At 42.9% G+C, this 121,896-nt stretch overlaps 9 protein-coding genes across 10 annotated transcripts; 6 read left to right on the forward strand and 3 right to left on the reverse strand.

Moving 5' to 3' along the window:
• Window positions 1-1,568: 1,568 nt before the first annotated feature.
• Window positions 1,569-10,733, forward strand: LOC125024149 (plastin-1-like). The gene is made up of 16 exons (XM_047611846.1): window positions 1,569-1,734; window positions 2,033-2,123; window positions 3,650-3,810; window positions 3,892-4,021; window positions 4,453-4,585; window positions 4,985-5,066; window positions 6,796-6,961; window positions 7,899-8,041; window positions 8,132-8,227; window positions 8,333-8,531; window positions 8,661-8,739; window positions 9,305-9,419; window positions 9,510-9,643; window positions 9,730-9,853; window positions 9,931-10,064; window positions 10,159-10,733. The coding sequence occupies exons 2-16, from the start codon at window positions 2,054-2,056 to the stop codon at window positions 10,295-10,297; spliced, it is 1,905 nt and encodes a 634-aa protein (XP_047467802.1). The 5' UTR covers window positions 1,569-1,734; window positions 2,033-2,053; the 3' UTR covers window positions 10,298-10,733.
• Window positions 10,734-11,725: 992 nt separating this feature from the next.
• Window positions 11,726-31,545, forward strand: atr (ATR serine/threonine kinase). The gene is made up of 48 exons (XM_047611182.1): window positions 11,726-11,903; window positions 12,036-12,127; window positions 12,415-12,567; window positions 12,684-13,585; window positions 13,702-13,832; window positions 14,013-14,186; window positions 14,327-14,493; window positions 15,043-15,192; window positions 15,286-15,484; window positions 15,556-15,812; window positions 15,894-16,090; window positions 16,246-16,346; window positions 16,871-17,042; window positions 17,148-17,303; window positions 17,422-17,616; window positions 18,272-18,367; window positions 18,469-18,558; window positions 18,660-18,755; window positions 18,837-18,967; window positions 19,096-19,239; window positions 19,789-19,882; window positions 19,968-20,093; window positions 20,204-20,407; window positions 21,124-21,225; window positions 21,316-21,431; window positions 21,565-21,685; window positions 21,767-21,904; window positions 21,987-22,158; window positions 22,290-22,456; window positions 22,812-22,976; window positions 23,237-23,328; window positions 23,419-23,510; window positions 23,584-23,761; window positions 23,847-24,032; window positions 24,454-24,613; window positions 24,726-24,905; window positions 25,001-25,143; window positions 25,239-25,336; window positions 25,434-25,663; window positions 26,350-26,484; window positions 26,782-26,982; window positions 27,081-27,224; window positions 28,056-28,206; window positions 28,300-28,456; window positions 28,571-28,724; window positions 29,959-30,110; window positions 30,242-30,347; window positions 30,433-31,545. The coding sequence occupies exons 1-48, from the start codon at window positions 11,851-11,853 to the stop codon at window positions 30,604-30,606; spliced, it is 7,794 nt and encodes a 2,597-aa protein (XP_047467138.1). The 5' UTR covers window positions 11,726-11,850; the 3' UTR covers window positions 30,607-31,545.
• Window positions 31,546-31,678: 133 nt separating this feature from the next.
• Window positions 31,679-38,265, forward strand: LOC125023715 (endophilin-B1-like). Its single transcript, XM_047611181.1, has 10 exons — window positions 31,679-32,280; window positions 32,411-32,552; window positions 33,472-33,600; window positions 33,696-33,829; window positions 33,927-34,019; window positions 34,104-34,187; window positions 34,284-34,307; window positions 34,534-34,623; window positions 34,766-34,866; window positions 35,844-38,265. The coding sequence occupies exons 1-10, from the start codon at window positions 32,224-32,226 to the stop codon at window positions 36,478-36,480; spliced, it is 1,491 nt and encodes a 496-aa protein (XP_047467137.1). The 5' UTR covers window positions 31,679-32,223; the 3' UTR covers window positions 36,481-38,265.
• Window positions 38,266-41,758: 3,493 nt separating this feature from the next.
• Window positions 41,759-44,722, forward strand: LOC125023910 (pentraxin-related protein PTX3-like). The gene is made up of 2 exons (XM_047611478.1): window positions 41,759-42,630; window positions 43,916-44,722. Exons 1-2 carry the CDS (start codon window positions 42,501-42,503, stop codon window positions 44,530-44,532), a joined length of 747 nt encoding a protein of 248 aa, XP_047467434.1. The 5' UTR covers window positions 41,759-42,500; the 3' UTR covers window positions 44,533-44,722.
• Window positions 44,723-46,430: 1,708 nt separating this feature from the next.
• slc35g2a (solute carrier family 35 member G2a) lies at window positions 46,431-51,521 on the reverse strand. The gene is made up of 2 exons (XM_047611954.1): window positions 51,191-51,521; window positions 46,431-48,016 (listed from the first exon to the last, which is right to left on the reverse strand). Exon 2 carries the CDS (start codon window positions 47,994-47,996, stop codon window positions 46,641-46,643), a length of 1,356 nt encoding a protein of 451 aa, XP_047467910.1. The 5' UTR covers window positions 47,997-48,016; window positions 51,191-51,521; the 3' UTR covers window positions 46,431-46,640.
• Window positions 51,522-60,157: 8,636 nt separating this feature from the next.
• On the forward strand, window positions 60,158-98,996 carry stag1a (stromal antigen 1a). The gene is made up of 32 exons (XM_047610565.1): window positions 60,158-60,469; window positions 85,985-86,228; window positions 86,508-86,628; window positions 86,743-86,898; window positions 86,994-87,090; window positions 87,187-87,263; window positions 87,471-87,675; window positions 87,923-88,074; window positions 88,556-88,629; window positions 88,729-88,852; window positions 88,993-89,091; window positions 89,178-89,257; window positions 89,529-89,636; window positions 89,752-89,866; window positions 90,098-90,215; window positions 90,436-90,539; window positions 91,050-91,142; window positions 91,467-91,760; window positions 91,950-92,020; window positions 92,133-92,301; window positions 93,183-93,275; window positions 93,366-93,540; window positions 93,632-93,771; window positions 94,483-94,584; window positions 94,866-95,014; window positions 95,191-95,319; window positions 95,397-95,599; window positions 95,683-95,851; window positions 96,494-96,610; window positions 96,736-96,850; window positions 96,942-97,022; window positions 97,396-98,996. Exons 2-32 carry the CDS (start codon window positions 86,200-86,202, stop codon window positions 97,417-97,419), a joined length of 3,783 nt encoding a protein of 1,260 aa, XP_047466521.1. The 5' UTR covers window positions 60,158-60,469; window positions 85,985-86,199; the 3' UTR covers window positions 97,420-98,996.
• Window positions 98,997-99,795: 799 nt separating this feature from the next.
• Window positions 99,796-107,551, reverse strand: pccb (propionyl-CoA carboxylase subunit beta). The gene is made up of 15 exons (XM_047610566.1): window positions 107,275-107,551; window positions 106,011-106,130; window positions 105,844-105,912; window positions 105,675-105,731; window positions 104,879-104,992; window positions 104,292-104,402; window positions 104,093-104,201; window positions 103,100-103,220; window positions 102,698-102,779; window positions 102,485-102,608; window positions 102,271-102,378; window positions 101,895-101,995; window positions 100,906-101,004; window positions 100,703-100,802; window positions 99,796-100,598 (listed from the first exon to the last, which is right to left on the reverse strand). The coding sequence occupies exons 1-15, from the start codon at window positions 107,521-107,523 to the stop codon at window positions 100,477-100,479; spliced, it is 1,686 nt and encodes a 561-aa protein (XP_047466522.1). The 5' UTR covers window positions 107,524-107,551; the 3' UTR covers window positions 99,796-100,476.
• Window positions 107,552-108,881: 1,330 nt separating this feature from the next.
• msl2a (MSL complex subunit 2a) lies at window positions 108,882-114,535 on the forward strand. Its single transcript, XM_047611742.1, has 3 exons — window positions 108,882-109,883; window positions 110,757-112,159; window positions 112,497-114,535. Exons 1-3 carry the CDS (start codon window positions 109,742-109,744, stop codon window positions 112,797-112,799), a joined length of 1,848 nt encoding a protein of 615 aa, XP_047467698.1. The 5' UTR covers window positions 108,882-109,741; the 3' UTR covers window positions 112,800-114,535.
• Window positions 114,400-119,768, reverse strand: LOC125024079 (tumor necrosis factor ligand superfamily member 10-like). Of its 2 annotated transcripts, none has more exons than XM_047611744.1 (6): window positions 119,406-119,768; window positions 117,617-117,760; window positions 117,193-117,235; window positions 116,975-117,097; window positions 116,153-116,388; window positions 114,400-115,773 (listed from the first exon to the last, which is right to left on the reverse strand). In XM_047611744.1, the coding sequence occupies exons 1-6, from the start codon at window positions 119,517-119,519 to the stop codon at window positions 115,564-115,566; spliced, it is 870 nt and encodes a 289-aa protein (XP_047467700.1). In that variant the 5' UTR covers window positions 119,520-119,768; the 3' UTR covers window positions 114,400-115,563. The 2 variants fall into 2 exon arrangements, with proteins under 2 accessions (XP_047467700.1, XP_047467699.1); XM_047611743.1 differs by having other exon boundaries at window positions 117,193-117,238; window positions 119,406-119,765.
• Window positions 119,769-121,896: the final 2,128 nt, after the last annotated feature.

Consider the following 121,896-nt stretch of genomic DNA (forward strand, 5'->3'; position numbering starts at 1 on the left):
AGAGAGAGAAAGATGGAGGCCTGCGTGGGTTCAGAGTTAAAACTTTGATATCATCCGACTTTCCTGCAATCAGGCGCTATGTATTTTTGTTTAGGCCGAGAAGGAACCACCTGGTTCTAGTTGAGTGTGTCTTTGTGAAAGTAAAACAGGTAAATGTAAATGAAAGGGAAGGAGTCAAGGACAGAAGGACGGGGGTTAATAGAAAAATAGAGACATGAAAGGGAGGGGCTGGAAAGGAGAATAAAGAAGAAAGTGGTCGAGAACTTCTCCTCTGGATTGGCTCTGCTCTGGACTCTATAAACCCCTCAGCCTGCCTGAGACTGAAAGTAAGCTCCTTAATGTTGCTCTTTCTTTACATTACACTTTTACTGCTCTTTTCTCAAATTTAGATGAACTTCAATGTACAATTTAAGTAATATGTCTGCCAAAATAAGATGTAACCTAGAAAGCTCCCGATCCACACAAACAGGAAAGGAATTTACCTTGGTGTTTTGTTGCCTGGAAGAAATAAAATGTGTTGTTGTGAAGCGTGGAACTCTAATCTAAATGATGCACGGTGCAGCGAGGCACGTTGGGCAGACAAACACAGCATCACGTTTCAAACATGTCCGGCACAAATGCAAAATGCGAGCGTGAACTCTTTCACAGATAATTCTGGACGTGATACTGCAGACTGTCTATCTGTCTGGCTAAGGTTAATTAAACTGAACTAATGAGCAATGAAACATATGTTGCTCTGTTTCAAAACACTCATAAATCAAAATTTAGGTGACCAGTATATTGCTGTGTAAATATTTAGTCAGTATGATGGCTTTATTACACTTTAACGTGCGCTAGCGTTTACATTTTTGCACCGGGAGCTTGTGTACGGCTGCTAAACTGGAAGCTAAAGGGTATAAGGTCAATATCAAGTGTAATCAGAGGCTGAGAGTTAGCTGGCGATCTTTCATAGCATACCCTTGTGAGATTGATGCATTTGGAGCTTTAAGCAGGATCAGCTTAGCTTAGCATAGTTTAGCATAGTGTGGAGATTGGAAGCAAGGAAATTAAACCTGCCTCTCAAAAGCTTGAATCGTTGACGTGTTACTTCCGGTTTGGTTTGATCTCTTTGCAGAAACCAAAGTATAAATAGAAGAGGGAGAATCTTTTTTATGGGAGGTTAGAATATTATGTGCTTTGTTGTTTCCTCAGTCTCAGGCTCAGATGTCAGAGAAGTTGGAAGAGACTCTTTGAAGACACACGGAAGAGCTGTTTCCCTTTGCTTCCAGTCTTAAAACGGTGCGCTAAGCTAACTATCTCCTGACTGCAGTTTCATGTTCAGCCAGCAGATACAGTTCAAACACGGCATCGTTTTGTCCTAAGAGGATGACTAGCACGCTCATTTTTAATCTTCTTTTTTTTTTTTATTATTTGCAATGTGCTCTTTATCTGCAAATCAATGTCTCAATAGGCCAGGTGATCGCCATGTTTATAGACAATAACGTGATGACATGGCTGAGGTGTTAAATGTTAACAGCAAGGCTACGCCTGTCCCAGGGTCCAGGCAGGTCAAAGGTCCACCGTGTCCCTCCTCCTAGGAGAGATAACCAGCTCTACAGTCTCACCGGTCTCTTCCTCTCTGTGCCTCTCCGCTCGAAGCCTCGCATACACCTGGAAGACTCCACTCTTGTAGCCAGGCCAGAGGGACCTGCACTGAGAGGATTATTAGCTCAGGAAACACAGACTCTTGTGAAGGTAACTTGTCTCCTTCTGGCTTTTATTTTGTTGTTTATTTTATGGATATTTTAACTTTTAAATGCTGCGGTCTCCTCACTAATTTGCAAGGAGGAGTGTTGAAGGTTTTTAACTGTGACTGCTTGGTGCATTTTAAGGAGATTGTAAAGTAGTCTAAGACACTATAATCATTTATCTGCTTTTGTCTCAGTTAAACATCTGCATTTAATTGCCTTAAAATGAAGAGGATCTCCCTTAAGGCGGCCTTCTGATGAGACTTTGTGCCCGCTATCAAAATCCTAACCCGTGCAAGTTGCAGGTACGCACAGCGTGAGCTACTATGGCGAGTTACGTCACACAGATTTCCAGAGAGGACCTGGAGGATCTCCGAGAGGCCTTTAACAAAATCGGTGAGTGCCGCACCGCTAGCGCACCTAATCTGGCGATGGCAAATGAGAGTTTAACTGCCAGCCATAAAAGATTACTCTTATACAAGTGTGTTTTTTATTTTATTGCTTGGATGTACTTTGTGAGAGAGGTTTTTTTCAGGTGTGATAACAAAATGCCAGGTTTTTTATCAGTTAATAAGTGTATGATGAAAAAAAAAAGGTGGAGATTATGATGAGCTAAATATATGAGGGGCACCTCCTGTGTGTTATTGTGTCATATACTGTACAGAGATAAAAGTTTTGAGGAAATTTTGTCCTGTTTAAAACAGTGTAAGCATTAATTTTTTTACCAGAAAGCAACAGAGCAGAAACACTTTTATTTATTTGATGTGATAAAACTAAATAATTTTAATAAAAAAATAAATAAAAGCATAACATAGTTAATTATTGCTATAAGCATGGGATCTTTACTGTTCTTTATTTATTGATTTTGAACATTTGGGCATTTATGTAAATGTGGATACAGTGAATGCTATCATCTGTAGATGTGTTAATTGGCAAAATGCAACATGGGACTCATGGAAACTTAATTTAGTTTTGCAGAATATGATCACAATAACCGGTGTAGTGCAAGTGTGTGTTGGACAAATAAAGGTTGACCTGTTATCAGTCTTATCTTATTTGCAGTCAGTGATCAAAACAGATGCAGATAAGTTCATACAGACTTTAAATGTCCGTATCAAACTACCCTGTAATCCTCTGCTGACTCGCTTTGTAAAATTTACGCTGGCACAAAAGTTTAAGTCAGATATCAGTAAGTTAAGTCCGTTCATCCTTTGGAGACCATGAACATTTGCACAAAATGTGACTTTTTTTTAAATTTTATTTTTATCCAATAGCTCTGCTGAACACAATGACACGATAAGGAATTAGAAATCCTCCAAATGGACAATGTTGTAAAGCGGAACTCTTAGACCAGTAATATCACACTAATGCAGTAGCATGTGACGAAATACGTATCATTTCACATGTTTCACAAGCCACAAAACTGAAAACAGACATTCTGACAGAATGTCCCTTTGACTGGCATTGTAACCACATGGTTGATCTTTTTTGTAGTAGTAGTAGACAATAAAATGCTTAATTTCTCATTTTGTACCCATTTCTAACCATTCAATTTGTGAGATACACTTATATATACAAAAATCTAAGGTGAGGCTTTTATATTTTTTGAGATACAGCACTTTTGAACAGATGACCATAGCTGGAAAATATACATCATACAGCATTTATTCATACAGTATCAAAATGCTCAGTTTGCAGTGCATGCTGTTAATATAGATTAACAATGAATCATATGTAATTGCAGTTAATCGTACTTCTTAGTGTGGAAGTCAAAGGGCTCTATGCAAAATAATAATTACATTTATAATAAACAGATTTAGTGTTTCATTAGACATTAGTTTGAATGCTGTATGAAAGTAGTCAGTTTCCAATTGTTATTGCAGCGAGTAAATAGATATTTTTATTTGTACGCCCGTCTCCAGACATTGATAACAGCGGCTATGTGAGCGACTACGAGCTTCATGAGCTGTTCAAAGAGGTCAGGTTCAGCTTGCCCGGATACAAGGTGCGGGAGATCATGGAGACCTTCATATCCGGGGACACGAACAAAGACGAGAAGATCAGCTTCGAGGAGTTCGTTTCTGTAAGTTTGAGCACACACACACACAGGTCGTGAGTGAATACACAGACTTGCAATGGACTTACGGTGTCTGTTTGTGGTCAGATCTACCAAGAGCTGAAGAGCAAGCAGCTCAGTGAGACCTTCAGGAAGTCAATCACGAGGAAGGATGGGATCCGTTCGTTTGGAGGGATGTCAAGAAAATCCAGCGAGGGAACCCAGCACTCCTACTCTGGTAGGACATTATGCATTTAATATTACTGTATGTCTATGATAATCTTCAGTTTGTCACAGAAAGCAGATTATTGAAAATAATTTACTGCTGTTGTAGACACATGTTTTTTTTTTTAAAAAAAATAACAACGTCTCCTCTGTCCATTTGGATGATAAAAAATCTTAATCACACATTCCAAGTCCCAAGCTTTCCTAGTATTATACTTATTGGGAGCTTTAATAACATTGTGCTGTCATAAATTGAGCCACAGATTATGATAGAAGCAATTTTACTCTTGAATATAGTTGTGTACCTCTCTAAATTCTCAGTACAGTTTTTCAACAATACCTCCATCCATCCACTGTATATACCCACTTAACCTGCTGAGGTTGGTTAATTGGCAGTTAATGATGACTTAAACTGAGACTAATAGATTATCAATGATTGTTTAGATGAGGAGAAAGTGGCTTTCGTTAACTGGATCAACAAAGCTTTGGCGAAAGATCCAGACTGCCAACACCTGCTGCCCATGAACCCTGACAATGAGAGCCTCTTCACCTCTGTCCGTGACGGCATCCTGCTATGGTATTGACACAAACACACTCACATTTTAGTCACGTGCACAGGCAACAAGGTTTTTGTATAATTATATTTACTGCTGAGGTAAATGAGGTGAGACAAGTCCATCTCCATATACGGTTATGTTTGATTGTCGACTAGTAAACAGCTAGGCTAAGTATTTTTCACTTTTATCTGGCAACAAAGGTTAATGAGGAATGGTGTGATTATGTTTTATTGTGTTTTTTATTATGGTCCACCGCTCTCGGACCACTTTTATTTAACGTTAGGGTTTCACTATATGATGGACTTTGTACATTTAACTGACGCCTGCCTCAGAGGGGAGGCGACACTTTAGAAATCTGATTCGGCAATCACCTCAGTCACTTTCACTTCATCCGTATCAAACTGCTTGTTCTCTTTCAGTAAAATGATCAACCTGTCTCAGCCTGACACGATTGACGAAAGGGTCATCAACACCAAGAAGCTTACCACCTTCAAAATGACAGTGAGTTGAAGGTTTCCATGAGTTTTCCTAAACCCATAAACCCCATGCCAATGCTAACTTAGCATGCTAACTTATCACTGCAGTAGAGGAAGCACTGATACAAGCAGGTTGCCCCGTTCCATTAAGCATCTCAATAAGACATGATAGTTAACTAGCATGTTCCCATCCCATAAGTCGAATTCAGCCATCATTAACACACCTGTGTCTGTACCATGGGCTTGTTAGCTTAGCTCAGCATACGGACCTGAATTGAGGGGAAGCATAAAACAGTATCAACATCATCAATTATTATTTAAGAATGAGCCAAACTATTTCCTGGCTGGACATAACAGAATCAGTTTCTGTTATCAAATAGCATCTAGAGTCCACATAAACGGCCTTTTCTTTGTTTGTTTTTACTGCCTTTTTTTGTGTGTTATGGTTGGGCTCACGTGTGAGATGAATGGAGGTTAATAGTTTGGGAACGGTTCTTCTTAATTTTCTTAATTTATAACATGTATTAGCTTAATTAACTGTCAAGCCTTTGCCTTCCTTATATTAAGTTAGCCTGTCCTTAGCTTGCTACATTGTTAGCCTCAATGGCTCCTAGATACCGTAGCTGTGTTCTCAGGACTTACGACTGATGCTACCACCTGAATACCAAACATTTTGTCTTCACGACTTCTTGTGTTGTAACTACGAGTTCCATTTGCAGCAGGCTAATAACTAAGCTAACAGCAAACACTGAAAATACTCTTTCCGGCCAAAACGAAAGTATCCACCTGGATTTAACTAAGCAAATAGGTTCTAGCATCATATTGGGTATTTACTGCATGGGTGATTATATTTCAACTGGCAACAAGTTATTTAACCCCAACTGATGCAATGGGTAGCTTCTCATTTCTTAAACAACCATGTGGAAAGACACATCCCGCTGTCATGGAAAAGATGGTAGTGTGTTTGAGAAGGGTCTAACCATTGGCATGCATCAAGCAGACAATTCAGCAGAGAAATTGAAGCAGAAACTATTAAAGTTGCGTTGAGAAAACTGGAAAGATAGTGGGGAACCATCTTCTTCCAGGAAGAAATGTGGTCAGAAGGGCAGATGAAGTGACGCCCCCATCATATCTAGTACCTACTGCACAAGCCTGTGGGGGCAGTGCCATGATCTGGGATTGCTGCAGATGCTCAGGTGTAGGTTCAGCAACATTATGCCCAAAGAATGAGGTCAGCTGACTACCTGAATCTATTGAATGATCAGGTTATTCCATCAGGGGATTATTTTCTTCCCTAATGGTCCGGGCATATTCCAAGATGACAGTGCAATGGGGTTCCAGACCTGAACATTGTGAATGTTTGGGATGTGCTGGAGAAGGACTAACACCTGACTGTACTGTAAATAAAATGTGGATGTCACCCAAGTCCGTAACAACTGAAACTGTCCAGTCCCGTAATGTTGGACTTTGAGAGGTCTGTAATACATTAACCTTTTTATTGCATTTTCTTCTTTTTTTCCATATCTGCTTTATGTGTGTGATTATATAACTGTCTCCTCTGTGGAGAAGTAAAAGTTTTATTTTTTACTGGACAATTGGACCATCAACCCATTCATTCTTAGCCTCAGTGGTAGATAGCATCGATTGGTGCATTTGGTTTCTAATTGTGTCAGGAAGCAGTGTAAAACAAGAAAAATAAAGGGTCTGACTTTCATTGAAAAAAATAACTGATATCAATTAATGTGCGTTTGCAGGAGAATCTCGTGCTGGCCCTGAACTCAGCCTCAGCAATCGGCTGCACAGTGGTGAGCATTGACGCCCATGATCTGATGGCTGGGAAACCCCACCTGGTCCTGGGACTGTACTGGCAAATCATCAAGGTTGGCCTGTTTGCTGATATAGAAATCAGCAGGAACGAAGGTCAGTGCACACACACACACACACACACACACACACACACACACATTAATAGTTGCTTTATTAATGGGATGCTGTGCAGGCTTCCTGTCATCTGCTTCAGCAGATCTTACTGCATTTGTTGGTTAATATGTTCTCACTCAATAAAAGTAAAGATGCAATCTCCTATCTTGATCTTGTAGGCAAGATACAAGGTTTTATTGCTTCGGATTTAGTGATCACCTCCCCATTGCGTCACTTCAGAAAGAGCAGGACAACGTACGAGAGGAAATGGACACATACAATTATATACAATTGAGCATGAGTCTGAAGTTTTGACATTTCAGCAGAATTCAAATCTCCAATCTGCTTGAGCAAAAGTAACAAGACAGTGAAAAAAATACTCTGTTACTCTAGTAACTCTACTAGAGTAATAGAGTATTCACTCTACTTGTCCTGCAAATGAAAGTGCACAATGACTTGTTTTATTACTGTGTATAGCAGAGGTCTTCAACGTTTTTTAGGCCAAGGACCAGTACTACTTGTAAATATACAGTGTTATTATACTGTATTTTTTTTATTTAAAAAATGTGCAACAGTAGGGTGGTTAGGGTGTTAGTTTAAATTTGTGGGGAACAATTAAAAAAATATACATAACAAATGTTTCATCAATCAAAGATTTTTACGACCCCCACCCCTGCAGTACCTCCACTAACCCCCTAGGGGTCGCGGACCCCCTGTTGAAGATCTATGGTATATGGCAATTAGTAGAAAACAGAAATATATTTCAAATATTCTTTAGGTTCTGACAGTGTGCATGCTTTGAGTCAATCAACAGTGCCATTTAACAAGCAAATACTCATTGAACTATATCAATTATAAAAGTTTTGTTGTGACAAGAAGAACTTTTTTTTGTTTTTTAATCTGTTGTTGATCTCTAGTTGCTTTATGTGTCCTCCAGGTCTGATCGCCCTTCTGCTGGATGGAGAAGAGCTGGAGCATCTGATGTCTCTGTCCCCTGAGGAGCTGCTCCTCCGCTGGGTCAACTATCACCTACGCAACGCCGGGACGAAACCCATCACCAATTTCACCGAAGACATCAAGGTGCTGCACGCAAAAATAACACGCATATGCAAACACACACGCACAAATTGATAAAGACATGAGAGTAACTCTTGCACGTTGATTCTGCAGGACTCGCGGGCGTACTTCTACCTGCTGCGCCAGATCGCTCACGAGGAATCGAAGGAGTCGAAAACTTCCATCAACATCGACTTGGACGGCCTCAACGTAAGTCACTTCATCTGAAATCATCGAGAGAAGCTAGCGGATGTGAAATGTGAGGGTAAAAACAAAAACTGTGATGGTTTCCTTTTCCTTTGTGTGGATGTAAAGGAGAGAAACCTGGAGCGAAGGGCCGAGCTGATGCTGCAGCAGGCGGCCAAGATGGACTGCAGGCAGTTTGTTACTCCTCGCGACGTCACAAACGGAATCCTCAAGCTGAACCTGGCGTTCGTGGCCAACCTGTTCAACATGCATTCTGGCCTGCAAGGGGCCCAGTACAACGGAGGCCTTGAGATGGCGCACATAGAGCGTGAGGCCCACCTGCCGCTGTGGTTTTGAGCGCACGGAATAAAAAGCACCGTTCAGCAAGAAAATACTGACAGGTTGTGGTGATGGTAGAAGATACGACAACATTTATGACCTCTCCGTGTCTTTACAGCTGAGACCCACGAAGAGAAAATATATCGCAACTGGATGAACTCCCTTGGTGTCTCTCCACATGTCAACCACCTTTACCGGTATGCAACCAGCTGTACACGAGCATAATCACTCTTGTCAAGGAGTTAATACTTAACATTCCTTAAGTTATCTATTTAAAGTTATCTGGGCAATAAGGAAATCAGGTGAGCATCATCAGTAAACTACAAAGTTTCTTCCAAAAGGCTTTCCCTAATTAAAGATTGAAAGAAAGGGAGTGGTTTTCTGTTTTATGCTTGTACAGTTTGTTTTTGTCTTATGAAATAATGCAGTTTTTACTATTTACACTCAACAATACTTCAAACAACAGAAAACTACAGTAATTGTTTTACTGATTCTATTTAAGGTTGGATAAAATCATATATTTTGTTGTTATTTGTGAGAAGAGTCCCAGATTTTTAATGTTACGTCTAACTACTCATACAAACGTGTTACCTACACTTATTAAGGTAAAATAGATGTTTCCATCATTGCTTTACTGTACTAAAACTCCTCAATGGTAGCTATGGGCCCAAATCCCCCCGAAGTAATCCAGTGTTCTTGATCATGTTGTTTTTATCTGATTTCATGTAAATTTCCCTCACCTGTCTCCTCATATTTTTGCAGCGACCTGTGTGACGGCCTGGTGATTCTGCAGCTCTACGAACGTGTCAAAGTGCGCGTGGACTGGAAGAAAGTCACCAGACCTCCATATCCCCTCCTGGGCGCCAACATGAAGAAGGTACGACAGCGGTGGTCACAAAAAGATCCATTTTGATTTAACAAGAAAATTAAAAAAAATAAATAAATACATTTTCTTTACACATCTCAGCTTGAGAACTGTAACTACGCAGTGGAGCTGGGCAGGAATGTGGCTCACTTCTCTCTGGTCGGCATTGGAGGAGAAAACATAAACCAAGGGAGCTCCTTGCACACCCTGGCTCTGCTCTGGCAGCTCATGAGGAGGTACGTGCAGCCCACGAAACCCTTCAGAGGTTCGGATACGCTGCCGTTTCTCGTGCAGTTTAAATCACCTGCTTGTTATCTTCCAGGTACACGGTTATGGTTCTGTCACAGCTGGGAGACGGAGAGAAGGTTGGAGATCAAGTCATCCTGGACTGGGTCAACTCCACGCTGACCCAGAAAAAGAAGAAAACGCAGATCACCAGCTTCAGGGTGCGTGCGTGTGAAAGGAGATGACGAGGAATTAGAGAAACCTGCACGTGAGATTAACCCTGCTTCCTTGTCCACAGGACAAACTGATCAGCACTGCTCTGCCAGTGATCGACCTGATCGACGTCATCGCTCCCGGCACAGTGAAGTGGGACATGGTGAAGATGGTAGAAAAGAAAGAGCTGGATGAAGAAGATAAACTCAACAACGCCAAGTAAAGGATGATTTTCTCTCATGCCACCTCGAGTGCCACCTCAAGTTTGTATTTGCCACTCTATAAACGTCTCTTTTTCCCTGTCCTTCACCAGGTACGCCATCTCATTGGCCCGTAAGATCGGAGCTCGTGTGTACGCGCTGCCCGATGACTTGGTGGAGGTGAATCCCAAGATGGTGATGACGGTGTTTGCCTGCCTCATGGGCCACGGTTTAAAAAAGTCCGTCCGCTGAAACAGACATGAACAAGCCTGCAAGGGGGGACAAGGGGGATAAAAAAAAAAAAAGGCACACAATATACATTTTATTTCTTTTATTTCATCCTGCCTTCATCATGGTAATATTTTGACCTTATTGTGATAAACAGCCACAAGGCAATTCTCTGTTAATCTTGAAAGCAGTACACCTTTTCGTAAAGATGGGACTCTTTTCCCACCAGCAAAGTCAATGCATTTATCTCTCCATGATTTCTCACAACGAGCTCTTAATTTGTCTTTGATTTATCATATTTGATAGGAAACTACTAAAATTCTGTTTACTCCTTCGACACCATGAGCAGGAGATGCTCCAGAAGGAAAAGCTGAATCAACTGTTCTTCCTCTTCATGTCTGTACGTGTTATGCGTTAAATGTTGCTATTAAATTATTGATTAAATGTTCTGAACATCGTGCATGTTGTCTCTAAAAAAAAAAAAAATCTGACTTCTTTGAAAGCTTTAAGGCAAAATGTACATGTAAATAACAGATGCAAATAAAGACAGTGTTTCCCGACAGTGGGAATAAAGGTACAATGTCCAACTAAAGTAAAAGTATTTTGATTTAACGTATGTTCTGGGTCTGCAGCTCTTAAGGATAGTGACGTTTGATATGATCCTTAGAAATTCAAAAAACAAAACAAAAAAAAACTGGACAGTAAAGAAAAAGAACGGACAATGTGACTGACTCTTTATTCAACTGATTCTGATGCAATTTTGAAACACACAAAACAAAAATAAATCAAAAACTTGTCATAAAATACATGTTTTTAGGTGATGTGTTTTATGGTTCAAAATGAATGTCCATTCTTGCCTTTGTAAATGGAGTCAGGATGGGGAGTGGGGCATAATTCAATGGATAACAATGTCAATATAATAACTTGAGACCTCAAAGTAAAGAGAAACTTTCTTAAAATGAGGCAGAATTTCAAATATTTCTCAAGATAATGAATTAGCACCTCAAGACATGAATTAGTATGTTAAAATAATAAGAAACTTTTTCAAAAATAATGATAAGGAATCACATCCGTCAACTGACTTGCAGTTTATTATAATTTTGAGAATCAAGGTCATTATTTTGAGACATCTACCATTCAAATGTTTGGACGCTAATTCTCATTGAGCTGAATGAAGAATTGTGTCCAAATTTTTGAAGGGTAGTGTAAATTAATTTTTTTTATTAAAATCGGATATTATTTTGAGATAAAAGAAAAAAAAACGTTATTTTACAAACGTTCCTTCTTTCAAATTATTAAATTAAATTATCAATACGCCTCGTTTCTTTGTTGTCATTTCATCAGATGGTTCGCCAGGGGGCGCAGTTTGCCGTTTGAGTTTATATGTGGGTGCGATGACCCTCACAGGCTGCCGTACCAAAACAAAAACGTCATTTTGGAGCGAAAGTTTTCGAAGGACCTGTCAGGATGGATGGGCGCAAGACGGAGAGGTGTTTCGCTTAAAATTAAATGGCAAATTCTTTTTTTTACGGGTTCAAAAAGACATTTAAACAGCGACAAACTAAGTTTACATAAAAATGGAAGGTCTGGAGATGTCAGCGATGATACCGGCTCTTCAGGAGCTAGCGAGGTGAGTTTGGCTAAAAGCTAAGATGTTAACAGCGTGACTGGCTCGAGTTGAACAGTACCGGTTGATACGTAATAGAAAAGGAAAAGTTGCTTTTGCTCGATTTTATAAAATAACTTACCGTCGTGTTTGCAGTGCCAGCGCTGCCGAGTACGACCTGGCGGTGCAGAAACCTCGACAGATCCTGTGCCAGTTTATTGACAGTATACTGACAGATGTGGATGTCGGTAAGTCGTGATTATTACATACAAATGATGTGATATTATAATATAGGACAGCTAAGTCTGAAGTCTTAATCGTTGTCAGGTGTTCCTCATTTGTTTAACATGGGGGGATGTGGCCCAAACTGATAAATAATGTAAGTCCAAGTGTGCGTAATTATTATTAGGTTCATTACTGCAGGTACATTAATCCAAAATATAACCGGTCTTGCGTTTAAGATGAGAATTAGCTTTGGTGAGGTTTGTCATGTCAACCAAAACCACTTATACTAATCAGTCGTCTGTTCTCCCAGTTGCTCTAGGACTGAATAAGAAGTCCAGTTCAGAGCCAGCCGGTGTGATGCTGCTGGACTTTGTGCAGCACATAGTCAAATCCTGGTCTCTGATGTTTGCCAACCCCTCCTGCCTTCCTGCCGATTACCCAGACACCACACAGAGCTGTACTGGTATGAGATTCTTCTGAAGAAGTTGGAATATTTATTAAAAGGTCTCTGAAAATAAAGAGAGTTAAAGTCTTTCTTTTATATTTTTATCTGTCTTGTGGCGTTTCTCTCGATTTCAGATTTCAGTAAGTGGGTAGCAGTGCGCTTGCTTCGTGTGGCGGCGGCTCCGGGCTGTGACGTCATCCACGGGCGGGTCTCTGCTGTGTTGTGCTCTTTGCTTCACACCCTGAGGTTCAGGGCGCCCTTCATCTTCCGCTGCCTCACGCAGGAGCTCCTGTTTCTGTCCCAGGAGCTCAGCGACGTTCTGTACGCTCACATCGCCACACTGGCAGGACACTGTTTGGGCGTTCACACGCAGAACCAATGGCCCATAACGCTCAAGTGCTTCTGTGTCTCCCCTGTGTGCGCCTCCTCGTACCTCACGCCTTCCCCTCTCGTGCTGTCCTCGCCTGCTGCCTTGGAGTCGCTGACTGCCGTGACGATGGGTATCATCGCCGATTCTCTGAGGGGGGTGGTCTCCTGTCACGACCTGAGCGTGGCCTGGAAAATGGCCTGCTCCATCTTGGCCAACGGCAACAACAGACTGAGGAAGATCTCCATGGGGATGCTTCGGAAGCTCGTGGAGCTGAGGGGGTTTCCAGAGGGGCAGGGCCACGAGTTCTTCACGGCCTATTTGCAGTTATTGGAAACACACCCCCGCACTACCACAGGGGACTCAACTGAGAAACAACCCTACGAGGGAGAGCTGCTGAGCCTGACTCGCTGTGTTTTCCAGTCACCTTGTGCTTCTCACACACACTTTGAGCCCATCTACGTCTCGCAGATGTTCGAGTGCGTCTGTGCTCTTGGAGGAGCAGGTGGCAGATTAGGCGCGGAAGTTGCTGAATCCCTCTGCCTCCTGTTCAGCTTCTCGCTGTCCGTTGCCCCGGTTTACGAGAGTGCTGCCCTGTTAAGAAGGCAGCGGGTCACAGAGGTCTGCAGGACTTTGACACGCACCGTTGGAACGGAAAATCAAGCAGAAGTACAATTCTGTTCTTTGTGTTTTCTTTTTAAAATATTTCTGTTACTCTTATGTTGTTCATCACGTCTCCTTTATCTCGCCCTCTTCAGTATTTCTCTGGTTTTTGTGTTTTGAAGTGTGCAGAAGGGTTTCTACAAGCTGCGCTGAAGGCTGAGACAGATCTGGTCGTGCAGGAGTCAGGAGATGGAGAGACTGCTGCCAAGAAAGCTTGCAAATCTGGCAATAAAACGGCGAACACATCATCAGTGTGAGTTCATGGGCATTCACAGCTTATTTGTCTGAAGATGTAAAAAGAAGTGAAAAAATACTATTGAAAAAAATCAGCATTCCACTGAAATCATCAGAAACCTATGAAAATGAATCTGATAAAGAAGGACATTGTTTTCAAGCAAAAAAGGTTTGAATAATTTTCTTCTCTTGCGTTAAGGGTGGACATGCATGCTCGCAGCGAGGTGTGGGCAGTGTTGAGCGGTCGAATGGAGGAGCTGCTGACACTTTTGAACTCAGACTCTGCTGAACCTGAGACCACACAGACGCTGTCTGCTCTGCAGGGTATGGCCCTCATCCTCCACCTGGCAGCCCTCTGCTCGTCACCCATCAGGTAACACACAAACATAGACTGCAGCTCTAACTCTTCTCCTGACCATCTAGACATAAGAGGCTTTTATAGCTGCAGCTTTTTCACATGTCTTTCCCAGAGATTAGTGGCATTTTCTGATCATGACATGTTTTCTCTGTTAGCGGTGGGTCTCCTCTCCTTTGGGTGCCCACTGAGACCGTGGGCAGAGTCCTGAAGAGCTGCCAGTCAGTGTTAGAAGGACGCTCTCAGCCCGTCTCAAACCAGAACTTCTTTCAGTCTGCTGTCCAGATCACCGTGAGGGTCCTTGACTCTCTGCTCTATCTGACACGTAAGGATACACACACACAAATACATCATGCACACACCTCTTATGGATTCAGTTCTTAATCTTGTGAGACCCGAACTTTTATTTGGTATATATGTGTAGTTTATGTAAAAATTATGTCTTCTCATGTGGAGACTGGGATTATTTTATTATTATAAAGAAGTCACCAATGTGTGACAATATAAAACCATTTATTTTAATACCTGAACATGGCTGAGCAAAGACAGAATTGCAAACGATAAAGTCCCAACGTCCTCAAACGAGTACTCGCTAGTTAGCAGAAATCGCTAATTTGTTAAATAATAAATAAAACTAGAAAACGTTTTAACCTTTGCTACCACTGTATGGCAGACTGAAGCGTCCACTCATGAGGACAATGGGGTTTAAATGAAGCAGAATAAGCTGCGGTAAAACCTAAAATTTAACGTCACCGTATGGGGACACAGGGTCTCAGGAGGTTAATCAATTATTCCATAACAAAATTCTGATAATAATCTCTGATATTTTTGGTACTACTTTTTTTTTTTATTATTATTTGCTTGTGTGTATCAGGCAGCCACAGTGAAGACGGGCTCCAGCGACGTGTGTGCGCTCTCCTGTCCCTCCCCTGGGTGTGTGAGAACAACTCTGCGCCGGCCTATAGGAGCTCAGGATTCCCCTCCTGGCTGCTTTCGCTCGCTCAGAGACTCAGCTTCTGCTACTGTGAGTTTTCCCGTGGCGTCACAAGTCGAGGCCGATGCTTTTCTGATCCCTTCCGTTGAACTTTTGGGATTGAACCGCGTGTTTCGTCCCCAGCTCCTGATGTCCAGGCTGACTGTGTGATGCTGCTGGCCTTTCTGAGTCGCGACGTGTGTGAGAAATGGCGCGCGTGCGTGATTTCCAAGGCGCTGAAGAGTCGAGACGAGGCGGTGAGAGCGGCTGCGGTCCGGGCCGTCCCGCTTCTTCTTCACCACCTGGGAATCACAACCCACAACCTCATCAGCACCACTCTGCTGTACGTAAACGCAAACTCGACGACTTAAAGCTTCTCCTTCCCTTCAGTTCCTTATCTCGATGCGTTCTCAGTTCCAGCGTAGAGGACAGTTCGGAGAAGGTGAAGACGGAGCTGGCCAGGATTGTTGGTCAGCTCAGCTGCATCCAGTCGAAGCTCTCCAAGATTGGCGACGTCCACACAGAGTCCGCCTGTCCTCCCAAGATCTTCTGCCTCCGCCTCCGCCTTGAAATAGAGCATCCTGGAAAAGCAGCGCCATCCCTCAAAGCATCTGTAGTTAGACCTTTCCTTCCTCTACTCAGGCCACAAGTTCCAAGCAGCGTTAAACAAGGTACTTTAGGTTTATTTTGTTTATTTCAACAAACAGCAGAAAATATACTATACTTGCTAATACGCTCCACTCCACTCCCAGCTTTCCTAGAAGGTCTTCCTCACCTCTGCAAGCATGTGAATCTGATTGGTGGAGACGGCGACTCCCAGGCAGTTCTCTGTGCCCTGATTGGTCTGATGGAGGATTCGGATCCCGTGGTCAGAATACAGTTCAGCCAGTCACTGCGCTTTCTGCTAACAGAGAACTCAAAAAACGCAGAGCAGGCCACCCTGAATGAGGTGAGTAATCAGCTTTAAATAACCTAAGGGACAGGGCTATTCATTCAGTGCTCTTTAGTATGATATATTTTATGAATTACTGAGGATATTTTTAAGTTTAGTTTTAACTTTCATTAATGACAGTTGGTGATGTGTTTGTCTTCTTGTCTCTGCAGCTCCTGGTCGTACGTCTTAAGGAGGCATTCAGGAAGGCTAAACTCAGCAGAGATGAGGACCTGAGGAACACTCTGGTCCTTACCACTGGGGAGATTGGCAGGTACAAATGCTCCTAATGATATATAAACCTGTGCATAATCGGAACATATAAACCAATCAGGCATAACATTATGACCACCTTCCTAATATTGTGTAAGTCTCCAAAACAGTTGTGACTCATCAGAGAATGGACATGGGCCTTCTGAGGGTGGCTGCCTTTGGGTCCTATGGACTAGGGGGAGGGGTCTCTGTGGACCAGGCTCTTTTCAGTGTATCCCACAGATGCTTGATCAGTTTGGGATCTAGTGAATGTCGAGGCCAGGCCAGCACCTTGTGCTGCTTTTTTGTTTTATCTTCAAGGGTGGGGGTGCCTGATCTGGTCTAAGTTGGTGGCACATATCTAAGTAACATCCACATGAATGCTAGATCCAAACATTTCCCCAGCAGAACACTGCATTGTCACAAGGTGATCAGTGTTATTCACTTCTCCTCTCAGTGATCATAATGTTATGCCAGATAGGTGCAAACTGTTATTATAAGACTGATTTGGATAAATATGTCCGTCCCTCTTTCCTCCTCTGTCAGAGCGTCCCAGGGTAGTTTGGTGTCCTTCTCCATGCTGCGTCTACTCCAGTGTCTCCTGTCCAAGTCGTCCACAGAGTCTGTAGCTGCTTACACTCAGATCCGAGCCCTGGCAACCGCCAAAGGCCTGAAACTGCAAACTCTCTTCAATCAGTACAAGAATCCAATTTGCCAGGTAGAAAATCTTGCACTGCTTTAATCAAACTGGAATTTAGGCCAACACTCATCCTGCTGTCTGTTTGGTATCTAGTGCTTTACTGAGCTTTCTTTGCCTTTTTAGTTCCTGGTGGAGTCGCTGCATTCACGCCATGCTTCGGCCCTGCGGAGCACCCCAGATCAGGGCACCGAATCAGCCAATCAGAGAGAGAAGGCTCTGGACATACTGGCTCAGATCGCACACGCTTTTGACTTCCCAGACCTCCACCGCTTCCTCACTGTACGTACAGACACTACATTACAGCAACATGATGTGTAGACAATAGATATGTATGTAAAGTGATAGTACACCAAGGCTGTATGATGTAGTTTTTTTTTCTTCATATTTGCGAATACAGCAAACCCTCCAGGTGCTGCTGCCTTACCTGGCAGCTAAGGCGAGCACAACAGGGTCCGCCCTCATCCGCACCCTGGCCAATGAGTTGAAGGCGAACAGGAGAGAAATCCTGATCAACAACTTCAAGTACATCTTCAGCCATCTGCTCTGTTCATGCCCCAAAAAGGAGCTGGAGAGGGCCTTCCACTACCTGCAGGTATTAACAGAGCCATGATACTTTATCAAGGTGTCGCTGGTTATGTTTACATGTAAACACCGATCAGCCATAACATTAAGACCACCTACAGGAGAAGTGAATAAAATTGACAATAACATTGACAATTCAATGTTATGCTGGGAAACATTTAGACCTGGCATTTGTGTGGATGTTATGTAGATGCAGCCTGACAGAGGCACACACAGAAATAACTAAAAACATGAAAAACAGCACAAGGTGTTGACCTGACCCATGTTCATTCTCTGAGTTAGAACTTATTAGAGGCACAAGGGAGACATACACAGTATTAGGAAGGGGGTCATAATGTTATGCCTGATCGATGTGTACTCTATGTGCAGTTTAGTTTGAATCTGCTGTAAATGTAACAGTAGATCTGATTGACAGTATTAAACAATTCAATATAAAAGAACAACTGGTTGTTTTGTTTCCTTGTTATTCAAATATTGATTGTCACATTTGTAGTTAAATTATAGGCTTCAATTCACTTCAACCCATCTGACTGTCATGAATATTTTTCACCAAACTGTAAATATATATAATCTAAAGCAACATGGGATTCATGCAACAAGTTTGACAAGTCTAAGAAGTAATCTTAAGCAACCAGACAGGTTTGTAATTCTTCCTCATGTCACAGAGCGAGACAGAGATTGAACTGGGCTCTCTGCTACGACAAGACTTCCAGGGTCTTCACAACGAGCTGCTGCTGCGTCTGGGCGAGGACTACGAACAGGTCAACACACACAGACACACACAGGTCCCTGTTTAAATGTCAGTCTTAACATGACACGTGTATTTTTTTTTTTTCACATACAATGTACATGTGCTTTGCAGGTGTTCAACGGCTTGGCAATCTTGGCCTCCTTTGCATCCAACGATGACCCGTACCGTGGCCCCCGAGACATCACCACCCCAGAGCTCATGGTATCATTTTGCATCAGTTTATTAGTGCAAAAACCCATTAAAAAAATTGGCTAGTCTTATAAACATCCATTTGATTTTTCTTGTCTCTCATCGCGTGCTAGGCCGACTACTTGCAGCCGAAGCTCCTGGGGATCCTCGCCTTTTTCAACCTGCAGCTGCTCAGCTCCAGCGTAGGAGAGAAAGACCGAAAGGAGCTGGTGAGAAATCCACTAATTTGTGTACCGTTGTGTACTGTTAGTCCGCTACATTTCAAGCCCCCCGTCCTGTTCGCTGTGCAGGCGCTGAAGAGTGTGATGGCTCTAATGCGACTGATGGGCTCCAAACACATCAGCTTAGTGCGCGTGAAGATGATGACGACGCTTCGCACCGGCCTCCGATACAGAGAAGACTTCCCGCTGCTCTGCTGCCAGTCCGTACCTGCACACGCACACACACACACATCCTAAAATAAACAAACCTGAAACAATTCTGCTGTAATCTCCTGGATAAGGTTTCTGATTCTGTGTGTGTTTTTTTTTTTTTTTTTTTCGCTTGCAGGACGTGGGAGTGTTTTGTAAGGAGCGTGGAGCCCGCGCACCTGGGCCCCCTGCTGAGTCATGTCATTGTTGCACTACTCCCCTTGATCCCACTGCAGCCCAAAGAAACTGCCGCTATCATCCGCTTCCTCATCCTGGACAACAGGTGACTTACTCACAGACACGTTTACACAAAATCAGAGTAAACATCTCAAAGTTTCTCCAGTGAAATGTGGTTAAACATGATATTCCAGACGTTCCCCTCTCTAGCAATATTTTCTAGTAGGGGTCAACTTCACGATACGATGCGCATCACGATACTTGAGTCACGATACGATACATTATTGCGATATTATGATATTGCGATATATTGCAGTATTGTACATAGTTAAGTAACACATTTTAAATACAGCTTAAAATACACGTTGTATATATGTACATCAAATGATTGAGTACAATTTATTGCATGTGAACAGAAAAAGTGCAGAATCGATATTGTATCGGAAGAAAAAATATCGCGATATATTGCCAATCAATATTTTTTCCCCACCCCTACTTTCTAGTTTTTCTTGAGGTATCTCGATGCATTCCCAGGCCAGTTGGGATATATAATCCCTCCAGCTAATTCTGTGTCAACCCCGGGGTCTCCCCCTAGGTCCAAAGGGTGGTTCTTAATTGTCTTTACCGATGCCTCACTTCTATCAATATGTCACAGGGAAGAAGTCAACGACTACCTCCATGAGATTTACTTCCTACCAGACCATCCAGAACTAAAAGACATTCACACAGTTCTTCAGGATTACAAGAAGGTCTGCATGAGGATAAGAAATAAGGTATCAGAAGTTACTGATTGACGGTAATGATGAAAATTACACGCATTTCATTTCCTTCCAGCTGACAGCCAGCAGCAGTGACCTGGCCGAGGCGCTGCAGCTCTCCATGAGAGCGGTTCAACATGAGAACGTCGACGTGAGGATCCACGCACTGACCAGCCTCAGGGACATGATGCACAGCAAGCAGGTACACAAACACATACGCGCACATAAATAGTGTAATTCCCCATTATCCTCTCCTGACGTCAGTTAATTTTGTCGTCATAATGTTTTGTTCGATAAATATTTTCTCTGCAGGAGTGGCTGCTGCGTCAGGTCTGTGCGAGTGAAGCGGTGGAGCCGGTCATCTCCAGCCTGGTGTCGGTGCTGCTGAAGGGCTGCCAGGACTCGTCCCCAGAGGCCAGGCTGCTCTGTGGGGAGTGTCTCGGGGAGCTGGGAGCCGTGGATCCTGGACGTCTGGACCTGTCCCGCACACACACCCACGGCGACCGCAACACGTTTGTGGTTAGTAATGCTGCTAGCATCAAAAAATGTGCACTATAACAATATCTACACTTAACTAGCAAATTTAGTGATATATTAAAGTTTAGTTCTAATCCAGGTTCATGCATGCCTTTTTATTCTGTGTGCAAGAATAAATAAGCGTAAATTAACCTGTTGCACTAGCAGCTCTGCTTCAAAAAAATCTTTTCACTTGGTGGAACCGTAGTAAGTAGCACAGGTTGTCCACAAATGACACCAAACTTCTTGTAGTAAATACAGTAATTAGTAATTAATATTCTTGACTTGATCTATGGACACAGTTGATACACCGATCAAGCATAACATAGACACCGAGAGAGATAATACATCGACACTTGACATTCTATGAAACTGACTGCTTAGGTGAGTTACTTAGACATGCAGGATGCAGCCTGACACAGACACCACACAGTTTAGGAACAACTCAAAAAACTTGAAAAACAGCTCAAGGTGTTGACCTGGCCTCCAAACTCAGTAGATCCACAGAGGTCCCTCCTCTCCAGCCATATGACCCCACCCCAACAACATCCTGTCACCAGACACACTATGTCTGTGCTCTGATTTAGTCACAACTGTTTTGGAGACCTACACAATATTAGAAAGGTGGTCTGGGGTTTAAATGTTCTTATTTTCCTCTTTACTTCCCTGGCAAGATGGGTGGTCCTACGATTCCGAATTCCTTTACTTCGCTGCAGGTGGTCACGATCGATTCGAGTTTGCTGATCGAGCTGACCAGAACGTTTCTGGCTTACGCTGATGACGTGAGAGCCCAGGACTCTGCTGCTTACGCAATTCAGGTTCGCTCATGCTTCCGGTCGCTTCGCAAATTCAGCAGCTTGGATTTGTTTTGTTTTATTTGTTTTTTTATCTGTTATGCCCTACGGTAGGAGCTGCTGTCTATATTTGAGTGTCGCGAGGGTCGAACCGACTCATCGGGCCGCCGTCTGTGGAGGAGATTCCCGGAGCAGATTCAAGAAATACTGGAGCCTCACCTCAACAGCAGGTAGCAACTCACACCTGCATACACATTTACCTTCGAGTTAAAACTTCTCTTTTCCCTCTTTTTCCTACATTTTTATAATTGTTATTTCCCTCTATTCTTCTATTCTTGTCCATTGTCTCCACCTTGATCTCAGATATAAGAGCAGTCAGAAGAACATGAACTGGTCTAAGCTGAAGAAGCCGGTGTACCTCAGCACCAGAGGTAGCAAGTTCTCCGACTGGTCTGCCACCTGGGCTTCATACCTCATCAGCAAGGTTTCTCCTTTTGACGTTAGCAGATAAACCTTCCGCTTTTCAGACGCTTCTTGTTTTAATGGCTGTTTCTCTGTGTTCCAGGTGAGACACGAGCTGGCCAGCAGGGTGTTCAGATGCTGTAGTTTCATCATCAAACACGACTACAAGGTCACAATCTACCTGCTGCCTCATATTCTGCTCTACATGCTGCTGGGCTGCACACCTGCAGAGCAGCAGGAGGTGAGGGCGTTTTTCACGTCACGTTCACTTAATGAAATGATTATAGTTTCAGTTTTGTTTCATTTTTTTTTTTTTACTAAAGGTGACTGAGGAGATTCTGGCCGTGCTGTCGGAGGGCGACGGGCGAGGAGGGGTGCGTGTCCAGGAGACAGCCTCCAGCCTATCACAGCTCAGCACTCAGACTGTGTTCAGCATGTTGTCACACCTCACGCAGTGGAGCCGCCAGATCCTCCACAGCAAACCCAAACTCAACGGTGACAGACGCGCAAATCCAACCAAGATTTAATATCAAATATGTCAAAGAAGGACATCGCATCTGAGCTACCAGAGGCTGGGAGTTTAAATGACTATTGTTTGTGACATCATTTGATATGTGTCATCGCAGAGAGTGGAGATTACCAGCGGGTGGTGGCCTTCTTGAAGGGTATCCCCCAAGACGTTCTGGCCAAGGCCTCTCTACGGTCCAAGGCGTACACTCGCGCCCTCATGCACTTCGAAGCTTACATCCTAGAAAACAAAGAGAACATCCAGGACCATCTTACCTTCCTGCAGGTCAGACGATAAAAACGATTATTAATTGTTAACCCTTAAACTTTTTGAACCAGTCAGAGCCTCATGCGATATGTCGTCGGAAAGCTAATTTTCTTCTGAATTATACCACTTAGAGTGATTCTGACTCTTGTGATAGAAACTTCAGAGTCTTTGCTTTCAAAAGATACCAGGACCATGCAGGAGCGCCATAGGTTCATGAACAGCATTCAATTTACTACGTCCTAAATAGGCGTTTTTTTTGCAAAAAGGTTGGACTGATAAGCGGTTCAAAAAAAATAGCTTCATTTACGTCTGAGGTGGAGTTTACATTTTTTCTGTGAGTTGTGGAAGAAGTGTCTGAATGTGGACGTTGCAGACGCTGTATGCGGCGATGCACGAGCCTGACGGAGTGAGGGGGGTCAACGCTCTGAGGAGGGAGGAGCCGTCGCTACGGGAACAGATCCTCGAGCACGAGAGCATCGGCCTCCTCCGGGACGCGACCGCCTGCTACGACCGGGCCATACAGCTGGAGTCAGACCAGGTACACACACACAAATACACCAGGCTTTACATGACAGAGGAATACTTAAAATGCATTATTTACTATTTCTTCTTCATGATGTTCTCTTATTTGTTCATATACAGTATTAAAATTATTATCTAAATTATCTTGTTTCCATTAGAAATTCTTTTAATTTTTATTTATTTATTCATTTAAAATATAAGATACATATAAATAACTGTGATTTTTTAAATCGGTTCCTTATTTTTTGATCGTACTCATGGTCCGTTTGTCTTCAGATCGGGCACTATCACGGAGTGATGACGTCCATGCTCGGACTGGGACAGCTGTCCACGGTCATCACCCAGGTTAATGGAGTGCTGGCCAGCAAGTGAGACGCATACATCAGAGACTTGTCTTATCGTCACCGGTGGTGCTTTTTAATTTTTACATTAATCCCTCTTTACGTGAACTCGTTTAGGCCCCAGTGGAAGTCAGAGCTGAACAACTACAGAGTGGAGGCGGCCTGGAAGCTCGGAAAATGGGACCTGCTGGAAGATTATTTGAGTTCGGGTAATGAATTACTTTAATCGTCGGTGAGTCTGCACGGAGCCGGCCTACTTAAATCACCGCTGTATGTCTCTAGATCAACAGTCGAGTACCTGGGGGGTTCGGCTCGGCCAGCTGCTGCTGTCGGCCAAGAAGCAGGATGCCGAGACCTTCAGCGAGAAGCTGAAGCTGGTGAGGAAGGAACAGGTCGTCCCTCTGTCTGCAGCCAGCTACGAGTGGGGAACCTACCAGAGAGGATACGAGTACATTATCAGGTCAGTTGTTTCGTAATAAAGAATGTATTTTCATTATTTTTGTTTCTGCAGTCGATTAATCTGCGGCGATAATCTGTTTGTTTAGGCTGCACATGCTCAGCGAGCTGGAGCACACTTTCACTGAGCTGCAAAAGCACGGAGAGGGCTCTGCCCCGAGCCTCAGCCAGCTGCCTCGTCACTGGTCGGATCGGCTGGAGATGACCCAGAATTCCTTCAGGGCCAAGGAGCCCATTCTGGCTCTGCGCCGCGCTCTGCTCAGCCTACGACCGCAGTAAGGACGCAGAGACGCTCAGACACAATCATATGTTTTTGGTTGCATTAAGTTTTGAATATTTGCTTAAAACATTTATTTATTTATTTTTTACATTTCTCAGAAAGTGATGCAACATACACTATCCCCAGCCCATAGCAATGACACTCTTTAATGGCAGCAGCCACTCTCAGCAGGAAAACAGCACAAGGTGTTGACCTGGCCTCCAAATTCACTAGATCCCAAACGTTCAAGTATTTGTGGGTTGATCCACAGAGGCCGCTCCCCTCAAAGACCCCCACTAACAACATTTTGTTGCCAGACACATCAGGACACCCTCAAAAGGCCCGTGTCGATTCTCTGATGAGTCACAGCTGTTGTGCACAAGGGAGACTAATCTATTACACACATGTGCACTGATCGTCTCCTTGTTTTTCCGCAGGCCCGTGTGTCAGGAGCTGGTGGGGGAGTGCTGGTTACAAAGTGCCCGGGTGGCCAGAAAGGCAGGACACCACCAGACTGCATTCAATGCTATTCTGAACGCAGAAAACACACACCTGGCTGAGCTGGTCACCGAGAAGGCGAAATGGCTTTGGTCCAAGGTGGAATCAACATCTCATTTCTTCTGCTGTTATTGTTAACGTACACCTACCGCATACACGCGCGGTGCGACATAATCAATAAACGCCTCCGTGTTGGCTTGCGTTGGATCAGGGCGATGTGCACCAGGCCCTGATCGTCCTGCAGAAGGGCGTGGCCCAGTGTTTCCCTGAAGATGAGATACTGACGGACCCTCGCAGCCTGCAGACCAAAGGCAAAGCCATGCTGCTGGTGGGACGCTTCATGGAGGAGACAGCCAACTTTGAGTCCAACGCCATCATGAAGGCGTACAGGGTACTGCGCGATCCTCAGCCTCATTCATGCTCTCTTCAGCCACATCCTTTGTTATTGCTGTACATAACGATGCTTTCACCATGTATGTTTCTTAGGACGTCACCAACCTTCTGCCAGAGTGGGAGGATGGAAACTTTTATCTCGCCAAGTACTATGACAAGGTGATGCCCATGGTGACTGATAACAAGATGGAGAAACAAGGGAACCTCATTCGTTATATCGTCATATTCTTTGGAAAGTACGTTATTTTTCTTTCTTCTGAGAATCAGAGCAAATGCTTTTAAGCGTCACGTCCAGTCTTTTTGACTCGTTGGTGTCTGAACTCTCTCCCAGAGCTCTGCAGTTTGGAAACCAGTACATCTACCAGGCCATGCCTCGCATGCTGTCTCTCTGGCTGGATTTTGGAGCCAAAGTGTGTGAATATGAGAAAGGTGGGCGTTTTTTCTGCCTCCGGCGTCCATGCAAATCCCCTTTTTCAGCTTTGCTTTTCAGTAACGCTCATATTCCACCTGCATCCCTCCTCTACAGCCGGGCGATCAGACAGACAGATGAGACAAGATCTGAGCAAGATCAACACGACGATGAGCGAGCACTGTGCCAACTTGGCGCCGTACCAGTTCCTGACCGCCTTTTCCCAGCTCATCTCCAGGGTGTGTCACTCCAGCGATGAGGTTTTCAGCGTCCTCATGAACATCGTGGCCAAAGTGTTCCTCGCGTACCCCCAGCAGGCCATGTGGCTAATGACTGCCGTCTGCAAGGTCTGTGTGTGTTTTTCTCTTTAGGTTTTTCATGTTGCATGTGACGTCACAGCCGGCGAAGTCTCCGTGGTTACGGCCGCTGAGTGGCAAAAACTGAAAGTGGAGCATGAAAATTAGCAGCATTAGTTTGAATCACAGGCTTAAATAGCGTCTAAATTGTAAAATTAATTTAAAAAATCAGGTGATATTAACGTATGCTGTATTTTTTGATGAAGTCATACCTTAAGTTACGTTCTGGAGGGCTGTTTGTGGATGTTAATATTTGTGATCACTCCTCGTGATCCTTTTAATGTCCCGTCAGACGCTACAGTATTGTTTGGCTAATTTTACTCCTCAGTGAAGCTCTTAGCGTTAGCATCTTTTATTTAGCTACATTTATCATAATGAAATGACCTAAAACTAACTCAAATTGAAGCTAATCCACTTTTCCAAATCTATACTAGTTCGTATGGATCTTTGTTCAGTCCAGTTGTCCTTAATTTGATCTGAAAATCCACATTTTCCCGAGTCTCGCTGTATTTACTGCTACATTTCACCATGTTTTTACCACTCAAGGGGGCGTGGCCCTCAGTGACGTCAATACATACCCTCTATACATGTCTCCATATGAGTTTATATATGCAAACATGCTTCTTTCCTTTCAAGCAGCTGCAAAGACACGTTTGTGTGTTTGTTTGTTTTTCCAGTCGTCCTACCCGATGCGTATGAACCGCTGTAATCAGATCCTGAAGAAAGCCATCAGTCTTAAAGATTCTCTGGAGAAATTTATCGGAGACGCCACCAGACTGACTGACAAGCTGCTGGAGCTCTGCAACAAGCCGGTACGCAAACGTATACATCCCTGTGTTAACAAATGAGGACGCCGCATTTGCATAATGCCTTCTTCAGCAGATTACTCTATACATCATAGCTGGATGTGATGATTTTAGCGTAATTTCTAATCCTTAAAACAGCACACATACATAATATGTATAATTTAACTTGTACTGTAGAGAAATGTAACTTAATTTTAAAAATAATAAAGGATGTGTTCGGACTCATTAGGTAAATGCATATTGATTCATAATTATTTTTTATGTAAAATGAATGGATGGACGTCGTTTGAATGTGTCTTTCAGGTGGACGGTAACAGCTCCACCCTCAGTATGAGCGTTCACTTCAAGCAGCTGAAACGTCTGGTGGAGGAGCCGACCTTCAGCCAGATCCTGATCCCGCTGCAGTCGGTCCTCATCCCGACGCTGCCCTCGACGGGAGGGGCAAACACGCATCACGACGCCTTCCCCGGACACTGGGCGTACCTGGACGGCTTCGAAGACATCGTAAGAGAGAAGAGGCCGTTGGCGACCACCTCAACAAACATGATTATGGACAATGAATCTTTAGGTGACCGTGTTTGTGTCTGTGTGTGTCTGTGTAGGTGGAGATCCTGGCCTCTTTGCAGAAGCCCAAGAAGATAGGTTTGAAAGGTTCAGACGGTCGGAGCTACACGATGATGTGTAAACCCAAAGATGACCTGAGGAAGGACTGCAGACTGATGGAGTTCAACTGCCTCATCAACAAGGTGACTCAAATTAAACAACAGTTACTAGTCTGTGTGTGAATAGAGGCTGACAAAATTAACTTCTAGTCCCTTCTTTTAGTGTCGTATAATAAATACGGCAGCACAGATTTTTATTTCTTTTTTGTTTTTTTAATACATATATTTACATTGTTTTTGCATGCTTATCACTCCAATTTTATGACAGCATTTCCGTCGTGGAAATGATTTTGTTTTGTTGCTCTCATAAAGTGACAGATGCAAGGAGGTAGAGTCAAAAACTAATTGAATAAAATAATAATAATATTTTTTTAATCCTTTTTTTAACCCTACATTCTGCTTGTACAATATGTTATTGTCTTGATTTCATTGATGAAAATCATTACAGGATTCAACCAACACATTTTTTCAAAACAAAACAATTCAGGCGAACCCAAGAACTTCTACTTTGATTGCTCAAAAACAATACTACTCAGAGTGATTCTGACTTTTGTGTTAGAAATGTCAGAGTCTTGGCTTTCAAAAGACACCAAGACCATGAATGAGCTCCAAACTGTTCAAGAACAGCATCCAGGTTAATTTTGTCCTAAATAGGAATTTAACTTTGCAAAAAGGCTGAATGAAATCCCACTGTTTTCCAGGCTATGAAGGCTTTGTTCTGTTTTCTGGAAGTACCAGAAAATGAATCAGGGTCTCCTTTAGAGACTATGAACTGAAGGAGAACAAAAGACTCGATTGTGTGCAGGACTATTGTGTGAACCCCGTTAGACTGAGCACTTCCATCTAATGAGAGAGTATGGAGACGCATTAATAGTATATATATTAATAGTCCATGCTTTATGTGTGTGTTCGTAGTGCCTGCGTAAAGACGCTGAGTCGAGGCGGAGGGAGCTTCATATCCGCACCTACGCCGTGATTCCCCTCAACGAGGAGTGCGGTATCATCGAGTGGGTCAACAACACCGCTGGACTGCGACACATTCTCACAAAGCTGTACAAAGACAGAGGTACCTTCCCTACACAACGTCTGTAAATAAACTGTCAGGGCCTCGCACGAGTGAGAAATAATTGAATTTGTATCATGTTTGTTTGTTTTTAAGGTATCTACCTATCGGGTAAAGAGCTGAGGAAGCTCATGCTTCCAAAGACGGCTCCGTTTGAGGAGAAACTACGGATCCACAAGGAGGTGCTGTGTCCTCGACACCCGCCAGTCTTCCACGAGTGGTTTCTCCAGACTTTCCCCGACCCCACGTCATGGTACAGCCTTCTGTACCCCATTTAGAAGGGAAACGGTTTCATAAGAAATGGGCGGGTTCAGTTCTGTTTTGCATCGCGTTGTTCATTTATGTGTGATGTTTCTGTGCATTTCAGGTACAGCAGTCGCTCTGCATACTGCCGCTCTACTGCTGTGATGTCCATGGTGGGATACATCCTGGGATTAGGAGATCGCCATGGAGAAAACATCCTCTTCGATTCCTTTACTGGGGAATGTGTTCACGTCGACTTCAACTGCCTCTTCAACAAGGTTTGCTTTTGTTTCCTGTTGTTTTTTTAATTTTTTAAATTTTTTTTAAGGCGAGACGCAGCCGCTGATCAATATTTAGATTTTTTGCTATTTTGCGTCATTAACATCTTTATTTTTCATTCTGTCAAACCAGTTAAATCACTCTAGTTTACTCCTAAATTCACTAAAAGTCAGCTTTCTAAGCCGGCTCGTAGCTCTGTGAGCTTCGTCTCTACCCCAGCATATGAGGTACCGTTGTGAAGCTCTTTTTCTCATGCAGAAGTCTGACAGCTCCAAATATGGTCACATCCTTTGTAATGGCAACCAACCGTGGAAGTAGAAAGGGAGATCCGGAGCTAAACGCAAACTCTCATTGGTTGGTGTCGATTTCTGACAATGTGATTTGTTGAAAAGCGTCACATGACCGGATATTCTGCTGGTCTGTGTTTTTCTGTGAGGGACATTTAAAAATACCGGAAAAGCAACAATGAATTCTCTAAGAAGAAAATCAAACTAGCAAGAAAAGACACATGAAGTAGAGGAGAGGTGGAGTCAGACTCATCTGAGTTCATCCGGCCGTAAATTGTCTTTGGTAAAAGGAGACGAAGGTGGTGATGATCAGAAATGCCTCATCAATCATGTTTCACTCTTGAATGAACTTCATTCATGAAAATTTAATCTGATATTTTGATATTATATATCTTGATATTATTATATGATATGTTTTGGTTTTGGTACATAGTTGTTTCAGTTAAAAAATCTGCATGATTTTGCAATGTAAAACTTTAAAGGCAGTTTTTCTGCATACTCTGAGGCAGAAATCTGCACTTCAGTACCACCTACACATCCCAAACTTTTCAAATTTATTCCTAACTACAAAAATTGTTGGGATTTTCGACACTGTTTTGCGATTTATGAAGTGATAATAAGAAATATCCAAAATTCCCCCTGTAAATACCTGGAAATGTAATATATTAACAAAATAAAACACTTTAGCTGTTAATCAGATTTCTGTTCTGGAAATGTATGCAAATTAGAGCATATTTAAGTAGACAACTCCTCATTTGCATATTTAGATATAAATTCATAGAAAACTTGTAATACAAAAAAATATTGTAATTATGTAATTAATCACTTGGAGAAGTTTCGTGGTGATATCTATAAGTGAAAAACTTTACCCTATTCACCTTAAGTTTACATTACATTTTGTTACACTAGAAATTTCTCTCATGCTCCCCCTTGACTTGTCCACTAGGGGGAAACATTCGACGTGCCTGAGGTGGTGCCTTTCCGTCTGACTCAAAACATGGTCCACGCTATGGGGCCCATGGGCACCGAGGGCCTCTTTCGGCAGGCCTGCGAGGTCACCCTGAGGCTAATGAGAGACCAGAGAGAGCCGCTCATGAGGTAAACTCCAAACACATCTGTTCAACCGTCACCAGATTCTACGTGTGTGTGGCTTTCGTTTTCCATAAAGTCACGCAATAGCTTCTCTCAAGTCAAAATTTCTGCTTTTATTTGTCCGCATTTGTCCTAAGTGTGCTTAAGACCTTCCTTCACGACCCGCTGGTGGAGTGGAGCAAACAAGGCAAAGGACTAACGAAAGCTCAGGCCAACGAGACGGGAGAGATCGTCAACGAAAAGGTGCGCGCTTTTCTTAAATTTTGCCACAGTGTGTTTAACGTACATGCAGCCAACTCGTGTTATATCCTCTTTTTCTCCCTGCCAGGCGAAGACCCACGTGTGTGACATCGACCAGCGTCTGCAAGGAGTGATAAAGAGCAGGAATAAAGTGCTGGGTCTGCCTCTGTCGATAGAGGGACACGTCCACTACCTCATACAAGAAGCCACAGATGATAAACTGCTCTGTTTGATGTATTTGGGCTGGGGGCCCTATCTGTAAATTGTAAACTCAGCTGTAAGATATTTTTGTGAAAAGCACTTTCTATTTTTTTTTATAAATGGGAACAAGTGATACATGATGCACATTCTCTTTCAATGTAGAATAATTTTGTTGGTAAACGCGCCGACAAGTTTGTCTTCTAATCTCTTAACTCTCCTTAGGATGCGGTCAGGCTGTCAGGTGATTACTTTAATCCTCTCTCTCGGCCTGCTTCTAACACTCGCCCAATTGTCCAATCGGTTCACCTTTTTTTTTTTCCCTCCCACGCAAGCGCCGGTAAGTTAGAGATAAACGTTTGCTTAAGAGGCTGAAAGATAAAGTACCAGCAAATAGCAGGTGACATGGTGCAGTCATGAGTTCAGACACGCAGAAAGTCGCTGTATTTTTGATTATCACTTTGCTTCTTTTTATTAATGCGTGGCTGCTAATGCAGTTTGTCTCAGGATAAGAGGAATTTCTTGCCTTATTATTATTTTTTTTGTTCTTATATTTTTGGAGAAGATTATGTAGAATTTCCAGGAACATCTTTGCATTAGTGAGCTGGAGCTTCTCTATGGGGGAAAACGAGACCTGAAGCTAAGCTGTGTCTTCATTACTAATACCGTAATTACTCGAGGAACCTAATTCATCTTTATTTGAATTTTACAGCTAATTTTCTTTGTATGTTTGTTATAGAGATTATACTTTTATTTTGAAGAAACTGAACCAGATTTCCACTGTTCTCCGTGATGTTTTTGTAGTTTTCTCTTTTATTTATTTTATTATTATCGTTATTGTTTATAAAATCTGTGACGTATTAATATCTACGTTCGGTTATTAGCGTACAGTCAAATATACGCTTATTTTAAAAATAATGCAGACTGTATTTCCATCTTCGCGATTTTCGAATTGATTGTTTTGAATCAATAAAGAATCGGTAAGGAATAACACAAATGAGGAGATTTGGATATACAGACATTTGTATTACTCGTGCCGCTGTTGTTTGAAAATGAAGCAGAAAGTTGGAATGTTTTTTTTTATTATTGTTAACAAATTAAATTTACAAAACAATGGCGTTTTGTAATGAACAGGCGCATACAATACTAAAACAAAATATGTATCAGAAAAGGCAGCTCTTGGCAATCATATAATGTCCAGTCTGAAAATAGAACACAAAATCATAAAGCAGAAAATAAAAACAGAGAAAGCAGGAAGTGGAAAGTGAAGCAGGAAGTAGAAACACAAATGAATCTGAGTGGCGAAAAAGACAGCGCCGGCTAGAGTTTGGGTGGAGTTGTTACAGGGACTGATGAGTGCACAAGAATGAATGGCTCACATCAGCGTAGGCTCCGTGCGTAGGTCGCCGCAGTACTCTAAACGAGCCTTTATTAAAGCAGTCAACATCAGACGCAGGTGGCCACTTGCGCTCGAGTCGTCTTCGTGAGCTCGGCCGGTGTTAAAATGGTGTTAACGGGCCGTAATCTGGCTGAGACAGAGAGGCACGGTTATCCGGTGGAGTCCATGGGGAGATCAGTTTGCTCTCGCTGCTGTTGTTGGTCGCTTGGCTTCTTAAAGAGGCTAGTTTAGCTAGCTTCTGTTGGTGCGCCGGAGACTGCGCTCGACCTTGGGGACGCTGTCATGGATTTGACCCGGTTGGCTGTGGATGCAGGTCAGCTCATCAACCGAGCTGTGCAGGTAAACAAACAAAACAAAAAATCGATATGCACTGTCACTGCCACCGTTAAATTAAGCAATAATACAGGTCAATGCATTTATTTGTTTGTGTTGTCTTAAGCTTAAATGTTGTTGTGACATTTCCCTCCAGTATACGGGGGAGACTCTTGGCCAGGCCGACAAGACTGAGCTGGACCCCGGGCTGGAGGAGCTCCTGGCCCGGGTAGACGCCACCAAGACATGGACGGACCAGATAATCTCCCAGACTGAGGTTTTACTGCAGCCAAGCCCTGGTAACACACTGTTCTTTATTTATTCTCATTCAGTGTGTCTTCATGTGTCATTTTTAAGTCAAACACAGCCACAATATAATAATATCAGTATGTTTTTATTTACAAATTCAGTGTACAGTACTTGGTTTGCATCCTTAACATACAGGAAAAGACTGCTTTAGGGTGGAATAAATAAAATATATTGCCCTGCAAGTACTTGTGTATGATGTGTAAAAAGATGCATCTGTTATTTAATAATTAATTAAAGTATTTACAGCAAAGCAAACCTTCTTTTATTTCCCTTCAATCAATACTATTGATTAAAAACTCCACAAAAATAACTCGAAATAAATGTTAAACACATGTATGAAGATATTTTTCTCCCGAGACATATTATCGTCATACACACTGAACTTGCATTTCACCAAACCAGAGCCTGTTATAAAGTCCGAGTTAACATCAAGTGCGCACCAGCAGTCCTGGTCTGTATAAAACCTCTGGGACCCATGTTTGTGCTTGTATCGCGCCTTGCATCTTCTCTGAACTCGTCTGTTTGCTCTGGCTGTAACCGCTCTGTTCATATGAACAATGATGGTTATTCCTTATCCCGCTCGAATCCAGTTACCTCGGCTAATGGCACTGCGAGTGGATGTGGTCGGCAGTCGATCAAATAAAGGAAGCAATCAGCTGCCGGGGTCATGAACATATTTTTAGATCATGTCTAGTTTTAACAATCTTTCAAGGGCTTTTAGTCTCAATGTGGAATCATTTTTGTGTATCGTACATCGACGAGCAATTTGAATTTATTCGGTGCTTGACCTAAGTACTAAATAATAAAATACTATGCAAGACATTAAGGAGCCTGTGCAGTGCCGTAGTGTTTTTTTGGCCAAGTGTCATCCCCTGAGCACGTTTAAACTAACAAAATAAATTTATATAGGAGCACGGTTAGAGGACCGGCTGTACGAGCAGCTAGAGTGGAGTGTCCCACCCCGGCCTCGTACCAACGAGTTACTGGGAGACCAAATGATCCAGGCCGGGCTGGAAATAGGCTCCAACAGCCCCTATGGTGAGTGTGCACTAATGTGGATTTTGTTGATTTTTTTCCATGAATATTTGCACAATTTTGACTTGCCGTCTTTTATTTGTACGTTTTGTTTTCAGGAACCGCACTTGTGAAGTGTGGAGAGGCTCAGAGGCAGCTAGGCGAGGCCGAGAGGAAGTTCGTCCAGAGCACTAACATTCATTATCTCACTCCTCTGCGGAGCTTCACCGAGGGGGAGTACAGAACCATGCAGGTAAAACACCCAGTCGTCTGCAGGACCGGGACATTAACCGCCTCCCTCGGGTGTGAGTTGTTTGTAACGTACTGTTAACGAGCCTGTTTGTCCGCAGAATGAGCGTAAGATGCTGGTGAATAAGCGTTTGGACTTGGACATAGCTAAAACCAGGCTGAGGAAAGCCCACGAGGCCGACAGAGAGGCCAGAGTGAGTAGCAATGCGTGTTCAGATCAAAAACAAAAATATGTAAAAATCTTCTCATTGCAACTTCCTGCTTTCTCTTTACATCAGAATCTGAACGCAAACCCTCTGGATGTAGACTACGTGTCTCACGTCTCCTACATGTTCAGCTTCCTGCGTGTTAAGTGGCTAAAGGTCAGCAACATGAACAGTGATGCTGAACACAGACGAACTTGTTGTTTGGGCCTAGAATAAGTAATTTCTCCCCCTCTGTCTCTTTCCTCCCAACAGGCATGGGCTCAGGAAATCTCTCAGGTAAACGCATGTTCATGTTCTGTATCTCCGGAAAACTGTAGGCAGTTAAAAAATAATTATGGGTCTGTTATTAGCGTACAAATGGTTTTTGATTACCGCTTTCTATTGTCCACTGAGACTTGAGCCCTCCAGGCGTTTTGTGTGGGATTTTGTTTCTGCTTATAGGACATTTTTAAGAAACAAAGCCATTACTGTTATTGTTGTGTGTGTGTTTGTGTTTGTGTAGGCAGAGATGGAGCTGAGGATTTGTCAGAGTCTTTTCGATCGGCAGTCAGAAATTACAAGAGAAGTTCTGCGAGGGATCAGCAACACTCACGTATGCACACACACACACGGTGAAAGATAGATTTATGTTTGCTTTGCAGTCTTGGGTATTTTTAAAGCTCAGCATGTTTGCTTTAGAGCCAGTTGTTCCATGCATCTTGTGTTATTTCTTTCTTTTTTTTTTTCGTCCCCAGGCCAACCACATGCGCAGTCTGACTGACTTCGTGGAGGCTCAGGCCTGTTATTTTGCTCAGTGCAACCAACATACTCAGGAGCTTCAGAAACAGCTGGCCAGGTCGGTATGGTCTCGTCCACACGTTTTATGGAGCTAATTTTTTCATGCCTGTCAGTGTAGCTAATTTATCTGAAATGATAAAACCGCAAGGCTACAAATAATCCTCTGTAGTGAACAGTGTATTTAAAACTTGGATGTTGTTACAGCTTCCTAGTCCATAGAAAGTTAGAAAGACTATCTGATAAATGCAATGTTGAAAAAATTGTCCACCAGGCCTGGTTTTAATGTGTTACTGTTGAAAATGTGCCTTTTTTTCAATAGGATACCTTTGACTGATCCTTCACTGAGTAATAGTGATGTTCGATACCACCAGTTTCCTTTCTGATCGGATACTGAGTAAAATTCAGGCTGATATCGGCGATACCGATTCGATACTGATACTTTGTGTAAATACACCCTAATGTGTCTGGTGAAAAAAGTAGTGTATTTCAGATCATAACTTCATAAAGAATACAAGACATCAGAGTAATTTGTTTATTTTAAACTTGGAAGGATACTGAGGTAGCAGCCTCATTTACTATATAGCTAATACAACAACAGAAAAACCAAAGAGAGGACACAATCATACACAATGTGAAAATGGTGTTTCAACCACTAAAAAAAAAGAATAAGTAAAATAATAACACAATTTTTCAATCAATAAATGGTTTTTGGGAACATTAGAGCATACAAACCTGGTATCGAAAGTATCGATATTTAGTATCGATCCGCACATCACTACTGAGTAAGGCTCATTGAGACCTGTCTTGTAAAACTGAAGGCCAAATGCTAATCCAAAATATACTCTACGTCGTACAACATGGGATCAGTGTCTTCATGCTTTTTATTTGAAGTCGTAACTCATTTGGTAAAAAGATGATGTATTTGTGGGAGAGACTCGGGACATCTGGCCTCGCAAACAAAACAAGACTATTGAGAATATTTTATGATTTTTACAGGAATGATTTAAATTTTTATGATTTTGTTTCCCCTCGCAGCATTCCAGCGGTCCTCTGCTCCAATAACTGGCAGTCGGCAATTAATAATGCTGTTAATCAACCGTCAACCAGCAGCCATGTCGCTAACGAGCCCGTCGAGTTAAATCAGGTCACTCCGATGCCCGTGGTCGTCCACCAGCTTCCAGACTTCGACCAAGACTCGTGGACTGTAAATCAGCCGCCAGGGACTAAAGGGAACACAACAGATTCCTCTTTAACTGCACTGCCAACCGAGCAGACAAATAACAACAATAATAACAACAGTCAGGGAGCCACCGACCGTTCGGAAATCCCCAGCCAGTCATCTGCCAATCAAGCGTCTGATCGTGTTTGTACATCAGACCTGATAGATGATATCCAAGCCCCCAGTGGAACAAGTGACACTGCTCCAGTAGCCAACGGTGCACGCAGTGTAACGACATCATCACCTCCCCTACATTCACAGCCAAATTCAACCTCAGCTGAGTCTCATCCCTCGGCTACACTACCTGTTGACACCGCGTCAGCCAACGGTGTCAATGCCGAGCTCCAAACCACGAATGAAACTAGCGAGCGGCCCGTGATTAACGGAGAAGATGTCCAGGATTCTCCATCGAGTGGTCAGGATGTGACTTCAGCTGACGTAGACGAGAGCTAACTGCCGTTTTGAACCCAAGAATGCGGGCTGTGTTAGAGAGCCATACACACGGCTTTAATTAATCCCATAGTGAAGATAATGTGAAGTGGTCGTAAAAGTGCTTATTTTTCTAAACATGATCTAGTGCCACAATGATTTTAGCCTTTAGTCATACTCATTCGTTATTCACGTAGTGGGGCAATGATGGCTGTTCATTACCAGTCCCCATTTGTGGCAGAAGATTTAACATTTGCATTGTGTGTAAACTTTCTGGCTTCAGGCCGGGGAGGTTGGCTGACTGTTTCTTTTCAGTCTGTGTCTCTGAAGCAATATCTTTTTTATTTCACACAGAGCTAATAATTGTGCCAAGTATGTGTGTATCTGTTGGTGTGAATACATGGATTTATGTGTCTCCGATAGGTCTTTACTTCCAACGGGGAATCGGTTAGGATCTCGTTTATAGCCAAATTTTGTGGGATCTGAAGAAGAAGCATGATGACATTAAAACATACGGAAGAGTATTAAGGCCATCCATGAGAAAGCAATCAGAGGAGTTTTGTTTTGTTTTTTCATCATGCACTTTGAGAAAAAAGTTGATATTTTTCTCAAAATATCGAGTGCATTTTCAAAATTTCAACTTTTTTAAAAGAATAATAAAATTTTTTCTTCTCATGGATGGCCCTAAAACTCTTCTGTAAAAAAATAAAATTAGCGGAGGTAGATTTTTTTTTCAACATGCACTTTGAGAAAACAAGACCAAATTTCGAGAAAAACGTCAAAATACAAACATTTTTAATTCTTAATATTAACTATTAATTAAGCCTTAATGTTCTTCCACAGAGTATCGGCAGTACCATACGCATGCCGTACTGCTGGTTTGAAGGTCAACGTTATTACAATGTATTTTGACTATTTTCTCGAAATTTCGTCTTTTTTTTCTCAAAAGTTTTACATTTTCTCTCGAAAGTACATGATAAAAAAAATCTACCTCCTCTTTTTTTTCTTATGGATCGCCATAATTCTCTTCCGTAAAAACAAAAAGCAAAATAGAGAAGAAGTTTGTTACATGTACAAAGAAGCAAATTTTCTGATTTCAGGTGAAGTAAATTGTTTTGTGTTAATGTGCGCAATCGAGAACCAAACCGGTTCTCTGTCTAGGTCTAAAAGCTCTATCCATGTCTGTCGGTGACCCTTGTGCACTCGTGTTTACAGTTCTGTGACACCTTTGAAAAGACGTGTATGTATATCTATGTATGTAAGTAAGTATACTTAAGTGACTTCAAGGTGAGATCATTTTCCATGTGAAACACATCGTCACAGCTGTTTACGTGTGTGTGTGTGTGTGTTGGGGAGCCCGTAGAGGTGACAGCGAGCCAAGTTGAACGGGACCTTTATGCTTCTTCATACGCACTCAGGGTGTTTCCTCAAATCACGTACTCATTTTTCACCCCCTTATAGCCCCCATTTAGTGAAATGGGTAGAAGTTTCCATGTCCAGATGTTGTTCATTTTCTTCACGTGGGCAGACCTGCTCTACTGTGATGTGTGTCCACTCTGGGGACGATGGATGTAAAACACATACACGTTAATGTAGTACTGGCCATACTGATGTAATCAGTCACCAGCTCAATGCTTTCATCGTAAAGATGTGTGTGTGTAATTGCTGCCAGTTTTAAAACTGCGCATACATTATACAGTCATGATTCACTCACGTGTTGTTGAGCTGATGTCAGCGCGAGGTTTTAGCTTTCGCTTGCTTCGTGTGAAGATGTGGAAATAAACATGCCAACAGTGATGTCACTACGAATCAAGCATGGATTCTATCTTTGTTCTCCAATTGAAGTGTTTCTGTCGCGTTCTTGTTAAAACTTCTCGCTGTCATTCTCTTATTTATTTTCCTGTATCAGCCAAACCTCCAGATTTTGTTTCACAGACAAAAATTATTTCCAGGTTGCGGTCTTGATCAGGGCTCCCAGGCCGAGTGATGTTTGACATCTCTAAAGTAAACATCATGAGCCTGCGGTTCGGCCCGACTTGCTTCACTAATATTAATTGCATTAATCACATAAAACAGTAATGAGGCCTGGTTGTGTATGACACAAACCGCTGCCTTCCAGCACAGACGCACACTCACACTGAAATACTAATCCAAAAACACTGGCAAAAGTGTGTTTCAGTTCTCAAGATTGGATTGATTAAGAGCAGATTATGTGGCATCGATCACACAGAGAGACCTGCAGGTTCAATAACACCACAAACACCTCAATATCAGCTCTGCATGTTTTTTGGAGGGGTGGGGGTGCAGCCACCGCTGAAAGACGAATTAAAGAGTGTTTGGTTCCTGCACTTTTTCCTATGACTCATCAAACCAGAATAGAAATAACTAAATCTGTCCCTAGTTGCTCACCAATGCTCTTCCTCTACACTGATACAAGTCCCTGTCACATTTCCAGAGTATTTTAATATTTCCGGTACGCACTCTGTCTGTCATCAGATATCACCGCCCTCTTGTCTTCACATGATTGATACAGGAAGGCATATGAGAACGTTATGGAAGCAGATACAGGAAATGGGATGTTTGATTTATTTTGGGTTTATTCCTTTACTCTAGTCAAGGGCCACAGATGGATGATGTTTTTTTTTTTGTATAATTGTCAACCTACTAAAATTATGACGTCACGTCATTGCTAATGTTATAGTCTGTTCACTATTATCAGTCTCGTATTAAAATACTAACATTTACTAATTAGAAGGCAAGTGTGGCTTCATGCAACTGGATAGTCAACAATCAATGAGAGCCATTTCCTTGTAAACAGATTGAACTTCACGGTGCTCAGATGTCCTACATGATCAAGTTGCTGTTACTCTTCTGTCAACCACTGTACAAAGCCCACAAGAAACAATGTGATTAGCCCGGTAGATCTTTGCAGCATAATCAGTTTACATATTCTTGAAAAAGAGCCTTTGCCAAGTCTAAGAAAACAAAATCAGTTAATTATATCTGTATTCAACACACTTTTGATTTGATTGACCTGACAAAACTAAATTGTGAAAGACAGAAGAATCCAGAGATACAGAAAACCTTCATCAAACCGTCATCTGCATAAAATATAATTTAAAAAAGAAAGTGGGCCAAACACAAAACTTTGTGGGACTCCAATAACGAAAGAATGCTAATTTGACATCATGTTATAGTCTGTTTGCTATTATCAGGCTTGTGTATTAAAATACTAACATGTCTTAATTAGTAAGGAGGTGTGACTTCCTACAATCAGTGAGAGCCATTTTATTGTAAACAGATTTAACTTCACGGTGCTCAGATGACCTATGTGACCAAGCTGCTGTTACTCTTCTGTCAACCACCGTACAAAGCCTGCAAAAAAACACTGTGATTAGCCCAGTAGATCTTTGCCAGCGCATAAACAAAATTCCTGATTAGGAGCCTTTGCCAAAATCTGTTTAATTATATTCTCAGTTCAACACACTTTTGATGTGAGAGAGCTGACAAGCAAAAATATGTCAGAATGATTCAGAGGTGGAGAAAACCTTGTCATCTACGTAAAACTTTTTTTTAAAAAAAAAGAAAGTGGGCCAAACACAGAACTTTGAGGTACCCCAATAATGAAAGAATGCTAATTTGCACTTTATGTCAACACAATCAATTCTCTACCTGGAAGTTAATAATAAAACTTAAACAATGCTGGATCAGATAACACAAAAACACATAAAGCAATATTCAGTCACGCTCACGATCCAACAAAATATCCGTTACCCCTGTAAAACTTTCATCTCGCTGAAATGTTTTAGTTCAGCATAATAATAGACTGATGCACTCATTTTAACATGATTTGTCATTATTATGAGGCTGTTCTATTCTTACAATGACTCTTTTGTTTCACAGTATGTTGTGTTTTACTAGTATCTCCATAGTTTCCCCTCCTCCTCCCCATCCTACATATTAGGCACAAAAGCGGATACACCCAAGAATACCACATAAACTGACTTGACTGACTTTTATTTATTTTTTGTTGTTTGTGTTACTCTGCGGTTTGTTCATCAGTGAGGTCCTGTCGCTGTTTTACATCTAGCTAATGTACGTTCTGCTGACAACTCCCATTGTCCATTTTCCGTGGTATCCCTGGGTTTGCTCGGATCTGTTTTTCTTGTAATTCCCTCTGGTCTGGGTAAAAGTAGAGCAAGGAATACGCTTTTTCAAATCCCCTCACTGTCAGCTGGGAGTGTTTTGCGTGACAGCTGAACTGTAGGTGTGGTGTGCAGGTGGGAGGCTGTAAACGGCGTCTGGTCATCTGATGGCCCAAAATAAGAGATGACATTTGGGAGTGCAAATGCCTCAGATGAGACCAGTAAGGATAAGACGAGATCAAAGATTCAAGCTCTAAGTGTGTCGCTTTTCCGATTGGATCCTAAACAATTGTGTTTTACACGGAGGAAAGGAAAAATCAGACGGTTTCTCCCTGACCTTCCACACCTTTCCCCTCAACAACAATCCACGTCTCTGTCCCTACCTTCCTGCAGGTCCTCTACTTTCCTGAGATAAATCTGCCAGCTTCACGCCAATTAGTCCCGCTGCTACAATTCTAGCCTGCCGGACGGAGACGATCAAACTGCAGCGACCAGGAGACATGCTGACAACTGCAGTTCATGCTCAGTCTGGAGGGCTGCAGGGAGAAAGGTCAGGGCTTTTCCTTTTACCTTGACATGTCCTACTTCTGCTGCTTAACCCCAACACCTGTTGACATTAACCCCTGTGTATAAGAATAAAGACAGTTGTTATTGCTAAGAATGAATTATCTTCGTACTCATGGATTGTACTTTAAACAATCATACATCGAAAGCTAATTTTAAATAAATTCTGAGAGATGAAAACATAGCTACTCGTTGCAAACTTAAAATATAATCCAGGGCAGTGTTGGAATATTTTAAGTTGAATGATGCATGGCCCAGGGAGTGACCCTGACGCATCAGTGAAATTTAAAGAGGCTGAGAAAAGTATAGAGAGTTTCCCATGAAAGCAACCAAAAATGGGCAGAAGAGAATTATGAAATGAAAATGTAGAGAAGCTCACTAAATAAAAATAATTAAAAAGCAACAAAGCAGAGACAGTCAATCTTTTTAAAATGTGTGCCTCCATTTACTTGATTTATTTTATACTATATTTGATGGTTGCTTTTTAATTATATCATTTTGTCATCAGGTCACATTGGCTTTATCGCAGCCAACAATTTACAGTTTTACTTTGTTGTTTAAGTCATAAAATACATCTTAAATTGGTGTATAAATTATACTTTATTTTCAAGTCACTAAAGCAGTTTTTCCTACCTTCTTCTTTGACTTTTTATACATTGTTTCAAATATCTTATTCATCAGTGTTTATAACATTTAGCATGAAACCCACTTTTCACCCAGAATGGATCCTGAACCAACAAGTATTTACTGTTGTATAGAAAGAACTATAGATTTTAGTATGGATTTGCAATTATGTGAAATGTCATTAAGTCTGCAAACTGACTCAATAATGGCACACAGTGTAGCAGGAAATGTATAAAAACATCATTCCACACAGCGTTCATTCGAGCAAAGTCCTTATAAGATGCTAAAACATTCATGGGGTCATCTTTATTTTCATCTTTTGCCTCATTACTTTTTCTCTCCCTGCATGCACCTCCTGTTCACCCCAGAACCTCCCTCTGCTCCCGTAACTCTCCTTCTCCTCTACCCATAATGATCGAATTTCCCCAGTCACTTTAGCAGTTTGACACATTACCTCCCTGGAAGCATTACTCACACAGCACCCCAAGCTCTGCCCTCGATCCTCCTCGACTCAACCTCCCCCCCTCCTTCTCCTTCCACTCTTGCTGAGTTTATAAGTCAGCACCCGCAACAGCTGGCTCAGTGAGTGGAGCTTTACATGAAGCGAGTAGGGGGGTTGTTGAGGTGGAGTGTGTATCAGCAAGTAAACATCTGATATTTCAAGAACTTAAACCCCAGAAATATCTCAGGGAACGCCGTCAAAGCTCCATCATGCGTGCGTTCGGGATCTGGCAGGTGCTGTGTTTACTTGGCATGTTGCGTTCATACTTGTGTGTGAACGACTATGACGGGAACTACGTAGATAACTACGACAACGAGATCTCCCAGGACAAGCAGGACGGTGAGTTTCTGTTTATTTGTCCCGTACCATGCCTCAGTTAGCCAACCCCGTTAAACAGTTTGTACAGTTCGATTAGATAATTTTTCAGAAGGGAAACAATGGTGTTCCACTATGTTCCATAATAATTACAACTTTACTGGGAGAAGTCTTGGCAAAGACGCAAAGCAGACCAACTACAGAACATTTAGAAAAAAAAAATATCACAAAAACCTCATCAGTTAAATAAGTAATAAATAAATTATCATGCAAAGGGTAAAATTGGGGAAATCTGCGTTAGTGAACGCAGCGACTGCCAAACGTGCATGTCCATTTTAAAGTGCTTTAAACTCGTAAACATACCAATGTTTGCAGCTGATTCCGGGCAGAGGGAACAGCTGACTTTTCCAATTCAGCGCAGACTTTAGGATGAATGTAGAAAGAAGTCACCTATAAGAAGGATGTAGATCTCTTGGTAAGGTGATAGTAGACCAAGCCTTGAAGCAAATATGAATGTACAAATGGTTAAAGCTGTGAGTGGACAAGGACAACAATCCAACCTAGGCACACAACCAGTAAGGGCTTAGAATAATTTGGTTTTAAAGTAGAATCAAGTTTCATCTATTCGCCTCCATTCACATGAGACAGTTCAGTACAGTACTGTACAGATGATGCCATCTTTAACCATTGATATAAAGTATGAAGGAAGGCTCTGCTGGGAAAACTGCCTGACCATCTCTGCTCTTTAAGTGAGTTAGATACCATGAAGTAAGTAATGGTTCTGCTTTGTACTTAAATGAAGATGGATGTGGAGGACAGGAAGCAAGGGAGCGACCACTGGGCTTTTATAAAAGAGTAAAACCGCTGAATCCTGTGACTGAACATAAATGTCTACATCGTTCTAGACGTTTTCAACAGACTTTCTGTTAAGCAGTCTTACCAATAGCTACCAGGAGTAAAGTGTACTTCACCCATCACCACCAGTAAATGTGTTTTTAAGTGACTCCCTCAATCTGAGTCTCCCCTTTATTTTACAGTATCCCCAAAGTTTACGCATATGCATTAATCCAGTGTAACCCCTCATGTTTTACTTGTGAAAAAACAAAATCTCTTAAATGTGTGATTGTTGAGTGTCTTGTATCAAGGTTTCTTATTCTCCTCTGTAAGATCAAGTACCAGTCGGAAATGGAGGCTCTAATGTGAACATACTTATATAAATCAATACGTTTTATTTCTTATATATGCCCTACAGGGCCGTACAATTGATGGTCCGTAAAACTGATGCACTTATTGTGGTTCCTGTCTACAGGGGAGCCTCCCTCCACACCATGCAATGCGGAATTGTCCCGCTGGGACAAGCTTTTCATCACGCTGGAAGACTCCCACATGAGGCAGAGCATGCTCCTGGAGTCTGCGGAGCGGTGCTGTGGAGGAATGACCTCTCTGAGGAGCCAGGTCGACCGGCTGGCCCAGGGGACATGCCAGCAGTGTGTCCCCAGCCTGGCGTCGGCGTGCGGGGCACAGTCGGAGCGGGCAAGTCTCAGGCTGCAGCAAGGCCTGGCCGAGCTCAGAGAGGAGGAGGAGGAGAGGGAGAGGAGACTAAACGCTACAGTTCGGTTGCTCCTGCTCAGTGGACGCGAGGAGAGTGCCCGACTGAACCGGCTAGAGGAAGCTGTGGCGTTGGGGCGAGCCGACGGCGGGATGGGGCGCCAGCCAACACTGAGTCCTGGAGGTCCGGGGACGGCATTTACATTAGGGACGGAGCCGTTCACATCTGGCCCGAAGGAGCAGGAAGTGCTTTCACCACTGGCCACAATGGAGCGATCTCTGGTTGCTATAGCAACAGAGCTGCAGAGGATCCACCTGCAGTTGAGCAAAGTGATAGAGGAAGCAGGGACGCTGAGGAAAGGCAGAGGAGACACATGAGGCGCCCAGAGGGAAACAAATAATAAAAAGATTTCCAGGGAACGCTCCGCTGAACATAATGATTTTGCACATATTCCATTTTTTTAACGTGTCATCTCGAAGAGCTTATTTTTGTCTTGTGACAGCCAATGTAAATGTATCACAAACGCCGTGGGTTTGCAATGATGAATAAAAAAAAAAATTACTCAAACAACCAAATCAGTCTCATGGAAAGGTTTCCTCCCTCAACCCACACAGCCCATTTTCAGCTGCTTATTTATACGTTCACGCTCGTACACTTTAATTTGTCTGAGGTGGACTTTATCCTCTCGTACACGTGCCAGGGCACAAAACATTGCCTCAGTGTTTGTGCAGTTGCGGAGATGTCGCGCAGCCGCAAAAAAAAAAACAAAAAATAAGGTGTGTCAGAGGCTCTGGGTCGTGTTTAACTCTGGGGCAGGCCCCTCCCGCTTGTTAGCCCGCTTTAAGAGCGTCTGAACGCAAAGGAGGCCGCCGCGGCTTACGATGCTCAGAGTGTTTATGATGCATGAAACCCTGCCAGGACCGTATTACACCGCCGCCTGCCCCACCTTAGGCCTCACACACACACACACACACATGCATGTTATGTTAAAAACCACAAAGAGCGGCTGGTGTTGTAGCTGGAGGTACTTTCCGCGCATTTTACGCTTTCTGTGTGGTGGTGTTTGGTCCCAGATGCCCCCCTTCATTCTTTACAACGCATTCATATTCAGTTTGGTGGAGTTTTATTTGACTGGAGGAGGAAATATGGCAAATAATAAAGCAGAAACCAGACAAACAACACAGAGAGGCCACTAAAACCAGCAACATTTGCACAAAAAAAAGTAAAGGTGAGTAAAATCCAAGTGAAAGACTTACATAGAAGCTTAATTTCAGTTCATTTTTAGGCAGTTTAGGCTGTAACAAAACGTCTGATTTTCTAAACTTGACGTAAGTTTTGTATGCAAGCTCAAGTAATGAACAAATGCCCCAAGACTGAGCAACTGGGAAAAATGTAGCATGAAAGGCCGTTTCAGCGTTATGTGAGTTTAATCGGGCCAGAGCTCTGACATCACAGAAACATTTGCTCTAATGAAACGCTTGCAACCGTGGCATAAATGTATACTTGTGCCATTCCCATGCGTGAGCGTGTGTGTTCATGTATTTCTTTATAAAGCTGCAGCTGGGTGGAAAACTTAAGCCAGAGACCTTTTTTTCTTAATATGGTGAAGGAGAAGTTGTGCCTCCAGATTTTATACTACACCTGTTGTGTCACGTCATCAACGCGGAGGCAGACCCTTGTTTTGTGTTAAAAGTGTCCATCTGTGCGCCATGTGTGGGATTTCAGTGAACGGAATTCTTCGTTGTGTGTTCATTCATTTTTCACAGTGAGACCACGGACACAAAAAGAAAAGAAGAAAGCAGGAGACTAATGATTAAGAAAAACAGAGAGAGCCCTGAAAGCTAGAGTCAGTGCTTCTGCAGCTGGCAGGTAGTTATTAGACGTGATGACGGTTTCCCACACATGAAACAGGTGTACAGAAACAGAAAAATAATCAGCTCCTATGTTCTTTTTTTTTTGGCTTTCTGAGATCCTTTCATCTCCATTTCGACATCTGCCATCGCTCTCCTTCCTCTCCTCCTCCTCCTTATCTGTATGCCAATCCCATCATCGTCTCTCGTTTGTCTTCTGATTGCGTCTAGCTCCTCTCCCTTGCCTCCCGTCTTCTCTGTTTTTCTCTCGCTCACCAGCAGCCAAATAGACGGCATCAATCTTTGCGCAGACCTCAGTTGGCTGCTAGGGGAGACGGACATTACATTTTTATGATATTCTGCCGATACCCAGACTCCCCCGCCCCCCCCAAACACACACACAGACTTAAATCACATGGAGTACATGGTGTTCATCAGAGATATTTTAATATCACATCACTTAGTCACTATGACAGACAACACGATATTGGCACTTTCCCAAAAGCAAAAAGGACGATACAAAATAGATAAACCTCCAGTAAACATTTAACTGTCTCTTATATACATTGGTGCTAATTTCATGAAGGAGGACGTGAGGAGGAGGAGAAAAAGACTGTGGCGGAGGAGAGACGTGTCTATTTGATGGGTGAGTCCAGGATCTCTTCGTACTCCTCCCTCTGACGCCGGCCGGAAACTCTCGAGGGGAGCAGCTTCATTGCGACCAGCCAACCGACGCTCAGCAAGACCATCATGTTCCCCACGACCTCGGGCGCCGTCGGAGCCAGCGGCAGCACGGCCACTTGCAGGAGCATGGCGACGGGCACCTCCAGGCTCTGAGAGGCCGAGACCAGAGCCGGGTGGAGTCGGGTGAGGGCGTGCGTCATCCCGAGGAAGGCTGCCACTGAGCAGGCGACCAGGGCCAGCACCACGCCCCAAGCTGGGACGCTCGTTGGCCAGGACCAGCCCTCCTGGAGCAAGACCAAAGAGGCTGGCGCGAGCAGGCAGCCCGTCCAGCTCACGGTGAACAAAGCGGTGCCGACTCCCACCCTCTCCTTCAGGGAACGGTACCCGACCAGTGCGAGGGCCATCCACAGACCTGCGAGCGCCGAAAGAGACCACCCAAACGCACCCCTCCAGAACACGACCGGGTCGGTCGGTGAATCTGAATTGCTCTCCTCTGCTGTGGGAAGTAACACAAGGCCCAAACCACAAAGCCCCGCAGCCAAGGTGATTCCGTCAGCCATGCCGAGCCTCTCCTCCAAGAGCAGGAAGGCGAGGGTCGCCGATAGCGCAGTGGTTGCCAAGCGCCAGGTTGTTGTGGCGTTTTCTGGAGACACGTAGGTCAGGGAGGAGTAGGCGCAACAAAGGGAGAGGGAGTAGGCGACGCCGTAACCGAGCAGACGGAGTCGATAGCCCTCCGTTCCGAAGGGGTTCTCCCCCCTGTGCAGCGGTACAGCCACGGACGCGAGCTGTACGATGGACCGGACCAGGAGCAAAAACAGGGGGCCGAGGCTGAAGCGTTCAGATGCCAGCCGGGTCAGAACAATCAGACAGCCATGTGCCAGCGCAGCGCCAAGCAGCCCCACCCAGGTGAGTCGAGACGCGGACACGGACGCCTCACCGAAACTGGCCAGCTGCTCCCCTACCCCTTTCCCAGAGCCTTTTGCCGCCTTAGCTCCCCCGTCGCTCCCTTCCCCTGCCCCTGAAGCTTGAGGTTTATGGGACGTGTCCTTGTCTTTGGAGCCGAACAGTGTCAGGGGCCACTTTTTGCCCTCCGTCAGCTGTTTCCTGTCTGACGTCTCCTCCAGGAACGAGCCAAAGTCCTCGAAAGACGGCGCGTCATCGTAGCCGTCGTCCCCAGGCTGGGGGAAGTGTGTGTGCACTCCAGGTTGGGGGCTGTAGGGAGTGTGCGTGGCATATTTGGCCGTGACAGTATGAGGGTGGATCTTAACTCTCTTCTTAGCGCCACCCAGAAGGTGAGTGGACTCCATTTTGAAACGTCAGAGGAAGTCTGTGAGAAAAAAAACGAAAATCTTTAAGCGCCACATAGCATCCATATTTTACACATACAAGCTGTCTGGTACGATCTCCTCTTTCTCTCTCACAACGCCCCTTGCTGGGATTCCGCTAGATATCTCATATATCTTTAATATCCGAGATAATAATAGCTGTGAGTCACATCGTCCCATGTGCTCTGCGCGTTTACCAGCAAATCTACGTGAGCTAAACCCATCTGACCAATCACCACTTCAACTGTTATCGCTGCACGATGAGTCTTCACATTAAGACCATATTAGCTGAATTATACAGATCCATGACAACTTTATTGCACCTTCCAGTCTTCTAATGCAACCTTCACGGGTGCTTGGAGATGGTTAGCAATAACGGTTACATAACCAAGTGCTTCCAGCTTCATTTGTCCCCGATCTTTCTCCCTTCCTTGTTTTTCTACAGCCCTCTCTCAGTCTAAATTTGTCAATTTGCAAAAAGGTATGAGAATCCATTTTCTCACTAAATCTACTTCCACCTCGGCAGCATTTTTTTTTAAACCCTTCTTTGATTTCTCCACCTCTCTTTAACTCCTCTCCTCAAGGTCCTGAACGTCCACCACGGATGACTAACTTCTAACTGATGTATGGCTCTCTGCGGCAGAACGATATGGCCGTGCCATGGTGAATGCACAACCCCACTGCTGCATTTCAGGATGTAAAACACCCCGCAGTCCACTGGTTTCTCAGGAAATGGGCACCATTTTCACAAGACATCATGTTTAGTCGTGGAATAACACTCACTTCATCCTGTTTTGCACACATGGAAAGACAGGGTACATATTTAGTTAATTATTGCTGTACCTGTTTCACTTAATGTCAGCCTGTTTAACAAAAGGGGATTTGCGAGCACTGTTTACACAGATGGTGGCAGCATCATGTTTCACAGGAGATGGTTGAAACGTGCAACTTCTACTAGACTCTCGCAGATTGCTGCAAGATTTGCAAGTATAGTCATTTTCTTTTTAACCTGTGACATATTGTCAGAATTAGTAAGGGGAAAAGTCTGTCACGTTGTAAACTACTAATCATGCATGCTGCAGGTGATCGGCTGCTGAGCTTCAATGAAGAAAATCCTTACCTAATCATATACTTCATTAAAAACACTTGAACAGGGCAAAACATACACAATATGGAGTAGCATGGCTAAAGCTCATTTTATATTGAAATATTGTGTAGTATAGGGTACTATAATGATATGTTAATGCTTGTTGATAGTGAAAATCAATGTCTTTCTGGACATCACTGGCAACGTTAGGCCTAATTATATATGATCACTTAAATATATAAATATATATAAATATATAAATCTGTCCATTTCCCTTCATGTATGGTACCGTGCGCCTATTCACTGTGTCCTTATCCAATTCATTCCACCTATTAATATTAAGTACTTAAGTGATATTTTTCAGGGCTTGAAATTGCAACCATTTCAAATAGTCGCATCTGTGCGACTATTTGAGAGCAAACAATTTTGTGCTCGCGTGCTACGTTCGCTCACATCCTGCGCATCTCCTGGGGGCCAAGCCTCCCCTATCCTTAAAACCTAGTCACGCCCCTGCTTCACATCGACGCTAATATGACAAAAATGACCACAGTTTTAACCACATGGCAAATTCTTTTCATATCGCACATGTTTAACCACTGCTAACACATCCAGGACAAATATGTAACATATCAGACTGTTTCATTTTAATTTTCTGTTCATTATAAAGCTGTGTATCTGAATGCAGCAGCAAAGAGCTGTTTCCTTCATCTTTCGCCCGTGCGGTTGTTCAGTAGTAGCACTGGGGATTTGTTCGATTGTGGTCGGCTACTATACGAGGCCTTGAGTGTGTCTCTGGAGAAACAGTATTCCCACACATCAGCTCTGTTATAAAAACAAGCCAGAGGCTGTGTTCACAGCCCGTCTCTTTGTAAAGACGGTTTTGAGATTTCATTGTCTGAACGTGATAAAACTGAATTCTGTATGATTTTATCACTTCACATTAGAAAAGAAAGAAAGAAAAACCAGAAGTGTGAAGTCACTCAGTTGACATTTGAGCAGATCTCCACGATTACTCCCACTGAAGGTTAGCAGAAACCTGATCAGCCACTCCGCGAAAGCACAAAGATATCAGGATGCTCCTGTCGGGCTCTTCTCAGTCAGTTAAATCTAGTCCGCTGGATGATGCTGCCTTCCTCTGCAATGCTGCTGCTGCTTCACAAAGCTTGTTCCTCACCTTACACAACACTAAAAGTGAGCCAATAAAAGACCTGCACGGTGTGATAAAAGCAGCAGATAGAGCCCGTCTGATACAACCTGCAGGGCATCTGCCACAATGGCTGTTTGATAACCATGCCATAAGGGCTTATGAGGTTCTAAAAGCAATAATATATCTGATGGACTATTAATAGTGCAATCCCTTTATAGATGACACTTCTCATTGTTAATAAAGAACAACCTGAAAATGTTATGCAGCCGCCTGAGTTTATGGTTAACGTATTGACCGATGGGAGTTAATAGAGATGAAATATGTGTTGCTACTTGCTGAAGGGTCATTGAATACGATCAGAAATACAAGTGTGTCTGTGTGTGTGTGGGGATCTGCTCACTTCAAGGTTGTCTGTCTGAACTGATGCGCCCTGGTGACGCCAGAGGTTTGGTCTCACACACGCACGCGCGCACACGCACACACATATACAGTGTGTTGTGTTGTCGCATTTTAATTCAGTTTAATCAATTGGTTTTACATGTCTAGAACTTGGTACTATCTATTGAGCACACAGGATGACGGTTCGATTCCGGCTCGGAACACACCGTGAGCTTTTTCTTTTTTTTTTCTTTTTTTCCCCTGCATGCACCGAACATCATGTGTGCGTGCTATATGTTATGACAGCTCGACCCGTGACCCATGACGGATTCTTGAATGGAGGTAAGCGCGCTCTCGCTCACACACTCCGTGCGTGCGCTCGCCGATTGGCACACGGTGGCTGAATCAATGAAGTGCTCAGACGGTTTACCAATTAGTGACCTGCTGTAATTGTTAGTACATAATGCGCTATAATCAATAAACAACCAGGGGTACTATTTGTAATCTCCCACCTATGTTAAAATAGTAAAAAAAAAAAAAAAAAAAAAAAACGCATTCTCTCACCTGCTTTCCCGTAAACCACCGGGTTGAACTACACCGTCGGTAAACCTCAGTCATCTACCGAGCATCTCCGACGCGCCATCACCTCCTCTTGTCCATTTGTTCTTGCTTATTCCACCCTCTCCTCTCTTCTCCTCCTCTTCCCCTTTCTCCTGCGGCAGTCTGGATTCTCTTCAAGGGCACCGGGGCGCGCCTCGGCCGGCACTCCTCCTGCAGGCACCTCACTTCACCTCAGTCTGCGGGAGGAGGACGCGCGTTTTACGGGAAACTGGTGACCGTCCATCACTCCCCTGAACACTGACGCAGATGCTCCTCCTCAGCTCGAGAGGAACAGGGGGGAAAGAGAGAGGGAGAAGACTAATCATAACGTCTGAGCATGCGTGACATGTGTGTATGCGAGAAAGAGACATCACCAAAAAAATCAATGTGCGGGCAATCATGTGTGGGCTATTTTTCTTCTTTACAAAAAAAAAAAAAAAAAAAAATACAATAAGCAGTAACCAAAAGGCCCTTTCACTATTCTCCTAAAATTATATTTTTGATTGTAGAAATTTGAGTCTGGCAGCAATTTGTTTGGGGCTGTTATTATTATAGATTAAGATTAAGATCCTAAATCACTCAACAATCATGAAATCCAAATGAAATGAATAAATCAAGACCTGGAGCTGTCATCAGCTCACATGAATGTTTTGTTTACTAATTCCAGTTAATGAGTTCTGATACCTTACTGTTTAAAATAATAATAACAATGCATATTTTGAATTTCTGGGAGAGCTGTATTCACTGAATCTATGGTAAGAGGTGGATTTGGGACTATGGGGCGTACCCCAAGGCACCTAATCTGTAACCCCTACATTTACCAATATTTCTACTTCAAAAGTGGTCAAATTGTCTAAGCTTTAGGATACTTTGACATACAAACACACTGGATATTTAGTATATATTTGTGTCCTCACAACAAACTACAGCCAGATTTAACAAATCCAACTACTGGGCCTTTTCTGTGCAGCGTGCCCGCGTGGGTTTATTTTCTCGTAGTGCTCGGTCTTCCTCCCACGGCCGGTGCTTGTTGGTTTAATTGTTGATTCTAAATTTGCCGTAGGCATGCGTGCAAGTGTGAGACTGGTATTTTTGTGTGCTCACAGTTTGGGTTTGCTTTGCATTGTGTTTTCTGTTTCATCGTAGCTTTGCATGAAGGATTTTGTTTTCTAGGTTTGGCGTGGATGCACTTCTTGTCTGCACAGACCTCTGGCTCCATCCAGCAACTTTCACATGAGGTGGGCCAAGTTACATCAGTGTCAGCCCCTAATCCCCTTCTGGCTGAGAGCAGTTCCCTGCAACCAGGATCCGAGATGTTGAAAAGCACTCACAAGAAAGGTGAGGCTTTTATAGGAGAATATTAATGGACTTTCAAAGGATATGTCAGCTTCTATAGACGTCTGGCACATATGGTTTAAATTTCGATGAGAAAAGTGTAAATAAAGAGGAGGTACATTCTGGGGGAGCTCAGAGCACCTTCTCCCTCCGTCTTTGACTCGCAGACATCCCTACGGTCTTGCACACTTTCATCTTTCTGCAACCTGACAGTAATTGCCCTGACATTTCGCAGCCATAACACTTGTGCTCTTCGTTCCATTTCCAGCTATATTAACCTTTGCCGAATGGAGCTGAGTCGGCTGTTGTTACGTCGCTGCTCCTCTCTGTTGGGAAAGCAGACTGACTCCTCTGTTAGGACTCTCGGAGATGCACAGCTGTCGACATCCAACTATAATACAGCACACGTACCCATAAAGTTATGACGAGGAGCAAAATACATCATGTCCACGTTCACTAACTGAACCAGATATGTGGATAATGGATGGCTAAATATATCAACCAGTGGATCTGGCTTCTATGCAACGTGGTTTTCTGCTTCCTTGCCAACCATTGCAAATGCACCTGGTAAATTTAGTTATTCCTTTGTGAAGGGGGTAAAGGTATATATAGCATCACTGTCAACAAGCCTCTTTGGTAATTTGTACTCTGCAGTTTTCCCACGTGGGCCGCTCCTGTTGCAAAGTCAAGGGTTCACAAGGGGGTCAGGAGATAAAGGTGAATGATAACCTTGCGCTAAAATGCAATTTTCTCCTCAAAGAGAACTGAAAATCGAAATAAAAACAATACAAAAAAAACATATAAACTCTGACGTTAAATAAATGCTCCCACCCACGAATAGCTCATTATCAGACTTGTGTTTTTCTACTCACAAGAGCATTCGAAGTCTTAGTTCAGAGAGGAAGAGATTATTAGTGTTCATGTTCAGAGGTGCTGGCCAGCAGACAGAACCTGGTTAAAGAACGTGAATGGATCTTGGGAGATCAGGGACTCTGAGCTTCCTTCCCTGCTTCCCTCCTTCCTTATTCCCTTCCCTCTCACCCATGCATCTGGTTTGGGCCTCACGTTTCTCTCTAGGATGAGGAGCAATATCTAGCGTTTCCATGGTTACACAGAATAAGCCTACATCTGGCACCAGCTATTTGGGGCACAGTTGAAATCCCCCCTCGATCGCTCTGCAGGTTTTAGGGACAGGTTCCTCGCATCTGGACTTAAAGCCTCAGAGGACGACCCGCTGCCACGAGGATGTGCTATTTAAACAGGGCAGAGATGCACTGACAGCAGGGAGGAAGCGGCGGAGGGAAAGAGGGAGATGATGGAAGGCTTGCATGCGAGTCTCTCTTAACTCCCCAACTCTGGTCGAGAAGATATTAATTATAGAGTAAGGTGAAGGAGAAGCAGCTCAACGGAAAGGCTGATTCAGCCTCACATGCGCCTCCAACACCTATTCTCTAAGTCTCTGCACAAAAACACGCATTAACGCACGTGGGATGTGTCTGCCGGCTTCCCACTTTGACTCTCAGTCATTCATACGTTCGTGGACTTTAAATGAACAGCTGAATCCACAGCAATCGATGCTCTTCTGTCCTCAGCGGATTATGGGTGTGTTTTGGGCGTCGGCTGTTTATGAATCGTGATCCGGATGCTGTTATTCAAAGGCTCGGTCGTCTGAGCGCTTGTTCTCATTACAGTCAGGAGCTGATGAGGGCAGAAATAAGTGAACTGCGACGTCAGACAGGACACATTCATCACGGGGCCCTCCGCTGCAGAGAGGAGAAATGGGACGGGTGGAGAAAAGTGGTGGGGGAAGAAACTCCCTCCTGCTGAGATTTAGATTGGAATAAGAATAACAGGGAGGAAACCTTTGCTGTGTCCACTACCATCTGCCTGTGCGCTCCGGTGAGGGAGGCATGATAACAGCCTGGTTCGCAAGTGAGGTTGTGACAGGCTGTCACGGCTTTCTTTTTGCCTCCACCAACAAATATCTGCCTCTCATGCATTTTGCATCAGCACCGATGTGGAAGGAAGAGAGAGACAGAGGAGGACAAGAAAAGGTGGAGACGGGGAGACGTGTGGAGAGAGTCAGAAGAGAAAGAGGTTGTGAGTTTAAAGAAAAACAGCCTCAAGAGTGAAAACGCTACAAGCAAGGTCAGGGGAAAATAAAAATAGGACTCTATCAGTCAACGGCCTAAGAAAAAAAATGGGCCTCAGTTGCATAACTCTCAGCATAGTCGATGAGTTTATTCCAGCCTCTATAAAGAGAAAATTGTTGAAATGAGTCCTTGCATCATCAAAGAAGCCCCGAAGCCTCCCCCACTTCCCCCACCTCCCCCATAGACCCGCGTTTCCCCAACAGATTCAGATGTTTGTCGCCACTTTTGACGGCCGCAGCAGTGAGGCCTAAAAGGGCTCTCTCTGCCGACGCTGCACCAGTCAGCCTCTGTTTCCATGGTTACGGCCCCGGAAAAAAAAAAAAAGAAAAAAAAGTTTTTAGATTATGGTAGATGATGTGATGGAGTGTGTTATGCGCACGGTGTGCATCCCAGCGGAGCCGTGTGTTTGCCTTTCTCCCGGTTTCCCGTAGCCTGCGCGGACAGAACGCGAGGCGCAGTCTCAGTGCTTTCAGACGTTAAACAGATTTTAAAGGGAAGCGTCTGGAGAACAATTCTTAGAGGGACGAGACTGCTAGTGCAGAGGAAGAATAAAGGGCTTTGAAATTCAAAAGATCCAGCACAAAACCTTGCAATATATCGCAACACCGTGCGCAGACGGCCGCCTCTTGTCTCGCGGCGTCTGAACGTGGGACAAATGGGATAATCCTCCAGACGGTATCTCATATATTTTGGCATGTTGTGTGTGTTCGTGGGCTTGTTTTGAAGCTTGAATGCACTGGCACGGATATGCAGTCAGCATTTTAATATTTAGTACTTTGGTGATCTACCAGTTCAGAGATGTGTGTTCATTCACACCAGTGTAGAATTACTAGATGTAGAGCGTGTGGTATATAAGAACTGAACATACTGTGAATCCACTGAGGGGGAGCCTTGGAAAATTAGGTCGCCTGACAACGTGCACGTTAAATGTGACATTTTTTCTTTTTGTAGCACGTGTATTTAAATGCACTACAGCATGGATCTTCAACAAGGGGAAGGGAGTCGTGGAGGCACTGCAAGGGGGTCGCAAAATCTTTGGTTGATTAGACATTCTTTATATCCTTGGCTTGCAAAATGTTGCACCACAGTGTCATTATCTGGAGCTGTTTGTATATATGAATATGACTCGAATAACTAATTATCTTTCCTGCATTTCAAAAATAATTAACATCTCGCTCGGATGTAACGCATTCTTTTCACGTTTGCCCAAATGAAAACTGTTATTTTCTCTGCAGAGGGATGTCTCCTTGACAGAAACTCCTTTCCCGAGAGGAGGCTTCTTCTGACCGTTTTCCAGTCTTAATGAGTCACGGGAGCAGACAGCGGCAACGAGATGGCACAATATATTTATAATAGCCGCTTTGTTTGTTTTGTGTTCGCAGCAGCGGGAGCCGACTTCCCTGTAAAATTGAGGACAAAACAAATATATTGGATCTCAATACATCAGTAAATGGTAATTATTCTGCTGGTTAGGATCCCGAGGGGGAAACATGGAGATCTGGTGTCTGTCAATTAGTGTGAGACTTTCCCTGAAGTGGCCTATAGCGAGGCACCGAACGATATGGATCCAGAGTGTGCATGCCTGAGTGCGTGTGTGGTTTTTGTTTTAATTAAACTGTAGGGTACAATTTTACATGGAACACTAACGTCTTGTCACCAGGCCCCACATTGACAAAGGTTACAGTTAAGTTAGGGTAAGGAGCTAGTGAATGCATTACGTCAGTGAAAGGTTGACACACAGATAGAAAGACAAGTTTATGTGTATGTGTTGTAAGTTTTTTAGTGTATGTGTTGTGTGTGTCTAGAATTGGGCAATAACTGGAGATGATTTGATTTGCTCTTTATATTTTTGCTTGGGGAATGCCTAATTATGCCAAACCTTCAAGTAATGATGTTTATTACCTTTTATATTTGTGTGTCTCTGTGTGTGGTGCGTACGTTCGTGAAAATAAGCCCAGAGGGGAGTGTCTGGCTGCAGCTTTTACTGGCAAGACGTGCTGTTGCTATGGCAAACAACAATGCGTCTGTCCACAGGAAACACCGCCCAATTCATTTGTGCGCGGTGCATCTGGTTCAAAGATGAAGGAAAGGTGGGCACGGCACTTTTTTTTTTTTTATCAGCTTTTCTTTTTGTTTTACATTGTCTCTATATATAGCTCTGACTCTCACACAAACAGATGGACGGCCACAAGTACCCTACGTGTGTGATGCGTGCGTTTGATATCCACTTAATGACTCCGAAGTGCTACTAATATGATTGACCAAAGGCACTGCTTCTCCTTCTCCGTCTCCCTCTCGCGCTCGTCCCGGTATCAGGCCGTGCTGAAGACGGAGTGAGTAATGCGAGTCCATCCAGGCTCTGTAATTAGATTTGTGCACGTCCAGTTTCAGAACAAAGACCTGGTGTGGGAGTCTAGCAACGTGCACATACTAAGCCGTTCTATTTTCTTCTCTCTTTTTTTTTTTTTTTTTAAATCTCTTCCTCTGCCTCTACGGTGGGAGGTAGAGAGGGCATCAAACAAACTGTGGGTCAAAGGTCACATACACACTGATCCACATAAAGCATGAGTGGATTTTTCTTCTTGTTTTCGTCGCAGATCGGCAACTTTCATTATACAGAGCTTCTTCCACCATTGGTTGATCAGAGCTGCAAGAGTTCATTCATTTGCAATCACAAGATCATGAATATATTATTAATAACTGATCACTCGTACTAGAAAAAAGTACTTTAAACTATTTTTGCATAAACTATGTGCTAAATGTACCTATTAAATGTAATCACTATTTAATGTGCAATTCTACATTCTACTGAATAATGTAAACAACAGAAAACATTCTTTTTAAATGACTTTCAACCAAGTCGTCCACAAGGCACCGCAACAGTCTTTGGCTGCATTATACACACTCACTGGACAGTTCATTAAGTACACTATTAAAAATGAATGTGGTCTAATATATTATACATTTCACGGTGTAGTTACACACTTTAAGTCAGCTTTAATCTATGGAGACGTTCGCTACTTCGAAATAAATTTGACGTTGTGGATTAATTCTTGACGCGCACTCATTTGCCAGTTCATTAGGTACACTACTGAAAACAAATGCATTCTCCCGCACTCATTTCCCCTACACGACTGCTATATGGTTCAGTTTATGCGGAAATAGAGTGGAAAGGGAGGTAATTCAGCTTTATTTTGAAGGATGTCATTTGTGCTGCTGTTAAGGTGGATTGAAGTAAAGACAAAAGGTGTTTCTGTTATTTAGCCCGCCGACTAAAATGGGATTGTCAAAATAATAGAAATGTGTGTCGGTACGTCGCAATTCAATACGAGTACAAAATGCAAAATGCAGAAAATGAATCCACAGTTGAAACGACAGCTCTCGGTCGTTTGAAAATGCCATGACAATAGGATTTGGTGCATATTAGAATGCATTTGTTTCCGTGTGTACCTAATGAACTGGCAACTGAGGGTGTGTTTTAACTGTACAATGGAATAAAATATATTGTGAAGAATCCTGACTCATAACTGCAGAAGTTTATAAATCCTATACTATTCATTTATTAAACCTGTGACGATTAAACTGTCATATTATAATGAATCTGCTTTCACCAGTGTATCTAAAAGACTGACACATGCCTCTATGTTCTAATTGTGGATAGATATTTTGTGAGGGATTTTGTTTTAAGTATTTTTAATAAATTCTATGCTTTTCCAAAGGGTGCATGTATGTGTGACCTTTAACCCTTTAAAGTACACTCACTGAAATACTTGGAAATCCAAAATGTTCACCTTAGACAGTTTTGTACTTTTGTGATGTTCTTCAAAATGTTTCATTTTCATGTAGAAAATCAAGGTCAGTGAAGTTACCATATACGGTTCTTTGTCCTTAAGTGGTAAACGAATGTAAACGGGCCACTTCGTCGTGGTACCTAATGAAGCGTTCGTGCAGAGGTGGACCTTGAAGACCACATTTGACCCTGAGAATGTTTCTTTCATCTTGATCTCTGATTGGACATTGCCACAGTGAAGGTGTGCTGTAATCTAAAGGAGGTCCAATGAGTGTGTGACTTTTGTTTTTGTCCAACCAGTATATATATTTAGTGCTGTTCTATGACAATAGACATGAAGAAACGTATTTTAAAGCTCTACAGTGTATAGGTAACTACTCCAGCCTGGGAGACATACATTCATTTTTATTCCTTGGCTTTCAACCTAGCATGAGACCCTCTTATTCTACCTGTGTACAGCACTTTATATCGACTGTGGCTGTTTTTAACATGCTATATGAATAAAGTTGAGTTAAGGTGCAACTCACAGAGCTGTCAAAAAGCTAGTATGTTGCTATGATGCTATCATCTCTCATTGAGAGGAAGCATGTTATGAGAATATCTGAGTCCAAAAAACAAGCTCTCCTCCTCTCTCTGTCTCTAAGATGTGGACTTGACGTCTACGAATGCCACATGCACACCATATTTTCTTCCCTCATTGTCAAATTTGCACCCAAATGCATATATTGTATATAATGTTAAGTCATTGCACTATTCATTTTTGCAGTACTGATCACCAGGTGTGTGTGTTTCTTATTTATTTTATGTATATATTTATTATAATTAGTTTATTATCTGTTACTTAATAGTTGCCTGCTCCGTGTGCCCTTAATTGCCCCCTGGCTTTTCTGAATCTGCCTCACTGAGAGAAAATAGGGAATGCAATTTAAAACAAGTGCCTGAAGTTGCCATATATGGTTCCTCGCGCCACGAAAGATTTTTTTAAATTTATTTTTATACAGCACATACATGTATTTATATATACACATACATACCTTTATACACACTCAAAAACATATTAAACATAATAATAGTACAAAAGAATTACAAAAAGCAGTAGTTTAGTAGTACAAAAAAACAAGAAGGCTTAATCTCAAATAGTCTTATTATTATATTATTAAAAAAAAAACAATATGATACTTCCAATCACAGAAATACAATTTACCTTTTCTTTTTCTTAAAAAAAATATATGCATATGTACACAGTCACATATACATACAAAAAAAAGAAAGAAGAATATAATAAAATGTCATCATTGCCATTGTACGGCAATAAAGGAGGCCTAAAGTCCCCCTAGGTGCTGTAGAAGAACAGGAGTAGAAAAAATAAATAGAAGATAAAGAAAATGTAAAAAAATAAAATAAAAAATAGAATAAGAAAAAACATGTCCTAAACGAACATGTCCTAATGATCCTACTCACAAATAGTAAGAATTAATATGTTGTTAGTGCACGTCACTGGGAATTATTGCACATGATATGGACTTAACCAAATACCAAACAACAACAACAAAAAAAACACTCTGATGAGAGTGTAGAAGAAAATAATTAAATTGATTAGTACCGTATTATTAAAATAAGAGAGAGAGTGAATGGGGGGGTGTCTAGTTGCTCCGGTACGCGTCCCCGTCAGTGATGTGTTGGGTCCCTCCCTTCACTTCCATGCTCGCCCCCGTAGGCGCGCCCCCGCCGCGGCCCGGTGTGTCCGCCAGGGGGCAGCTGTGTCGCGGTCTGAGGCTGCGCCGCTCCCGCTGCATCACGGAGAGGAAAATACCACCAGATGGCGGTTTAGGATTGCTGCTCTTCTCTCAAGGCGCGGTTCCGCTCGCACGGCCAATTTTCAATATTAAAATACGAACCAAATTTAGACAAAAATCGATTTATTATCTCGGAAGGCGACGACCGATTTGGCGATGGTCGCTGAAGGTGAGTGCCTTGTGTTTTTGTCGTGTTTTGTGCGGCGGGAAGGGGCACGGAGCTCAGATTAAAGATGGTGGACACAGACATGGAAGACTGGTCGGTTGGGGGATGGGCGCTAGCGGGCTAACGGAGGTGAATGTGCTTTCTCCCTCTTCCTCAGTTACATTATAGCCTAGCAGAGCCGTTAGCTTGCGAGCTAGCCCCTCCACAAAAAAAAAAAAAAAAAAAAAAAAAAAAAAATGTTTCAACTTGCTAGAAGGGCAAGTGGCCGCCGCAGCACCGGCCTGTTTTCGCCACCAAATTTCAACCCGGTGCTGGAGTTTGTCTGGCTTGTCAACAAATAAAGAGCCATGCGGTGTGACGTGTTTTCTTGCTCTTTGCACGGCAGGATTCAGAGCATCACCTTCTCTCATTTACACGGCCGTATTACGACTGCACAGTGTTGCCCTCCTGCCTCTGCTCTGCCTTTCTCTTGCTTGGATTTGTCATCAGCTCAAACATCCTCCACGTTGTTGTTATTGTTGACATTTTTATTCGCATACACCAAAAACGTTTCCTAGTTGCTACTTTTTTTCTCTCTCTCTCTCTATCTCTCTTCCCCCTCTTCTGTGTCAACATCAGCACCCCCAGCTTCAAGTTTTCAGAGTGGTGGCGACTTTTAAACATGTTGCATTTTTTTTTATTTTATTCTAATTAATGACAGCACCTGTCTGATTTGGAAGTATAAAACTGCAGACGTGCAAACATGATTATTGTGGCGCTTCCCGCCCCCTTCTGTGCGGGAAGCAGGCAACACAGAGCGGGGGGGAAACGTGAGTCACATTAGGGGGGGATGGGCTCCACCAGTCGCCCCTACAGGTTTACAAGGGTTCCAGTCCCAGATCTCCCCTCCCCTGCCTCACTGACCCCTCCATAGCTTTACCCTGTGGAGGCTAGTTTGTGGGGTGATTGGTGGGGGGTGGTTCGTTGATGGCGGGTCAGAGTGCATCCTGGCTTGTGTGAATGAATCTCAGATTGTTGCATAACCGCTTTGTTTACAGTCAGCCATGTGATTTCTCATGCAGGCTGTCTTGGATTGCTATCTGCAGCGTGCATGCCTGCCAACTTTCATTATCACTTTCAACCACACACTGCACAAATCTCATGCTATCAATCCTGCAGGACGAGCTGTGAGAAGTTTCCTGTGTCGGTTGTTCAAAATAGAACTGATTTTGTGTCTTTTTTTTTGATGTTGCAGTTGAAAGTGCATTGATAAGATAACAGTTCTGATTAAATCCAAGTTTGGCGATGGTTGCGCTGTTGAACATTTGTTTACAATAACCAGAGGAGCTGTTGACGTAACTATGTCTTCATTTTCTGTGGTTCGTAGTAATGCGGAATAACAACACATGTTTCTATTAGACTAGATAGATTTTATTCGGCAAATGCACAGTTATACATAGTACAATGTACAGTGAAATGTATTGTACCTGTTGCCAGTAGTAAACAAAAAAAGTACCACAGTAGAAACAGTAATAATTCCTCACAGCACACAAGGTTAAAAAGTATAGGTATCAATTTATAACTGCAAAATAATATAAAACTGAATAAACTGTAAACTTGGTAGCTCATATTTACATTAATTTACAATATTTTAAAGCAGCTTTGTAAATAAAGTACACTTATGCATTGGTACTTAAGTCCAGTTAAGGCTTATTTTCACGAACTAATTTTAGCCAGTAGGCTAAATAATAGCAACGCCTTCATTTTGTTATTGTTTTGTCCAATGCAATTCAACAGCACCACAAACTATATCCTACAAAATTACCATAAAGTTGAATTACCACCTTCCTGATACTGTTTCAGTGTAAAGTGAGCGTTATAACACTCGTGGAAGAAGATTTATTGCAGGACTGTTATGTATTCCACAGTAGTTTGGGTAGTATGTATCTACAGAATCCTCTCTTTTGATGGATAATGTTTAAAAAACGTTTGACATCCTTACAGGAACTGTCTCACTGAGGCTAACAATTGGTCTGTGCTATTTGAACTTCCTGCTGCACTAGATCATCTACTGCTGCACATGATTTTTTAGTAGGTCTTGATTGCAACAAAGCAATTGTCCTACAGTTGCAGTCTGCCTTTGCATTTGTTTGTCTGTTGCATGTCGTACTCACAAAACACAACATTGCAAATGTAGCATGCAGTGTTTGAATACCAACTTATCTGCCTTCCAAAATGCTGGTTTAGGTATAGCCGTACTTGCACATCCATACAGTTGGTCTCATGTGAAAAGAAGTGCTCTGGATTTTTGGCCTTGTGGTGAATAAATCCTCTGTGCACAACACACTTTCATCTCAATATCTGCACAGTCTTTATTTCTATCTGCAGTATGCACAGATGGATATTCAGTCAAACTCCCGTCCAACCTTGCCTCTGGCTTGGGAATGAAAACTGGTTTGAAGCTGACATTCAGTGACATTGCTTGCATAACTTTCCAAAGGTGACTGATGTGAAGAACGTGTCATTGTTTAAACCTTGTAGTGAAAAATCCTCCTTCCCTTTTTTCAATCTCTTGAATCTCTTGGTTCGTTTGCCCTGGCTCTTCTAATAGAAAATCTATAAAAGTTTGAGAATCATATAATTGCGCTCATTAATAGTATATGCTCAGAGTGTAGTTTGTTGTAAATTTGAATGCCAGTGAATATATAATGGATATTTGTTGTATTGCAGTGCTAATTGACTTTATAAATAGGTCTTTAAGATTTGCAGTAATTATTTTTAGACCTTGTTTTCAGACCTTGAATGAAACTGTGAAGCGCAGACTTGGATCCTGTATTCTGAATGGAGCCATTTGATCATCACTAAGCTAGAGGCTCTCACTATTCCACTGTGCTCTGTGCTTTTTTGTTAGAGCCATATGCTTATAATGATACAGCTCAAGGGATTATGTAATGGGCTTGACATTTGTCAGAGCTCATTACACGGTGACCTTGATTCATGATGTTGGCTATGGAAAGAACAATGTTTCCTGTTCGTAGTCTTGTCCAGCCTTTGGTGGTTTTCAGCTCAAAGGAATCCTGCTGTAGAAGAACCATATATACTGAAACCTGCCCTCATTAGTCTCTTTTAACTAGCTCTGTTAATACAATAATGGAATAATGATTTTAAGTTATTATAATAAGAATGATCCAGTGTCCTGAATGCATTTAAAATACCAGCATTAGTATGATGTTAATATTCGTGCTATGTGCGTGTTACGTCCAATGTTTAAGTGCTACAACAGTGTGATTATTGGGTCTTTATTTGAAAGAAAGCCTTGCATCTTTCCAGTATGCGCACAGCCCTGCGGAAGACCTTCTGAAATAGTTTTGTCACCCCTGGCTTATTCAAAGCTCACACTGTAATGTGGTTTCCTGTTATGTAATTAGCTGCATTGCTGTGTTGTCAAACCAGCTGCCTGTCACTTCTCTAGTCTGGAATGAGGTTACAGCTTGTAAAGCTGCGCTGGAATAAAGTTGCAGTAGGTCTCAGAATTTTTTTAAGCGTCATTCTGGAGAAACTGCTTTAGTGGAGAAAGTGAAGAGGATATCCGTCATTACATGTTCGATATGCAAAAGTGAAAAATACCAGCTTGAAACGAGATTCACAGTTGTCTTTTTGCATTTGTTTAGTGACTTATGGCTGTATGGAGACCCTAGTCTCTTTTGTTGGGGCAGGATTATAAACCGATCAGGCATAGCATTATGACCACCTTCCTGGTATCGCGTTGGTCTCCTTTGTACCTCCAAAATAGTTGTGATTCATCAGAGAATGGACACGGGCCTTCTGTCCTATGGTGTCCTTGTGGGGAGAGGCTTCTGTGGATCCCAGAAATACTTGATCAGTTTGGGATCTACAAAACCTTTTGCTGTTTGAGTTGTTCCGAAAGCATTTTTGGGTGTGTCTCTGTGTCAGGCTGCATCCTGCTGGGGATGGCTGCTGCCATCAAAGAGTGTCATTGCTTTGGGGCGGGGGTGCCTGGTCTGGTCTGGTCTGGTCTAGGTGTGTGGTACAGTTAACATTCACACGAATGCCATGTCCAAATGTTTCCCGGCAGAACATTGAATTGATGGTTAGTGTTATTTACTTCTCCTGTCAGTGGTCATAATGTTGTGGCTGATAGGTGTAGAAAGTAACTAGATGTTTTGAGAGTTAATTATTATTTTTGTGGGCAGTATAACCTACAGGAGTCAATGTGAATTCTCATTAAACCCACATTAAAGCCCAAAACATTCATTACTTTAATTCTTGGTTATTTGGAAATACGACGCACAGTGTGATTGCCAAAGATGAGGTACTGGCCAGAAAATAAAGTTTATTAACTATGTGTGTGCATTTGGTTTGTTGAGTGAATTTCTTAATTTAAGTACAATTTAGAAACTTTCAGTAAATCAAACTAGATAAACAAAGAAGTTATTGTACCATTCGACAACCACAAGATCAAATACGACACCATGTATTTCTAATAACCACAGGACTTGTAGACCGCCAGTGGAGCAGTAATGCTGTAAAGATTACTAAGCAGAGTGGAAGTCTGATTGAAAAGGGAAATTGCATGTTGTCAAATAACGCTGTAATGCAATGTTGACACAATGATAACTCCCATAACACGGCGACAACTGAATCTATTTTTATTACCACGAGGCAGGCTAAATCTGTATTCAGACAGTATTTGTTTAAGAAATGTTTTCCAGCTGTCAGGTGGAGTGCCACTGATACTATGTGTGTCGTGTTGCGCGCGTGCGATCCAGGGTGTTACTTCACGGCTCAGTGGTTGCTAGGCTGAGCAAGCTGCTTTTTCACCTGCAGCTGAGTGCGTCTGCTGATGCAGACAATTTGTCCAGCTGCCATTAACTATCGCTATTTTTCAAGTTAAGAAAGGGAAAACGGCGTCAAGAATTTATTTAAGTCCTGGATTTGGACAGTTTTGATTAAATTGAGAAAAAGTTATTGATGTTTTTTTTTTTGTTTGCGTTGTTGCTGCTGTTGTAGTTGGAACTTTACAGTGTGCCTAAAAGCTTTTTGAGTTGCATTTTTAACTCATCCATGTCATGCATATGGGATGGTGCAGAATCTATTTTAGTCATTTCAGCTGTCTGCACACAGGCGACGTAATGACTCGTAACGATTGCACGCCTGTAAGCATGACCCGAGGTGAAACCATTCGCCCTTCGTGTCTGTTTTCCCGTGTTTTTATGTACATAACTGCTGCGTTTTGAGCTGACAGGCTATCTGTGCTACATTTGTAAGTCAACACTGCTTTCCACTAGATTTCTGAAGTATTTTTTACTCACTTTATACTTTACATAAGTCTCTGGCTCTTGAGTATTTCCACAATTTGGACTGTAGTTTCTGCAGATTTCTGTAGATTGATTTGACAGCTGTAGTTGTATTGTAGAGGACGGTTATATTTGGAGCAACGAGTTCACGAGCAACGATGGATTTCTGGAGTTCAAATAGTCAACATTAAAAGCATGAAGCTTCAGCCTTAAATAATTTACAATCTCATCACTTTGTCCTTTTTGCTCTTGAGTATGTTTGCATCTCACGCATGCACATCATTCCTATTCGTAAGTTAAACTTTAACTACTGCTTTTAGTTTATTAAGGACAGACCTTTGTCCCTTATTTCCTAATAGAAGATAGTAATCAATAATAAATCTAACCTGCAAAAAGCCTCGTTTCCTTTTGTTTCCAAACAGATATTTCAGTGTGAATTCAGTATATGTGAACCTCTAACAGTGAAATCTAAATTCATACAGAATATATGATGATACCATAACGGACTTTCCTGTAGGTGGAAGCATAACAAGTAAAACATTCATGTTTTGTTATTTTTATCACTTGAAAAGCATTTAATTAAATTTACAAAGCTGTGGTATTTTTGGCTTTATGGTGTAGGTTATATAAGGGAATGGAGTTAGTGCTGCTGTTAGTAGCACACTGGCAAAAAACAATGTGTTTTCTAAGGTGGTTCAAACACCTCAAAACAACTAGTAATAAAAGTAAATGATTTACAAACAAGCCTCATTTTACAGTAATAGTAAAGAAATGATTGGTTTAAAAGCGTTACCCACGTATGTTTTGATGTGCATCAGCTGCCTCCTGCTGTCAGGATACTCAGGTTGGATTTCTTGCTCCGTCGACACCGACAGCAGTTGAATTTTACATCAGCACTGTAAAGTCGAGCTTTGTAGACTGGAACACCTTATTAAAGGCCGAGCCTCAGACAGACGGATTAAAGCAACGACTGCCCACAGCTCTTCACTCACAATGAATGCAGCGAGAGTTCAAGGCGCCGTGGAAAGTGAAGAAATGGATGCATTCATGATTTTGTAAAGTCTGCATTTAGTCGCACAGCACAAAGATTTCACTGTGCTCAGACGACCCTGTGTATCCCGTGTATATTTGTGATAAATCTCCTAAATAGTAGCTGTAAAGAGAATTAAGGACATTTGTTTTTATCTGTTAACAACCATAGCTTAACTAAGTGGATGTTGGTGTACAATCAAATAATGAATGATAATATAGGAGAAAACAGCAATAATACTACATATATCTGTTAAGAACAGTTGGTAAAATCAACACAGATAATATAACAAATAAATACCGTCTGTAAAACATCGTAATTATAGTCAACTTTCTGCTGCTTCCAGGTCTGTGGGCAGTCTGTTTCCATAAAACTACAAGCAGTCTCACCAAATACTCTGCATTTGTCTGTTTCTTAATCCCTGGGTGGAAAGAATTTTCTCTCAGACCACCAGCCAACAGTGAAGCAGTCAAGAGAAAAGTCCTGGGTTTGCATACACATTGATTGAGGGGTGTGAAATGTGTCTGTGGGTCTTTTTGGGAGTGCACTTCATATTTTCTCATAAATGAAAAAGAGAAGTTATGATACAATATTGATCTCTTTTTGAGGCATTAAAGGTTGCCCCCAGCTTCAACAGCAGGGATTGATATCCTGCTTGAACGGACTCCAGGGGTCGATGCCTGGGAGATAAGTGAACGCTCGTCTCGGGCTTGGGAAGCGTTTGATTTGTTATTTACGTCCAGGGCAGCCAGATCTAAATTTGGCATCGGACCAGACCTGCAAATCCTTAAGGTGTCATTTATACAGGCGAGGTTAACAGCCGACTTCAGGCTACAAGCAAATAGCACCTCCTCAGCATCGGCCGTGGCAGCGTCGGTCTCGGTGGTCAGTGCTATTTGTACACAGCCTCGATTCAAGTCAATTCTCCAGATGTAGAGTGTGAAACGAAGTGGTCACGAAAAGATGTGAAGTTCAGCAAAGCGAGGCAAAGAAGATTAAGCATTTCCACAGGTCTGGAAATAGTCCGCTGTGCATTTTAGTTGCAGAGACGAGCGTCGTTAAAAAAGTTTCAAGCAGTTTGATTTCATTTCGATCGCGTCTGAATGTCATCGACGTGTGCAAGCGGAGATATGAGGGACTAGACTGGCTGATGGGATTTGCTTTTGTTCCCTGCTGTGCACTGAGACATCATTAATTTACCCATCTGCTCTTTCGGCCTCGGTGCATTGGATAAAGTGGCTTGCCAAGCCGTGCTGGCCGTGAATCCAATGGGTTATGCACCCATAAAGCATTTTTCTTATTCTCTAGTGACTTCGTGTTATCTACCCAGCATTATCCACATCCAGTCAGAGCTGCACAGTGTCAGATAAACACTGCAAATAGCTTCCTAAAACTGTAGTCAAGGTTAGACAAGCCATGCCTACATTTATATTTTGTTAGCTCTCTGGCCAAGTAGTGGTTCTGCATCGTACGTTGATTGTTTCAGTTTCATTTTCTATACAGCTCAATGGGTAAAAATGCAATAATGTTATATATCCAACTTTGCTTTAGTCGTTTTCCAGACTTGTCCTGTGTAGGAAACTGAGACGAGGAGCAAAGCTTCACTTTTAAGAAGACAGGAAACCTCTTCACTTTCATTACTGTAATATCCTAAAAAAGTATAATATTCTTGATCTAAATAGCCATCAAGTCTTCATGGATACCCATCTCATCTTCAAAGTTTTAAATGCTCTTGTCCCCCCCACCTCTGAATGAATTCATCCAGAGACAAAACATTGAAGGACGAGGAACGATAGCTCTAACTAGAGGTGACTGTAATGTACCGAGGCGTAAAACGGTTTTATCGGTAAGAGGTAGACATAGCTGGAATAAGTTACCACCACACATCCAGAACAGTGACAACTACTTACTATTTTAAAAGAAATCTCAAACACTGGTTGAAAACCAACCTCACATAGCCTAAAAGTTTTAATCTGATGTATTCACTCTGGATTCTTCGACATGTCTGTTCTGATATTGTCTGTGTCCTTTTTGACTTGTGTCGACATAGTCTGTCCGTGCCTGGTTCTGTAATTGTCTTTTGCATGAGTGTTGTTTTAAGGTCTTCTTTGTCTGTGTTGTGTAGCTGCCTTGGGACTACGGCTGAAAATGAGCATCTGTGCTAAGACCGACGCATTTACACTGATGTCAAACGCATCAGTGTTGATTATTATGCACTGTCCCAATTCAGTAAACTAATAATAATAAAAAAAAAAAGAAGTTAAACACTATTTGATATTCTTGCTTCATTCAGCAAATTTAACTTGTAATCATCAGAAAAGGATTCACATCCTTCCTCTCCGGTCATGATTATCTGCGTGTGCCTTGCAGCACATCTTGAATAGAATTGACAGAGAGGTCTCTTGAGGTTGACTTTGTGTTCTGGTCCTGTGACCGTGTTTCTTCAAGGAATAAAACTAACGCAGCAGCTGATAACAAATATTGTAGTTTGATTGTGATTGAGTGATCAGTTGGTCTATGAAATATAATAAATTAAAAAGAGTTTTGTTTAAAGTGTCTTCACGACAAACTAACACTATACTGTCACTAGATGTATGAAAAACCCAAATATTCACATCTGAGAAGCTAAAACTGGAAAATATTCAAATCAAAAATATTTTCTGATTCATTCTCTATTAATCCATTAATTACCCGACTAACCTCTTCAGCTCTAGATGCAACAACTAGTAACCTTTGTCTCTTCCCAGTGAATATTATTTAATTAAGGCCAACAGTCATCATTAGAGTCTGAACCAGGAAGTCATTTTTATGTTGTCTGGTTGTATTTGTCAAACAGATTTCTACTTATGTTTTCTTGTGTCCAACTAGTCACAATTGTTAATGTTGGGAAGGTTTAATTCTATAGCTATGGAGAGGAACATGATGAAAAACAGCCACGTCACATGTTTGTATTTCTCTGATTGTGTTTTTAATTGTGTCTGGCATTTAGGTTTTTACCCGATCATTTGGAGATCTAATTTGTGGATTTATTTGCTGATTCGAAGCTGTTCCATGCTTGTGTTTTCAACGTTAACAGTGGCGTGAAATGAGAAATAGACAGTAAGGAGCTGTACAGTAATCAACTATATTTCTTTTTGGTAATTTGAAAATGTTCTTAATATTGGAACCATTCAGGCTCCGAAGTAATATTGTCTTTGCGTTGTGTCTAAAACAGACGAAACCTATATAAGGAGTCCAACCATTTGCAGTTTTTCCCTTTTAGATCCTTCTCTTTGTTTTACCGTTTGTGTCAGACACCTGGCTGAGATTTACATATTCCTCGTAGCTGTGTTTAAATCAGCCATCTGCTCCAGTCAAAGCTCTTCTTCTGATTCCCTACGCTGCCCGTTTATATCTTGGATCCGTGCAGTCATTATTCCCCTCAGCTGCTCGTACATTATTGCTACGCATTTATTTATTTTTTTTGGTTTGACGTCTGCCTTCTCAGATTAGCAGGCTTCTCTCTCTCCTCGTGACGCTGGATGATTAGAAAGTAATAATGGGTGTGAAGACTAATGGCCTCCAGAAGGAGTGTGTGTCATTGTGTGTGTGTGTGTGTTTGTGAGCGTGTGCCGTATCCCCGTCCTCCTTACAAGTAAATATGAGATGGACTTAAAATCTGGGCCAAGGTGAGAGAAGAACAAATTAGTCTCTTTCCTCTCCTGCTCCCCCCCCCCCCCTTGCACTGCTGTCACACTTTCCCCCCCCCCCACCTTACCCCTCCTCCCGTTTGCCCCCCTCCAAACCTCCGATCTCCCCCTTCTCTCCTCCGCTCTCGTGGCTCCATTTTGCGTCAGCTGCAGCCAAGCAGGCAGCCATTGCACACAGAGGGGGGGAGAAACACTCCTCTCCTCTGCCTCATCTGTCTCTGTTATGCTATTCCACAGCCTTGCCCCCCTTTTTTTTTTTTCCCCCTTCTTCTTATGATCTATTTATCCTTTATTCACAGAGGTAGTTCTCAGGAGACTAGAAAAAAAAATCTATTTTTCAGCAAAGATCTTATCAGTTTGTGCAGTTCACACAGCATCCTTCCCCTCCCCTCCTCTTTGCCGGGATCAGGCTTTGTGAGCTGCAGAGAATGAGCGTACAGTAGTTTGTGGCAATAACAGATGGGCTGTGTGCGTGTGTGTGTGTGTGTGTGTGCGCGCGTGTGCGCACGAACATGACGACGTCTCCGACTGTGACTTTCTCTGTCGGATGGGTAATCTCCTGTGTGACATAATCATAATCTGCTTAAACCAGACAGCCACGGTCGGCCTCAAGGCTGTTCCACCTTCTAAGGCCAAGGCAGTCTGGTCTCAGCGAGCACGGAGCCCTGGCAGCGTGATGAAGTGCAGTTATTGTCTTTGGTGGTTCAGCTCGCAGTTGTGGTCCAGAGGGAGTGATTTTGGTTCAAGCTTACATGACGTTGGCCTTGATTGTGGAGACTTGAGAGCTTTCAGATTTTCCTTTTGTTGTAGTGGAGTTGTATGGTTTTCCTATTATTTGTTGAGGCTCGATTATAAGCCAGGATGTGTTCCCACACTCCTTAGAAGGACAAAGACAAAACAGATGGACCTTTGGCCTCAAAAACCCACTGTTCACTACACAGCAGACAGGTGTGATTACCACCGAGCAATCAGATTGGCAAATATATAATTATTTCATTAGAGGTGAAAAAATAAAATATCCACAAAAAGTGGATACATTGGGTATTAACATATTTGCCAATTCGTTTTCAGAAAGATCAGATGCAGGCAAGTTCATCAAGAGGAAAGAGGAAAATTATACCAAGTGGCAATTCCAGGATAAAAACACTACCAACGCAAAAATGCCAAAAGATTGTAGTTGCTGCAGTGGTCTTTTGAAACTGGCTAAGAAATAGTCCACTAGTTAGTCCATAGTCCATTATGTTAAAATGTCCAACTCTACAGCCTGGCATTTTTTGTTTGTTTATATTTTTTTTGTTCTTTTGTTAAAAAACTATTTATTCGGTACATGCAACATAAAAAAGGAGCATGCTTTTTGTATCAGTCCGTCTTTAAATTACCGTAATAACACACATATTACATTTAGAGACAAATAGCAGCAGCTTATGCAGTTCATCAGTTCATATGCATGAATACTAAACATGTATGAGATGTGTGCTCTGTGGACAAATGTAAGAAAGTTTAAATAAAGTATCAGTAGATAAATCTAATTCATAGTAAACGCTTGACTTTCAGTCTGACTTTGCTTGCTAGCATTGATCAAGTTGAACTAGTTCATGATACGTCTGAAGTGCAGCTCTCCTTAAATAATTTTAAATATCCACGGTCTAAAAAATCAAGAGTAAAAACATCGGGTTTTAAAAAGTGGAGGTAACATCCATTTTTAGTAGTGAATAACACAAATAGTTTCTCATGCTATATGTTACGACATAAGCACAACATTGGTAGAATCGTGCAAAAAAAAATTGTTATGAGTCCATGGTGGAGTAAATTAAACCCTGGTGAGCCGCCATAGTATTAACATTGTATGGGAAACACTTGTCCATTCACGACAAGGGTACGAGGCTTAAATTTATCTAACTTGCATATTTCCATTGTAATAAGGTTTAAGTTTGTACATAAATAAAGGCTTGACATCATTTTGCATCAAAGTTGCACATTATTAGACTTATGTGTGATATATTTGAGGGTTCACAGCGTGAAGCGTCACATGTTCCAGTTTCAAAGGAAAATGGGAGAGAATACAGCTGATTGATGGTTTCTGTAGCAATGTATGATGTCTGTAAAGTGGAAAGTGTAATGATTAACTCCGGGCTTTAGAGACATTTGGCTTTTATCACTTTGAAGGTCCTGAATGGTAAAAGCAGGGAACAAGTGGCATTTCACGGCGGTGACATCTTTATTGCAGTTTTAATTGGAGCTGACAGGTGTAAGCTCTGAACTTGCTCGTCTCTGCCCGTCTGCAGTTGACTTACTTGAAATGACGTGACAGAACGCGACCACACACTCCTAGTAAGAGGACAGCGGATAGTGTTTAGGTGACGTGAGTTTGATGCATTGCTTCCTCGTGATGTTTGCTCTGTGGAAACATCCTGTTTGTAGGTAGTTATTGGTGCAGCGGATCATGCTGGTTCCTGCCTGCTGTTGTCATCCTCTTGTTTCTGTTGCTTTGACAAGCAGAACAGGTTTGTGAGGTTTACCACTGGAGACCTCTATAAGTTATTTTGCACTGTTTCCTGCCGTCCTCTCCGGTATCGTATCAAAGTCGGCGCTCTGACTAGCAAACATGTCATCTGGTAGTTTACACACTAACACCTGAACAGCTGGTACCATGCAATACGAATTCAATACGTTCCTCGTTAACAAGACGAAGCTGGTTTGCATTTCTGTATTTACTTCCTGTTTGAACCAGATCATTTAGCTGATTTGGAAAATACCAAGAGAAACGAATGAACAAAGCGCACGAAGGCGATAGAAGCTAAAGCTGTTTCGTCCTTTTTCCACAGTCAGTTCTCTACACTAAAAATAGCTTGAAAATATGCTGTTTGCTAGAGCTTGTGTATTATCATTACCCAACTCGAGTCTCTCATTTTCCTCTTCCTATTTTCTAGTATGAATGAGACACTTCCTGCAGACATGTTTTAGATACAAGCCCGAGATGTTCACACGTTTCCGACTGTATTTGTTCCCTGTTTGCAACCCCCCCCCCCACCCCCCACCATCCCCTCCCTTGCCCCTACCAGCCGACCTACCCTGATGTATTTTGCAGATTTGAACTATGAGACAGGCAGTCGGTTGCAATCAGATACCAGCATGCAGAAGAAACAGTGCCCGGTCTAGCGCAGGCTGAAGCATTTTCAGCAACAAGCGTAGCCGATGCAGAGTATGACGAGTAGAAACGCTCTGGGACGACTGAAAAATTTAAAGTTGGCATGTTTTCCTAATCACACTGCTGCATGGATTTATTTGGCCCTGCAGCCAGAGAACATTAAAACAGAGTTGCTTATTCAGAGTTTGAACTGTTGACTGGTTGTTGGGCACATGCCAGTGTTTTTGCAGAAGTGAGACATCCTGAGATTTGCCAGTTTTTCCTCCAGATTTTTTTTTTTAAATTACAGTCAATGTACTCTTTTATTGAATTATACAACTATATCGTATATCAGTTACAACCGTGTACAGTTCTCTAATAGAAGCGAAACCCTGGGAGTGCTTCTGGTATAATTATGCCTCCGTTCTGGTGATTGAGCTGTGGCAAGAGGCGTTATATCTTTGGGTTGAGAAACCTGCATATATTTATGAATGCAATACGCTTTAACAGAGTGTCAGAGTAGAACTTCATGGTAATTTTTCTCCACAACTCAACAAGTCACAGTCAAATTGCAAACATTGTTATACACATGTCTAACAAAAATAAAACTGTCATTTCATTTTCTACAAGTCAACTTCACTATGACGGTATAAAGCTCTTCTGTTAATTGCATGTGCGATGATATTATTTGAACCCGTACAGACACACATGCAAAACTGCAACAAGACTAGTTGACAGAATCGTACAACAATGAGGTTATGATTCAAGTCACAGCTGTGCCCCGGCTCACATCCTCTCACTGAGCCTCGTAGTCATAATGCCCAGTTTGTTTCAGCGAAAATCACAATGCACGGTTTGATTAGCGCTTTTAATAACTGACTTGTTTGTGCTCTTGAAAACAGATTAATTTAAATCCTTTCATGCGAGCTGCATGATGAATAAACCGGTCATTCCGCTCCGTCTTTCAAATGTAGCCAGTGGTCTGTGACGACGACTGCTCCTTATGCTTGACTTTAAATTAAAATTGTGTGCGATTGCGCTCAGTTTTTTTTATTTTTTATTTTAGTAACGGTGTAAAGTTCAGCTTTTCGCGCAATAAATTGGCTTATTTGGTCAAATGTGGTTGGGAAACATGATTTTTGTGAATGAGTAATTAGTATTCCTACAAAATTTCATGAGAGTATTGCCTTAACTGCTATAGGGCATTTTCTCAAGAGTCGAGCAAGTTATCTACAGCGAGCAGAAGTAAACCATGAGATTATAAATAAAACAGAAACCGAGGAGTGTTTAATGACTTCTATTTTGCTCTACATTAAGCCTCATTATTGTCACAGCTAGTAGGAAAGATCAGAGTTTGGGAAAAAAAACAACAGTGGTAATCCACCGATTAAGCAGTGACAACCGTGAGGCGGCTGCCTCTTTTATGACTTGTTCTTAGCTGTAAACTATAAATGATGCTGTGTGACTATGTTGTCTTGCTTTCACCTGCTCCTGTGTGCTTGAGAACACATACTATATATGTCTGAGGGCTTTACGAGCAATAACCAGGCGGTCTGCACGGTTCGTTGTTACACAGTTCAAGTGTTCTTCCCTCTGCTTTTGCAGGAATAAAACTTTCATTATTATTATCTCTGCTTTATGCATACTTAACAACAGTACGCGTGCATACAGTCTAGCGGATTAATGCGTGCGTTTGGTGTATTCAGGAAACCGCGTCAATCTGACCTGCCATCTGGAGGGTTGACCCCCGCTCATTTTTTCAGTCAAAGGATGATCCCTCAAGCCGCCGGGTTCACGAAGATTCAAGTTAATTGAGCCCGTTTAAATCCATCCAGGCTAAACTAGTCTGCTGTCCTCGAGCGGCCACGGTTCACCCATGACACCGGCTCGGTATTATTCAGGGATAAATCACAGACGGGTGAGGAACAGGGACACCTCGCTCTGCCTCTTTCTCTTTACATCATCTTAACGCTGTCATAAAGACATAACATTTAAAGTGCGTTGCAGACGCCACAGCCTGGCAGGGAGGAGAGGGAGATGGTGATTGTGGTTTACAGTTACAGATAACAGCCAAGGCTGATTTAGGTCAAATCCTCCTCTAGCTGAAAGGGCTGAGATGAAATAGCTTTTTGAGAAAACAACAAAAGTGCTTAAATGACTGCCGAGCTGAAAATGACTTAATTTGCGATGTGTTCTGGCTATGTTGCTACGGAAACCAACCTTGCGGAGACGAGTGCTTTGCAGGGGTTAGCGTCAATTTGCGCAGACAAAGCGGCCGATCGGTTTTTAATAAGTGAGCGCGCCACGTTGCCGCACGCGCTGTTTGAATATGGCCACAGATAGAGGTGCAAAAAAAAAAATAAAAGTTAATCCACTTCAGCCCGAGCTCGATGTAACAGCAGCCCAGCAAGTCAGCGGCTATGATGTCCTGAGACTGGAAAAACAAAGTTAAGCAGCTTTAGTGGGTGCCACTCACTTAGAGCTCTGCAGAGTGGTACATCCACTCAGTTACTAGTTGTACTATAAAGAGAGAAAAACTTCTCTCTAGTTTGTGTCTGTTCAGTTTGATCTTGCAGGGTCCAAGTAAGATTTTGGACATTTACTTTTTTTTTTTTAATACTTAACCAGTTTTTGTTTCTGCTCCAAGGACAAGAATTTGGCTTTAACGATGACTGTTTGTTTGTGCCTGTGGTTAGGTTCTGTCTAAACGAGTTCTAAATGTTAAGTTAAGCATATTTAGAGCTTGAGGAGATGGTGAGCATGAACACAGTGGGCTGAAATCGTGTTTTTTTTTTTTTTTTTTTTTTTTTTTCCCATGTGTGATTTAAAGAGGCTGTAAAATAGTTCTGCAGGTATGTTCAGCTCTAGAAGTCGCGATGCGTGGTATTGTAATAAAGAGGAAGTGCTCCTTAGCCGCGTAGATATGATTTACCATTTATTCATTTATTTGACTTTGTACGGTACATTTTTATCTAGTAGACTCCTGAATCTCAGTCTACAGCTCCAGGTTGTCAGGATGCTTTCAGTCTTGTCAGGATAAAAACTGTACCTGAAAATGTACCTGCTCTCTGCTTTGTGACGATCCTGCTGAAAATAACTGTGACTTTTCACTTGTAATTTCACTTCTCCTTCTAGTTCCTCAGCGCGGTTTAGGTTCTTAGGTACGCTTCATCCATGTATGTTCTACTTGTTTCACACTGCAACATACAAAAGAGTTACTTTGGCAACTAGAGCCTGGAAAGTCAACTCTCCACCGATTGTCAGCTGCAGAACAGTTGGTGATCTGGCTTTAAACTATCAGTTGTTTTGGTAGTCACACTTATTTTTCTGCATTTGTGATCACTTACTTTATTTTTAGTGGAGATCTATTTGTGCCACTACCCACGCTTTTGGTATTAACATGCGCCGTGAGTGATCGGATCACAACTTACCAGCTTTAAGTTCACGTGTTCACACTTTTGATCATATCACAGTTTTTAAGCTCTGTATGCAAATCGACATACACTGGGATACTGTGCAAACTGTTGCTGCTTCCACCGTTTTGAGTGGGTGTGCATCCTGGCATGGTGACCTGCTACTAATTTTGAAACACATCCAAATGTGGCCCTCTCTGTGTTCACATCTGTACTTTAGGTTGAGACAAACACCATAAAAAGATAATTATGTGTTGTAGCTTCCTTGGAATGTCTGTAAAAAAAAAAAAAAAAAAAAAACAGTGCCTTGCATTAACTGGTTTCTCCTCCATTGTCTGTCTTTCTTTCTCACTTTGTCACGTATCCAGTTCAGTACATGTACCTATTTCTCTCATCTGCGGACGCCACAACGTAGGACTCAAATCCTGTAATAGTGACCGCACTCTGTCACTTAATCATGCTCATTCTCTCTCAGATACACTACTATATTGACCGTAGAGACAGAAATAGCATTGGCCTCATCGATGAAAACACAAGACGGGATGAGAGCAACCAGTTCTTGGCTTCTCCCCTCCTGACGCTTTAAGTGGGGAATCCAGCCTTGTGTTTTCATGTCTCAAACAATGCACAATTGCAGCCCACGGTGTTGGAAACGGGGACTCTGCACACCGCATCTCTAGAGATAATGGCCAATTATAGCAGATGCAGTACAGGTTAAAGCTGTCAGAAGAAATGGCCAGCAGGGACCATGACAGCAGGAATGTGTGCTAAAGAAAAAAAAACAAAACAAAATTGCTGCACAAGCCTTTGCATGAAGTAGACTGAGCAGCATGCATCTGAAAGAGATAATCACCTTATTGTTACAGGCAGTCAAATCCTCTTTGTCGTGTTTAAGAACTTTATAGTAAAGACTGATACCAAGTTTTTTCACAGATGGATAAAAATGAGGAATGTATGTTGGTTGAGATAGATTTGTTGGCATATGAAAAAGTAAATAGAGGATCTGTGTGGTACTTTAATAATGTCAACTTATCTGAAGATGTTTTGCTTCTGGGAGAAGATTGAATACAACCATATTTCAGCAGTAGGTACCGAGTCCTTATACACCAGTCAGACATAACATCAGGACCACTTTTGTTTGTGCCTCCAGAACAGTTCTAGGGGTTTAATGGAGGGACCTCTGTGGATCATCCCACAGATACTTGATCAGTTTGGGATCTAGTGAATTTGAAGGCCAAGTTCTTGAAGGCCACGTTTTTTGAGTTGTTCCTAAACAATAAAGAGGATCCTGTTGGGGATGGCTGCTGCCATCAATGAGCGTCTTTGCTATGGGGTGGGGGCGCATGTTCTGGTCTAGGTGGATGGTACTTGTCTAAGGCCACATCCATACGTACCAAAATCTCCGGTTTTCCTTGGTGCTGCTTCGAGAATTTCTGCGTAAAGATGGATCCATTGAAAAACCGCATCCAGTTGTAGAAAGGTCGTAGTACATATCTGTATGTACTCCCTGTATGTGTACTGCGTATATCTCCCAATGCATGGCATTGTTTCTACCACAAAACTCAGCCAAAAATAAAGAACAAGAGCATGCGTACATACAGTCCGGATGACAGCCCATAATCCCTTTTAGCTCATCGTAGTGGCGAAGCAACAGTCCATATTGACCTGGGCCACCCAGCAAGGGTCGGTATCTGATAACAGCACCGTTACAAGCCTGTAGCGCGCAATTGATGTTGTTATGAGATGTCGGGAGCTAGAGAGGCGAGGAGTGGGCCGATGACTTCATCATGTTCATATCGGGTGTCCACACAAATGGGGAAAAACAGAAACCACACAGGCTCTGTATTTGTCTATTTAACCCTTGGACCTGGATTCAGAAAAGGGCGTGGTCCCAGTCGCTGAAAAATCCGGATGCGTCATGAGTGTTGGCCTAAATGTGAAAGGCGAATGCCAGGTCCAAAAGATGACCAATGTTATTTACTCCTCCTGTCAGTGCTCATGCTGTTAATTAACGTTTCCTTTCGTGGCTTTTCTTTCGATTCGTGTAGAATTTGTTTGGATGGCAGCTTGTTGAGAGATGAAACGTATTGTTTGTGAAGGCTCCGTAAGAGTCTTGAGCATCCACGCTGCTCAAGTGTCACTTTAACAAGTGATTCTGAATCATTACCATCTGCAGTGGCACTGTAGTGAGACCGACCTCGCACTCGCTGATCTCCCTGTAGAAAGAAGTGGCAAAAGGAAAGAGGAGTTCCCTTTGTGCTTCGGTTAAATACAATAATGCGAAGATGTGCACTGTTTTGTGACCATTTTTTATTTCCGCAGCCCTTTTAGTCTTAAGCTGTCACAATGTGTTCTGTAGTTTTTTTTTAAATGACTCCTCAATGTTTCAGTTATTTTATATATATAATAATTTTATATATATAAAGTGGTGTTGAAATTTCCTGTAGACATCCAAAGCTTGTCATGTTTATTAAAGTCAGATTATTCTAGTCGATTTCCAGCCATAAAAATAAACCTTTAGTTGAAGGTCGTGCTGAGGTGACCGTGAAAGACACCTGCTTTGGTGAAAGGTGCTTTTTAAAACTTGATTTATGCTTTTTCTCTCAAGGTTTTTTTCTGCCGTCTTGTCAGAGCAGCCTCTGGCATTGGATTTGATTTATCACTCTGAATATCATCACTGGCTGGATGGATCATACATTCACAGATTAATCTGCTGAGTGTAATTTTCTTAACTCTCTATAATAAGCTGGGTGATATAACCAGAAAACGGAAGATTTTTTTTTTTTTTAGCCTGAATGTCGCCTCATCAGAAAGTTAACAGAAATAAAGTGACACGGTCTCTGAGGATATCCGAGCATCAGAGAAACATCTCAGTGTAAATCCAGCTTGACTCTGCCTTACGAGATCGAGCACAGCGCTGCTTTAAAAACAGACAAGACTTCTCTGGAGAGGGTTTGTAGTTTCAGCTATGGAGGTTATTAAAAATTATCGAGAAAGACTGGTCGGAGTTAAAAATTAATGCATTTTAAGGCATGTGAGGTGAAGTAAGTTCAGCTTTTTATGCTTTTACCTCTCTTGTCTTCACAGAGATCACAGCTCTGTGTGAAAGCTGCCATATTTAAGTCAGATTTACTTTTATTTCATCTGTGGACGGACACACTGTTTGAGAACAACAGCTCTTCTTTATTTCTTTAAAAATTCAACTTGCTCCCAGTTAAACTTCAGTGTAGAGACATTAAACGGCTAAACATTCAGCTTCTCTCTCCTCTGAGGTAAATTGTGCAGCATACAAGCATGAGCAAAAAAGTGACACATTAACATTCCTTAACATTTTTGTCGTTGAGCTGCTCTTCACGGCGACAGTTTTTCAGCAGATCTTGCAAATAACATTATTTTGACTAATGTCAGTCTGGTCAAAAGCGAACCATTTCCAGGCTAGTGAGGCATACCCGCTTCTCGCTACTAAATTATCCTCTCAAGTCATTGCTGATACCGGAGATTGCTGCAAATTTCCTCCATGTGAGACTATCTGTCATCTGTGCGTGTTTTGTTGCCGGCAACACCGCTCGTGGGAGCTCACGTTATCGTCACATGACTGAATCCTGCCCGTTGATTGGCTCCTGAGGCACCGATTCGGCTTTTGTTTGTTTTCTTTTTCGAGATATTATAAATACTCGCGCTTCTGCTTTCATGCTGAGAGGAATGACGCTTCCTTTAAATGAGAATCTAATCGTAGTAGTTTTCATTAACGGATTTCCTCTCGTTGCCCGCTCTGAATTTTAAATGCGAGTTTGTGAATGCGTTTGAGACTTTCATGCTTCAGCGTAATCGTCAGTAAATCGTCAGAAAATGTTATTCAAGGGTCGACCCTTTCGCGCCACCGCAGATGCTGCATTTAATTAAGGCGTTTATATCATTAGATGGATTTCATTTCATTTTTTTTAATCTAATGAAAGAAAGTCAGAAAAGTTAAAGGTGATTCATGTAAATTTCGTGGTCGACCAAAGGGTGAACCATTAGAAGGAAAACACCAGGTTACGTCTTTGTGAGGAACTTCATTATCCAACAAAGTAAAAGGCCAATTTAACCAACTTCGGAGTCCCTCCTGCCTCCACTCAGCCAATCAAATATGCCATCACCGCCGGGCTTATGACCAACACTAGTTGCTATAGCAACGCCGGCCTGCCTCCTGGAGAACATGTCATGCATGTTAAGTGGTTCTCAGATGCTCGCCCGTTGTCTTTCAGTCATGCGCTCGCTCGCCCGCTCACACACACGCGCACACACACACAGGATGATGAAGTGACTGTGCAGACCACAGGTAGTTAACACAAAGGGTTGGTTTAAGAGTCTCTCAAGCAGCGCTCATACCTGCACCCCCTAACCCCCCCCCCGGTGCCTTTGTCTGCGTAAGCATGAGTGGTTACTGTTGAATATCTTATGATATCCTGACATATAAAAGTAAAGGTGCCACTGTCGGATGCACCTGCTTTAATCCTTTGATAATCACCCACACTGGAAGATAACTTCTTCACCGTACACGTCCAAGTTAATACACATCCAATACATCACAACAACATTGTAACAATCTCGTCCGTTCAAGATGCTTCTAATGTTTTCCCAAAAATATCTGCTTAGCCTTTCTGTGTTTCATTATAGTAACCGGGCTGTTTGTTTATTTATGAATGTTTCAGAGTTAACCCTCAACAGTCCCTGAACCTGTTTAACAAAAAGGAAATGTACACGTACAGAGTCTGCAACAGCGCCTGGAGTGTCAAATGATTAGACAGTAAAAAGTCTTCTCTTGTGCACTTTAATGTTGACCTTTGTTACTTTTTCTCACTCTTAAATGGTGCGTGCCAGGGATTGGTGATATCCGTGTAATGCCATGCGTTAAATTGCTCCACAAGAGCAATTTATTTTAGCTAGTGTCTTCCAACAACATAAAATAATGATCATATTTTAGGTTGATGCACAATGCAAGAGAAACCTTAATTTATTCTAACTTCCCCATAAGCTGATGAAAATACTCATGTGCAGTAGGTATTGGATCAGAAATTTTGCAATCGATTTGATTAAAGTAAAGTGGGACCAAAACCAGAGCTGCTATTCTACTTTTTAATAGCTGTAAATGTCTTAAAGTTCTGGCCATTAATATCTGCTGGTTTTCAGACCTTCCAATGTGCTTTTCTTTCTGTCTTGAGCGCAGATGTTTACAGCACAATTTAGGGCAGAGTTGTCCAAGATCTGGCGGCACCACTCTGCAGAACCACAGCCATCAGCCCTGCTATCCCCCGCTGTGTGGCCGCAATGGAAAAACACTTGTGATGGCAGTAAAAATAGAAAAGAGGCTTTATAGTTTATTGTTCTGCTTTGGCGGTGCCAGTTTGTTTAACATTTGGATTCTTTAACAGGACAGTTTGTTTACATGTGGGCCAGCAGAGTAAATAGGACCAAGCTGAGGAAAAAGAGACAAGGGAGTTGAAAAGTGAACGCAGGCGCGAGCTTCTATCCCACTCTCTGACATTGAGGAGTAGTTCAGGAGACTCGCTGCAAATTATTCATAGCCTCCTGTTGAAGCGTCTTCGCCTGCGTGCGTGTTTGTGCTGGCGTGTGAAAGCCGCAGAGAGTCGGAGCCGGCGTCAGAAGCCGATGCGCGTTGAGGATTATTTAGTTGTCGGTCGATAATGAGTCAGGCCGGCGCTCCCCTGGCTAACACACACACACCTTTTCCTGTTCCTCTCCGTGTGGCTCACGATTAAAGCCCTGGTTTATCAGGAGGCCGTCTGTGATCTTAATCCCGTGCAAATCGCCCATGTCCATAATTTGTGAAAGTAAAAATTACACCGCAAATTACCTGAACCCTGTTTCTTGTAACAAAGAGGTCCTGAGATAAAACTAATGCCTTGCAAATCAGCATCTCTGTGATTTAGGGCTGCGTCTCGTCACTAAAGAGTCGTGAAGGATGGGCTGTAATTCAAAGGTTGGACAGATGTTTATGTGCATTTTCGCTTTCACCCATTTAAATGGATGAAATCATATAATCAAGCATGAATGTGTTCATTAGTAAAAGGTGGAGCTGATTTAAATACTCTCCCCTGGGATCAGTAGTAGCAAAAATATATTTTTTATTATTCATTTAACGGATGTTTAATGGTTATAATTTGCAAAGTAGCTGCCAATAAATTGTCCTCTGACACTTAGTGGGGTGAGGCAGACAGCAGCGTAACTATGGGTAGTAAATTTGAGTAAAACACAGAGTTTATTGCTTACCCCGTGCAAATGCGTCACGTGAAACGCAGACGTAGGGAGGTAATTTCACAGTCAGATGAAGTTGGCTACTGTCTCTAAGGAGAAAGATGATCTGATGAAGGGAGTGGAAGCATGTTGAGGTTCAAATATGAGCTAGCAGCTGAGATTTAAGAAGAGAGCGTTCAGTGGAGGTGGCGTCTCTCAGCAGTGGTTGTAAGGTCCGTGTTATTCTGCGTCCTGGCGGTCGCCTGAGGCTTTAATCTTTAACTTTTCGTAGTTTAAAGTGGACTAATTACCAGTCAACTATACTATTATCATTTCACCGTGTGCAGTGCATCTTGTATGAGCACCTTGATTATTTCCAGCTCCAGCTGGCACTCTGAATGAAGTGTTTTAATGAGATTCATCTACAAATTAAAATCACTCACGAGATGATTAGCCTGAATCAGATGATAATTCATTTACGCCGGCATGTCTGGTCAGTGCCCCCTCAACTACAGACATGTTTACTGTCAAACATCTCCCACACAGCAGGGGTTATTCTTTCCTCGTCACTTATTTTTGACTCTATGTCCTATGTGTCCCTGCATAGTAGAAAACTGTCAAGATATGGAAATGATTCCCTCTTTGGTCGTTTATTTATACAGCGGATTTTCAAAAGCAATGTGATGCATGTGCAGAAGGAATATTTTAGCTAAATTAACACAGAACAGTTGTAAATATTGCTGTTTTCTTGGAGCAATGATTGTTGTAATATTCTGTATATAAATACATTGTTTTCTGAAATGCTAATTCAGATGTTTTAGTCATTCTTTGTGCAAACCTTAAGCAGTTTGTGAAGTTTTTAATGAGTTCATGCTCTGGCTTTCCGTGTCATTTTACATTTGCAAGCTGCAGCACGTTGCAGGCTGGGTTTTCTTTTTGTTTACTTAAGATGTAAGGTTTTAAATCCCCAGCTTACGTGTGCAGAAGAAACATCTTCGGTTTGCTTAAGGGCAGATTAGAAAACCACTTGTCATGTTTATTGTTATATTGCGCCAGTCAACATTTCTGCCTTGTTCGTGCAAGTGTTCGACCCGTACGTCGCTCCACAGGTTCGCACTTATTTCCCTGTAGAAACGTCTCGTGTTTGTGCAGTAATGTCAGTAAAATCAGTGTCTGTCTGTAGGTTTTGTATCCGTGCAACAGAGCAATCAGTCAAAAGCTCGCGTGCACGCAAGTGGGTCATATCCCGGCTAATTATGCCTCTCAGCCGTGGTGGGATCTGCCTTTTGCACTTTCTCTGAAAAGTGAAAGTTTGAGAAAGATTTTTATTAAAAAATATTAAAACTAATTAAACACGGTGCAGAGTTACAGTAGTAATAGTAGTCGCTCATTTATGCACCTGGTGTCTGCTCCTCACAGTCTTCCAGTTTGTTCGGATGACGGCCCGGCTGTGTGGGAACAGCGATCCTGCGTGTGCGAGTGTCAAAGTGTGTGTGTGTGTGTAGTTCAGCACAGTGAAACAGGGGGCTCTCCTGCCCTGTGCTATTCCACAGTACAAACACAGTGTGGAAGATAGTATTTAAATACACACTCTCTTAGCCTGCCCCCTACTGTTGCCCAGACCTACTTTCAAACACACACGTATGCACTCACACACACTCTGGGGATAATTCACCTCTAAAACTCCCCGTGGGGTGACCGCAATGTGAAGCTGGAGCTGAGCTGTGACTTAAATGAGTGTCAGGAGATTTTTCTCAGGCCACTTTACCCAGTTAAACCCCAATTAAGCAGTTTGGGAGATAGACTTTGGGCAGAGGACTTTGTGGATCATACTGCCTCTCTTGGTTGAGTGCGGTATTGCTCAACCTCTGCTCTTTGCTCTCATTAGCATATTTTCAGGTCAACAACTAATGTTGTAATTAACTTAGCTTACAGTCTGCTGATTAAGAATCTGCCCTGTCTGTCAACTCCAGCTGCAAAGCATTGTTGCGTGGTTTTAATTAGTTTGCACCATTCAAGGAACCTGGGATATTTCACATCTTATATTAAAATGTAGCTGGAAATCATATTTTCTCCAAATTTTGCCAAAGACTCTTTGTGTTTTTAGTAGAAGTTGTTACTTTTGATTAAATAATGATTACTTGTATTTTACTACATCACTCTTCTTTAACAAAGTGGAGTAATTTTGTCTTTTTAAGAAACAACAGCTATTTTATAAGAAAGTTGACTACACTGATCCACGTTCGGTAATTTTTTTTCTTATTTTGTGTTACTTGTACTACTGTTGTTCTAGTTTCACAGCAACACTACTGTGTACAAATCCTCCCCACCCATCCCACAATATTTTGCTGTTGTAGTTCTCAAATTGGCCAGTTGGTGTCCTCCTCTCCCCACTTCCACGTCCTCTGCTGCCTGCTTTTTGTTTTTTTTTGTTACCACAGTGAAAGATTGAAGTGTGTTTCTCTGCATCCAGTGACACTTCATAGTTGTGACATGAGATTTTAATGCGTCACATAAGTTAAAGTGTTGAAACCCTGTAGAGCAGCTGTTTGTCCCAGTTTTGTGCAATGAGATCGTAAGAGATTTGAGGTCGCAACTGCCTTAATAAAGTGACAGTTTCTCCTGAATGACTCATATATATGTGCTTAAATTTACACCATGTCTGCATCAGAGCCCTTAATGCATAGACGTGTATAATAATTCCTATTTTCATTTGTTTTTCCAGGAGCTGAAGAGAGCTAAGTGCCGGCAAGTTAAGCGCAGCCTATCCCGGAGCCTCTCCTCCCTGCCCTTCCAGACCTCTTCCCCCCCTCCAGACTTGCCGACTTGTACCCTTCACCCTCTCACCCAAAAGCGTGCTCGGTCCTGAAGACACACACACACACACACACACACACAAAAAACAAGCCGCACAGGTCACCCGCTCCCCCACCGACCAGGATGATCACCTCGGAGCTCCCCGTCCTACAGTGAGTCACCTGCTCAGGACAGAGTTATCGTTAATTTATCTATCTGTTGTGTTTTATGACTCGTATCCAGGTCCAAGTTGTATTTATTTACCTAAATATATTAAATACATATTACGAAACGGTTAAGTGCTTAAAAAATGTACCATAATAATAAACTTATTCTAGGCCACATGCCCAGATGAGCTGCATTATGTTTGGTCTTAAAAATTTTGATGAGCTGATATGAAACCGTGCATGAATTAAAAAGCACTGAATACCGGTGATTCATTCCTCTTTCAGGGACTCGTCCAATGAGTCTGGGGCAACAGACGCTGTTGGCTTAAGTATGAGCATGAGTGAGCTGGAAGAGACCGAGGTGAAGGGCAAGAAGAAGAGAGGAAGGCCTGGAAAACAAGCACCGGTACAAGTCTTTTCTTTTTTTTTCCTGCAAATGTGGGTTTGTTGATTTGTTTAAGTGTTTGGTTCTTAAAGCCTGGCTGACGTTTTACCCCCGTTTTACCCCCTTACTCGGAAGACGACCAACAAGAAGCCGCGGAAGGCGCCGGTGGACAAGTCGATGGGCGTGGCCAGAGGGCGAGGGAAAGCCAACGGCGTGGCTCAGCACAACGGAGACGGCGGAGACCCCGTCACTCTGTTCGAAGTGGTCAAAATGGGCAAGAGTGCCATGCAGGTCAGCATCTGTGAAGCTAGTTTTTCGAGGTGGGACGCTAATGTGATACTGGACGCATTTACAGTCGCTTCCTTTTGCTGTGTTTGTGTTCACAGTCTGTGGTGGACGAGTGGATCGAGTCGTATAAACAGGACAGAGACTTGGCTCTGCTGGACCTTATCAATTTTTTCATCCAGTGCTCGGGTTGCAAAGGTAAAAAAAAAGAAGAGACTTTAACACAGCTGCTCTGTATTAAAATGAGTTGTTCTGTGTTCATAACAAATCTGCCATGATTGCTCTTTTAACCAGGCACCGTGAGGATTGAGATGTTCAGGAACATGCAGAATGCAGAGATCATCCGGAAGATGACCGAGGAGTTTGACGAGGTAACCGTCTGCTTCAGAAAGTAAATGTGAATGGTTGCAGTGGGAAAATTATGACTTTAAATGTATTTGACACTGTTTTGTCTCCGTCTTCCAAACTGGCATCTTTGATTATTTACATATCCAGATGTTTATACGTGGGTGCGGTGCAATCAGCTTTCACATCTGCCGGCGCGAACCAATTACGATACAATCATTTCGTTTCAACAGGACAGTGGGGATTATCCTCTGACCATGCCAGGCCCCATGTGGAAGAAGTTCCGCTACAACTTCTGCGAGTTCATCAGCGTTTTGATCCGCCAGTGTCAGTACAGCATCATCTACGACGAGTACATGATGGACACCGTCATCTCCCTCCTCACCGGACTGTCCGACTCCCAAGTGCGAGCCTTCAGACACACCTCCACGTTAGCAGGTAACGAGGACATAAAATACGTTTGTAAAGCAAATACCAAATATGTTACGTGCACACACACCTGCACGCTGTATAAGCAGAGTTATGCCTTAAAATAAGAAGCTTGGAGACTAAATAATATAATTTGTTATGATATTGCACAATTTAAACCACTGTATGCAGGGTCTACTGTCGCGTTTCCTTGTTAGCAAACCTCTGAAGCATTATTTATTACCGATCTTGCGTGTTCGTTGTTGTCTCCACGCAGCGATGAAGCTGATGACAGCGCTGGTAAATGTGGCGCTGAACCTGAGCATTCACCAGGACAACACCCAGAGGCAGTACGAGGCCGAGAGGAACAAGATCGCCGGCAAACGGGCCAACGAGAAGCTGGAGCTGCTTCTGCAAAAGAGGAAGGAGGTTGGGCTTGTGTTCGATATGACCCGCTCACCTACAGACCCCTTCATGGCCTAACGTCACGACACCGTGACGTTAGCTGGAGGCAAAACAGAGGGAAGCTCGAGGCGAACTCTCTCAACCGTGAAAGTGTCATCTTGCTGTGTTTTTGGTGCAAAAAACAAAAAACCAAAAACAGTAACTTGAAGTTTTATCACCGCTAGCTGATGCGAGGTTAGTTGTATGTTTCAGGGACGTGGCCAAGCTGAAGTTGCATTCGCTACGTTACCCTCCACAGTGGTTTCACTTACTTCTAGCAATATCTTTGTTAGTGAGAGTGAGAGTGTAGGGGTAGGGGAATGTAGTCCCATCAATCAGATGGTCCAAAAATGCCTCACTGATTACAAACTGTGAAGGGGTCTATAGTTTAATTTGTAGTATTGGATAGTGTTCTTTAAATCATGCAGCGCTGCTCATCAAAATGTTTCTATTTTTCTTTGTTCAGCTCCAGGAAAACCAAGATGAGATAGAGAATATGATGAACTCCATCTTCAAGGGCATCTTTGTGCATCGTTACAGGTAGACAGACCATCTACTTGTCGCCTCGCCTTCTTGATATCGCGCAGTTGCTTATAATATTTTAAGGATACTCACTTTGACATTTCATTTTGTTTCTAGGGATGCGATCGCTGAGATCAGAGCCATCTGCATCGAGGAGATCGGAGTGTGGATGAAGATGTACAGCGACGCGTTTCTGAACGACAGTTACCTGAAATACGTCGGTTGGACACTACACGATAGGGTGAGCGACGCAGTCACCTGTTTAAATTCTTTCATTACCTCTGGTGTTTATTTCGGTTCCCCTTTGTGGAAGCGATTCACAGAGTCCATGGAGTTGTTTTATTTGCTGAACTCGACCTCCCCCTCCCGCTTTCATTTCAGCAAGGAGAGGTGCGTCTGAAGTGCCTGAAGGCTCTGCAGAACCTGTACACAAACCGAGAACTGTTCCCCAAACTAGAGCTTTTCACTAACCGCTTCAAGGTAACGCCACTAATAAGATTCTTGGATGTTTTTAGTCGTCTGCTTTCTCACTATTTACTCCAGTTCTCTGCTTCCTCGTTAAACAGGACCGAATAGTTTCCATGACACTGGATAAGGAGTATGACGTGGCTGTAGAGGCCATCAGGCTGGTTACGCTCATCCTGCAGTGAGTAGTGTTTCTTTTTTTTTTCACTGAATGTGACTTTAGATTATATACACATTCTCTGTCAACCCTATGGGTCTTTAAAATTAAGCCTTTGTTACGTTTATTATGCATTTACGGTGAAATTATCTTTGATGCAATCTGCTCAATGCAACTGTAATTTAATGCCCTGACCTTAATCTACTGTTATTTTGATTCTGTTGCTGCCATCCCCTTAAGACTGACTTGTATCTGTTTCTTCTGAGTCTTAACTCATTACGATTGTCTTCTGCAGGGGCAGCGAGGACGCGCTGTCCAATGAAGACTGTGAGAATGTGTACCACCTGGTTTACTCTGCTCACCGGCCTGTAGCTGTCGCTGCTGGAGAGTTTCTTCACAGGAAGTGAGTTCCAATAATGACTTTTTTTTTTATACATCTTGATATTCTGACATGAAATGATGTCTTTTTTGTGTGAGAATCTATTTTGACTCTCAGTATTTTCTCTTTTCGCTTCCAGATTGTTTAGCCGCCATGATCCACAGGCAGAAGAGGCCCTGGCCAAGCGTAGAGGGAGGAGCAGTCCCAACGGAAACCTCATCCGCATGCTGGTGCTCTTCTTTCTGGAGAGTGAGGTAACTTTAACACGCAAACAACCAGTTTTATATACACAAACACTGTCTCTTACACAACTGGAGAGACTGTAAACACTAATATTGTGAAATAATTAAACCCGTCCTCACTGCCTCTCATCCTTAAATCAACCCCATTTTTATATAACACATTGAAATAAGTGCTGAAATCTCCGCAAGTTTTCCACAGAACCTGCAAGTTTCAAGTCTCCCTTTGTGTCTTTTTGCGTGTAGCTCCACGAGCATGCGGCGTACCTGGTCGACTCCCTGTGGGAAAGCTCTCAGGAGCTGCTGAAAGACTGGGAGTGTATGACCGAGCTTCTCCTGGAGGAGCCCGTGCAGGGAGAAGAGCGTAAGGCCCACGCTTTCACACATTCCCTTTATTCCCCCCGGAAGCCTGTGAAACGGCTTCAGGCTATTTCTCATCAAGTGCAACATCTGAAAACCAGCAAGAAGAGATGACGAAATGAAATCTCGTTCCCTGAAACTCTTGTTGAAACCCCCCCCACACACACACACACACGCTGTCTCTCTGTTTGCGACCTTTGCTGACGATCTTTGTGTCCGTGCAGTGTTGTCAGACAGGCAGGAGAGCGCGCTGATAGAGCTGATGGTGTGCACCATCCGGCAAGCGGCAGAAGCACACCCACCTGTTGGCAGAGGCACCGGCAAACGGGTGGGTCGAGTATACACAAATCACACTGTGTAAACACTCTCGCGGCTTTTTACGCAGAACTGTTTACGAGTTGAATGGAAGGTCAAAACGATGCGATGAGGATCGACACTGAGTAAAATAAATTTGGATGAAAAGGCATGTGTGATGAAGTGTTATAGGCCTGGGTTTATTATATATTTGTTTCTTCTCTGTTATTCTCTGTCTATATCCGCCACAACATTATAACCACCGAGAGAATAGGTTGACCAGACGCCCCCTCCCTATAGCAATGACACTCCTCGATGGGGAATAATGTTAAGCCTGATCGGTATATTTCCTCATTACTGTCAAGAAAAGTTCAGTTTACTTTAGCAACACACAAACTTCTTGAAAGTCTTAAGGACAAACAGAAGGAGTAAGAAGTTCCCCGCACACGAAAAGCTTCGCTCGTCACATTCAGAGGACTGAATGTTCCGATTCTTGTTTTTTTTTTTTTTTTTTTAATCTTAAATCTTGTTGTCATTTCTTCAGGTGCTGACTGCGAAGGAGAGGAAGACTCAGATAGATGACAAGAACAAACTGACCGAGCACTTCATCATGGCTCTGCCCATGCTCCTGTCCAAGGTAAAGGTTTTCTGGACTTCAGCCTGCAGCCCGTAACAGAGAGGCCAGTGATTAATTGCTTGGCTGGAAGACTGATCTGTCCGTCGAAGTAATTGATCGCGCCGTTACTTATGTAGTCGGGAGAAGTGCTATTGAATGTTTGCCACTCGGGGCGAGTGTGTTGGCTGAATGCGTAAAGCGTAATTGACCATTTTACTAGCGGAGCAACAGAAACAAAACATCACGCCCTGATTAATTACACTGTCTTCTCTCCATCTGTACTTTTTTGTTTTTTAACTTTTTCATCTGTGCGTTTCGTGTTTATCCGATTCTTCTCCCCTTCAGTACCAGGCAGACTCGGAGAAGGTGGCCAATCTGCTGCAGATCCCTCAGTTTTTCGACCTGGACGTGTACAGCGCCGGGCGCATGGAGAAGCACTTGGACGCCCTCCTGAAGCAGATCCGTCTGGTGGTGGAGAAGCACATCGAGATAGACGTGCTTGAGGCCTGCAGCAAGACCTACAGCATCCTCTGCTCGGAGGAGTACACCATCATGAACCGCGTGGACATCGCCCGCTCCCAGCTCATCGACGAGATGACCGATAGATTCGCGCACTCGGTCGAAGAGCTGCTGCAAGAGGTACGACGGGAAGAGAGGTTTGGGAGGGATTAATGGAAACTGATTGTTGGGTGTGATCTTCTGCACAAGTATTTCTTTTCTCAGGCTGCATGTTACCATGTAGACTCAGAAATAGGCACAGTTTTTGGGATCAGGGACCTGCATCTTAGCCTGTAGGTGAATCTCAATCAATTGTCTGTTGTGTTGCAGGCTGAGGAGGCCGACGATGACGATATCTACAACGTGTTATCGACACTCAAGCGACTCACAGCTTTCCACAAGTAAGATTAACTCTCTTCTTCTTCGCTCTTTTTTTTTAAACCCTATATCTGTTTATGGAAAACGAGTTATGTGATACGTTCCGATGTCGTCGTCTCTCGTTTCCTCCCTCAGCGCTCACGACTTGACGCGGTGGGACTTGTTCGGGAACTGCTACCGGCTGCTGAAGGCGGGCATCGAGCAGGGCTCCATGCCGGAGCAGATAGCCGTCCAGGCCCTGCAGTGTTCCCACTACTCCATCCTCTGGCAGCTGGTCAAGATCACGGAGGGGGCTCCCAGCAAGGTGCTCGGCTCGCGTACAAATCTTAGCCACACTTGGATCGCCGGGGTTTATCATTTATCAGAGCGGCTCAGAGTTAAGTCCGTCACGTCCGAGCATCCGTGGCCCAGAGGGACGGAGCTTATCTGTAATTCTGCAGAGTGAGACAGCTTAGGTGTCGAAATCCATTTCAGTATCAGACAGGAACTGACCCCAAATCAATCTCATTTAACGCTTAAGCTGAACATCAATGCCTCAGATCCAGAGGTTGTTACTTTGTGATGGACGGAATCAAAAAAGGTGTGAGACACGTTTCCCAAAACCAACTGCTGTGCTCAAAGTGTAGCCTTCAATTTGAGCGTATTCAAAGGTGTAGGAATAACATGCCTCTGTTCAGGCAATCACTGAGGAAAAAAAGGATATGGATACCCTCACATGAAGGCTGAAAACCTGCACTTTGCACTGATACTAATTATTTAACTGTATGGCTTTGTAAGCAGCTAAAATATTATTTGAATGTCTGAATATGTGTGGACACATTAAGCCTTTTTCATCAGTAAAACCTGAAATATATATTCAGTTTTTTTGCACCTCTCATTGGTTTAATATAATATTAACTATATTTTTAAGATCTGTATTAAATGAAATCAGTGAGCATTTAAAGCTATTTACTGTCTTGCACTGGCTGAAATAGATAATGCCGTGCATCATTTAACAACATTAAACTAATATTTGAGGCATGCGTAATAATTACGTTTGCAGTGGCTCGTGCCGAAAACGTGTTTTGACGGCTCCGCCTTAATGAATTCCTCCGTCGGTGCTATTAGCGAGAGAAAGACGTGTCGCCGTTTCATATTGATTTCTCCTGAAGTGCTCATCATTTGCGGCACCGTCCGTGTCTGCAGGACGACCTGGTGGCTCTCAGGAGGGTGGTCAAGTCTTTCCTGGCCGTGTGCCAGCAGTGCCTGTCCAACGTCAACACACCGGTAAAAGAACAGGTAACAGAGTCGCTTTTTTATCATCACAGTGTATGTGTGTGTGTGTGATAAATGTATAGAAATGTAACTGTGTTTGCGCCTCTTGTTCAGGCCTTCATGCTCCTCTGCGACCTGCTGATGATCTTCAGTCACCAGCTGACCTCCGGCGGCAGGGAGGGCCTCCAGCCGCTGGTGTTCAACCCAGACAGCACTCTGCAAAACGAGCTGCTGAACTTCGTCCTGGACCACGTCTTCATCGACCAGGACGACGAGAGCCAGAGCATGGGTGAGAGAAAGGATTTAGGTGTCTGGTTTTTGCCCCGAGAAATGACTAGAATCGGCTGACAGTGGTAAGATCTGAAATGCGCTCTTCGCAGAGGGAGACGAGGAGGACGAGGCCAACAAGATCGAGGCTCTCCACAAGAGGAGAAACCTGCTCGCTGCTTTCTGCAAACTCATCATCTACGACATCGTAGACATGCCCGCTGCTGCCGACATCTTCAAACACTATATGAAGGTGCGTGTTCTTTCACTGTACTTAGCTATTGATACGAAGGGAAGATTCATACTAGAAAACAATCAGCAGTCACATGGTGAAAAAATGCTAGTAGTAGTTTTACTAAATAGTTTTGTTAATGGTTGTAAATAGTGGTACAAAAATGAGTGATGCATTTCCTGCATTTTAATGGAAATAGTTATTAATAGCTTTGTTGTTTGCTAAATTTGTACATAAACTCTTGATATTTACACTTTAGATTTAAATTCATTTGTGGTTTTCACGGTGAAAAATCTAACTTTTTCGTCCTCAGATTTTATGGTGTTAGTGTGGTTTTAGGTCCAGTGTGTCAAAATGAAAGAAATTAATTGTAAAATGACACATGTGAGGTTGTGCTGAAAATAATGACACCAAACAAAGCAATACAATCTGTTTTAAAGATGAAATATAAAGGTAAAACCAACAGTAGGACTCCAGAGGGTTAAGAGCAGAGCTGTATGTGGAAAAGGTTGATCAGAGACTTTGCCGCAGTTTCAGTATCTTTCCTTATTCAAGTTTAACATTGTGTCTATGGAACTGAACTGACTGTACAAATGAGGAACTGACATCCAGAGAGATTTGGATCCTTTAAAGAAACATTTTTATTCGCAAATATTCTTGTTTTGATGTAGAAAATGTAGATGATGGGAGATGGCTCATCCTGTTTTTAACTGTTTCCTTTCTCTGCCTCAGTATTACAACGATTACGGCGACATCATCAAAGAGACTCTCAGTAAAACCAGACAGACGGACAAGATTCTCTGCGCCAAGACGCTCATCCTCAGTCTGCAGCAGGTGAGACACAAACTACGTTTACGTGTGTTGAAATTTATTCATCCTGATTGAAATCATTCGGATCAGATTTCAACTTAACTGTTTACACGGATGCTAAATAAAATGATCCAATAAAAGATGAATTAGATTAGATCAAGAGTCTGCAGCTTCGTTCAGAGTGAATCTCAAACTGATTTGAAATTCCTTCTGATCAAGCCAGGCTGTTGTGATTGAGGTGGATGTGACTTTTAATTTGATGCAGCAGCTGAATCCTGAATGCTCTCTTGTGTACACACCTACAGCTGTTCAACGAGCTGCTGCAGGATCAAGGTCCCAACCTGGACCGGACGTCGTCCCACGTGAGCGGCATCAAGGAGCTGGCCCGCCGCTTCGCCCTCACCTTCGGCCTGGATCAGATCAAGACCAGGGAGGCTGTGGCCACGCTGCACAAGTAAGACCACGTCTGCTCTGGACCAGGACTAGACATTTATAGGCCAATTTGTAGAGTGAACATGTTTTTGAGCGTGCATCCTACCCTCACCAGTGCACACTTGGAATTGCCTGAGCTGCTGCATTTGTTTTTGCTGCCTTTTCACTGTTTGTTTTTGTCCTTTTCTTTCGTCTCAGGGATGGAATAGAGTTTGCATTTAAGTACCAGAATCCCAGAGGACCAGATTTACCTCCCATCAACTTGGCCTTCCTGGAGGTCCTGAGCGAATTCTCCTCCAAACTGATCCGCCAAGACAAAAAGACGGTGTAAGTGCTCTTCTGCGTTTTATTTTCTTCTTCTATTTCTTGCCAGTGTAATTAAATTGCATTAAACGCCTCCTCAGCCACTCTTACCTGGAGAAGTTCATGTCGGAGTCGATGTCGGAGCGTCGGGAGGACGTGTGGCTGCCGCTCATCTCCTACAGGAACAGCCTGCTGACGGGAGGAGACGAAGACCACATGTCCGTAACGTCGGGCTCCAGCAGCAAGACCGGCTCGGTCCGCAGCAAGAAGGGACGGCCGCCGCTTCACAAGAAACGCATCGAAGGTGAGCGCAGAGAGGCGGCTAAATGGAGACATGTTCGCGGCGTTGCTGAAACTGAACTTTCTCTTGTGTGTGTGCATTTTCAGAGGAGAGCAGCGTGGAAGGCTCGTGGTTGATGCGTAATGACACCCTACAGACACCGGGGGCGCTTCAGACTCCTCAGCTCACCTCAACAGTCCTCAGAGAGAACAGACCAGCGGAACACATGCCCGACCCAGACTCAGAGCCCGGGTCAGAGAACGACTTCGTACACAAGTGAGTTCGGTCCCACGCTCTCCACAAACCTTTTAGAATTACAGAGTATTCACAGGGCTTTAAGGATTCCAACACCGCGCCTGATCTCTGGTGTGTGGCGTTGATGCGAGATATTGTCAGGTTCGAGCAGTCAGTTGAGTTCGCCTACCAATGAAATGAGAGTAACGCAGCTTTCCCTCTCCAAACTAACTTCACTAGCTAATCAGGAGTAGGGTGGGGGTGGGACTTCGAAAACTTGGTTGAGATCCGGCTGCAGCTGATGCTGCATTCAAGACAACTTGGGGGAAAAATGAGCTGAGTTGTTAAACTCGGAAATAACTGTTAATATAAAAAATAAAAATAAATAGCGGCTGCAGATGTTCAAATGGTGACAATATACCAAACGTATTTGTTTCTCCTCCGAGTTAACCTGTAACATGAACGCTATTATATCAAAATTCTGAAATTTTGGAGTTTTCCCGAAGGCATCATCTAAGTAGCATTTAAATTTTTGAAGCTCGGAGAATGTGTCCTAACCACAAACAATGGACTTAAAAATAGTAAAAACTAATAATAAGTGTAACTAAAATTAAATGTTAGGAGGTTGAATATGATCTACAGTTGTTTTTGTATAAATTGATAAATTCTTTTTCTCTCCTCCAGTCCTCAGATGCAGATGTCGTGGCTCGGCCAGCAGAAGATGGAGGAGGTGAACAGGAAGGACCGAACGGGCATGAACTACATCAAGTCACGCAGCAATCAGGGCGTCCGGCAGACTGTGTATGTGAAGCATTCATGACGCTGGAGAAAACCAGAGTGGCACAATTTGCAAAAACTTTTGTCCTAAACCTAAAGGATGCTACTCGGATATTTATTAAGAAGGTATGATAATCTTCTCTCTCCAGGCGCGGGCTGATGGAGGACGACGCAGAGCCGATCTTTGAGGACGTGATGATGTCGTCGCGGGGTCAGCTGGAGGACATGAACGAGGAGTTTGAGGACACCATGGTGATCGACCTGGTGAGTGGCATCGCTTAAAACACGGAGTAACACTCAAAACAAGTCAGAGTTGGGGTCTGACATATATATATTTTTTATTTAACTTTTCCAGCCACCGTCAAGGAACAGACGCGAAAGAGCGGAATTAAGACCGGACTTCTTTGACTCTGCAGCGATGATTGAGGACGAGTCGGTGAGTGGACATCTGCCGTGGTCGAGCATTAATCTAAGTGTAAAAAACTTGAAAACAAATGGATAATTCAAAAGATCTTTACGTTACGGAAAGAACAAAGGTGAAAATAAATCATAGACAAAAGGTAGAGCAGAACAGTATATTTACATCAATCATCGATGTAAAATCCAGTATTAAGTTAGGCTAAATTCAATAAAACAGAAAAACAGAGTTTAAGACATTTCTGCTCGCAAAAGAAATTTCTTTTTGACCGATAGAGATCAAATTTTAAATAAACAGTTGCGCAGCCAGCTTTGAACTCTGTAGAGTTGCAGAAGAGGTTCATTATCTTGAGACTTTTCTGACTTTTCCTCTGCTTCCTCCGTCGTTCCAGGGATTCAGCATGCCCATGTTCTGATGTGGAAAGACGAAAAAGATCCTGAGATCGGGATCCAAATCAGGAGTAAAAACAGAAGACGGGGGGGAGGGGAGGGGGACAGTTTTTGGGACGTCTAACCCACATCGCCTGCCAATCAAACTCTTAAGAAGAAGAAGGAAAAAAAAACATTGTCGAAGTACCTTTTCTCTTTCCTCTGAGACGTGATGGAAGCGTGGTTGACGGATGGATCTCACCTTAAAGCGAGGATCTGCTCTTTCAGACGTGCCGGAGGATCCGCAGTCTACTCCGAAATGATCCGAGGGCCTCGTCCTGCTCGTATTCTTCCTCTGCAGCTTGTTGGTTTAGGTCTCGTTAGCGGGTAGCTCTGATGGCGCTACGTAAACCCTGCAGCCGGCCCATCGAGTCCTTGCAGTTTTTAAACAGTTCCTCGTTACACAGATTGTTTGCTTCGGCTCCTGGTCAGCAGCGTAACACTCTGTACAGCCCCCACCCCACCCCATCCCAACCCCACTTCTTTTGGTGTTGCACTTCGATCCGTCTGGTCCAACATAGAGAGGATCTCAGTACTAAATGTTCTATATCTTTGCTCTTATTACCACCCACTGACCCCTCTCCTCTCCTCTCCTCTCCTCTCCTCTCCTCTCCTCTCCTCTCCTCTCCTCTCCTCTCCTCTCCCCTCCTCTCCCCTCCTCTCCCCTCCCCTCCTCTCTCTGTTCGCCATCTCTGAGTCCGTGTATGTGGTGATGCTGGTGTGTGACGTGCGTGTAAAGTGTTGGTGGTGGTGGTGGTGGTGATGATGATGACTGTTGAATAGTGGCACATGCACGCAGAGGTTGACAGCTGTAGGCCGACCCGGAGGAAGCGACGTCTTGTGTGTGAGTGGCGTCGAAGCGAAGCGAGTGTTGTTGTTTGACAGACCTTCTCAAATCTTGGAAAAACTTCTGCGCACACACACACACCCACACACACCTGAGTAACGGCTTTTTGAAGTAAAAGGAAAAAAAAAAGTTTTAAAAAAAAAAAAGACAAACATATTTTCAATTCTGTAGCTTTAGTACTAAAGTTTTAAAAATCAAGTGTGTTTTTTTGTTTTTGTCTGATGTTTGTACAGCTTTTTTCTTGAATACGTATCTTGTTTGTTGCCAAATCGTGGCCTACATACTTACAGTATACCCCTCCCACACACACACACGTGTAATGTTCAGTATTACAGCAGATGATCTGTTACCGTTACAGGTGAAGCCTTTGTTTTGTTTAGTTTTTTTGCACCTGCACACAGTGTTACCCGATCTGCGGTTCGCTCTCATTGTTCATATCCAGCGCGACGATGGTTCTTTACGAAGTCGTGACAGATTTGTTTGAATGTGTTTTGAATGTGTATTCACCCCCTCTGTTGGTCAGTCAGTTATTTACATCCTCTGCTCATCGGCTGGTTTGGCAGTCCTGTAAATATCAAGAGACAATTGGATCTTTTCTGCAGTGCAGTTGACATCAGTTGCCCTAAAATACTCTAAAAGCCTGTTTTGTTTCTTCTTTTTTTTTGTTTTCTTTTCTGTGAACTAAATTCTTTTTAATAAAATAAAATCTGTAATCAATTTATGGGGACGTTTGTGACTTTATTTTAAACCTCAGGTTAGTAGGACACATGCATTTTGTCTAACCGACCTTCCTGGAGGGGACACGTCACCCCATGTGTCCTAATGCAGTTGTTAGCTTTAGCTTAGCATAGGCGCTTTCAATGTTCACTAAAGAGATAAATAAACTCAAAAATTTTCCTAATTACTTCTTGTTACCTATATATTCGCATCGAGTACAAATGTCACTTAACACGAAGGGCAAATAAAGATGTGGGACTATTTTCCGACAAAGCACCGCTGCCAGGCGCAAGGACACCACGCAGCACCTGAAAACCCCCAACTTCCGCTAACACACCGGCGTGACTGGTTTTCAGGTGCACTCGATGTGAATGTACAGGCCACAAGATGTAATTAGGAAAATTCTTGAGTTATCACTTTTCCGAACGACTGGCTAATTGGGAACGCTACATTACAGCGCTTATGCTAAGCTAAAGCTAACACCTGTGCTGGCGGATTACTACAATGGCTGAACCTATTTTCTCCCTTATCCAAGGGAATATGGTGAGTGACTGTATTTCACGTAGGTGTGTAGGTGCGTAGCCCTTTTAGGGTCAGGTTAGCAATCACAACAGAAGTAATTTAAGGTTGAATAGCCTCATGTTATTTATCTCGTGTCTGCATGGTCGCACATTTACATGACCTGCTCCTTGGTGTCCACAGGCGAGCACGTTCCCGCCAGCTGACAGAGCGCGCGCGTGGGAAAATATGTCTTCCGGGTATTCACACACTGGACAGAAGAGCCATCCACTTCCTTGGGTCCAAACCGTCTCATTTTATTCTTATTGCTCCCAGAGATCTCATCATTTTGTATTTGTCAAACTCTTCATACAACTATTTGCTACAAACTTTTCTACAAATAAAACAATTAGTAGTGAGTCCATGATTTATTTTACAAGTGGCAGAGCAGAGAACTACCACAGAGAGAAGGCACAGTTCCAGGGATTTCAGTGGTTTTCTTGACCCGAACAGAGGACTTCAATTGCATTTGAAAGCACCGCACTGTAAAAGAACAACTAACAACTTTGAATACACTGTACAAGTCACAACAGACTACAGTATGTTTTTCATATTGCATGATCAAACCATATATCGCAAAATTTTATATCAACACTTTTTACCAATATGGCCGCTGCCGATGTGACAGTGGTTTAATTATTTAATACAGGTGGTAAGATGTGAAGATTCACGTCCCGTGTGAAACACAAACAGTGAGTTAGGAGGGGAAGAAATCAGGGAGTGATCTTGTTTTCAGTGGAGTGGTGAACAGCAAGGAGTAACGGAAATATCATGACAGCTAACATCTGCTCGGCAGGCTCCCAACGTTGTCGTCACCACTGAGGTACCACCGCAGTTCACTTGAAAGTAGATTCGATACGAGTAAAATCCTGCACCGAGTGCCTTTTGATAGTGTTAATGCTGAAACCGCCTGCGTGTTGTTTCACAGAGGAATGTTGGCGTGCTTCTTCCAGGGGTTGACCTGCTTCTTGCTGGCCAGCACGTCCAGATCGTCACAGATCTTCTTGCGAGTGATCGCCGGCTCGATTATGTCGTCCACGAAGCCTAAAACGGGCCGAGAGAAGTGTATGAGTTATGCGTGAGTTTCAGCGCATACAAAAAAAGGTGAGATCTTGGCCACGGGTTCATATTCTTGACAGCTGATTTACCTCTGACGGCAGCAGGGAAGGGGTTGGCAAACTTCTCCACATATTCGGCCTCTGCTTCGGCCTGGTTTTCTTTTCCTCTGAAGATGATCTGAACAGCGCCCTACAAAGAACAAGACAAGAAAAAAAAAAAAACAGGCAGTCCACACACTTAAATCACAGCAAAGAAATGGAGAGACAAACAGAAAGCCTGAGTGTGTTTATACCTTGGCACCCATGACGGCAACCTCAGCTGTAGGCCAGGCGTAGTTCACGTCTCCTCTCAAGTGTTTGGAGCTCATCACGTCATATGCTCCTCCATAAGCCTGAGACGCAAGCACACAAACCAATGTGTTACATATTATCAATTCTGTAGAAGACAGTTTCAGAAAATGGATTAAGCAAAATTTTAAAGCATAAGAACTGTGTTAAAACAGTAACTCAGCTGTAGTAGCTGGTTATTTTTCACTGCTGTGTGAGCAATATACTGTTAGACTGTTACCTACTTAGCATGGATTAGCTTCCACATTCATTTTTTTCAACACATTTAGACATTTGTCTAAATCTACTATACTATGGACAACCCCATCATGTCATCACCCATTGGATTCTGAACCTCAAAAAGTGGGTGGAGCCCACAATCACCATGTTGGATGAGCTTTACTTTGCACACACTGGGATACTCCAAATATGGACATGGGGGTCGTGTTTGGGCGGAGCTAAAGAAGCCTGGATGTTGAGACCCGCCCTCGCAACTCTTCGCTACCTGTTAGGCCAGGCTACCACCTGTCACTCAAAGCAGGAACGCCCTTAATTATGCAGAATTTCAAACCTTAACAAAAAAATTAACTAATGTGTTAGGAAAAAGTTCAGCCCCTGTACAGTTGTCATAAACACACTACTGAGACCAAAATTATTTTGTACCAGGCTGTAAACATGTTTAATAATGCTGTTAAGTTGGGCTTTTTAACATGGAGGTCTATGGGGATTTGCTCCCTTTAGGAGTCAGCCCCAAGTGGCCATTCGATGAACTGCAATTCAGCATTGGCTTCATCGCTCAACCCGCTCTGGTTTTAGATGCAGTCCCTACACCTTAGCACCACATCAACGCTACACTCACACAGGAACATCAGCAACTTTCAGGTCTAAATTTCTTCCAACAATGGCATCTCTTTGTAGGCGTTTCCACACGCCTTTCCTCGTTTTGGTCACGCACCTTTCTCGTGATGACGGTTATTTTCGGGACAGTGGCCTCTGCAAAGGCGTACAACAGTTTGGCTCCGTGTCTGATGATGCCACCATACTCCTGAGCTGTACCTGTTAAGAGGAATCACAGCACAGGATTATTGATTAGATGTCAAGAAGTTTCATTTCTGAATATATACAGTAGTATTACTGTATGTTTTTTTTCTTCCTTTGAAGTAAATGCTAAATATTTCACAACATCTTCTGCAGGTGGATGGTTCCAGCTAGCGAACAAAACATTCTGATGATTTATTTATGTCGGCGAGAATCACAGCTCACGAACGCTGTAGCTGGATGGCTCCATGCGTTCAAGTGTAGCCTGTACGTGTGAGATTTTCCATGAATACCTGGCAGGAAACCCGGCACATCCACAAAGGTGATGATGGGAATGTTGAAAGCGTCACAGAAGCGAACAAAGCGGGCTCCCTTCACGGAGGAGTTGATGTCCAGACAACCTGATGAATAAGACGAATGAAACAGATGACAGACTGAACAGCAGCACTAGGATCTAAGTAAGCCGTAACTAATGCACTTCATTCTCTGGCAGTATCCTCAGCTTACCAGAGGCGACTTTAGGCTGGTTACCCACAATGCCCACTGTGCGTCCGTTCATGCGGGCGAATCCCACCACAATGTTTTTGGCATAGTTGGGCATGATCTCGAAGAACTCCCTCTCATCCACTATCTATGGAGAAAAAAAAAAAAAGGAAACTTGACTACTTGCAGAAATGAAATCAGGTGTGCTTATTGGATTGTGAAGGTTAGTGCACATACGGCGTGAATGATGTCCAACATGTCGTAGGCTTTAGTGGTCTCAAACGGGACGATGGTGTCCAGTGAATGCACCAGACGATCCCTGAAAACGTAACGAGAGGAAAAGGTGAAAAGGAAAGTGATTGGTTGTTTTGATAAAGGGTTAGGTAGGTTTTGAGTATACTGGTCACTATCTGCATAATTGTCTTTGAGGAAATGGCCTTTAAATGAACTGGTCACATGACCCCCTGTGTTATCTCCAGTGATAAAGAAAAAAAAAAGTGTTTCCATTCCACTCTTGAGATAAACTTTTATATTGATACATCTGGAAAAATTACCTCATGAGATCGTAAAAGTGTTTTAGTGATATTTGATATTTATTGCGATATTTGGATTTTGTGCATTTCTAGAGGTGAGGCTTACCTGGGGTCGTGACACTCCCTGATGGGGGCGGGATCTTGATTGCTAAGTGGCAGGAAGTTGAAGAACTCTCGCAGGTGGAGCAGGGCCTCGACGTCATTCTCAAATGCGCGGTGAGCAACACCTGAGACCAAGACATGAGACTAAACTATTCAAGCAAATATTATTTAAAACAATGACGGGGTGCCTACACAAGTATGAAAAAGTATGGATTATGAGTTAAGAAATTTCCAGGTCTGCAAAAGTATGGAAAATGAAAATGAGTTTATGGAAAAACATTCATGTTTCCAAGACTGTAACCACTGTTTAATTTTCTAAAACAGAATAAATGGATCAACCTGTTTTTTTTTTTAAGGTGACTGGCAGCACAGCTAAAATGTTTGTGTGAGAGCACGCAGTAAGCTACGCAGATTGACAAGTTGAATGCTCAGCCCTCTGCTCTCATCCTCCTCCAACCCATTTTAAGGCCAGTCACAGTGTCGTCCAGTTTCACTGCTACAGGTGACGACCACAAACGAGCAAATTATAATTTGTTTAATTTAAGATTAATTAATTTATTTTTGTATTTGACTTAATTTAGTTACTTGCTTGCATACTTATTTGATGTCTAATAATGCCAGTGAGGTATCATCAGTTAGTTCAGCAATTTAGAATAATTTAAAAAAAAAAGGTACTGAATTTATCTTTAACTTATTTGTATAAGCTACATTAATTAGCTATAATCTTCTAGAAATTATTTGGTGACATAACAGCATATATATTCAGAATAATGAAAACAAACAATTCATTCAATATCTTATTTACATGACACACAACTATTTACTCAAAGGCCATAAATTTGAATTATTTTATTTTTTTATGCAGAGAAGTCTGGAAAAAGTCTGGAATTTTTAAATTTCAAATGTGTAACAACTCTGCAGTAATATACAGATTTTCATCCACTGGGATGGAACCGTGAAAGAGCCAAAACCAAAATGCTTTTAAACAAATACTGACCAGACACGGTGGTGTGAGTTTTGGCCCCACCGAGCTCCTCTTGAGTCACGTCTTCGTTGGTGACAGACTTCACGACATCTGGTCCGGTGATGAACAGGTAAGAAGTGTCCTGCACACACACACACACACACAAACAACAGTTGTATGGTGGAGCTTTCTTGCAGCGCGGTTTAGAGTCTGTTTTATCTGATCTAATTACCTTAACCATGAAGGTGAAATCTGTCAGGGCTGGGGAGTAGACGGCCCCTCCCGCACAGGGACCCATGATGAGGGAGATCTGAGGGACGACCCCTGAAGCCAACACATTCCTCTGGGAAAGGAAAACTGGTTTTTCATTTCATCGCAAAATATTACAGTTTCACCCTTATTCCAAAAGACTTTACTGGAAGTGAATATTCATCCAAGATTTTCTAGCTGCAGATGGACATATTTGACCATGTGAATACAGCCTCTTTCATTCCTTCAACCACCTTTTGGGAAAGGTCTGCGTTGCGGTATTTACACATATCCAGGAACCTGTTGATAGTCTTGTGGAGATGTGATTCAGCTTTTCTTTTATGTAAACCCCAGACCTGGAAGCTGCTGACTAGCTGGTTTGTCATCACAGAGGTGACCGTAAATAGTCAAGTGGAGAAAAGTTGAACTCAAATGCGTATTCTAAACGCACTTTATACAGTACTTCCCAAAGAGTGCTCCTAAAATCAGACAGCTACAGTTGGTAGAAGGCTTAAATCTGAATATGCCATGTTTAGGTTAGGTCAGGTCTCTTAAACAGGTTGAACATACCAGGAAAATGTCTGCGTATCCAGCCAGAGACTCCACTCCTTCCTGGATCCGAGCTCCACCAGAGTCGTTCAGTCCGATCACGGGGGCCCCAACTGTCATGGCCTGGTCCATGATCTGAGTGTAAAGAGGAATAATTAACAACAATAATAATAATAATAATAATAATAATAATAATACACACACTCAACCAATAATGACCACTACAAAAATGGTAAATAATTGATTTTGGGAAGACGCATCCACCACATTCTCCTGTTTTTATTCATGGTCATACTGTTCAACAGTAAAAAAAAAAAAAAATACCTGGGCACCATTACTGATAGAAACCTCACAATTGAGTCCAACACAGATGCACTTTGCACAAAGGCTCATCAGCGCATGTATTTTTCACACCACTTTTATGAGGGCGTGTTACTCTTGTTTTATCGAGTCTGTTTTAACCTTCTCTTTTATCTGCTGGTTTGGGTCCCTCACAGACTCAGTAATATAGTGAGGATATGTGGCAGAACTGCAAGAGTATATTTTGAAGGGCTCTCTGTTTTGTACAGAGTTAGGGCTACAAGGAAAGCACAAAGTATCCTGTCCGACCCCGCTCACCCCCTGGCCTCCCAATATAGACTTCTGCCGTCTGGTCACCGGCACATGGTATATAGATTTAGGATAAATTCTTTCGTGTCAGCAACCATTGGCCTCATAAATAATTGGTGCCTGAAGTCTATTGTTGGATTGTGTGTTTGAATGTGTACCGCTTCTATACGTCTAAATATTAGACGCTACCGTTGAACTGTTGGTTTACCTTGCAGATTTTCTGTGCGTGAGCTCCGGACAAACTCCCACCAAACACTGTGAAATCCTGAGACGAGCAAAAAGGGCAGTATGCAAATTAGGTCAAATTGAATCCAGGTGTTCTGTGTTGCAAACACCATTGGATTTTCTGCATAAGAACAATTAACAGTCCACTGTACCTGACTGAACACATAAACCAGCCTTCCGTTGATCCTGCCTCGGCCCGTCACCACGCTGTCACCTGGGAACTGGGAGAAAACAGGAAAAGATAAATTGTTTTTTTGTTTTTGTTTTGTTTTTAATCATTTCTCATTTTCACTGCGTGAACCACAGCACGAACTGCTACCTTGTTGGGGTCCTGCTCCATGCCGAAGTCGGAGCAGCGATGTTCCACGAACATGTCGGACTCCACAAAGGACTCGGGGTCCAGCAGAAGCTCCACTCGCTCCCTGGCCGTCAGCTTACCCTGCAACGCACGACCACAAAAGTAACTACACATTTGTCTAAAACAAGTGTATAGGAATTATAATAAATATCATGACACAATGCTAATTTGTTAACTATACTGTTTACACTTCCTTTAAAATGTCTGGTTATGTTGGACGACTTCAGTTGTGTTTTTCTCAGAACACCCGTCATAATTATTAGATAATCAACAGATTGGAATTATCTGAGCTGAATTATCAGATTGATTTCCAGACACCTGGATAAAACCAGCTGGATGAAACTAATAGTTACTGCTTCCCAGCATGGTTTTCCACTGTTTGAGGCTTGTACTCCTTTAGTGACTCTTCTTCTGTGGTTTAAGAGCAGGTGAGGGGAGTATTAGTGCCACCAAATGTTTATTTCAGGGTACTTAAGTTCCAACATGGTAATGTTATATAGACTAAAATATTATTATATACATATGTATATATAGACTAAGTATATCTATTTAATGCCTTCATATCTGTTTTTTTGTATGAGTTTGTGAGACCTTGTTTGAAGATTTCAAAAATTTCAACGGTTCTCTTTTTCATCAGAGGTTTGCAATATCACATTACACCTCAATATAAGCAAAATAATTGACATGTTAGTTATATGCAGATATATTTACTGTACTATTCCCACTAATTTCACTGGCTGAGACAAACCCAATAGCAACACACTGCTTCAGCATAGTTTAATATTTAGTTATATGAATTTATGTTGAGCTGTATAGTCTACCGTATTTTGGGTTCGGACATTGAACGCATCATTGAACCCTTCTTGCATATCATTATACATAATACTTGTACCTGGAGTTGATAGTGTAATAGTTACTTGCTCAAGGACACTGAAGATCAGAAATACTGATGTTTACCAAGATAGGACACTGGTGAAAGACGCAGTTAACCACTTGCAGGGCTAAAAAGTTGAGTTTAGAGGTCATGTTTGATATGGGGGGGGAAAGAAATCTGCAAACATGGAGTGCGTTGACTTCGAGCCCTTGAGCTTTAAATTTCACTCCACAAACACTTCGACTGCAAGAACATTTCGAGCACCAAATGCTAAAGAAAACTCTCAGGTGTTTAAGGAAGTATGTGTTAATATAAAAAGTGATAACTCCACTCGGTGTTATCTGACTTTACCCTTTTATGTTGTGCATCTATTCTCTTCTGACCTCCCCCGACTAGCGCCGCTTTCCGTTTCTTGTCAATCCTCTCTTTAACGGAGAGGTGGCCGACCGAGTACCAGCGGCAGTCCCGCTGCAGCTTCGTCTGCGGCACCGATACGGCTGCTGCTGCTCCATATTTTACTTGAGCCAAACTCCTGAAGGAGACCCTCAAGCCGTTCATCAGTCCGCAGCTGCTTCGAGCAACACTGAAGGCCGCCATCATTGCTTCGCGTGTTCTCGTATGACAGCGGTCCCGGAAATGAGAAGCGGATGTTTGAGCCAATAGCGAGTGAGGGGCGAGCTCTGACAGCCAATCAGAAGGAAGGATTTACTTGCAGCGGCAGGTGGGCGGGACCTCAGGTTTTCTCATAATCTGAACATGGGGACGTTTTAGCCCTGAGTTTAGGCTGTCAGGTAGACCTTCCTAACAATCAGACAGCTGAGGCGAGCGCCACAACAGATCAGTGAACTTATCCAATATGATGACACAATTCAATTTTCCTACACTCCATGTGGTGCACATGATTTACTGTCTCAACCACATGTCACTAAAACAAACACTTCGTTTATTTGCTCACAAATCAAACTATATTCTTAAATGTGCTTCAATTAGCACATTAGAACAGATGTTTGATTTGAGATGTGTTTTAAATATGTGACTTTGACGCGATTAAATCATTTAATACTTAAAGGACAAACAAAAAAAAGGAAATAGCTGCAATCAAATAAAACAGCGTGTCATGTATAGTAGATATATGTTGGTTATGCTATTTAATCAAGCGATATTTCAAGTTTTACGGGTCATAAAACTTGGGGGTTTATGTTTTAATTTTTGTTGTTTTTCTGTTAAAGTGTGGCGTCCTCTTAAGTGATATAACGGAAATGAGATAAAATACTGTAGGTTTTACTTGTCATATGGACAGTTAGTAAAATACACAGTGAAATGTATTTTCATATCTGCAGCCAGGAGAAAAAATGTACTACTGTAAAAACAGTAACAATTCCACACAGCACACAAAATAATAATAAAAAAATATATAAGTATAAATGTAAATAAAATATAAAATTTAAACTTGGAATGTAAACTTAACATGCATACAATATTTTAAAGCAGCTGTGTAAATAATACTTAAAAGACGACTTATGTGAACCCTAATTATCATTATCACCAGTGGCCAGAACATTTGCACAATTACGGCGGTCTATAGGTCAGTGCTGATTAATAATTATTATTATATCTTTAGCCTAATAGCATAATTGCCATATTTTAAGTCATATTTGAACGTTTAGAAACAAGAAAAAACACAACTTCTAGCAAAGATATTGGTATTTTTACAGTAAGTCAAAAAAAATAATTAGGCAATTAATTGCATTTATTTTTGTATTTCATTTTATGTTTTTATTTAGTGAGGATAAACTTTTTTGGAAGAAAACTGAAACTTGCAAGTAGTAAATTATTGTTTCATTAAGCAGTAATAAAAATGAAGTGAATGAGGACCTAACGGGACCTAACAGAGAACGTGGACCTTGGCTACACTACGGTAACCAGGGTAACTGAGGGAAGTCTCGCGTGATGATGATCATGCCTGTCGCGAGGGGTTGATGCGAGGAAAAGTGGAAAATCCAGTGATTGATGCGATTGTTAAACGGCAAGTTAGCTATGTTTCGGTCACCATGCGTCAAGAATTAGAGCAAAACGTACAAACATCGCAGGACTTCAATTTGCAGCCTGCATTTTGCTCCAGTGTGTGAGTTATAAGGCGGCCCTGGGGGGGTTAGTCAGTGATACCGTTCAATCTTCGCTAGCAAATTTGGCTAGCCATGCTAACACTAGCTGGTTAGCTTTGTTTACATCGAGTACGCGCCGGGGGTTTGTTTGCTAATTACTAGCCAAACTACGTTGTGGTCGCATCGGCGGCTCCGTTGTCCCATTTGACGTCGACGGGGAGACAGCGTTGGCAGTAAACGGCCTCTATGGATATCACCAACCATCTCTTGTGCAAAACGCTTGCCTGATGTAGTAAGCTAACGTTAGCTACACAATGCTAACCTTTTGATCATGGGTCGTTTGACGACTTGGCTGGACGTTAGCCTTTAGGCTGCGTTGGGGATGTGCGTTATTGCAAAACAGGGTCTAATCAGCCCGGCATACGAGAAACCTGGATTGTGATCCGACAGAGCTCCTCGGTATAAACCGGCAACGCGAACGTTAGCTAGCCACCTGCCGAGCTAGCCGATGTTGTGCGCGTTAATGGATAACCGCCTCACCACGTTCGGTGTCTCTTATTGTGGGTATTATTAATTCGTAGTTGATTTCTGCATCGTCACGCTGGAGTGAGTGATTGTTGCACCGCCGGGGCAGTTTCTGTTTCCTCAATTTTTAACACCCATCGCCGCGAGCGGCAGGATTGTGTTTCCCGGAGGCTGCGGAGTGCACCGCTATGAACCCCGTTAATGCAACCGCTCTGTACGTGTCCGCCAGCCGGGCCGTGCTGCAGTGCGACCCACGACAGCCTCACACCTTCGCAGATATGTACACGCTACTGCCCTTCTTCCGACAGTCCCTCGCATGTCTTGTTTGTGGTAAGCATCCTAAAAGCAACATTATTGCATAAGAGCAGTGCACATCACAGTTTCACTGTTTGTGTGGTCCGATCGCAGGAGTATGTTTGGTTTTGTGAGTTGGATGGATTTTTATCATAACGCTATTCATATCGACTCTCCGTGGGCGTGCAGCAGTTGACACAATTTGTCGCGCTCACCACCGTGGTCTCCTTAGCAACCGAGGCTGAGCCCCAGTCATCTGTCCTCTCGACAAGACAGACGACTCCTCTGTTGTTGTGCCTGCTGCAGAGCCATGTGTTTCCTATTCATGCTTTATTTACTCACCAAGCGTAGCTGGTGGAAAATCAAATCTGGCACAGCTTGCATCAAGAGGCGGACAGTTTTTCACAGAATGATGACAAATGTCAACTGTTCTCACCTCCGGCGGTTTTGTTGTGATTATTTGGGTTTTTTGTTGAAATATTTTCTTAATCCGAACTGCATTTACAGAAAATAATTTAATGAAACAGTGTACTCACTATGCAACTCTGATGTATATATCTGCTCTTTCCCCTTTTCTTTTTTTTTCTTATTTATTTATTTGTGCAGTCTTATTTTTATGCTAATTTAAGTTCTGTGTTTTTGTATAAGTGAGCAACGTGACTGGAGTAAAATTCCTTGTGTGTGCACACATGCTTCTACTATTTAGACTTCACCAACCGAATATAGTTGGTTTCTGGGTTGTTATTCAAACTGATCCATATTAATGCTTTGCTTATTCAAGAATGTAATTACCAGACTGATGTTCTAATCCAATTGTTTTGATGAGGCACTGCGATGTGCAACCGAACATGTGCTGTGGCTGCTGTGCATTTGCGAAAACTTGATAAACAAGTCTTGCTTTTGTCTCAGGTAAACTGCTTGAGGATCCCATTTCCCCAACACACCCAGAGTGTCAGCATTACGTCTGCTTGGGCTGCAAAGGCCAGAAGATGCAGATCAGGCCGTCGTGCAGCCGCTGTAAGGACTATTCCTGCTTCCAGGAAAACAAGCAGCTCTCTTTACTGGTGAAGGGCTACAGGAAGCTCTGTCTCTATGTGACTCACTCGCCGTTGCTGCAGTCAATCAGCAGCCACGTAGGAGGGTCGCCAGAAGTCATGGCCTTGTTGGAGGAGGTGCTGATGTCACACGCAGAGGAGACGGAGGACCCGAGCTTTGTACAGGAAGATGTGAAACCCGGTCCTGAATCTCTTACCCCGACAGAAGCACCGCCTGCTCCTGCGGAGCTCTCGGCTGTGCCCCAGAGCTCCTCGTCTGATCCTCCGTGTTCCAATGGACCCCGGGAATGCAATGGAGAATTGCTAGAGGACCTAGATCCTTCCTCTCCTGAGCTGGAAGTGTGTGATCCGGTAGAAGAGCAGCCACAGGCAGGCCTGTCTGTATCCAGTACTGCTTGTAGTGGTTTGGAACTGAATTTGACCACCGGACCTTTAGCCCCAACACCAGGCACCGTATGCTCACTCAGGGACGGGGATTCTAGTAGCAGGGAGCTGGAGGAGGGAGAGGTGTTGCTCCTCAGCGTGGAGGAGGTGTTACAGACATTGGATCCCCTCCAGCCTGGTCGAGACTCTCTTCACACACAGTCGGAAAGGACGCACACTCACACACACATATCCACGGACAGAGCGCACACTCAAATGTACATACAGCTGGACGCAGCTCACAACTACACACAGATCCAAACGGGCAGGACTAACTCAGCGGCAGGCCACGGTGCTCACACAAACACATCCTCCTTCGACCCCCCTCCGACGTCCAAGCCCCCGCCTGTCCGCGTCAATCGTAAGCGGTCTCGTTCGGAGAGCGACAGGGAAAAGGTGAAACCTCTCCCCATCGCCTCCATCCTGCAGGGCTCCTCCTCAAATTCACATACTCCAAACCCCGCCCACACGCAACACACGCAGCCGCTTGCACCATCCCTGACAGTACCAGCCCACACATACTCGTCTCTTCCGAACGGGGCACCTCCTAAGCCCAGCCGCCCAGCGCCGAACCACAACAAAGGTGCGAGGAAGCACGTGGACCCTAGCGCTAAGAAGCCCCACGCCAAGGCCCGCAGCGGCGGAGGATCCAAGAACAAGGACAGAAGCAAAGACCAGCGGTTGATGTCGGGCTGCCTGGTGCCCCCGATGCCCGTCAGGACTCCATATAAGAAGCCGGTGGAGAAGAAGGGTTGTAAATGTGGCAGGGCTACCCAGAACCCGTCTGTGTTAACCTGCAGAGGGCAGCGCTGTCCCTGTTACTCAAACCGCAAGGTGAGAGACTGTGACCGTCCTCAGAACCTCACACTCTGAAAGTGTAATGCTGTCATTCTTATTAAAACGTGGTTGTGTATAGATGTTGGGTATGTGTAAACACTTGGTAATGATGCCACTTACTCTCTTTTTTTTTAAATGTCTTGGCTCTTTGGTTTTTATTTGTGCACGGCTGATTTAAAATCAGAATGTATTAACAGAAACTGCCACGTTTGACTTAAAATCAGATTGTTCACAAATTTAAAACCTAAACCTCCACTGATTTATTATATATTTACAAGGCAACCTTGGTACATAACGTGTCGTGTTGTCGTCCATCTTCCATTTTCCGTCTCAGGCGTGCTTGGACTGCATCTGTCGAGGCTGCCAGAACTCCTACATGGCCAACGGCGAGAAGAAGCTCGAGGCCTTCGCCGTGCCGGAGAAAGCCTTGGAGCAGACGCGGCTCACGCTCGGCATCAACCTCACGAGCATCACGGCGGCGGCGGCGCTCCGCAACCCGGCGACCACCAGCATCCGCGCCAACACCCTCCTCAACGTCGCCACGGCGACCGGGACCCCCGTGACCACGGCGTACCTGTCCCCCAGCCCCCCGCAGGAGCCCAACTACGAGGAGAGCCTGGAGCTGCTGATCGGATGAGGGGCCGGGACTCGTAGAAACGGACAGCTCGGTGCCGATTGAATGTGACGGCCGATCGTTTTGTGTCTGTCAGACAACCTGCACTTCCCCTCTTTTCGGGGAGGCATCTAAGGCAGCTATGGGTCTGTCCTGTCCTGTAACCTGCTCTTCTTCTGTGTTGGAAAAATGCTGAGTAGTAAGACTAGCATGGGTGTGCCAAAGCCTCCTGTATTGTGCCTGTGTGCCGGTGTGTATTGTTGCCTGTCTGTAGTTAAACACTTATACTCGGTTCCAAGGCTGTTCTGTAATCCAGAGGTGCTTTTTTTTTTTTTTTTTTTTTTCCACAGACATACTGTAAGAGGCAATAGAAACCCAGAACAGGTTTTGTGCGTTCGTTTAGAGATTCATGTTTATGTATGTGTGACTTTTTTTTTTTTTTTTTTTTGTCTTTTAATACATTGGGTGCATAACGACATAAGTGCATCGTCATATCGAGGTTACTGCAGTTTGTGTGTATAAGAAATGCATAACTGGTATCAGGACAGCCCTTAACTTACTAATCCTTAAAACTGTATGTGTTCACTTCTTAATCGTGAATGACTCTTGTGACTAATCTATGGAGATCGCTTGTCTCACACTAGACTGTATGCCTTTTCTAGCTCATTAATTCACTCGATCCAAGTACTGTTAATGAATTTGTCTTAATGAACTTGACTGATGCAGGCATTGTACAGGCAGCGACATAATGTCAAAGCACTTGGCTGGCTCCACGGTTTGTGTGTGTGTGTGTGTGTACGAGTGTGTGTGTGTGTGTGTGTGTACGAGTGTGTATGAGTATGTGCCTGCTGAGATTTACTGTAGTGTCAGCAGGGAGGTGGATGGTGGGTTGTAAGCACTTAGTCTGATTGATTGGCCAAATTACAACTGAAACCGTTCTTGGTTACCATAGCAATAGGAGCCTCTCCGCTCGCTCGCGTGCGCACACAGTTGTTTACAGTATTTATCCGTTTCTAGACCACACCTGACCGTCTTCAAAAAAAAAAACACGCCGCGACGTTTCGATCACAGGATTGTACTTGACTCTGTGTGTGTCTGTGTGTAGATAAACTGAAGCCATAGTTTGTCATTAACGGGACAAAAACAAAAAAAAAATGTCCTCTTGTGTGTGCATTATTTGCCTCGCCCCCTTTCCACGCCCCTCCCTCCCTTCCCTCCCTCCCCCACCACAGCTGTAGTGTCCCGATCAGAGACCAACCCAGAAACTATTTTTGATACCAAGCGCTTTGAGATTTGGTACCGCCGCCCTTTTTCGTTTCGGTTCAATCGGAGTGAAGCCCTCCTATAACCCGAGAGGCTGCGTGTCGTCAGTGTTTTGTGTTTACCGTCTTCAGCTGTAACTACAGATGCGTTTGTCGGTCCTGTCGTGGTGACCAAAAAAAGAGACTGAAAAGGAGACAGAGAGTGGGTGGACTCAGGCTGACCAAACAAAACACCTATGGTTCTCCACTCATAGATCAGGAAGGAGCAGATGGATTACAAATCTGATCTATCTTCCTGCGTGCGTGTTTCAAAATGTATTTCTTTTGGGCATTACTTGAACCCCGATTAGTTTTTGGTATCGTTTTTTTTTTTTTTTCTTTCTTTTTTAATGTAAAAACTCTTGTTTGAGGAGTGACTATTATTGCTGAAACATTCACTGCCATATTATGGAAACATGTAATACAACATGAATTAAATGATAGTTTTTTACTTTTTCAGTTCGGTGTCTTTTTTTGTTGTTGTTGCATTCAAGTCCAGCCCATCTAAGGTTATTAACTGAACACTGCAATAGACCGAGAAGTGTAAACATTGTTACAGGTTACTTCGAAGTAAATTAAATCGACAAAAAACCATTAAAACAAGGGGAGCTTGACAACATGCTAACAGGCTAACATTTGCTAACATCCTGACACAGTGACACCAGCGTTATGGCAGTTTACCCTGAGGAGATTATGTCTGAACATGTTCATTCAATAGTTTCTCAGACATCCCACTCCAAACCACAAACATCATGGTGGCACTAGGGGAAACGTCAGGGGCAGGATTTATTGCCTGGAAACCACAAATGTATCCACACATTTTTCATTCCTATTCACCCAGTAATTGCTGGCGACGTTACTACTTGTATCTGTAGGTGATGAGAGGATGAGGATGGATGTCAAACCACGCACACTGCAGGAGTGTATCGAGATACGCGGGTCACAGGGCTTCCCTTCAACGCATTCTTTCAAGGCACAGGAAATTAAACAGTAAAAAAATATAAAATAGCTTCATTCATAATGCTGAACAAGTAAAATCTTGTCCGTTTTTTTTTGTTTTGTTTTTTTGTTTTTTATAAAAACTTGTGTCATGTGTCCGACGCCGCCGTCATTTCCTCCTCTTCCGTTAACGGTTCTGCCTGCAGGCAGAACGCGGCATTTGATCCGCTGCGGCGCTCCGAGTCCCACGTCCTCTGAATGCACCACGTAATCCGTGTTTTACCGTCTCACGGTGCAGTTCTGTTCACCAGCCTTAAAAACGGAATTAATATCCTGCGTGAGGGCGTGACAGCGGCTCCTCTCCTGTGTTGTTTTGGCCGACTGAGCGCGTCCCACCGCGGCTGCTCCGTGGTCCGTGAAGAAGCCCCTTCAGTCATGCACCTTCAGACACCAACTCACTAAGCAAACCCCCCGACACTAGGGTCCACCTCTGCTAATGCCTCTTTCGCTTTCAGTCCAGGTCCTCCGCCTCCTTTTTTTTTTTTTTTTTAGCCCACCAGGAAGGCCCCGAAGTAGCTCGCCCTCCCGTCCATCTCCATGGCGCTGGCGTTGCTGACGGTGACGAAGAGGCGGTCGGCGGGCTGCAGGAAGGCGCTGCCGGCCTGGTGCAGAGAGAAGAGGCCGGGCTCCGGGCCCCGGAGCCAGCAGACGCTCCGGGACGATTTCATCAGCAGGATAGGTACCGTGTAGGAACTCATCTGCAAAAACACGATCAAAGCCCTCGTATAAAAAGCAATATATCGGCACACAGCATTAATGATAAGATAGTACTTTATTGATCCCCATTGGGGGAATTCAAAGATTTATAAGCGTAGTATCTTTTGGTCCATGCAAGGGCACTAATATTTTCCTCCTACACATCTTTAAATAGAACAGTTGGAACTTGATCACAGGATGCGTTATCAGGAAATTTCTGTACACAATAAAAAGGCTGAATGCAATCCACCTTATCATGCTTGATGTTATATTAAGCAACATCTCTTCTCTCATAAGTTTAATTTTTTAAAAAAAGCCACTAGCAGCTTTCATTGATTTTAAGTTCAGCGACTGCATTCCAAATTTCTAATCCAATCTAACCTTCTTGTAAATGTACTGGACAAGCTCCGCTGCCGCTTCCTCCTCCTTCGCGTCCCCTTCCGCCTCCCCCGCGGAGGGGAGTCTGAAGTAGGTCTGGGCGTAGACGTAGTAGAGGCCCGCTCTGGGCACCAGGAGCTCCCCTCCCCTCAGCTCCATGTTCTGCAGGAAGGACAGGCCTCTCTGGCCCTCCCACGCTCTGATGCGCTCCCCCATGTAGCCCCTGCTGCCTTGCGAGCCTGCAACAGAGCGAGTAATGAACGAGCGCAGCGATGCGCAGATGAGTCTCATGTCCCGTGTCAAGTCAACAGGCTGCATGGATAAAAAAAATGCAATTTAAAAGTAAGTTTCCTATACACTTATACAGCCATTATGTGCAGAATTAGAGCATGTTTGGCTCCTCCCAGTGGCACTAAGATAAAAGACACAAAGAAATTCACGCAGCCTTTATATTACATGCACGTGTTTCCAAACGTCTGCATTGCCATGGTACATGTACATGTATTTTGGTCATGTTTGTGTTGTGTGCCATCCTTGCAGGCTGTGTCTCTCTATATCACGCGCAAAATCATTAAAATTCCAAGAAGCAGTCTTAGGGCTAATTAAGAAAGTGACTCATCCAAAAGACAGCAACCTGAACATCTGCAGCTCTGGACTGAGGAGGTAACCGGATCTGAAAGCGCTCTGAGAAGCCTGGAAGCACATTCCTCACCTGTGGCACTCGTCACAAAAAAAAAAAAAAAATCCCTAATCCTTTCCAGGGCCTCATTACAAACGTAATCGACTCTACGCTGAGTATTTATACTTCCTGCTAAATGAAATTACCCTCATTCTCTGCCGCCGGGGGCTCGGTGGAGGAGGCAACGCCGGTCACGTGGGCGGCGACTTTAGGGAGAGGGACCCCTCGGACCCCGGGGGTCAAGACGGGCAGCGCTCCTGTCAGCTTATCTGTGAAAACCCAAACACAGGACATTCTTGGAGGAGAAGGTCATACGCGCGCCTGTTGGCTTGGGATTGACGGTGAATGGTGGCATTGTTCTTACTTCTCATAGCAGTGGATATCTCACTCTGGAATCTGTCAGCCATCTTCTGAGAGGAAAGAGACAAGAGAGCGTGAACGGGCCAACGCGTTGTCAGTCACGTCAACAAAAAAAAAAAAGAAAAAAGAAAAAGGGAAATAAAAAGAGACATATCTCAACTGACAGTATAAAAGTCAACAACATTCAGCAATTCATTGGGGATCGCATGAATCATCCATTCTGCGCTGCGGTTCAACAAATATGTCATGTTTTGATCCCAGTGAGTCAGCGTTATTTAGAAGTGATGCGGAGTCAACTTCCACGGTACTGCACGCAATTTTCCTACAAATCCAAAGTCTGACTGTGCATTCCTGGTGTTTCGCACAGTAGTGCATAAATAATGAAGCCCGCACAAGGTAAACTAAACAAATGTACTGCATGTGCAAACCTTCTCTATGTGGTAGTGGAGCTGCTGCGTGACCTGCCAGCAGGGGTCGCTCTTTTTGCCATCCGCTGCCGGGTCCTTGAGTTCGGAGGGCGGGTTCGCGTTTATAAGGCAGGATACGCTGCTCCGGGAAAAACTCTCCTGCATCTGTCAACGCGTGAAATACATGAAACAACTGAGTTTCTGTTGTTAACTGATAAATAGTTTTTAGTTTTTTTTTTCTGTGAAGTTATGGTTCTGTAGCGGGAACTTTCACTGGTCCAGTTGATATGAGGAACGTTTCTGGCTCGGTCCATTTGCTTAAATTTAAGTCTATTATTTCAGGTTGTTTGAACCGGATTTGCTACTGCGGCTCTTCTCTTTTCCAGCCCCGAGAGACACCATTTACAAAGCAGTTTGTCGCAATCAAACATGGATTCTCCTCCATGTTTCTTGTTGTTGGAATGTCACACTGATTAATACATTTTTGAATAAATTTGCTTTATATTAGCGATGTGCGAAATATCAATATGCTGTAAAATCAAAGTATTGATACTTTTGACACTTAAGTTATTCGAGGTAATGTACATCATTAACAGGAACACATGTGTAAATTAACTAAACTATACTTTAGTTTATATTTTTACGGCACAAAGTCTCGGTATATGATCGGTATCGCCGATGTCAGTCTGAATTTTACTCGGTATCGGATCGGAAAGGAAATCGATATCTAACATCCCTACTTTACATAAAGTTATTGTTGCATTCTTGTGCATTACCACCACCTACAGGTCTGGAGTGGAGCAGCTCGTTGCACATTAAATGACTGATCTGCCCAGTTCTCACTCGTTTTTGGGCCTTAGCGAGACAAGTAACTTCTTAGTTCCTGGGACTACACCTTGCAGGTACTTTTGCCGGTCTGTATGCACAACACCTCGAACTCTTTGGCAAAGAGAACAGTGGCGAAGGGGGACGGTAAGTTCATGCGTTGCAATTTAGTCGTAAAGAATTTCAATCTAAAAGAAAAATATCCAATATTTTAATTAATTTGAATGAAATGTCTTTCACCTGAAGGCAGTATATAAGGCTAAGAGGATGTATTTTATAATAACTATACAGTTAAATTCTGTAATCGCTGTTTTTATTTTTTTGTTTGTTTTTTTGCTGCGCTATCATCTTTATAATGAAAACACAACTGATGCAGCCATTTTATATTTTAAGTGTAATACTGACTGGTCTGATACTAATGAATTACCTTTAAAATAGTCACAGGTGTGTTTGACGTGGGGGCGGGCTTTCCCCCGAGAAACCAGCCAATCAGAGCTCGAGACCGGACCAACTTCGCGCGGAGTTTTCAGACGGAGTTTTTCTGCTCCAGTGTGAAAATGTGTTTCTTTTAGGGTGTCGCAGCCTCTCGGTCCGAGCTGGTCTCGTTTCCTCCCTTTGTTTTTGCGTTATCTACTCGCCCCAACTTTCTCCCTCCTCATTGTCAAAGCGTCAAAAGCAAACATTCCTGCGGGGTTAGCTGTGTGGAACTCGGCCTGAATAAAAATATTCCCCCCTGGCGCATTTGTTTCTGTCCCTTCAAGAGTGCCCGTGGCTTTTTTAAAAGGGAGGCAATAACGCCATTTTATGGTTTTTATCTAACCCTCTCTTGGCTGTCTGCGGTAAATAGGTCAGCTGAAGTTAATATGTTCATGTCTCATTCCACTGTTGCCATTCAGGTTATTCTTAAATCAAAGCAAACTTAATCCATGAAGTGTGTCAGGGCACGTTCCCCAATTTTACGCATTCGCTCAGACGTGCGCCTTACCGTGTTCAGGACTTTGTTGAAGTACATGCAACTGATGGCAACCGCGATGGTCTGCAGGAGGACTGCTGCGAGTATGATGAGCCCCAGACACTGGACAGAAATGGAAATGGCCATATCACGGAGACAGAGAGAGAGAGAGACGACCTCAGCAAAGTCCAGAGGAGCAAGAAGACACTTCCAAGCAGACAGGACAAGTCAGATCAAGCTCTGCCGCATTTCTGTTGTAAAGACAGAGAGGGAGGGAAACAGTGCAGCAATTTGTAGGTGGAGCAGAGAGGAGGTATGTTGCATTAACAGCAGCCTCAAGATGTCACTGTTATTAGACAGAAGTGAACAGGGAGCTTTTTCTTTTTTTTTTTTTTTAATGCTGAACATGCAACTTTATGAGCCCTTCAAGTGGTGTGGGAATGTGTGCCTTCAACCTGCAAACCAGGTGTGTGGCAATGTACTCTGTACTGTGATAACACAGGAGAGAAAGTTGGTGAATGAATTGTAACGTGAGTTCTAAACTCACATATATACATTCCAAGTTTATATTTTATTTTATATTATTCAATTTATCTCAGTTATAAATTGAAACCTATATATATATATATATATATATATATATATATATATATATATTTATTATATATATATTTTTTTTTTTTTTTTTACCATGTGTGCTGTGAAGAATTATTATTTTTTACTACTGGCTGCAGGTACAACAATACATTTCACTGTGCATTGTACTGTGTGTAACTGTGCATGTAACGCATAAAACCTCTTATCCTAATCGCCCTGATAGAGGTAAAACCTGACGGTACAGAGGGAAAAGCTACTAACTACTTACTGCAGATTTCACGAACAACAGCATTACAATTAACTGGTTAAAGCCTGAACCACCTGTGGAGTCAGAATTGGAGTCGTATTACAAGGTCATTAATACAGTGGCAACCGGGTTTGACCTCAGCTATTTGATGTTATTTGATTAGTTGTTATTTTTTTTCTATTTCCTTTTTCTACTTACTTTCCTTTTCTCCTTCTTTGTTTCCTTTTTATTTCACTTTGTTTGTTATTATTTGATAGCAACATATCTACTTGAATGCTTATCGTTATAATATATAAATGTATGGTATATACATTATTGTAATGAAACATATTTTCACAGACACGTGTATATATATATATCTCGTAACAATTAGGATTAAACCTGAAACCAAAAAACAAACAAAAAAAAGTTTGGCATGACAGGACTAATGGGTGTTAAACATAGACATAGGCAGACGTCATTGTTATACAGGTATGCAACAAGTGTACACAGAACCATATTTCATTACATTGGCTCAGCACAAAATATATAAATATATAGCACCAGACTAGCTAAGTATGCATATCGCATAAAACCTCATAAATTGAACAAATTTAGCAGAGCAAGAGGGATTTTTTTTTTTTTTTAGTATTAACGGCAATGCAAACAAAGTAATCTGTAGAATTAGCCGTACTGCCTGTAAATTGCAAAGAGGCAGAACCAGAGTGTAGAACGCAGGATTGCATGCGGCGTACAATAAAGTGCAATAGTAAATAATCCAAAAAGTGTTTCAGAGGAAACCAGCCAGGGGTAAAACTTGCGTCGTTAACTGCTGTCATCCATTCACGACGAGTTTTGTTTGATTCCAAATGCATGAAGTTGTTACTCATCCAATTTCTAATGTCATGGAAGCGTTCAGGCTTCGCATGGCTGAGGTGTTAACAGGCAGGTGGATCTCAGTACAAATGAAATGAGACGTCATGCCTGCAAATTACATTATGTGACCAAGAGGAAGTAAAAAAGTATATATAAAAGTGGTCTTAGAACCGACCCCTGAGGTACTCATACATTACATTACATGCAGATTATTTCAAATCATTCACAGAAATTAAAATAAAAACTTCCACCTGATAAACATGAGGAGTACCAGCCTAGGACTGTCCTGATATTCCCTCCCAGTAAACCAAGCTCTAAAACTAAAATCTACTATCCAAAAACAAATGATCTTTTTCTTTCTCTCGTTCAAAGTAGTTACAGTTCGTGACTGGCTTCATTTACTTATTCTCAGCCAACTTGAGTGCAAACGGTACAAACTGTTTTTATGACCTTCACAGGCTAAATGTAAAGCAGATGAAGACAACACAAAGATGTGATGCAGTGCATGAATTTGTCTTATATTTTCCACAATTTCATCTGTGTAAAAATTAAGTTACAGATGAAGTTAGTGAATGGTCTCAGTTTTATTCTCTTAGAAACTGCAGGCGAAAACGGCTGCAAGTACTGGAAGCAGGAGTTCAAGTGGGGCACATGAACGCAGCATCAGGCCAGCGCTGCAAGAGCGCCTGGATGTGAATGCGGCGTAGGCAGCCGATCATCATTTTGATTAAAAAGTCGCCCTTTCTTCTCTTTCCTGCTATTGTGAGGTGATCTGAGGGAACTCGGGCCGATCAGCACCGACTGACCCGCCATTGTTAGCGCTTC

The sequence above is a fragment of the Mugil cephalus genome, chromosome 17 (genome assembly GCF_022458985.1).
Source record: "Mugil cephalus isolate CIBA_MC_2020 chromosome 17, CIBA_Mcephalus_1.1, whole genome shotgun sequence".
Lineage (NCBI taxonomy): Eukaryota > Metazoa > Chordata > Actinopteri > Mugiliformes > Mugilidae > Mugil > Mugil cephalus.

Bases quoted from the DNA above. Each gene is read 5' to 3' on its own strand.
- LOC125024149 (XM_047611846.1), top strand. From the start codon at position 2,054: ATGGCGAGTTACGTCACACAGATTTCCAGAGAGGACCTGGAGGATCTC. The intron at 4,022-4,452 runs GTAGGACATTAT...ATGATTGTTTAG, and splicing joins AACCCAGCACTCCTACTCTG to ATGAGGAGAAAGTGGCTTTC. The intron at 8,532-8,660 runs GTGAGGCCCACC...GTGTCTTTACAG, and splicing joins TGAGATGGCGCACATAGAGC to CTGAGACCCACGAAGAGAAA.
- atr (XM_047611182.1), top strand. From the start codon at position 11,851: ATGGAAGGTCTGGAGATGTCAGCGATGATACCGGCTCTTCAGGAGCTA. The intron at 11,904-12,035 runs GTGAGTTTGGCT...TCGTGTTTGCAG, and splicing joins GCTCTTCAGGAGCTAGCGAG to TGCCAGCGCTGCCGAGTACG. The intron at 23,762-23,846 runs GTCAGTTGTTTC...CTGTTTGTTTAG, and splicing joins GGATACGAGTACATTATCAG to GCTGCACATGCTCAGCGAGC.
- LOC125023715 (XM_047611181.1), top strand. From the start codon at position 32,224: ATGGATTTGACCCGGTTGGCTGTGGATGCAGGTCAGCTCATCAACCGA. The intron at 32,553-33,471 runs GTAACACACTGT...AAATTTATATAG, and splicing joins TTTACTGCAGCCAAGCCCTG to GAGCACGGTTAGAGGACCGG. The intron at 33,601-33,695 runs GTGAGTGTGCAC...TTTTGTTTTCAG, and splicing joins AGGCTCCAACAGCCCCTATG to GAACCGCACTTGTGAAGTGT.
- LOC125023910 (XM_047611478.1), top strand. From the start codon at position 42,501: ATGCGTGCGTTCGGGATCTGGCAGGTGCTGTGTTTACTTGGCATGTTG. The intron at 42,631-43,915 runs GTGAGTTTCTGT...TCCTGTCTACAG, and splicing joins CTCCCAGGACAAGCAGGACG to GGGAGCCTCCCTCCACACCA.
- slc35g2a (XM_047611954.1), bottom strand. From the start codon at position 47,996: ATGGAGTCCACTCACCTTCTGGGTGGCGCTAAGAAGAGAGTTAAGATC.
- stag1a (XM_047610565.1), top strand. From the start codon at position 86,200: ATGATCACCTCGGAGCTCCCCGTCCTACA. The intron at 86,629-86,742 runs GTACAAGTCTTT...CTTACTCGGAAG, and splicing joins GGCCTGGAAAACAAGCACCG to ACGACCAACAAGAAGCCGCG. The intron at 93,772-94,482 runs GTGCGTGTTCTT...TCTCTGCCTCAG, and splicing joins TCTTCAAACACTATATGAAG to TATTACAACGATTACGGCGA.
- pccb (XM_047610566.1), bottom strand. From the start codon at position 107,523: ATGATGGCGGCCTTCAGTGTTGCTCGAAGCAGCTGCGGACTGATGAAC. The intron at 105,913-106,010 runs GTAGCAGTTCGT...GTTTTCTCCCAG, and splicing joins TGGAGCAGGACCCCAACAAG to TTCCCAGGTGACAGCGTGGT. The intron at 101,005-101,894 runs GTGCGTGACCAA...CTTGCGTCTCAG, and splicing joins TAACCGTCATCACGAGAAAG to GCTTATGGAGGAGCATATGA.
- msl2a (XM_047611742.1), top strand. From the start codon at position 109,742: ATGAACCCCGTTAATGCAACCGCTCTGTACGTGTCCGCCAGCCGGGCC. The intron at 109,884-110,756 runs GTAAGCATCCTA...CTTTTGTCTCAG, and splicing joins CCTCGCATGTCTTGTTTGTG to GTAAACTGCTTGAGGATCCC. The intron at 112,160-112,496 runs GTGAGAGACTGT...TTTCCGTCTCAG, and splicing joins CCTGTTACTCAAACCGCAAG to GCGTGCTTGGACTGCATCTG.
- LOC125024079 (XM_047611743.1), bottom strand. From the start codon at position 119,519: ATGGCCATTTCCATTTCTGTCCAGTGTCTGGGGCTCATCATACTCGCA. The intron at 117,239-117,616 runs GTTTGCACATGC...CTTTCCTCTCAG, and splicing joins TCCACTACCACATAGAGAAG to AAGATGGCTGACAGATTCCA. The intron at 117,098-117,192 runs GTAAGAACAATG...GGGTTTTCACAG, and splicing joins GATATCCACTGCTATGAGAA to ATAAGCTGACAGGAGCGCTG.